Genomic DNA, 141083 nt, shown 5'->3' with positions numbered 1-141083 from the left:
TTTATGTTGTTTAAGGCAAGCGCGAGCTCTTGGGGAGTGGAGCACCAGATTTAAAGGGGCCGCGTACCCTGAATCGGCTCATTTATAATGATGCCCCAAAATAGGCAGTTAAAAAAAAGAATTAAAAAAAATCTATGGGGTATTTTGAGCTAAAACTTCACAGACACATTCAGGGGACACCTTAGACTTATATTACATCTTTTTAAAAAAAAGTTATGGCGTGAACGCAGCATAAGCTCGTTGTTCTGATTCAGTAGGAACTGTAAAAGGTAAGTGGCTGCTGTTTGTTTGCCCTGCTCATTACTGCATATCTGTATGCATACAGTGGCGTGAAACGTATGATGTCTGCGCGAACAGGGTGCGTGAGGGTATGTAAAAAACGTAAGCTCACAGGCAGGTAGGACATCACTTTATTTTATTCGGACCGAATATAATGATTGGATGTCCATGTTATGGTCCTACGCCTTCCACAGATGATATATATATTTATAAAAATACATTTAGACTGTTTAACATAGTGATTGCTATCAGGATATGAGGAGACTTTCAACCAGAATAACAAAAAAATGTTTCTGAAGAGAATGCACCTGTAAATGCATTAACTAACATAAACAAACTATTTTTACAACATTTATGAACCATTGTCAATATTGATTAATAACAATTTTCATGTTCATTAACTAGCAAATACAATTTTGATCTGAAAAAAAATATATTAAAAGCTGAGATTAACTAAGACTGCTGTAGAAATATTGTTCATTGTTTGTTCATGTTAACTAATGTAGGTAATTAATGTTAACAAATTAAACCTTGTTGTAAAGTGTTAGCGAAATATTATATGTAGGCTAATATTGTTTTGCAAATGTATGTTCTTATTTTCAGGACACTCCCTGAATAGCAAACTACTGCAGGAACAAAATATGGAATGTTTTTTTATTTCTTTTTTTTTGCTTCAGCCTTGCATATCATAAAACAAAAGTCTCCTCATCTCGAGTCCTACACCATTTATGCAACACCATAATTGGATTTGTGAGATAGATAGACTTACAAACATTATAGAGTCAGTAACGTTAAGTTAGATTAACATTGTTAGGAGACTTGAATTCTATGACATATAGTCTGAATTGTAGAGCATTTGTGTCAGTTATAGTAGCCTGTAAATGTTACTGACTCGCATGTTGAAATATTTCAATGCAAGACCCTCGCTGTCTCATCCCCTCGGCACTGTGAAGTTGTAAAATTAAATTCAGAGGGTGTGCAGAATAGCTCTATTTCCCCTGAACCCTTGCAATGATTAAGTGTTCAATATGTACCAAAGTTTCATTTTCAGTGTGTGCCGCCTCACACTGTGGGATTATAATCTAATGTGGCATGAAAATAGGTCTTCAATTCAACAATGTGATTCATTTTACGCCAGGGCAAATACGGCAAGAACTCAAAACTCATCTCTCTTTCGTACTGTTGACACATCCATGAATTAGAGCCCCAAAATGCAGATTTGGCACAAAATCAATTTATGTGTAGACGAAAGTTAAACAAAAGAATCATCATCCCACTGCAGATGAAATTATTCATGAAGTGAAAATGAATTTTCGTCAGTATTCATTTTGGACTGAACAGGGTTGTTAGTTTAATAGGCATCTGTGAATGTCAGACGCTACATCTTTGTGCCAGACCTGATTACATCAGTGTTGTTTCCTTCCAAAATGACCAATAGCTTCTTTTTCATGTACAGGGAAAAATCAAAAGGAGTATAGGTCACCCCCAAAAAATTTTGCATAAAGAGAATAGTCTTCTTTTAGTAGGCTACCATAAAGATTTTATATATTGTAACATTACTTTTAGAACAATTAAGCTCATTCTGCTCCACAATTCTCATTACTGTAATGTGAAATACACGCTTTCAAAAGGTATACCTTTGTATTTTATATACCCCTTAAAAGGTTGGTTCAGCCAAATATGAAATTTCTGTCATTAATTACTCAAAGTCATGTCGTTCCAAACCCGTAACACCTTCATTCATCTTCAAAACATATATTAAGATATTTTTGATGAAATCCGAGAGCTTCTGACCTCAATATACACAGCAATGTCATAACCAGTTTCAACATTAATTACCTACATTAGTTAACATGAACTAACAATGAACAATATTTCTACAGCAATCTACAGAAAGGTAGTAAAGACATTGTTAAAATATTCTACGTGACTACAGTGGTTCAACCTTAATGTTATGAAGTGACGAGAGAATACTGAGCCTGCTTTCTGACGTAGAACCCGGAAGCGCTGCACTGTGTTTACAAAACAGTGAAGGAGACTGACGTGGAAGAGAAGAAATTGTTGAATAGTCGTTATTTTTGTTTTGTTTTTGCAAACAAAAAGAATTCTTATTGCTTCATAACATTAAAGGTGCCCTTGAATGAAAATTTTAATTTATCTTGGCATAGTTAAATAACAAGAGTTCAGTACATGGAAATGACATACAGTGAGTTTCAAACTCCATTGTTTCCTCCTTCTTATATAAATCTCATTTGTTTAAAAGACCTCCAAAGAACAGGCGAATCTCAACATAACATCAACTGTTACGTAACAGTCGGGGTGTACGCCCCCAATATTTGCATGCCAGCCCATGTTCCCAACATTATGAAAGGGCATTAGACAAGGGCAGGATGTGCACAGCTGAATCATCAGACTAGGTAAGCAAGCAAGAACAATAGCGAAAAATGGCAGATGGAGCAACAATAACTGACATGATCCATGATTACATGATATTTTTAGTGATATTTGTAAATTGTCTTTCTAAATGTTTTGTTAGCATGATGCTAATGTACTGCTAATGTCACGGAGACAAGAGAGCCATCGCTATTTTCATTTTTAAACACTTGCAGTCTGTATAATGCATAAACACAACTTCATTCTTTATAAATCTCTCCAACAGTGTAGCATTAGCCGTTAGCCACGGAGCACAGCCTCAAACTCATTCAGAATCAATGTAAACAATATAAAAGTATACAATACTCACATAATCCGTCGCATGCATGGCGAAAACTTTGTAAAGATCCATTTGAGGGTTATATTAGCTGTGTAAACTTTGTTTATGCACTGTTCAAGGCAAGCGCGAGCTCCGTGGGCGTGGAGCACAAGAATTAAAGGGCCAGTAGCCCTGAATCGGCTCATTTATAATGATGCCCCAAAATAGGCAATTAAAAAATGAATTTAAAAAATCTATGGGGTATTTTGAGCTGAAACTTCACAGACACATTCAGGGGACACCTTACATCTTTTTTTTAAAAGTTCTAGGGCAACTTTAAGGTTGAACCACTGTAGTCACATACTAATAAGCTAAAATTACTTAAATGATGATGGTAAACAACACTTTTTTTTATTATTATTGCTGAAATAAGAGTGTTGAACTTTCTTCTCCTGCATCCTGTGATTCAGAATGGCAGCACAGCTTGAAGGTTTGTTTGAGGTGCTACTGTACAGGCAAAAATTTGTATTTCCTTCAGCCTGAGGCTTATTCGTTTCACTTTGGGTGTGAAAGAGCCTTTACATTTGAAAAAAATAGAACTTTTGTTTTTTGTGTTATTAAAAACAAATAAGAAAGCCCTGCCCAGGTGAGAAAAAGTAACACAAAAGTATAGCGCATTAATTTCCATAAAAAGTAAAAGTAACGCAATTACTTTTTAGGGTGTAACACAATATTGTATTACTTTCCCCTAAGTAACTTTCCCCAACACTGCATATTCGTATCTAAAGTGTGCATATTAGTACCTAAATGGTATATTAGTACCTTTGAAAGGGTCCCACCCCAGTGACAGCTTATGTGATATGAGGACATTTCAGGTTGTGACTGTTAGGTCTTTCATATTAATCAGAACATTTGGTTATTAGAGCATGCAAGCTAAAGGTTGCATAAAGCTCCCATCAATATCTCATGATACGTCCACACAGGAAGTCCAGTCTGACTGCGAATGTCACAGAGATTATTGACAGTCAGACATCATTGGCACAATTTGTTCTGCACAATACAGCTCAACCTGTGAGCGATATAGCATGATCAAATACTGCCTCTATCAGGCTCAGATCAGAAGCTGCCTAAACCATAATTCATATCTGTTTGATTGCCTTTCACTGGGGCGGGACAACTGTTTTAGTAAACCCAGAACACTCCTCACATGTTTTTTTGTGGTCAGTGATAGTGAGTTAGCCTATTTGCTTTAATACATGATGGGATACTTCACCAAGCAACTATGGACATAATCTAACAGCTGATGCTGCAAATGCAGAATTCTGCTCCATCACAATAAACTCCACAGTATATTGATTTGAAATCAGTTTGGACTGTTTGCTTTATTTTACCCGCTGCCTAAAAAGTGCAGTTGTATGGGTTGTTTCAAAATGAAGACTCCTGTCATTAGTCTCCCCTCTAGTGGTCATGATTCACCTCAGTATAAATTCATCAACACAATAACAGCTGCTGGTTGCACAACAGTGCAATAGGGCACACATCTGATAGATCTATTGCTTTATATACACTTGCGAAGAACAGAACTTGATTTACTGATACTGACAAGCCATACTAAGACATTTTGTTTGCATTGCAGCATCTGACTCAAATAGCCTTGGGCTAAACTCGCCCTTTGGTATGATGATTCTCTGCACACAATATCACAGGGGTTAATATGAAATATAAGGGCTGTGATCTCAAATGTGCATTCCTCAATGTTTATTTAGGGAACTCCATTGTGTTATGTAGACCGACTTGAGCAAGACTGACATGATTCATTTTCCCCCATAGTGTAAAACTGTGTTCATTGTATTTTTGATGAGAACACTGTGTTTTCTTTGCTACTAGCATCTAACACTGTTTCATCTGGCGTGGTAGTGATATATTAGGACCACTCACATTGTCAGCAGTGTTCTTGAATAAAGCAAACAGAGCTTTCCAGACATAAATAACCCATGTTTGAAATGGTTATTATGTTTGCTAAAATTTCCAGACATTATATTTAGGCTATCCTTCATACATCTTAACTATGAGTGCATCGACTCCAGACTGATATGATGGAGATCTCATCTCATGATGTGAGTATTATTTTGCATCATTTTTAACATGTTAAAAGTACTATTGATTTCTTTAGTGGTGCTTTTTCTAAAAAAAAAAAAAAAAAAAAAAAAAAAAAAATTTTTTTGCTACTTTTTCTTTTAATGAAAGCAAAGAACACTTCATCCCGCTCTCTATCTAAAATATGCAACCTGTGTGCTTATTAATAAAAGTTACACAGCTCTACATGCAGATTTATGTTTTCTGGTTTTCCCCGTATGTTCCATTGGACTTTCCATAGTAAAGAGGTGGAACGTCCTTTCTCAGTAAGCGCTCTTATTGGCTGGAGCGACCACTGCCGTCATCACGCACCGTTGCCAAACAATGGGCAGGGAAAAGCCACGTTGACGAACTCGACAGTAGTCTGCGTTATTTTCATCCAGGAAACAGAAGGATTGTTTTTATTTTGAAGACAACGAAGCAACTCTTTGGAAGAAGCGCTTGACAGCAACCATGTCATCGCCGCCCAAAGAGAAAATCGAAACAAAAGCTGGACATCTCCCTGCTGGTAATGTCCCCGTGCTATTGCTTTTGCTGTTGTTGTTTTTCTTCTGGGAAGTCTAGTGGACCATTACGATAAATGTGTGCCTTTTTATTTAGAAAATTTGATTTTCTGTGCGTGTCTGTAGATTTTAGACATTGTCTCAGAAAAAATAATAATCAGAAAACAAAAACTAATTTGATGCTTTAAATTCTTCTATTCCCATTGTTCAGTACAGTTTGTTTATTGCCCATAATCCTAGTAACAGTGTAATAATAGTAACTATTTAAAGATTTAAAATCTGTAATGGTAATAATGCTATGTTAATAAGTTTTTATTTTTTTATTTTTGTGTATATATATATATATATATATATATATATATATATATATATATATATATATATATATATATATATATATATGTGCATGTTTTATAATTAAGTAAGGATAAGTTGGAAACAGGCCTTGGATGGGCCAAAACGGCATCTGACAATAATATAGTAAAATTTCAGAATTGAATGTGTCTAGTAAAAATACCTATAATAACAGAGTAAACGTTGGTATCAGCTATCAACTTATCTTCATAGGGGATGACTAAGGCATACTTTTTGTGGAATGTCCCTAATGCAGGACTGAGCTCATGGGAAGTGCTTACACGTTGCATGCCACAAGTAGTCACTTGTCTCTAACGGACAATGTATGCTACCGATCAACCATGTTTGATTGTGACACATGGCAGAGTTTTTTCATCCACGTTTTTTCTTTTCACGGTGTGTAAATGTGTGATTTCGCATTGTGTTTCACTTCGTCAGCATATCTATCTGTGCGGTGTAAAGTACACAAGAAATCAGATAACAACGTGTAATGACTCTAAAAGTAGGCCAAGGGGAAAAGATTGCACACTAAACTGCCTCTAGTGATTTATATGTCAAATTTCATAACATTATATAATAAAAGTAATCTCATTTACCACAATAATAAACTCTGAACTTGTTTTTGTTCATTTCTGGCAGTGAAAGTAGGAGGAGGCATGAGGATAGTTCAGAAGCACCAGTCTGCAAATGAAGTGCCAGACAAGAAACAAGAAGAGAAAGACAATAAAGAATATGAGACTGAGCCGTAAGTATGCTGACCTTCACATTTCTGCAGTATGCATTCCAATTCCATCTCTCTGCACTGATAAGCTGTTTCTTCTAGTGAAACACATGGTAAAATATATCTTCAGCTGCAGACTTGTCAGAATTATCATTGCTTTGTTTTTTATTGATTAATTTCTGTGCTGAAGTATACATGAAGATTGTTCTAGACTTTTAAGTCTCATAAAGCTCTTATATGGAGCCCAAGAGAGAAAACTATGTATCAATTCATAACACTTTAGTATCTGTGTGCTCATACTTTCATTTTGTTGACTTGCAACCAGTTGACTTATTGTTGATTTTATTTCCAGCCATAACTAGCCTGTTATCAAGACAAAGAGCATTTTTAAAATGTATTATTTTATTGCACAGCTCTCTGGAATACTTCATTCTGATTGGTTGATCGCTGCATTCTGCAGGTGGATATTTTGCATAATAATAACACTAAACTGTGGTGGACGGCTGTGAAACTTGACTGTGTCATGCTACAGTTCTTCCACATCATTAAATTAATTAACTGAAATCAATATTGCATGTCCATTTATTTACTTGAAGGGTTAGTTCACCCAAAAATGAAAATGATGTCATTTATTACTCACCCTCATGTCGTTCCACACCTGTGAGGCCTTCATTCATCTTCAGAACACGAATTAAGATATTTCTGATAAAATCCGATGAGGCCTCCATTGACGGCAAGATAATTAACACTTTCAGATGTCCAGAAAGGTACACTGTAAAACCCAATAAGTTCAGAATACTCAAAATTATTGTAGAATCGATTACCTCAAAAAATTTAAGTAAAGCATCTTAAATCTTCACATCTTCCCCTGTATTAATATTGTGCAAAAACACACAAAATAACACTCAATTTCAACATTTATTCTCCCTTACAGAGTGTGACGCAAAGCATGCTGGGAACTTGAAATCTGCTGCAACTCAGTTTATGTTGAGGGGATTCTTCTGATAACGACGTGACATGGATGACGTCACTTTATAACACTCAGTAAACTTAAAAATAATAATTTAAGCATAAGGATTTACTCAAAAATGTTGAGCTACACAAGATAAAACTAAACTCCTCGTTCAGAAAATGTAATTGTTTTAAAGGTGCCCTAGAATTAAAAATTTAATTTACCTTGGCATAGTTGAATAACAAGAGTTCAGTACATGGAAAAGACATACACTGAGTTTCAAACTCCATTGTTTCCTCCTCCTTATATAAATCTCATTTGTTTCAAAGACCTCCGAAGAACAGGCGAATCTCAACATAATACCAACTGTTACGTAACAGTCGGGGTGTACGCCCCCAATATTTGCATATGCCAGCCCATGTTCCCAACATTATGAAAGGCATTAGACAAGGGCAGCCCGTATTAACGTCTGGATCTGTGCACAGCTCAATCATCAGACTAGGTAAGCAAGCAATAACAACAGCGAAAAATGGCAGATGTACTGTTAAATGTGGTTAAAGTTACCATCCTTTCTTACTGTATTCACGGAGACAAGAGTCGTCGTTATTTTCATTTTTAAACACTTGCAGTCTGTATAATTCATAAACACAACTTCATTCTTTATAAATCTCTCCAACAGTGTGTAATGTTAGCTTTAGTCACAGAGCACTATCAAACTCATTCAGAATCAAATATAAACACCCAAATAAACGCTATACTCACATGACCCGAAGCATGCATGCAGCATACATGACGAACATCTTGTAAAGATCCATTTGAGGGTTATATTAGCTGTGTGAACTTTGTAAATGCACTGTATTATAGAGTCACGCGCTCGATGGGCAGGGAGCGCAAGATTTAAAGGGCCAGCAGCCCCTGAATCGGTGCATAGTTAAAGGAACACTCCACTTTCTTTGAAAATAGGCTCATTTTCCAACTCCCCTAGAGTTAAGCAGTTGAGTTTTACCGTTTTCAAATCCATTCAGCCGATCTCTGGTTCTGGCGGTACCACTTTTAGCATAGCTTAGCATAGTTCATTGAATCTGATTAGACCGTTAGCATCGCGCTTAAAAATGACCAAAGAGTTTTGATATTTTTCCTATTTAAGACTTGACTCTTCTGTAGTTAAATCGTGTACTAAGACCGACGCAAAATAAAAAGTTGTGATTTTCTAGGCTGATATGGCTAGGAACTATACTCTCATTCAGGCGTAATAATCAAGGAACTTTGCTGCCGTTCCATGGCTGCAGCAGTGCAATGATATTACGCAGCGCCTGTGAGCCCCTGCTTGCACAGGGAACGTGCCTTGCAACCATGGAGACATTTGTGAGAGACACTGCGTAATATCATTGCACTGCTGCAGCCATGATACGGCAGCAAAGTTCCTTGATTATTACGCCGGAATGAGAGTATAGTTCCTAGCCATATCAGCCTAGAAAATCCCAACTTTTCATTTTCTGTCGGTCTTAGTACACGATTTAACTACAGAAGAGTCAAGTTTTAAATAGGAAAAAAATCAAAACTCTTTAGTCATTTTTAAGCGCGATGCTAACGGTCTAATCAGATTCAATGAACTATGCTAAGCTATGCTAAAAGTGGTACCGCCAGACCCGGAGATCGGCTGAATGGATTCGAAAACGGTAAAACTCAACTGTTTAACTCTAGGGAAGTTGGAAAATGAGCCTATTTTCAAAAAAAGTGGAGTGTTCCTTTAATGATGCCCCAAAATAGGCAGTTAAAAAAATTAATTAAAACAAATCTGTGGGGTATTTTGAGCTGAAACTTCAGACACATTCAGGGGACACCTTAGACTTATATTACATCTTGTAAAAAAATGTTCAATGGCACCTTTAAGTTGCAGCAGTGATTTAACAGACTTTAATTGCAGCATACTCAATCTTTATAAATTAGTAGTACTGTTCGGGTTTACAGTGTACTAAAAACATATTTAAAACAGTTCATGCGAGTACAGTGGTTCAACTTTAATAGTATAAAGCGACGAGAATACTTTTTGTGGGCCAAAAAAACAAAATAACGACTTTTCAATGGGCCAATTTCAAAACACTGCTTCATGAAGCTTTACGAATCTTTTGTTTCAAATCAGTGGTTCGGATCGCGTATCAAACTGTTGAAATTTTAAAATACTTATGATGTAACGAAGCCTTGTTTACTGAAATCATGCGACTTTGGCAATCCGAACCACTGATTCGAAACAAAAGATTTGTAAAGCTTAGATTTTTGTAACACTTTGATTAATTTTCATTTTTGTGTGAACTAACCCTTTAAAAGCAGCATAACAGTCATTATTTTGTCATATAAATCCTCTTAAGCAGGAAATTCCTGTTTATATCATGCAGAATTGTTAATAATAATAATAATAGTAATATAACTAAATATATAGGTAAATATAGATCATTCTAATAAAAATTGCAATTTAAAATGGTTAAAAAAAAAAAAACTCTGAACCGAGCTACTGTGAGACCCTGAAAACACTATACCATGAACAGCTCAGAACTATAAATACACTGTGCTGTGCTTCACTGTTAAAAACAAACATAGATACATTGCATTTTTATTTAATTAAATCACGGCATTTGCAATTTGATAATCACATTAAGCCGTATTGTGATTTTGGTGTTACTGTGATTAATGCAGCCCTACTTGACTAACAAAATTCTTACTAGACCTTAGTAACACATTTTAAAGGTCATAGAGTCTTGGCACGACGTTGAGTTCAAGTTGAAAAACATTTGATCAGTGACACAGGTGTGCAATTCCCATTTGACTGCTGGCACATGGAGACGATTCTGCTAAAACAAGACTGTTTTTCTTGGATAAGCGGTCCACACTAAACCAGAATGTTTAATATGATGATGAAGTCACTGTTAATGTCCATCTGTCTCTCGATGAGTAAGAGTGAAGGTGAATTTAGCAGCACACTGTTGTCTTTTTACACAACTTTCTGAATTGGTGAGCACATGGCAATCATTTTTGGTTGCAAACTAAACATAACAATCTTGGGTGTGTCAGTAAAGGAATATGTGGCAACAGCCGGATATCACATGTTCCTTTTTCTTCATTGTGGTGGAGTGTGTTTAAGTTAAAATAGCTTTCATTGAGTTATCTGCTGGGTAGCTGTCTAGCTGCTTGTTGCATAAGTGCAAATGTGCAGTGCAGAAGTTTGACGGTCCTCAGATTTCTTTAGTGCTTGTGTTGTGTTGTTGCTGACCTGTTTTCAGCACTACTGAGGTGTGTCCACAGTGTTTGGCTGCTGATTCGGATGGGCTTTATGGCTTTGTTAGCAGTCCCCTCCACCCCTGTACCTGATGACTGATCGCCCGCCCGTTACAGCAGGTCTGCAAGCGAGCCCTTATCAGCTCACTCAACCTGCTGCAGGAAATCCTACAAGGTGTTTCATTCCTGAAGCTGCTTTTAATATCTCTTTGGCATTCTTTCGGAAACATGGAAGTCATTTGCGAGTGGACATTTCAGAGAAGAGGTTGAAATGTGGTTTCAGTGCCGAAGAAACGCGCTGTGATGTTAGAATGTAATCCCTGCACCCATGCTATTAGGTTTGGCATTTTCTCGCAACGCTGGCAAGCTAAGAGGAAACTCTCATTTTCCTGTGTAGTCTCTTTGTGTTCAGATGTTATTACAAAGCTTGTTTTAGTTGTTGACTTCAGTCATTCCTTGGATGGTTGGTTAGTATCATTTAAAAGTACAGTAAGTGATTTCTGAGAAGTGCTGTGGATATTTGAAATCAGCCCAAATAAACAAACCCCTCCCTTCATTGCTCCACAACCAAAATGCATGAATACGCAATGCAAGATTGGTTGACTCTTTATCATAGCTGAAGTGAAGCAAAATAATGCTTTGAGATAAATAAAGAAAAGATGACAAACTAACAAAAAGGAAGAACAAAAAATGAGCATACAGTACACAAGAGTATATAGTAAGAGTTACAACAATAGCATATGAAACATAGCAAAACCATACTCATGTATGGAGCAGAAACAATGCAACCTCAGGGTCCATTTCCATTTTCTCTCACTTGGCTCTCTCGAGCATTGGAAAGCTTTTCTAATCTTAACATGGGTCCTAAAGCTCTTGTCTGATCATCATATCCCTTCTTTGTCCGGTGATATTCCTCTGACCTTTTTTGTAATGTCTCTCAGCCATCTCTCTTTCTACAGTCTTTCTTCAAATCTCCCTCTTGTTCACTCTCTCTTCTCCCCCATCATGAGTGTATACGCCCCCTACTGTTGATTGGCTACAAGTGTGTTGTGGTGCTCGGTCTGATCCACTTTCAACAGGGTTTCTCAGAAATCACTTACTGCACCTTTTTAAGGCTACGTCCACACGAAGCCGGAGCTTACCCTAAACCGATCTTTTTTTTTCCTCGTCTCAAAAAATATCTGCGCCCACACGAAACCACTGAAACGACTCAAAACGATGTAGTATACATGCCAGACCATTATGTGGCGCTGTAATTCTGCCGCAGAAATGCACTTAAAGCAGCAAAGAAGACTTGGAGCATGCGCATAAACCTTGCGCGCTGAATACAAACTTTAGCAAAGCTTAGAAATAACACTTTATTTTGGTTCAGTAGCTTCTGCAGCACGAACAAAAACATGTAGAGTCTGCTATTGCTGTTGTTGGTGCTGTTTTGTGGTGTTAGCGCGTCTGACTAGGGTCGACACGTGGGGTGATGACATCATCGTTTCAGAAAATATACGGATTGCCCCGTCCACACGACAACGCCAAGCCGGCGTTTTCAAATTTTTCCACTCTGGGACCCGGTTTCAAAAAATACCGGTTTCACCTTTCGAAAACGCCGGATCCGTGTGGACGAAACGCCTATCCGATAAAAAATTTGTGCGGTTTCACTGAAACGCGTCTCCGTGTGGACGGGGCCTAAAGGGATAGTTCCCCCCAAAATTAAAATTCTCTCATCATTTGCTCACCCTCATGCCATCCCCGATGTATATGACTTTCTTTTTAAGTTAAATAATCCATAGTCCATTATTGTGGTTCATGTAGTGCAAGTGAATGGGTGCCGCTCGGTTGACACTTGAAAAACCACACCACTACCAAATTATATTGACTAACAGAGATATTATTATTTTCCTAAAAATCTTTGTTTGTGTTTCTCTGAAGAAGGAAAGTCATATACATCAGGGTTGGAATGAGGGTGAAAATGATCCAAAAAAAAAAAAAAATTGGGGATGAACAATCGCTTCAATCTATCTTTTTGAATCTTAGTATGTTATAGGCCATTTGTGCCTGGTTAGCTGACTAATAGATGTTTCCTTACCCTTGTGTTGATTCTCAAAATAGTGAAAACAGAGCTCCTGAAACTCCGCCCTCTTCTTGAGAGCAGCAGCTCATTTGCATTTAAAGGGACACGCACAAAAACAGCGTTTTTGCTCACCCTCAAAAACTGACAAATTTAACATGCTATAAAAATTATCTGTAGGGTATTTACTAAACCTTCTCATACACACTCTGGGGACATCAGAGACTTATTTTACATCTTGTAAAAGTGGCATTAAATCACCACTTTTAAATTTACAACAAAATATCTGAGTTACTTTTAACTTAATTCAAGTTGTTTTCCTAATTATTCACCGATTCCTGTCCGGAAGTAAGTGCAGAGGCGTTGTGTGTGCGCTATGTAAACATGGTGGTTATTGTAATTCTAGACTAATTGTGATCATGCATTTACTCGCTTCCACAAAAACAGATTCATTATTCCTCAAAATGAATAAAAACTGTGAAATCCAAACTCATAATATTACACAAACCTGCAATAATTAAATGTTAAATAACACAAATATACTTTATGTATTTAATCTCACATTATTAACCAGTGTCTTTGCTGCTGACCTTTTGATGATCCCATGCTAAGCAAAATTGTCTTTAGATAAATGTGATATTTGTGTTTTAATTTTTTTTTTTTTTTTTATTGCTGAAGAGTGTTGAACTTTCTTCTCCTGCATACTATTCTTCTTCAATCCAGAATGGCAGCACAACTGAAAGGTTTGTTTGAGCTGCGCCCTCTACTGTACAGGCGTAAATATGCATTTCCTTCAGCCTGAGGTTTATTCATTTCACTTTTGTGTGAAAGGGCCTTTACATTTGCCAAGAAAAACTTTTTTTTATTATTTTTAATTTTTTTTATTAAAAAAACAAAAAAAATAATGCAACGCATTACTTTCCATAAAAAGTGACGCAATTAGTTACTTGTTAGGGAGTAACGTAATATTGTAATGTATTACCTTTTAAAAGTAACACCAACACTGAATAACTAACTATGTCCTGCTAAATAAGCCGCAAGATTAATTAAGGCATTTGCAAAAAGACTGTTATGTTGTGGTTTTGTCTATTGATTACTCAGATTACTCATTTTGGTGTTGCCATAGAAATGTATAATTCAGAGTCAGAGGACGTAAACAGCTCAGAGTTAGTTGGCCCTCAAAATGCATGTGGAGGACACGCATAACTAAACAACAATAAATCAGCAATAGTGAGTCATTATGCTGACTCCTGAATAGTGTGTCTGCCAAAAAACGCATCTGACAAGCATTGAGTGAGTCAAAAGAGAAATAATTTGCCAAAATAATGTGCCAGAAATGGACAAAATGCAGGACATCTTGGAGTTATAAGGTTCTATCTGCATTCTGAGCAGTTTTGAGAGATTGAGCTTCAAAGTTTTTGCATTCTATACTCCTTTGTGTATAGACCCATTTGTTTTGTTTTGTTTTTTTAAAGTCCTAAAATGTGCACAACTTCAAAAGAAATCACAATGTAAATAAGTTATAGAGAATAAGAATATGTGAATAACTCAAAAATGTCAGATAGAACCTTAGGGTGACGAATAATTGCAAAAAAGAAGCTTAACAACAGGGACAGATTGACACAAAATATGTTACAATACATCCTCAGAAAGAGCTGTGGAATTGTTTACTTTCAGAAACCTGGAATGAGGGCAAATGGTTACAGTATAGTTGTACAAAACCAATACACAAGACCTGTAGAAGGAGCCAAAACTGAACAATAGTCAGAAGTAATATGCCTGAATCTTACACTCGGTTTCCTTCATGTGGGTTGGCTTTGTAAGAAATAACGTTTGCGGAAGAAACCCCTTAGCTCTCAACAAACAAAGCTCCCATACGTGCCTATAAGCAAATTTACAAATGTTTTCAGTGAGCTCAGGATGAAGTCTAATGCCTTCCATGGCCACGGATCATTGAACCTTTATAGCCAACTCTGGAGTGAGAAATACCATCTGAGAATTGAATTTCAAAATGATTGAAGTGTTCCTCCCCTGTATTTCATTTTTTATTATAGATATTAATACTTGTTTAAGTGTGTCCAGTAGCTGAATGTGCCAGACATGCACACATAATCTCCCATGTCTTACTCTGTCTCCCTCCCTCCCTCTTCGCTTTGCTAGCTGAGAGATGGCCTGTAAGCAGGTGGCTTCTGATGAAAAAATTGCACATTTGTCGCAGCAAGTCAAGTGGCACTGTCTGGGGACCACCTGTCAAATGCAATTTGGTCTTCTCAGATGGATGGATGGCAAATGGAATAGCTCTGAGATGCTAATGTGGTGTGCTATGCTGGTGAGCTCACTCTTTGACGTGTATGTCTGTTCATGATGCAGGGACCTCCACCGTCTTCCCTGTCCTTCCCCCAGTACAACTTCCTATCTCTCTATAGTACTCTGCTAGGTGGCTGCTCTGATGACTGAGACTAATTTGTTTGGGATATAAAACACAAGGGTGAATTCACTAAACGGTTGCACCACTTATAATAAAGGTATATAATTCAATCATGACAACTCTCTGGATTAGTTTTAGCATGTTATTGAATATGGCAATGTTAATGTATTTGGTCTTGGTGGACTAGATCTGCTACGCTGCTGTTGCTTATTACTGCTACTGCTAATAAATACAGACACGTTGCTGTGAGCATGTATTATATGCTGCTGCATAAATAGACATACATAAATCCCATAGCAGATCTAGGCAGGTGGAACTGGGGGAGGTGGAGGGTTTAAGAGGAACTCTGCAGGACTAGTTTACAACAATGAACCAGATGTTAAATGTTGAGCAAGCAATCTCATTGGCTGAAGGCCAATCAGCTTGTGCCATGCAGTAATGATGTGATTGCATGTAAAGGACCAGTTAGCCTGTGCTCTCTAGAGTTTCATAACTAAATATTAATACTAGTATATAATGGGTGTTGCACGTCTAATCTAGTCAACTTTAATGCTCTGCCATGACACTTTAAACTTGACGTCCACTAGTTGCTGATCATGGCCTATAGAGGCAGCAACAGGATAAGAAATCACTGAAGTCCACAATTATGCTCCGTATTAGGGCTGCACAATTTATCGCGATTAAACCGCACGTGATTTGGCAAAGGCTGTGATTATTTTATGCGCAGCTTGTCAGAGCTGTACGGCTGTGTGATCAGTAGTAAATGCTTCTCCATCTGAAAGCCAGAGGGCGCTCTTGCGCAGAAACTCTAAATATGCCCTGCTGCAGAAGAAGAAAAGACGCATCATATTGCTGTAACTGAATAAACAGGAGATTAAAACGATTTGATTGATTAAACATGACTAATAAACACATGACTGCCTTACTGTGTAAGAAGCCACATCATCTCACAGAAGGATGCTCAACTGTTGCTATGAAGTGAGTTTGGAGGAAAAACATGTTATTATTTGGAGGAAAAACATGTTATTAAATGTTGTCTTTTGTTGGACAAGATGTTAATAAATGCCTCTTATTTCTGGAAAGATGTACATTATAAGCGATTCAAACTCTCAGTGCTTTCAGACGGATTTGCATTTGGAGCCATACTTCATTTACAAGCTGCTAATAAAAAAAACAATGCAGCCTTTGTGATTTCATAATCGCACTAAGACTTGCATGTAAGCGATAATTGCATTTAAGTTCAATGTAATTTTTCGGATCGTGCAATAAAGCGTGCAGCCCTACTCCATATTCAACAGTAAATAACAAAGCACTCCACAAGATATGTTTTATTATACCATCTGGATGCTCAATTTTCATTGGCTGAATGCACGTTTTAAACAGCTTATTGTACACACAAGTTAATCGCCGTTCTATATTATTATTAAAATAGCTTAGAAACTGAAAAGTTCTAGCTTATATTTCTTAGTAACTAAAACCCACAGCTTTACTATTAGTATATAGATGATGCCATGTAGAATTAATTCACACATGTAATTAGGGCTTGGAATACATGGATTCTCGATTTGCGATACCAAGAATCTGGAGCAATTCTGATATTTTCAGATGTATCGCAATTCTCCCTCGAAACGATTCTGAGTTTAGTTTTTAACACATGGCGGCACTAAGCGCTTTAGAAACACCCATACTCTGCTTACTTCCAAGTCCTTTACACACACCAATTAAACCTAAAATAATCATTCATAAAGTTCGAAAAGGAATTACAAGTGTGTTCGCAGTGGGCTGTTTACATTCATCGTCATAAAAGCATTCTGAGCTGAGGTGCAAGTATATTTAACCACTTACATAATTTAGCCAAACGCACATTCACGGTCAAGCACTCTTCTTCATGAGCTTTTGAGTGTGTGGTTTAAAAACTAGCCTAGAGCGCCATCTGCTGTTAACTAAGCTAAGAATCTTTTCAAATCCATCCAGAATCATTGTATCACGAATCAATGTATTGTCCCAGCCCTACGCGTAATCGCTCTCTCACTAATGCATTCATATAAATGTAATCTTACTATGTTATTTTATCTGCATCTGATATAAAATGAGCAGAAATCTTTGAGAAACATAATGACCCAGAGACAAAACAACTGATAAAAATAAGCTGTCATGTAGGAGCAATAGCCTTGTGGGCAGCGCTGTGTCATATGTCATAGCTGTGCACAAGGGGTTGTGTTTGAGTCTCAGCTCGAGGTTCAGGCTTATTTGTTCATTAATGATGTCATCAACGACTAGTCGACCCGACTTTCATCACATAAATGTCTACTTTAAAAATCTGAAAGCCCTAGTATATAATACTATATAATAGTGCTATAATAATACTTTTATAATAAAAGTATTAATCGACCCCAAGCTAAATATCATAATGTGATTTTTTTTTTTTTAAACAAATATTAATAAACATTTATAATAAATATTGCTAATCAATGCTTTGAGGCATTTATTTTGTGTTTGATTTCATTAAAATAATTAGTCAGAATATTAGAGCATCTCTGTATGTTGAAGCCTGAGATGTTGTAAACAGTTTCCATGAGATGGTAAGAGTGTGTAACACATGGAGTGTGACTGCTAGTAACTGGCAGGCAGATTCAGGTCATTAGCTGAACCCTGGAGCAGAAGCTGTTTCTGTAGAAGCTCATAGACTGGCTTGCGACAATTCTCACACACTGCAGTCAATTTTTGGACACTTTACAGTACCTTCATCCACTATACTGAGGGAAACCGCATTGCATTTCACCCACTGCTAAAGCGCGTCCCACTGCCTCGGTTCTGCTGTGGATGAAGCGATTGTGAAAATTGGGATGGGAAGCTGATTTTTAATAAAGAAACACGAAAAAAGGAAAATAAAAATTGACAGTTTGATGACAATTATTTCCATGCTAGTTTCCCTCTCTGTGCTGTTTAGCGAAGTGTGCTGACACTATTGGAATAATGGGCTCTTGGTGTGTTGTTTCTGTTAATCTGCTTAAATTTGCCTCACTGCTGTGTCGGAAGAATTTCTGTATAACTATATGTTATCTCATTACCACAGAAGTTACTTTTCAAATGTTCCGCCTGTCAGTCAAGCCACACATTGAGCTGCATAACTAAAGTCCAAATCTGAATCCCATCCACCCGGTGGCTTTGAGGAAAAAGATCTTTTGTGCATTATCTAGATTTTAGCATAACTGGATCCTAAAATGTGCTATATTTGTAAGTATTGTATATTTCCGTTCAGTTTTTGGTAGGAATTTATAATTTTGGAAAAGCATTAAGGGTTAGTTTCACTACTGTAAACTTTTGTATGATTATAAGGAACAGAAACTGATGCAGTTCCCCTACGTTAGTTAATTTCAGAGGGGAAAGGCTTTTTTTGGGGGGGGATAATAGTAATTATAGCAAGCCATTCATCAGAGCGCTATTGTGTCTGTATCATGCCCACCTGTGTGTGGTTTTTCTATCCTATCATCAGGCCACACAGAATCTGCACATGCAGACCTTTGCAGAAAGCTCAGCAGATTTTAACACCTCTCATTAACACACTCAACTCCTGCTCATATCACGCCTTTGTGTTCATTTATTACATATTTTGCTTAATTTTATTATAGGTTTTAGCTGCCAATAACAGTGTAGTACTCTGAGCTCTGTTTTGCATGTTTTACTATACTATTTACACCAAAATTGATGTGGAAAATACAAAAAAGGAGCAGATGCATTCCTCCGTCCACCCCGTATTTATATTCTGTTGATGTTGAGACTCAGTCCTGTGTTTGCTGCAGAGGCCTAGCATGAAGCTTCAGGTGTGGTCCAATTTTGCGTTGTTTTCACGGTTCATTCCCTCAGCTCCAGACAAGCGATTTTTGCCGTTTCCTCCTGATTTAGCTCATCAGTAAATAAAAGCTATACCGCGTGGTTGCCATGACGACAGCAAGTTGTGAGCGTCTGTGCTGACTTGTTAATTGCAGCAATCGCCTTTGCTCCGGCTTTGCTGATTGGATGTACTGTAGCAGTTCTCGCTCTTCCTACACAGAACCTCCATTACTCTCTACAGGGAGTCTTCTGTGGCCCACATTGTATACATGTATAGAAAATATATGCTTCTAGAAGGCATAAATTGGTGAAGACAGACAGTAAAAAGTTTCTAAGAAGTCTTCAATGTCACATGTTCTTTCAGAACTCATTCTAATATGCTGATTTGCTGTTCAAGAAACTTTTTTTTTTATTATTATTATTATCAATGTTGAAAACTGCTTAATATGCTTGTGGAAATGTGCTATAATACCATTCAATGGTTGGGATTCAATTGGGGATCATGGTTTCCACAAAAATAATAAGCAACAAATACTGTTTTCAAAATTATGATAATAATAAAGACCATTATTAATAATTGAGCATCACAAATAATGGAGTGCCAAATCAGATTTTTTAAATTATTTCTGAAGGGTCATGTGACACTGAAGACTGGAGTAATGATGCTGAAAATAAAGCTTTCCATAACAGGAATAAATTACATTTTAAAATAAAAAAATTTAATGATATTTCACAACATTACTGTTTTAATGGTATTTTAATAAATGCAGCCTTTGTGAGCATTAGACTTCTTTCACAAAAAAAAAAAAAAAAAGTAATTATTCCAAACTTTTAACCAGTAGTGTATGTATGTATTGATATAGATTGATTGCCTTAAAGTTTGTTTTATTATTTTTATAAGAAAGCTGCCTTTTCTTATGCACAATAAAATTCTGCCTTGGTTTTTTACTGTCAATATTACCAGGAGAGGTTTAACTAATACATTGTTTTTGTTCAAGATGAACAATTACATCTTCTAAAGAGTTATTGACCTTGATATTTACCCTGAAATCTATTTCAGTATGTTTTTCCATCTATGATTTTACTTAAATTAGGCTAGTTAAAGTACTTGCAACATCTCTGGCCTGATTTCTTCATTTGAAATCAAGCACACCACTGCCACCCTCAGGAGAGGAATGGTATTGCTAAGAAAGGAAATATGGTTAAAACATGCCCCTGATTAACATTTTATGTATGATAAATCCTTATCTGTACACCAAGTTCAATCCTAACACATAAGGTTTTGAATGACCTTCATAGGAGAGAAATCAATAGATAACATTTCTTTCTTATCTGTTTTTACGTTCTCATCCTCTTTCATTCAGCAAATTCTAAACAAGCATATATCAGTTTAGGAAAAATAATCCTGTTTGCTTTTTTGAATTAATTCACACTGTGATTTCAATAACTTGACTTTTGATCCTAAAATCTCTAAAATCTTTTCTTTCTTTTTTTTTTTGGAAACGGGATTTATAAGATTTGTATCGATTTTTGCCCTTAAAAAGGAGTGTCTGTTTAATCTGAGATTATACAGCTGTCTCTTTTAAAAGATAGGAAGCTATGAGACAGGTTGAGCAGCACTGTTATGCCTCAAAGAGAGATTATCCCTTTGGCAAGTCTCTCTCTCTCTCTCTTTCACTGTCTTGAATCTTTGGAGTTTCCTTCCCTTCTCACAGCAAGATGAAAGCCACAAACTTCTGACATATTCTGGATTTCACAGCATTACAGACGAAGTCCCACGCTTCTCACAATGCCCTCATTTATGTTCAGCTTTAAGTATGTTGAGACATCAGGATGTGTCTCACGCTGTGATAACAATTTAATTGTCTCCTTTTATAGCTCGGTTTCCTGCAGCGTGCGAGCGGTGGTGTAATGTACTACAGACAGTGTTGTATTTGAGAAGGGCTACTGGAAAATGGCCACTCTTCAACTCTTTGACATTATTATTCTACTTTGATTGAGCTTTTTTCCCTGTCAAGGTCAATTATCACTCTTGACCTTCTCTTTTGACTTAGTGCTTTAAGGGAAACGCTTGGCTTTGGAAAATGAATGAGAGTCATTTCTGAGGCTGACGGCTTGCACAAGCCTGGAGCCATGTTTCTGCTCTGTGCTCAGATGGTGGCGGTAAATTCCCTGTCCCTTGGGAATTTTTATAGGCCATTTTGTACTTTACCAACTGCCTAGAGCACCTGGTTTTACATCGGACCCCTCCGTTTACTCCCCCCTTCTTTCCACATGTGCATTTTCACACAGGTTTAGAGAAGTAACCAGGACTTGAAGTGATAATTCACCCAAAAAATGAATTTTTTCATCATTTTCTGTCATGTAGCTCTGGACCTGTATGACTTTTTCTTTTGCAGAGGGTTCATACAATGAAAGTCAATGGGGTTTAATATATATATATATATATATATATATATATATATATATATATATATATATATATATATATATATATATATATATATATATATATATAATTAAATATAAATATTTTTTTACCAGCCATGAAACGTGGATAAATCTGTATTAAAGTTATTCAATCAAGAGCAATGAGTTATTGTTATTGTCTTTTGTTGTTTGATTAACATTTAAAAACACAGACGGCAACAGATTTTTTAGGCTGCTGTCACTTTAATGTTTCATTACATTGCGTTAATGTTTACAAGGATACTTGGCATCTTCTTGACCTTGAATATTTAAATTGGCAAGGCTTAAACTTTCGCAACGTTCATGTTCTCACGGTTTTGCAAGTGGCGATTGACACCCTTCCATATATTCACCAAAACCGAATTTTACTCTCATTTGGAGCTTGGCGAGTGTTAATTTTAGGCTCTGATTGTATGGACAAACAGTTAAAACATTGTTCAGAATATCATGATTTTGTTGTGTAAGTTTATCTTATAAAAATGTAATAACTCTCACGTGGGCAGCACTCTGACATGCAGCTCGGTTGTGCTACAGGTGACCTTCTCGAACCCATCCTCCTTTCTCTCCCAGTTTGCTTATTGTTATTTCTCTGTACTGTCCTATCACAATAAAGGGAAAAAAGCTCCAAAAATAAATCTTAGAAAATGCAATCACCTTTCTGTCAAAGCCGTAGCTGTTTGGGCAAGTGCTCCAACATATCTATTTGGGCGACCCCAGTTCGAGTGCCATCCGTCTGTCAGTTAACGTCATCAATCCCATGCGACCTATTGGTTAAAGGATTAGTCCACTTTTAAATAAACTTTTCCTGATAATTTACTCACCCCCATGTCATCCAAGATGTTCATGTCTTTCTTTCTTCAGTCGAAAAGAAATTAAAGTTTTTGATGAAAACATTCCAGGATTATTCTCCTTATAGTGGACTTCAATGGGCACCAAACAGTTGAAGGTCAAAATTAGTTTCAGTGCAGCTTCAAATTGTTCTACACTGTCCCAGATGAAAAATAAGGGTCTTATCTAGTGAAACCATCGCTCATTTTCTGAAAAAAAAAAAAAAATAGAAAATTATATAAGTTTTAACCTTAAATGCTCATGTTGAACTAGCTCTCTTCTTCTCCTCTATTAGAATTCCAGCAGTGTAGACGCTGCTAAGTGTATTACTGCCCTCCACAGGCCAAAGTTTGAACTCATTTTTATATGCAATATGCTAGTTCAATAGTATATAACAATTAGTTCAAACTGCTGGAATTCAAATAGAGGAGAAGAAGAGAGCTAGTTCAAAATGAGCATTTAAGGTTAAAACTTATATAATTTTCAAATTTATTTCAGAAAATGAGTGATGGTTTCACTAGATAAGACCCTTATTTCTCATCTGGGATCGTGTAGAACAATTTGAAGCTGCACTGAAACTAATTTTGACCTTCAACTGTTTGGTGCCCATTGAAGTCCACTATAAGGAGAATAATCCTGGAATGTTTTCATCAAAAACTTTAATTTCTTTTCGACTGAAGAAAGAAAGACATAGACATCTTGTATGACATGGGGGTGAGTAAATTATCAGGAAAAGTTTATTTAAAAGTGGTCTAATCCTTTAATGTTTCCCAATATGCAAATGGCTATATAGGCAATATCTTGTTCATTATCTTGTTTCACTCATCAGTGATATTGTATACCATGTTAGGCTACAATTAGAAGAATAATTATCATGCAAATCCCACTGTAATTGGTAACCTGGCAAATGTCGATCACACATGCTGAATGTGAAATCTATATGATGATGTTTCCATCAGTGCGGTAGCTAATTTGTTGCATTAGCATTCCATCCATGTATCTGATTAGACACGTGTCCGCACACAGAGAATACGCTTCCTTCCAGCAGTTCTGTGGAGTAGAGGGCATCTGCTGACAGACACGTCAGATCTTTGATTGAGCTCAATTTTACTCCAAGCTCCTGCGCCCATAATGATGACCTTCAGCTAATCAGAGCAGGCCTCACACTTTGATTTCATACAAACTGCTGTCAGCTTGGCATTGATAAAATTATTAATTACACATTTGTATATGATGATGGACAGCGCTGGTGATTTGTCACAAAGCCTTGCTATATACTTATTATATATCAATAATCTAAATCGGAATATTAATAATAATTTAATTAAAAATATATATTTTTTTTCAAATATTTATTGACATTACAGGAAAAATTTCTGTTGAAGCAGATGTCTCATTAGCTGCTGTCTAATTTTAATCCTTATTCAATCTCTTATGGTTTATGTTTGGAAACATCATCTCATTTCTCAGTTCTCTGGTTAAAATTTGGCCTTCACCTTGTGCCTAAATTCAGTTTAAAGGTGTCTTTGGCCTGGACACAAGGCAGCACTATTGAGTCAAATCTGGCCACGAACCCACGGACGTTTTTTTCCCCCTTCTGAAATATGAGTGGTTCATTCATTACCAGACTACAGAGTTGTTTGTGTTCTCCTTCACATATTCCCTGTGGAAAAATTAATGATCCTAAAAAATCAGAGACTGATTAATATACAGGCTTATTTACAATCGGTTACTGTTTGACATAAGAGAATGGTTTCCTTCACAAACACTCATCTGTTTTGCTTATGCTTCATTAACTAGCACATATATTTAAATGTTTGTTTGTTTTGTTTTAAAGACATTGCTTTCTGTTTGTAACTGTGGTCTTTTCTCTTTTCTCTATAGCCCACCAAAGCTGCCTGTTGTGGTCTCAGGAGTTGTCACTAAGGTTGGTACACATGTTTATTGATTACATAACTCAAAGGCTCTGGTCCAACATTTTTGATGGTTTATTTCAAGCCCTGTTCAAAGCAAATGTGAGACAAATTGTTTCCTAAAGGTCTGTTCACACCAAAGACATAAACCCGAATCTTCATCAGGTTCTCCTCTGTACTATTGGTGATACGGATGAGTAAAAAAGCACCATCTGGTCTGCCGACAGAGTAGAGAGAAGAGAAGACGAAAACTGCTCCATGAGAGAAACACCGTGACAGGGCGCAGATCAAACAAGCTGTCGTGATGCATTTTAAATCCAAATGAATTGGCAAACACAGTTGTATGTTTTAATCAGATTAATTTAACACAAGGTACTCAATTATAAATATACATTATTACAATAATATTTTCTTAAGTACATTAATGTATACACACAAAAATTTCAGACATTTCATATCTCAGTCAGTTTTCCTTGCAGTCTAAAAACATTTTGGACTGCTGTACATATAAATGTTGCATTGTTAGCATGTAAATGTTTATACTCATTTTGAATAGGACCATAGGAACATCTTATTTACATCCAAACATTTCCCTGCAAATGAATATTTGCATCTGGATTGAATGGGCCTTTATACAATTGAAAGCAGTGCCAAATTCATTTTAAACCTGCTCTAAAACTACCACTCATGAAACCCTAGCCTGAGGCTCAGACATGGATAGTTTGCTCAGATAAAAGCCGTTTTAGTCTTGCTTGAGATAATATTAAGATAATATCAACAGTCCGATGTGCTGGAGACTTTGTATGGGGTTTGTTGAATGGCTCGCCACATAGAGTCCACTCTGCTCGTTCAATTCCAGCCCAAGCTGACCTTAATCCATTCTGCCGCCATGGGATTGGCAGCGTCTCAGGATTTATTATGTTTCGATGGAGGCTGTGACTTAATGCATCCATCTGTGCATGCTTACCAGCATGAGCATGCAGCGTTATGAGTTTGCTATTTTATTATATACGGTCCTCAGTGTAAACATGTCGGATGCTCAAGATGTGTAAGAGAACGTGGTGTTTGATTACACATGTCACAGCCCATTATGAGTGGCCCTAGAGGATGTCACGATGCACATGGAGCCCTTTTACTGGGGCATTGGCCTCCTTTTACTTTTGAAGTGATCTAAACAGCTTCTAGTGACACAATTTATGCAACATTTCCTCTCTAAATACTCACATCTGAGGCTCTTTTAGTCCTCCAGCAAGCTGGTAAACAGACAGAAAATAGAAAAAATGCCACACTTGTGTTCAGTCTTGGCTTGTTACACTGTCTTGGACTGTCCACCCCTTAATCTACTTCAAAAGCTTCACATATTTGCTCTGAAAGGCTCTCTCATACAGATTAAAGTGATGTTGAAGAATTTCTGTGGCTGCTGCTTTCTTCTAGTGTAGGATTTTTGTCCTCACAGGGCATCATCTGGCTGTATGTCAGATGCTTCTGTGTGCTGCTTTCCTTTTCATGTTAATAGACATAAACTAAGGCAAAGAGCTCTCAATCTCTCATAAAAAGAGTTTAGATTTAAATAGATGGCAACTGGAAAACACATACAGAGATGACTTTGTTGTCGTTTGATATAAATCTTAATTAATTAAGCAGTGTCACTCACAAGATTGCAGAATTGTTTTAGTTCTGGTTAGTTCTGAGCAGGAATGGTAACTTTATGTTCCTTTCCAAAAGGTAACCAGTTGGAGCGTTTGAAAGCAGGTGTCTATCGCGGACCATTCCGCTTTCAAAACACTTCCATGTGCTTTCAAACGCTCCTGTGCATTGATCATTGCAGCCAATCACAGACGTATGTTGAGTGCATGAACACAACAGCCAATCAGAGGTGTGTACTAATCTGCTTAACAGCGCTCAAAGCGTCACGTTTTTAAAAATTCAGCACCGAAGTCGGTACTTTTGACAACTCTAATTTCAAGTTGGATTTTCATTTTAGTGCTACAACTTTAACTCGTTCCAGTTAGTTGCCAAGATGACATTTCTAATTTTTGCTTTATCTTATTTTAGCTTTATTTTTATTAACAAAAATGTTTTTAATAGTTTTAGTTAACAACAATAACTCTGGAACACAGAAAACAGTCATTACAGTGTTGTTACAATATATAGACCTTATGTAGCCCTGCCCCTTTTCAGCGCTGCGCTCCTTGTGTTCTGTCTTCCGGTTTATATTTCCACAGCCTGAAGGTAAGATCTTGTAGATTTATGAATGAACTGCTCATTTTAAAATACCGGTATACTGACATTTATGACATCCGCTACAAACCTTACAATGCTTATAACTATCTTTAACTCTACAATAAATAAATCCACTTCGCCAGCCATTTACTCTTCAACAGCGATGCCATAAATATACAGATCTACCACAAAAATGGAAGTTCAAACACAAAATTCTAAAGATGGTTGTGCGCTTGTTTCTATAGCACACTTGGAACACCTCTCGGCCAATCAGATTAGAGGACCAAGACTGATTGTTGTATATTTATCAGTGATTCACTGCACACTGATCATTTGTCATGTCACTTATCATATGCGCAAATTATAATTAGCTGTGTTGTTATTGGTTGTCCTTCTCAGGGGGATAAAGACTTCACCCCTGCTGCTGCCCAGGTGGCCCATCAGAAACCTGTGCCCTCAGTACAGAAGCTTCCTCAGGCCCACCACATCAACCAGCACATCCACCAGCCTCGGAAGTGAGCCATTAACCCAGCTCTAGACCACCACGGCCCCCCCCCCCCCCCCGCACGGGGCCAGGACCACACCACCCCCAACACCTGCTCAGGTTGCCAGGGATCTCTTGCCGTCAAGCATTCCGTACGCATTCCCTCCCCCCACACCCCCTTCCGTCTGTGCCTGCAAGTGTCCCAGTATCATGACAAACGTTCCATTTTCTCTTACCTGTAAATCATTGCAACACTAAAATTGAAGGCTCCATTGCGAATCACTAATCAGAAACATGTTAATTCTGTGGGTTCATTTCATGAGGGATATGTGGAGCTGTGTTTTATTTTGTTTTAATTTTGTTTTACATGAATAGTTCCAGAGAGATGTAAATTGTATAAATCATTTTTTTGAACTTGGTGAATGTTGTATATTAGGCATTAGGTACTAGGTGTGGTTATCTGAATAAAGAGTTAATATAAAACCATGCACGCCTTTTTGCTCTTAAAAACGCATTCATGAGCTACAGTTGCATTATCTGATGGAAATATAAACTAAGTAGTGACATATAAAGCTGAAATTGACTACAAAACCATTTTTAATGTTAAGTAGTTCAGTCTGAATTAATTGCTAAAAGTAATGGAGAATAAAAGGAAGAGTGTTAATATTTTTTGGTAAAAAAAAAAAAAAACATGCTAGAATTGCATTTCCCTAAAGTCAGTGATTGCAAGAGAGCACATGAATAGTGATAGTGAAATAGGAAGATAAAAAATAGATAAAAAATCACACAGTGTGTATACATACACACGCATACACACACACACACACACAGTATACACATTTTTCTATTTTACATTTTCTTATATATTATTGCAGAAATTTGTGAAGACTAAAAAGTAGAGGGATTTCCATGTACTCTTTGCTTAAACTATATGCTAGAATTGCATTTCCAGAAGAAAAATAATCAGTAGAATCAGTAGATACAAGAAAGAACATACCACACAATGTTATTTATGCCATATTAGCTGTTTATGTTTATGACAGCGATTTGAGCTGATTTAATTGAATTTGTGGAGAGTAAAAAGTAGAGGGATTTCAATACTCTCATTGCAAGCACTGTAATAAAAAATTAAAACAACTGCCATGTCTCTTTTGTCCTATTAAATATTGTTAATGAGGGCAATATATCAATAAACTGCAGGAAAAGTTCACGTGTAATCCCATGGCCTAGTTTTCATGGTCTATGGACTAAAAGCCGTCAGCTTCCTGTTCTCCTCCCCGACTCCTCCAGCCTATGCAGCTCTGAGCTGCCAAACCCAATGCCACTCAGGATTTGCCTCGTTCTCTTCCTCTCTTTCATAATCTCGTCTTCTCAAGCTCTCTTGCTGTCCCTATCCGTTCACTTTGTGTTCCGCTCAGGTGTCGATAAGAGCCAGCAGCTGCCGCAGGCTTCGGGTTGTTCCCACGCCACGTTCTGGGCCTGAAACGGCAATATTTCTGTGGTACCAGCTGGCCAAACCTCAAGGTGAACCTCAAAAGCTTGAGTGGCAGCTAAACCTTTACGAGTGGTCACGTTTCAGGTCAAGGTTTTACTTTTCCACAGCGTGCAATCTGGAAATTGAGCAGTGGCTTTGAAGCCGGTTCAGAGTGACCCAAACCCTTGTGTCTATCTGACATTCAGGTCCTCTCAGTGTATTTGTCTTTGATAGGCTATCAACCCTGCCGCAGAGCGCACGTCAGTGCTTTGGTTCTCCAGCAGAGGGCGCTTCATAGTTCTTCATGTTGTCCTGAAGCAAGCGCTGACCTTGCAGACTGATAAATCCCTCAGCATCTGTCAGCTCATACCAGTGACCTCAATAGCTTAATAAGGTCTGTACTTCACCTTTACTCCTGCTCAGAGTTCAACAAATGGAGTCACACTCTAGTATTATAAAGCAGTTTTTTATTCCAAAGTGTAGTATTGCTGGTCATCACTTTTGGTTTGTTATTTCAGTACAACCTAATGTAGTGTAAACACAGTATTGTTTCATGATAACAAGGTGACCTGACATTAGGTCAGTTCTGGTCTTGACTTCCATATAAAATGTCTAAAGTGTGTCTATGTATTTTGTGTAATCTGAGGCACAGTGGTGCTCTTGAGACAGTGAGAAGACATTTCTAACAGATATCGCTCCACATACTTTAATCAAAAATTGTATTATTCTGCATACAGAACTGCTCATACCTGAGGTTTGTTGTAATATGTTTGAATTTGGTTTTACTGTTATTAGCTCTTTAGAAACCATAAGAGGGAGTGGGGTAAGCTGTGCCACTTTTTCCTTAAAATTTTAAACAATCTCGCCCATGTTAGGGGTAAGTTGTGACATGTCAAGAACAAATTGTGAAATAATTTGCATTTTAAATTAAATAACATAAATAAGGGGGAAATATCAGGTAATGTACAATCTCGTTGCAAGTATTTTGCTGCACATTATTTGCATTTTCATTAACCATGATAGCTGGGGTTATATTAAATGTTCTGAATATTTAATAATAATTTTCAGTTTTTGAAATTATAGTAATTGTATCACTATTAGTTGAACCTCTGGCACAGCTTTCCCCAAAGCTATATTTTTTAGGAAAAATGGAAACACTTTATTTTATCGTGTCTTTGTTACACGTTACATGTAGTTACTATAGTAATAACTGTAAATTGTGCTTAATTACATGCAATCAAACTTGACTACACCCTAACCCTATAATAAGAACATGTAGTTAATTATTATTACTCAGTACTTAAATGTATAATTACACTGTAACATGGACAATATAAATAATAAAGTGTAACCGAAGATTTAATAATTCATGGATCATCTTAGCTAAATAATTCAAGTGATTTTTAAACTACTAGTTTACTAAGATACACTAAAGTTAAAAAAGTTTAGGATTGTTATTTGATCAAAAATACAGTAAAACAGTAATATTGTGAAATATTATTACAATTTAAAATAACCATTTTCTGATATATTTTAAAATGTAATTTATTCCTGTGAAGTAAAGATAAATTTTCAGCACCATTACTCCAGTCTTCAGTGTCACATTTCCTATTATTATCAATGTTTTTGTGTAAACTGTTTCTTTCAAAAAGAAATCTCAGTGATGTCAAATTTTTGAACAGTAGTTTGTACAATATATACTTTTAAACCTGAATAATTTTGCTATGCCATTCATTTTACCTGCCATATAGACTTGCTATTTACTATGACATGCAAAAAAATGCTTAGCCTTTTTAAGTGTATCTCTTCATCACAGGCAGCTGTGTAAGTTTGCTGGTCCTTGCTAAATAAGCAAAGGCCATTCATTTAGTGTGCGAGTTTATGGGGGTGGCACATCTTACCTCACTCTCCCCATATAGCCTAGTAGCAAATACCATTTTGTAAAAGACATTGCATGTTTTCTGTTGAACAGTTACAGTTTCAGAACATAGTCATTAAAGAACTTGAACTTAGAGTGCTTTGGTAGTATAAATAATTAGTAGTAAAATACATCTATAGAAAATATCAAACAAGATGCTGATCCGTCTTTCATTACTTGCTGGTGATTGTAGCATTTGCGTTCACACTTGTCATGTTTGGTTCGATTAAAACGAACCCTGGTGCGATTGCTCGGTTAGTGCGGTTCATTTGAACATATGTGAACGCTGCCACCCTGGTGCGAACCAAACAAGCGGACCGAGACCGCTGAGAAGATGGGTCTCGGTCCGCTTCCAAACGAACTCTGGTGCGGTTCGAATGATATATGAACGCAACACGGACCAAAGACATGTAACCGAACCAAAAATAGGAAGACGAGACCCTAAAAAGGACAGAATCCTCACGCATGTCGGTTTTTCTCGTCATAGACGCGAGTTTGCTCATCACAGGCATCAGACGCGCGTCTCCACACAGCAAATCGTTTGTGTGTGTGTGACGGATGGATTCCCGCCGGTGTTTTGACTACTTTACACATTTTATAAGCTCTTCACGAGTTTCCAACCGGCCAAATACCATCACATGCAGGTTACGCACCGCTACACACACACAACGAGCGCATTTACCTCAGAAAACAGCATTGTTTTGGATGTTCGGTAAGTTCCGTCTCGAAATAGGCAATAAAATCCGACCAATCACGTTGTGAATGTATCCCTATGCCTTTAGGTTCGGTATCTTTTGGTTCGGTGATAAAATTGCCAATCTGAACGCTAACCGGACCAGGACTAAATGTTTTTTTTTTCTTCTTGGTCCAGACCAAATGAACCGAACTACAAGTGTGAACGCACCCTGAAATGTGTGCAAATACAGGTATGGCTACTGCCAAAATACCTACAATGATTAAAAATGAGGTACTGAAAATGTATGTTCGTTAAATACATTCATGATGATTAAATATGGTTAAATCTGAGACCATGCTAGCTAGCATTTGGACAACTCTAAGTCAAATAGTCCTATTTTAAGGATGTAAACATACAATAGCATCTTGTTTAGTAGTGTACCCATAATAGCTGATCTGATTGGCTAGCTTCCTGTTGCTCCTGCAAAGAGATTAAAGGAGCTGTTCTCTTTAAATCAATCACTTTACCCCCATTTTAAAGAGGGCAAAAATGAGTTTAGAAGCATTTAACATTACAAAAATGAAGTAGTCTTTTACAAAAAAAAAAAACAATAAATAATAAAATACATTTCCATCCAATATCAAAATTGCATTTCAAGTATCAAATATTGAGTAGTATGTTTGCACACACTTATTTCCTTTTGCCTGTAGAGAGCTGTCTCTTCGTTATGGCCTCCAGTCTTTTCCTTTCCGCCTCCTCTGCTTTCTTTCGCTCCTCTTTAAGCTCTTTATATCTCCATTTGGGGATCTGAAGGAACTGTTCCTCTTTACAGCTGCTTTTCCGACGCGCTTTCTCCGGCACGTAGGTTGGCGTAGGTGCCTTGGTAATCCTGAGCTTGGGCACCACCATACCTGGCCTAACGCTGCTCCTCCTCAGCAGGTGTAAGGGGAGCAGACTGGTCCTGCGGATGGCCACAGAGGAGGGAGAAACATCTGATTGGGCCTGGGGCTGCAGACTCGCACGGCGATCTTTCGGTTTGGGCACCAGCAGGACCCGTGAGTTCTGGAAAAGACGTTTGTAATTCTCGAGGCGCTCTGGTCCCAGACCTTTCAGCTGCGCGATGCGTTGTTTCTTTAGTATCTCCTGAACAGAGTAACGCCGTTTTCCCACGCAGGGCGGGCTTTCGGGACACACCGTTCGACATGCTGTTGCGATGAACGGACTCCCCAGTGCTGTTGTCATGCGCACCATGTGATCTAGAACCCCATCCTCTGAAGCCTCTGTGACGTTACTGATGTCAAAGAAGTCACGTATTGTCTCTGACATCTTCTGAATGCAGCCTTTGGGCGTCTGGGCTTTGGCCACCAGCGCGGGCAGAAGGGGCCACTCAAGCCGATAGGTGTCACAGAACTGATCCGCACACGGCTGCTGCATCAGCCGCGTCATGGCAAAGGCAGTCTCATAGCGGCTTGTGAAGATGGCCCACTCTCGCGCAGTGAACTTCCTCCCATTGTCCCTGGCGTTCAGATCAGCCCCTGATGAGAAAAAGTAAATGCACTATTGTGATTGGAGTAAAGGCCCAAATTACAATATTCTACAAAATGATGTTTAGTTTTTTTTTTTGTTTGTTTTAGCCAAAAATGAAATTACTGAATCTCATGTTGTTCTAAACTTATGTGATTATTTTTTTCCATGAATAAAAGTATCAATTTTCAAAGAATAATTACATAACTCTTGCCATATAATGACCTTTTTTTTCTTTAAATCCTCAAAAAAGTGGTATACGGCTTGTGCACTGCATTATTGCACTGCAAGTCTTAAAGCCATTTGTTGTCATTCACAGATGATCTTCAGAAAATGTGCGACATACGATTTTCAGGGAATAAAGAATAATAATGCTAATAATAATAATATTTTGTAATAAATATTGTGTAGATGGCTAATTTTATACATAAAATGCAGCTTCACAGGTAAAAGAAAAATAGCAGTAAAAAGCAACAAAATTAATTAATGATAAGTAATATTGTTTGTAAAAAAAATACATTAAATGCATTATATAAAATCATCAAAGTATAGCAAAAAAACAAAATAATAAAAAATTGTCAAAATTGAGTTATTCACATTTTCTTATTCTGTGACAAATTATTTACATTATGTGATGTTTTCTTTAAGTTGTGTACATTTTGGGACTTTGTATTTAGAAAACAAAAATGTTCAGTTTTTGGGTTTTTTTTTAGCCAAAAATGAAATTACTGACTCTCACGTTGTTCTAAACTTATGTGATTATTTTTTTCCATGAATAAAATATGGAAGAGGATTAGGGCCAAGCAATAATAAAAAATAAAACCATCTTGAGATTAAAGTTGTTAAATTTCGAGAAAAAAAGTCAAGATAAAATGTTGAGAATAAACTCGTTAAATTACGAGAAAAAAAAAACGTTAAATTTTGAGAAAAGTCGAGATAAAATGTTGAGAATAAACTCATTGAATTACGAGAAAAAAGTCGATAAATTACGAGAACAAAAAAATCGTTACATTTCGAGAAAAAAGTTGAGATAAAGTGTTGAGAAAAAACTCATTAAATTATGAAAAAAAAGTCGCTAAATTACAAGAACAAATTCGTTAAATTATGAGAAAAATGTCGTTAAATTTAGAGAAAAAAAGTCAAGATAAAATGTTGAGAATAAACTCGTTAAATTACGAGAAAAAAAGCTCATTAAATTTCGAGAAAAAAGTCGAGATAAAATGTTGAGAATAAACTCATTAAAAAATGACTTTATTCTCAACATTTTATCTCGACTTTTTTCTCTAAATGTAACGAGTTTTTTCTCATAATTTAACGAATTTGTTCTCGTAATTTAACAACTTTTTTCTCATAATTTAATGACTTTATTCTCAACATTTTATCTCAACTTTTTCTCAAAATTTAATGACATTTTTCTCATAATTTAATGAGTTTAGTCTCAACATTTTATTTCGACTTTTTTCTCGAAATTTAACAAGTTTTTTCTTGAATTTTACAACTTTAATCTCAAGATGGTTTTAATTTTTTATTATTGCTTGGCCCTAATCCTCTTCCGTAATAAAAGTATAAATTTTCAAAGAATAATTACTAGGGGTGTGACGAGATCTCATGGCACGAGATCTCGCAAGACTAATATGTGACGAGATTTCTCGTCGAGGCGAAAAGTAGTCTCGTGATGTTGCCATGACAGAGTGTTAGGATGATTAGGAAAGAATATGCCACCGCTTCGTTTACATTATGACTCTCCTGTCATTTTGCTTTGTATTTAAATAAAAACCATTTAATTCAGTTGGATAACGGTCGCTGCCGCTCCATATTTACAGAGTTACGCGTGATAGTGAAAGTAAACGCGAGTGCGCATTCAAATGCGATTTCAATACCCCGCATTTGAAAGCGGCTCCCTGATGAATGCAAATATCTCAATATGAAAGCTATTTTAGGCTGTCTACAAAGGAGTATGGAATAAGTTATTCTATAGTCTTTGGTTCTACCTGCATTCTGAGCAGTTTTGAGATATTGAGCTTCAAAGTTTTTGCATTCCATAATCCTTTGTAGACAGAACATTTTTGTTTTCTAAATAAAATGTCAGGCCTATGAACTCCTGTTGTATGCCAAAAGCTGCATAACAATTTGGGGGTTTTTTTCACAGAAAAAAATAAGAGCATATGGATTCAGAATGGCAAAAGAATGAGTATATGGTAAAATATTAAATCTGTGGTATGTTATCGCTGTATTGTATCCTTGTCTTGTAGCTAATCATGTAACAGCTGCTTTACATTGTAGTGTTTCCTGGCAGTCTGTTGCACAGTGATCTGAGGCTCGAGTACCTGCCAGCATCAGGGCTCTGACACATTCCACTCGACCCTGCATAGCAGCTTTCATCAGAGCGGTGAAACCATGGCAGTTCCTCTTCTCGATGTCAAGCCCGGGAAAGTAGTTGAGTAGGTAGTTAGAGATTGTGATGTGACCTGCAATTGTTCAGGAGATTTATGGAAAAGCAGTCAACTTTTGTATACATAACCTTTCTAGTGCACTCGGCATTTCAGTTCTAGTAATATTTTGAAGTTTTCACACTCCATTTACTTTCATTGTTGAGAAACTAGTTACTTAAACTTTATGATGGCAATATAAATGTAAATATGTGCAGGATTGTATTAAGGCTGTCAGATTGTTCTTACCTGCCTGAGCAGCTGTAGTGAGGGCTGTATTGCCCTCGTTATCCTGCCAGTTCACATCCAGGTGAGGACACTGGGAAAGAGCAATCACAACATCCACGTACCCTTGGTAGCATGCCACTATTAGTCCAGTCTGCAAAGTCAACACACACACAAGGCGATACTGTGAAGAAGTTTCCACCCTGGCCAGAAACATTTACAAGTAGTTGATAAATTTGAAGAAAACAGTCTCAATAAAAGGGCTGGGTATTGACACAGATTTCGGGAATCAAGTAGATTCTGATTCAGAAGCTCTTAGTTTGATTTGATTTTGATTTTTTTGTATATCAGGTACAGTACGTCAATTTTTCTTAGGGAAAAACTAAAGCTGTAAACTATACAAGGAATCCTGTCAGTTACTGCAGTACTAAAATATTACAGATAGAATGATATCGGTTAATCATATGAAGACTGACTAAAACTGATTTATTGATATTGTGGACCCAGCCTTATCAATTATACCTCAAAAAATCCAGGATAACCACTGCTTACTAAGAAAGATTTTGGATTGCACATCAATGAAAAAAGCTAGTCATGGCTTTGTTGCTGGCCGTGTGAATTTTGAATTATAATCTGCAGCAGCTTCAACCCTGAATTGCATTGCGATTTCACAGTGTGAAGCTGATGTTTGGGCTTTTTACTGAAGACCTCTGGCATGTCTGTTTCACTCTTCACAGTCAGTCTGTCCTATTTAAGTGTGAACAGTAGCAGTGTAGAGCGAAGTGTCAGCAGCCTCTCATCACACTGAAACACAGCTGGAGGCTGCTGACTAAAAATAAACCCTGGACAAGCTCATTTTACACGGCTATGACAATGCTTCCAGTTGCTGCACGTCAGATGCTGGTGAAAGTGTGTTTGTTTGTGTTTACAGTGAAGCCTGTCATTTTTCTTGATGTTTCCAGTTTAATATACAGAGACAACTGTGAGTAAGCCGGTTAATTCCCTTGAAAAAGGGCATTTGCTGTGGTTCTGTGGCACTTATCAAAACATTGCTCTGTTTGAGAATCCCAACCAGTTACACTGACACAACCAATGATGTGAATTTGGGGCAGGACCGTTCAGGAGAAACCTGTTTAGAAATAGTCATTGGGTCTCATTCACTAATAATTGCCTGGATTATTCATATTTATATGCACAGGAAAACTTCTCACTAAATATTTCCACCCAATTCACAACATGTACATATTTATTCTTAACCTTGTTCTAATGTTAATGAATTTGGAGTATTCCAAATGAGCGACCGCAAATCCAATGTTAATAATTTGCATAAAACACGCCCAAACCATCTCCATATAAGGGCTTTCTGCACAAACTTTCCTTTACAGCCTTGCGCCACTCTTAAAGGGTTAGTTCACCCAAAACTGAAAATTCTGTCATTTATTACTTACTCTGATGCCGTTCCACACCCGTAAGACCTTCGTTAATCTTTGGAACACAAATTAAGATATTTTAGTTGAAATCCGATGGCTCCGTGAGGCCTCCTTTGGGGACAAAGTCACGTCCTCTGTCAAGATCCATAAAGGTACTAAAAACATATTTAAATCAGTTCATGTGCGTAAAGTGGCTCAATATTAATATTATAAAGCGAGGAGAATACTTTTGGTGTGGCAAAAAATAGCCAATTTATTTAGTGATGGCCGATTTCAAAACACTACTTCAGGAAGATTCGGAGCATAAATGAATCAGTGTGTCGAATCTGCAGTTCGGAGCGCCAAAGTCGCGTGATTTCAGCAGTTTGGCGGTTTGACCCGTGATTCGATTCATGTTTCGATACACTGATTCATTTATGCTCTGAATCTTCCTGAAGCAGTGTTTTGAAATCGGCCATCACTAAACAAGTCGTTATTTTGTTTTTTGGCGCACCAAAAATATTCTCGTCGCTTTATAATATTAATATTGAACCACTGTACTCACATGAACTGATTTAAAAATGTTTTTAGTACCTTTATGGATCTTGACAGAGGAAGTGACATTGCTCCCTATGGAGGCCTCACGGAGCCATCGGATTTCAACTAAAATATCTTAATTTGTGTTCCAAATATTAATGAAGGTCTTACGGGTGTAAAACGACATGAGGGTAAGTAATAAATGACAGAATTTTCATTTTTGGGTGAACTAACCCTTTAACAAACATACTATATGATGCCCTCTAAAAAGAGAGTACATGCAAGATCATCGAGTGGTGTGCCATCCTTAAAACTAGTTCAAACACAATAAACACCTTTAATATCAACACACATATAAAAGGCCACCCAGAATATGTTTTTTGCATACATGTGGTTGCAGTTGATCGTAAATTTAGAATGAATTTTGGTATGAAAGTTGCAAATTTGTGCGAATGCACGGTTAATAAATGAGACCCAGTTTATTTTTCAATTCCATTTGGTGCCACTAGAGGCATGTAAGTAACACACTTCACCTATAAAGCAGGGAGCAGAAAATATTATTTTTGGTAATAATAATAATATTCTTGCTAATGTTTGAATAACTGTGTCAATGTGTAAAAACAGTGGCTCTTCAAAACATTCCAGGTTTTTGTCCTTCTGCAAAATATTCTTTCAAGAGACTTTGAGCAAAGAGAACAGAAATATCAACCTGACTAAATTATGTCATACCAGCTATGAACGTAATAAAGGTTGCATCAGTCCATAAAGGATGACTTAAATAAAGAGTTCATTTAAAAAACAAAATTTAGAAATCCTTGTTAATTTGTGAACAAATCTTTCTTTTGAGATTCTCGTCTCCATGATCCAGTCACAATATTTATCAAATTAAAGGGATAGTTCACCCAAATCATTTTCTCATCCTCATGTCGTTCCAAACCTGTGTGACTTGCTTCCCAGATAGCAACATTGTGTTGGATCTTTTCTACATCTGGCACATGTGGAATGATGGTCTGTCCCACAAGCTGCATGGAATGATGACCCTTGAGTGGGCCGCTCCTGTTTGGCCACAAGCAAGCCATAGCAATGCCAAATGTCAGTCAAAAGCAAAGAAATAATCCTAAACTGGACCTTATCTGAGCCACAAGTTATCTCAGCCTTAATAAGCCTGTTAACAAGCATAATCACTGAAGGAAAGAAGAGAACAGAAAAAGAGATAAGCAAAAACACAAGAACTACAACTGACTGCCAGCCACAGCCTTCGATGAAATCAACTGAAGCTAAAAGACATTAAATCTCTCAAGATCTCAGCAGAGGAGGATTAAACAACTCCACGAACAGTAATGCCAGCTTCACTTACTACTAATCAGACTGACTTTATTTCTTTTAGACGTTTACAGTTCTGAGAATTAACAGTGGTTTAACTCTAATGTGTTTCATTCCAAGTCACCATAATGGTGATTGGTGTTCCCCTATAGCTGGGCTCTTAACTCTAATTATATGTTATTTGGCTGCTATGAAAGTGAGTTTGTTAAACACATTTGCAGTAGCAAAGAAAGCAGATTGGGGCAGATTTCAGACTGTCTCGCTTATTTTCATGTTATCTTACGTAAACCTTGCTCCAGACCAAGACGATATAAATCAGATTCAGTTATATGTATATTCTGCATCAGGTCAGTAACTAGCTGGCATGTCTGTTTTTCCTATGTGGAGAAGTGTATTAAATTTATTAAAGTATAAATCCTTCAGGTTAAAAATCCTCATAGCCTTTATAGTTCTGTCGTGTTTGTTTTATGTTTGTTCTGAGAATAGACATAACTTTCTTTTCCTCACCGGAATTCCTCCAAAACATTCTACAATCAACATTCAGAGGCAGTAAATTCTACAAAGATAGCATTCTATGTACTTAAAGTCAATCAAAATTAGAGCGCCACCCTCAGGCTGAATAACACAACCTCAGCCAAAAGTGTGTCTGCATGTGTTCAGCGATTAGAATATAAGCTTACAATATGTTTATCATAAACTAGAGCTAAGACCCAGAATCTGTCCTACCAAAATTTACAGTCAGGAGCCGCTACTGCACAAAAGTATTATATGGGTTTAGAAATCTTGTAATATTGCACGTGAATTGTATGGACTATTTTTATTGTGCTTTTTGGATAAACCATTGTTCTATGATAAAAGAGAAGTGTAAAATGTCTCATGCATAAAATGTATGCAACAACAACAACAAAACAGCATACAAGTGTGGAACGACATGAGGGTGAGTAAATAATTTCCATTTTCAGTGTTCCTTTGCGGAAATAATTGCATTTTCACTTTTTTATATGTTTTATATCACTGTCAAAAAGCAACACAGTTGTACTGTAAACTAAATTCATAGGCAGATTTATTAAACTGTTAAAATTTAATTTAGGACACAACCCATTTCTCTTAGTCTGCACCTTTATATCGAATACTTGGTTTTATTACAAATGTAGACATGTGTTGGGGTAATCGGTGGCCTGGTTGATTCTTAAAATAGCAAGGATTAGCCTTGTGAGCCATTGAATGAAAAAGGAGTTACAGGATTTGTCCTCCAGTTCAGCTTTGGCAATGAAGACAAAATATGGTGTCTATGATACTTTTAATAAAAAACATTGTGGGTGTATTTGTGGATATCGTAATTGTGAGTGTGAAATGCAAAGTATAATCTCAATACTGTACTATACTGTGCACTATACTAAGTATTAAAGTGTTTTGTTTTGAACATTAGATTACTGATTCGCTAGAAGTTTTACTAAAGGTGACAAGGTTTTTAGGATAAACAATAGTATATAACAGACTGGTAGGGGGAAAAAACACACTGAAAGAGAAGCTGCCCTAAAAAAGTGTGAGCAAGCTGGCCTGGATTTGATCATATCATGTCAGTCTGGCTGTGAATCATTGAAGTGCCAGAAAACAGGTCAGTGGGTAACATTTATCCACAGATGTTCCATCAATGACTTGATATTACATCAGTGCTGAGCTCAAAGTGATCCTGACGCATTCATCAACTGGAAAGCACTACCTGCACAGCAGAGTGTAAATGAAATGCCTTGAATCTGCCAGAGAGTTGTCAGTTAAGCTGACTAAATTTACTTCCCCACTAGGCCAGTTATATTTGTTGTTGTAGTTTAATAGTATTATACTGTTTTTCTTCCAACAAATGCAATCCAGCCCAGCCACAGGTTTGCAAGAACAAGTGCACTGAACTCCTAGTAATATTAGTTGCATGGTAAACAGGACGTTAGGGGTCATGTGCATGTATGTATAAGTAATGGAAAATACAGATGGGCTTGAAAATGCAGATGTTATGCATCCTGTAATGATATTAACAGTACACTCAAAAGAGGTCTTTAAATCAGAAGCACTGCTTAGATATTTTTTGGATGCTTCATAATGTAAGTTTAGTGATATAATCACATTAAAAAACATGACATATTATACAGTGGTTACTTCTGGTCCGCAAATACATATATATATATATATTTTTATTATTATTATTATTTTTTTATTATTATTATTTATATTATATATATTTGCCATGTCATTCGGCCCAGGAAGAGACATTGACTAATAACCTCATTTACAGCATTACACCATGCAGAGATGGTCTCAGATGAACAGAACACATGCTGAAACTATTAGTGGGGAAATCCTGTGCCTGTTGCTCTGAACAGTCCTGTACAGAAGAGTGATGAGAGACAAGATAAGAGAACAGCCTGTGTGAAGTGGAGCCCTTGGGGTTCCTCATAAGCATTCTAGTCATTCTTCTAGAGCTTTGTCTGTTAGGCTATCAGGACTGCATTAGCCATGACATCATATCAGCTCCTCTTTATGGAGTGTATCGATTTTACATTTTTTAGACACATTCTCTAAAATCCAAGCTTTTAAGTTGTAACATGATACATTCTGAACTGTCGAGGCCTCAAGCTCTGGGAGGTGATGTCACTCAGGGACTCATTTTTGCGAGGAATAACCAGGATTGTGCTAGAAAGAGTAAAGGCAAGAGGCTTGTTCTTGTGACTGTGCAACTCTATTATTAAACCCTCCAGGCCTGCAAATTATTTGTGCATTATTCGTATACACTTTGCACTACATGTGTTTCGTGTTTAGCTTTTATACAATGCAATTATCCCACAACACATGCCTTAGAGGTCCCAGCAGTCTGCCAGAATCAAACCTGAAACTTTATGCTTGATGTTCATGTAAAATTGATTGTGTGACTTTCTGACATTTGCAGACTTTTTTTAGAGAAATGTTATAAAGCTACCACATTCACACCACAATAGCAATCACACTGCCCTAACAAGAAGTGTTAGGTTTTGTTGGATCAGTGTGTTATGTCATTTGTTGAGGCAGTGTGAATTAGTTATTGTGACTAACACCATTAAACTAGGTTAAGTAGGCTACTTTAAATGGGTATCTTGAACGTTATATAAATGTTAATTTGAGTTTTGGCAGAAGATAGAGCCTCGAGGCTCCACATAATCAAAGTGGTCAGCCTTTGCATTGCTAAATTTATTTTTAAATTTAGAAATAAAAATTTATCTTAAACTTATACATAATTAATTAAGCTCCCAGATCTTTTTAAAAAGGTATTTACACCTACAAATAATATTAAAATAAAATATTTAAAACTAGTTCTGTTTCGTATGTGTGATAATAAGACTCATAAAATTCGTAAAATTTCCAGCAGCCCATGTTTTATATGTAACATTTCTGGTTAAAGCTGCAGTCCGTGATTTTTCCTCTTTGTCACCATCTCTGTTTGAAACCTGCAATTGCAGTCATATGTGGAACAGTTATCACACACAGTTAGCACAGCTCGTCAGCGCAGACGAATCTAATGTTTGCTGTCAATCACCGCACCGGTGTGGACACTGAACTTCAGAATCACAGATTCTATGTCTTGAAAGTATGACCAATATAAGAATTTTCACTGGAAAATATCATCTGAACAAGTAATCAATCTAACAATCGCTTAGCTCGGATCATGCCAAACCGTGCAAATTATTATTACTGTTATATTGTTCATAAATTGTTAAAGGTTACAAGATGTAATATAAGTCTAAGGTGTCCCCTGAATGTGTCTGAAGTTTCAGCTCAAAATACCCCATAGATTTTTTTTAATTAATATTTTTAACTGCCTATTTTGGGGCATCTTTAACTATGCACCGATTCAGGGGCTGCTGGCCCTTTAAATCTCACACTCCCTGCCCATTGAGCTCGCGACTCTATAATACAGTGCATTTACAAAGTTCACACAGCTAATATAACCCTCAAATGGATCTTTACAAGATGTTCGTCATGTATGCTGCATGTATGCTTCGGGTCATGTGAGTATTGTATTTATTTGGGTGTTTATATTTGATTCTGAACGAGTTTGATAGTACTCCGTGACTAAAGCTAACATTACACACTGTTGGAGAGATTTATAAAGAATGAAGTTGTGTTTATGAATTATACAGACTGCAAGTGTTTAAAAATGAAAATAGTGACGGCTCTTGTCTCCGTGAATACAGTAATAAACGATGGTAACTTTAACCACATTTAACAGTAGATTAGCAACATGCTAACGAAACATTTAGAAAGACAATTTACAAATATCACTAAAAATATCATGATATCATGGATCATGTCAGTTATTATTGCTCCATCTGCCATTTTTCGCTGTTGTTATTGCTTGCTTACCTAGTCTGATGATTCAGCTGTGCACATCCAGACGTTACTGGCTGCCCTTGTCTAATGCCTTTCATAATGTTTAAACAAATGAGATTTATATAAGAAGGAGGTGTATGTCTTTTCCATGTACTGAACTCTTGTTATTCAACTATGCCGAGGTAAATTCAATATTTAATTCTAGGGCACCTTTAATGTTAACAACATCAGCATTGCGTGACTATGTGTATATTAGAGTTACCTGTAGATTTCAATTTCTGTAGCCACTCCACAGTCCAAAGTCTTTTGATTTTTGACTACGGGTGAATCTCCAGTTGTCACTGATGATTGTCATTTGGATCTTTCTGGATTACAATCCACCATCAAAATGATAAGTTTAATTATTCCAGCTGCTGTGAGAACAGGCTATAAATGTGCAGCTATCAGCAGCGTCCTCACGTGATAAAACCGACTAGCCTGGACTCCTTCCTTTCTGTTTACGGACGTGATATAATGACACACAGATGAACTGCTGCATGCTCGAATTTCCCGTGGAAATCCACCATGTCGCTCTTATTTTAAAACATTATTACAAGTTTACCATTGTGAATCGAGACAAGATAATTAGATAGTTTTGAACACTGACTGGTTATGTACTTGCTCAAAAATTGTTTTGGATTATTTTTAATCAAAAAAGTTACGGACTGCAGCTTTAAAGTAATTTATCTTCTCCCCATCAGTCAAATCCTCATTTGACTCCAAATGAGTCAATTATCGATTCTCGGCTCATTAAGAATCGATTCGAAAATGTTCGAACGAGACGGCAGCACCCTGGACCAGTGAGTTGTTATCCCGGATTAGTCGGACAGATCCGAAAAGATCTAATGTACTTACTCTGACCGACTCCAACCCCCCTGATTCAGTCCAATCCGTAAACGAATCGTTCATACCGGTTTTGTGAACGGTTCAACCGATTAACTGAAAAAACTCCGACTCAATAGATTCACGAATCACATCGTTGTGAAACACTTCGTAACATTGTAATGTATCTTATAATAAACACTTAATTTCATTAAGTTGATTTAATTTGTGTTTGCTGTTCATAAACTACTTACTCTTTTGTTTCTGTCCGTCTCCTGAACGTCCTCCTCCGTAACACCTTGTCTAATCATGAGTTTCACTATGAGCGCGTTGTTTTTGCAACACGCTTGAAAAAAGGTCAGCGGTGCTGGACCCTCCGGGGAAGGTGTTCTCTCGGAGTCAGCAAAGTCATCGTCCGGTGGATAAAAGGAGTCGTCTGAGACGATACTCCTGGTATCCGACAGTTCTGAGAAGTCATCCAAGTCATCGATATCCTCATCCACCTCGCACGTGCCGAGATATTCATCATAATCGTCATCCCCCGCGCGATCAGGTGATTCCTCCACGATAGTGGGACAGTTCTGGGCGCTCTTAACATGTTTAAGTGGTTTGACTTTTCCTGGAGATGATCCTCCGCCATCCCTGCTGTCCGTTATCAGAACCATTTAACCCCTATAGGATAAAATCCTCAAGTCATGCGGATCAAACACCTCCAGGTCTCCTTCGGCTGCATTTAGGTACGTTAAAGTCATAGATACCAAATGAGCAAAAATGCTATTAAAAAAATAAAACGTTTAATCTCCAAACTGAGGTTCAAATCTTCTTTTAAATATCTGCGTCGTCATTTTGCCCCACTCATATAGATTATAAATGCAGTTAGTGTCCATATAATGATACCTTACCGTAGTTTTATCAGCTCATTCAGTAACTTCATGTCTCTATAACACGAAATGTCAATGTAGTGTTCCTCAGCAACACCCGGACACGATCACAAACTCACGTGGAAACCGAAAATTCCTAATAATAAATATTTGCAGTTCCACGAAATGTGAAACAATCTTCAGAAGGTCGCAGTTTCTTCACTGGAAAAAACTTTTCAGATATTGTGATGTTCCCTAAAAAGCAGCCTTGAGAGTGGAAACGCGGGATATTCCAGCAGAAGATAAGAGGAGAAATAGACGCGTGCGCTACAAAACTCTGCCTCCATAATCCGATTAGATGCCCTCCCCTCTCTCTCTCTCTCTCTCTCTCTCTCTCCTTTTTTTCTCCCTCCCTCTCTCCCTCCCTCCCTCTCTATTATAATTTTGCATATATGGGTCAATTTATTTTTTCCTCCAGATCTATTTACTTATTTAAAAATACATGGTAATACTAACATTTAAAATGACACACATTTAAATCTTACACACACACAGAGAAAGAGAGAAAGAGAGAGAATTAACAGAAAGCTGCTGAAAACTAATTTCAGGAAAGTACAAAGTTTTGTTTACCATCATGGGGTTTTCTCTGAGTGAGTGTGGCGTGTTGGGGATGTCCCTAACTCTGACAATAGCAGGGTAATTAATCAACTTTCCAACACTTTTTTTTTTCCTTTTTCACATTTGTTAGACTTGACATCTTCAGAAACTGTAAGACCTTGGATGGCCTCTGTCATCTAAGCTTTCTTCCCTCCAGAAATGATGTCATTCACATTTCACTTCTGAAAACAAGCTTGTCACCTTCAAATGAAAAAATCAGCTCTTTTTAGGGAAGTTACACCATTCACACACAAATTTCTCACAAACGCCTCTAAGACACATATTATAGCTAATGTGTGTGCACTATTACAAGCTCAAGCTTTTTCCACAATTAACACTCCCATTTCCTCGGAGTTCTTAGATAAGTGCCATAATTGCTGTGTCTAATTAGTGAGTCGTTTAGCCCTGAACAGCTGGGAGCTTGGGCTCCATCCCCTTCACTTGCAGCTGTGATCTTATCAGTCAAGTACATACAGCGCAACAGTCCACACTGCTTTATATGCTTGCGCTCGACCGTTAAACATCTTTGATAGAGGAAGTACTGTGGTTTTAAAAAAAGTCAACTGTACTGCCAAAAATAAGTAACTGCCATGGCATGACTTTCAGTTTACGGCTATGACACAATTGCATTCACATGCTTCATACTATGCTATATATCCCACTATATACTATGTATCACAACTATACTACACCATAGTCCTGTAACATTAAATATAATATGTATTAATGCTACAATTGACAGCATTTGTGGCATAATGCTGATTATCACAACAACAACTTATTCCCACTTGTCCCACCTTTAAAAAAAGAAGCAAAAATCTGGGATACAGTGTGGCACTGTGAATAAAGCCAATCTGCAAACATTAGAATACTCACTGTTTCAGTAGTATAGCCACAAGACATGAACAATATTAGTGGTAACATGATTTTAGTGGGAAAAATCACTTCCTAACCTTTTCTGTGTAACATTATTATCTAATTTTACAATTCCAAATGCCACAGACTCTAAACCTCCCAAACCGGTTGTAAAATTATGGTTTAAACAGCTGTACAGCTTAAATAGTACAAAAGTTTTAACAGAAGAAGTGCTTTTTAAAATGATAAATTAAAAATTATTATTTTAATTCTTCCAGAAATAAGCCACATTCACTTTTAATTTGAAATGCCTACTCTTTTTTCTGCTTCTTCTTAAGAGAAAATGAGGGACGAGTTGAAATGATTATTTGGAGTGAGTTGTTAAAGGGAACGGATTGTCATCTCTCTTAGAAATAAAAGAAGCCATGCTGCTCCTTAGCTACTTCGGCTTAGACAATTTCATTAGCTCAGCACTCTGGCCTGCTTAGCTTAATAAATCCCCCAGGAGCTGATCAAGAGGGGAGAACTTTGTGCCGAGTAAAAGTTCATGTGGGATCCTCTGTCGAGCATCCATAAGCACCTGGATAGACCCTTGGCCAGCAAGCTTTCATATTAACTGTCCAAGAGTGATGTGTCCATATCAAACAATCATTTCAGAGTCTGTTTCTAATTTTAAAAAAAATTTAATTTATGTTATGCTGTATCATTTGAAAGTGAACAACATCTCACTGATGGGACTTCACTATCATTCAAAGTGCTGTTAATCTAAAATTAGCTTGATTACTTAGAGGTCAATCAGTTAATTTCATAGGAAATGTAGAGAATGGCTTTAATTAACAGGTCTGTGAAGGTTGAGTACCTCCTTTTGGTTCCAAATTGGTACACAGCCTCTTTCCATCCTCAAAAAAGGTAATTAATCAGACCAAAAGGGTGACTGCCTGTTTCTGTCCCACTGCTTCTCCAAATGTGTGGTACAAAAATGTGATCTAGTTCCTGTCATTTTTTTTAATCTAATTTTTTGTGTCTGTGTGTGCAGGTTTGGCTACTTATGAGGGCTGAATGTCCTCACTTATATAGTGAAATATTATGACAACTTTATATTATGAGGACATTTTACTGGTCATCATCACCTCACTAGTTAAAAAGGTTTATATATCGGCCAAAACATGTTTTTATTTAAATTAACAGGGCTCTTTTTTTTAACAATCGCTAGGACACATTTCTTAGGTCACTTTTTCAAAACTCTTCACACAGTTCTCCTAACCAACTTTCATCTCAGCACAGCAGTTAATTTCACATTCTCAGTGCACTGAAACTAACAAAACACATCATTAATATTTAAAATCAAGTCATTCATCCATAACACTAGCAGAGGTTTTCATCCAACAACACTTTGTCACTCATAAAACATCGACCTAAAAACACTAACAACAGGCAGGACAAGAATGACTGTTTATTGTTGATAATTCACTTATAATGAGTATATGTTGGTCCATGTTCAGTGTACAACATTATCCCTATGTTGGCTCCTTTTGTAAAGACAGTAATGACATTGAAAGACTAACACCTATAGGTGTTCAGCTACATCTAATTGTTTTGATATATTCGGAATATATTTCAAGATGGTATTACTGTAGAAATGCAAATTGTCTTGTTCAATTTTGTATTATGTTAGTATTTGAACTTGAGTTTAACAGTTTTGAAAAGAGTATGTAAAAGTGTAAATTGCTCTATAGGCACGTTTTGGTGGTGTTTGTGTCTAAGTGAGAAGCAAATCCATGTAAATTGAAAGATGTAGTCACTGAATGTATTTTGTGCCAAAGCAATGACAAATGATCCACAGTTTAGCCCACATATAGACTGCTGTTGTGTTCACTGTGTGAAGAGTTTTGAAAAAGTGACCTAAGTATAGAGAAATGTGTCCTAGCGGTTGTAACAAAAAACTGTAATGTTTTGCACATGTTTCTGTGATGGGTAGGTTTAAAGGTAGAGGGTGGATTATGCAATAGAAAATATCATTAACATGATATAAAATCAGTACAATCAATGGAAGTTTATGCAGTGTCCTCACTACTAAAAAATGGGTACTTGTTTTGGCTATACTTAAATGTCCTCACTTACATTGTGAAATACTTTGACAACCCACTAGGACATTTGACTGGTCCTCACTAGTTAAAAAGGCTTATAAATCAGCCAAAAGATTGTTTTTATTTAAATCTAGTGTTTTGCACATGTTTCTGTGATGGGTGGGTAGGGATTGGGTTAGGTGATCTCATTGACCTGATATAAAATCAATGGAAGTCTATGCAATGTCCTCACTAAGATACCAAAACAAACGTGTGTGTGTGTGTACCTGGTATTCCCTAGGTTATGAGGACCACATTTTTGGGGGAAACAAGCTAAAAAAACAGCTGGGTGGGATAGGGTTAGGAGATAGAGTATACAGTTTGTACAGTATAAAAAAATATGTCTATGGAATGCCCCTATAATGATAAGAATAGCAGTGTGTGTATGTGTGTTGAGGTAGATATGAGAGGCGGAAAATTTGATTGCAAAAGAATATGGTTTCTTTCAAATAGAAGCATGTCAACCACAGTTTTGAAAACCCAGGTATGAATGATAGATCTGTAAATCGCAATCAAAACTGAAAGCTTGTAATGCTTGAATAAGCACCTAATATACCAGTAGCCTTGTTTTGGCTTCCTTTCACTTTTGTAACAGTATTCTACGCAACCTAGTTTGGAGATTGGAGGATTTATTTTGGTTAAATAATCCAATCACACCAGAACATACAGAATAAAGAGGGCAAACACAGGACACAGTAACAAGGATCAATATTTTTTTAGCGTGTTGTAAGATGTTGCCACCTGAGGACCATCTGTACTGGATTCTACTCCTCAGCTCTTCGGAAGCTTGTAAAATTTGAAGGTTGCACCATTCCTCCTCGGCATTCTCTGAAAACAGGAAAAAACAAAGTTTCCTATTAAACGTCTATAAATGTCATGTGTAATCTGTTTTCTCACAGTGACTGGAGATTGCTGCATCCAACTGCACTTGGCCGGATCTTATGAAAAATAAATGTTTTCACTTATTAATTGCATACTAACATCCTCTTTTCAGTTCTTTGTCACTTTTCATTTTCTGTTTGAGTTGTTATTGTTATTCTGAAACATGCCGGTTTACTCAGCATGTTTTATTCTTGTTTCTGTGTGTGTCATATTGACTCACTAACACGCTTCCCAAACATTTATGTATTCTCAGGAATGGATTGCTTTTGTTTCAGGAGTTTCTAGGAACACTAACAGATGGTAACCTGTGGTTGAGATTATAATCAAGACCAGTTTGTGTGCTAAGAATCAGATTGCAAATTTGAGTTTAGTTTCTAATTGTTTCATTACCTTGAAGATCTGAGTGGACACACAAGCAAACATTTACTTTAGCATTTATTTAACTCTTTTGAGAGTTAGAAAGGGCTCGCTGTGGTGATGTTGGGTTGGTTCAGCGGTATCAGTGACTGCTACACACATACAGACATGCAAAGCAGAAGAAAAAGTCTTATCTGATTTCCTGTTGTCTCAGACAGTTTTTATTTTGTCTCACATACACTCTTAAAAACAAAGGTTTTTTTATGGAAGTGGTTTACTGTTTACTGAAAGATTCTTTGGAAAACCAAAAATGGTTCTTCTATGACATCACTGCAAAAACCCCACAATAACAATGACATCAAATGATTTTATAACAAAGGCTAAAACGGGTAGTGAATCCAAAAATGAAACCAAATTTCTATGACTTTCATTTTTCTTTGAAACACAAAAGAAGATATTAAAGGTGCCCTAGTACTTCTTTTTAAAAGATGTAATATAAGTCTAAGGTGTCCCCTGAATGTGTCTGTGAAGTTTCAGCTCAAAATACCCCATAGATTTTTTTTAATTCACTTTTTTAACTGCTTATTTTGGGGCATCATTAACTATGCACCGATATATAGGTTGTGGCCCCTTTAATTCTCGTGCTCCCCCTCCCCTGGAGCTCACGCTTCCCTTGAACAGCATAAACACAGTTTGCAGCTAATATAACCCTCAAAATGGATCTTTACAAGATGTTCGTCATGCATGCTGCTTGCATACATCGGATCATGTGAGTATAGTATTTATTTGGATGTTTAAATTTGATTCTGAATGAGTTTGAGGCTGTGCTGCGTGGCTAAAGCTAACATTACACACTGTTGGAGAGATTTATAAAGAATGAAGTTGTGTTTATGCATTATACAGACTGCAAGTGTTTAAAAATGAAAATAGCGACGGCTCTTGTCTCTGTGAATACAGTAAGAAACGATGATAACTTTAACCACATTTAACAGTACATTAGCAACATGCTAACGAAACATTTAGAAAGACAATTCACAAATATCACTAAAAATATCATGTTATCATGGATCATGTCAGTTACTATCGCTCCATCTGCCATTTTTCGCTATTGTCCTTGCTTGCTTACCTAGTCTGATGATTCAGCTGTGCACAGATACAGACGTTCTGCCCTTGTCTAATGGCTTGATCATGGGCTGGCATATGCAAATATTGGGGGCGTACATATTAATGATCCCGACTGTTACTTAACAGTCGGTGTTATGTTGAGATTCGCCTGTTCTTCGGAGGTCTTTTAAACAAATGAGATTTATATAAGAAGGAGGAAACAATGGAGTTTGAAACTCAGTGTATGTCATTTCCATGTACTGAACTCTTGTTATTCAACTATGCCAAGATAAATTCAATATTTAATTCTAGGGCACCTTTAAAAAAAAAAAAAAAACTGTTTTTGCTCATACAATGGAAGTCATTTGGTTCTAAAACAATGCTGGACCCTACTGACTTTCATTGTATGGACAAAAAACACTAAAACATGATTTTGTGTAACACAAAAGAATGTCTTTTGTGTTACACAGAAGAAATAAAGTCATACAGGTTTGGAACGTGAGGCTGAGTAAATGATGACAGAATTTTCATTTTTGGATGCACTATCCCTTTAAGGGCCATTTTTGTTTAAGAAATTATCAAATTACATTATGGACTTTCTAGTCATTCTTAATACATACAGGTTCTATATCTAGTAAACCATAAGAACAGTGAAAGTCCATGTCCATTTTGTCCAAGTTTGTTTAGTTTATAATTTATATAACTTAATTTGCACAAGTGTCAATTAGTCTTTCATTTTAGCCTTTAAAAGTGCTGAACACCTATGAAGAAATATTTTAAATGGCCTTCAAAGCAGGACTGGTAAGTACAAAGCACCTTCTGATGTAGTGTCTGAATGGTAATTAAATAGACTAAATTAATATTTATACTTATAAACAGGTTGAATAAGTCATTAAATCAGGGACAGCGCAAATATATGAAAAATATTGTACTTTTGTTACCTGTGAAGATAATGTGTGTAATAATTGTTGTCATGATAACATGATTCATCCAAAGTTTTTCTATAGAGTCCTTGCCATTTTGTCCTTATAGCAAAATTGATATTGTACTGGGTATTTGAATTTTTTTGTTAAAGATGTTTAGGTTCCTAAATGTCTTAAAAACATTAAGCTATAAGAAAGCAGGGGATGCAACCATGTTTCTTTGAATGCGATTGAAAAAGACACTTGCTGTTGGTATGCTGGTGAAGTATGACAACAAAAACACATCATAAAGTAATAAAAACCACCCACAGGACAAATTCTTACAAACGCACTGGTAATTTCTGCTATTGTTTCTGCAGTGATTGAACTGTCTCATAAGTAAAGACAATAATGCTTGCATTATGCTATTGGAAAACTACTTAAACTTATGGCATTATGTGATGTTTTAAGTCGTATGTATTATGTATCTTTTCAATCATTGTTTGAAGTGGTTTTTAATATAGAACAGTTTTTTTGGTTCTGAGAAATAAAGAAAGAAAGAAAGAAAGAAAGAAAGAAAGAAAGAAAGAAAGAAAGAAAGAAAGAAAGAAAGAAAGAAAGAAAGAAAGAAAGAAAGGTGTAAATTCTAACAAAAAACACCTCAAGCAACAATGTCAAAGCAATCCGTTTTATTGCTTATCACTTATCACCTCCTGAAACTCCTCTTTGGCAACAAAAGTAGAAATGATCACCCTCAAAATGTGCCAAAATCATTTAATCAAGTCTCTTCTCATTGCTCAACTTGTCTCAAACTGCTTGCTGTTAGAATGATTGAGCATTTTGCATTTTTTGCTTCTGCATTTGGTCACCTTGATCATACCATTTTGCTTATGTTTGTTTTGTTTTGTTTTTCCCCCAGGGTAATATGTAAAATATTAACCACATACTAGCATTAAACTATAGTAGCATTAAAATCATATTTTAAATTAACTGAATTAATTTGTGGGTGCATGTGCTTGTACAGATATCTTTGTGAGGACAGGTTTGAGTTTTAAACTATTGGAGTGAGGACCAAGACAGTAAAGTGAGGACATATTGGCCGGTCCTCACTTTCTGAGACCACTTTAAAGGCATGTTTGAGGGTCAAGAGTTGGTTTTAGGGATAAGGTTATAATTGAGTAAAAGGTAGGTTTAGGGTAAGGGTTTGAGTTAGGCTCTTAGTTTTGATGGGTAGGTTTAGGGTAAGGAGCTAGATATTGCACTGTGTCAAAGAATGTCCTCACAAAGGTAAGGTGTGTGTGTGTGTGTGTGCGTGTGTGTGCGTACTCACTCCTCTAAACGGTGCAAGAAGCTGTCGATCTGTTCTTTAGGAATTTCTCCATCCAGATGGGCCAAGTATGTGTACAACCTCTGAAATGTGTCGAAAGGAATCTGGGCTGCACCACCCTCAGGGTCCTCTGTGAGTATTTCACATGCATGTTTCAAAGCACTCACAATGGTCTGTGGGAACAGTATAGTGGGCTTTCTTTAAAAACTTACACTTTTACAACATAATTTAGCCAAATTTGAATGAATTATGACTATCATTGTGTCTCTTTATGAATTAGTCATTACTCCTTGTTCAACTCTTTGAAAGTGAAGACCATTTCAAATCGAATACTGCCATCTAGAGACAATTAGTAGAATTACAACATCTCAAATGAAGCAACCTTCAAACAATATCATAAATGTACTGTTAAAATCATAATAAGATATTTATAGCCACTCACCCCACCCAAAGCACTGCATCCGAGAGCAAAAAACTGCATCCAATTGATATTTTCAGTGAAGTTTCCAAGAGCGAGGATTGTGTCAAGCTGTTCGATTGGCAAGCACAGATCTTTCCACTTCAAAAGAAGCTCCTCTTTTGTAACGCATTCTTTAGATGTGCGCTACAAGGCAAGAGAAATCTCATCAATATTCATAAATATACATCGGCTGCACTGTGTATAAAACATTCAAAAGAGGTGCCGTGGATCACACCTGTTGATGAAGGATCTTTAGAAGGCCTGGTGTAAGTCCTGTGTCTGTTTTCTGAGTTGCCACTGGCATTTCCAGCTTCTCCTTGACTGGTAGACCCTGACCTTTTGATAATGCTGAAAAATAGCTGAAGGAGAAGCAGTTTTATTGTTGTCATTTGTCATACTGTATTACATTTCCGTTGCAATATAGAGCATACATAATACACTACCGATCAAATGTTTGGGATTTTATGACTACGGTTTTTTAATGTTTTTGAATGAAGTCAGTAATATTGTAAAATATTACAATTTTAAAAACTTTATTCCTTTGATAGCAAAGCTGAATTTTCAGCATCATTACTCCAGTCTTCAGTGTCACATGACATTTTCCTTCAGAAATAATTCTAATATGCTATTCATCAAATAATCCTAAAAAGAAAAGTATAATTAAGCAGCACAACTGTTTTAACATTGATAATAATAAGAACCATTATTAATAATCCATCACCAATCATAACGGATAATATTCAGCAGCAAATCAGCATATTAGAATGATTTCTGAAGGATCATGTGACACTAAAGACTGGAGTAATGATTCCTGATTTACATCACAGGAATAAATTACAATTTAAAATTGTAATAATATTTCACAATATTGCTGTTTTACTGAAAGTTCAATTAAATCAGGTGATCATAAGACACTTCTTTCAAAAACATTAAACATCTTAAATTCCAAAACCTTTCAAACATTTGAATGGTAGTGTGTATAATGCCAATCTGATGCATTATTATAGTATACCTTTAAAAAAAGAAAGAAAAAAATACAACACTTACTCAGCTGCCCATTGCAGCACATCATGTGGCTGTGTCTTAATCGCAGCTTTTGTGAATTGCTTTAAAATATCCGGCAGCTCTGGAGGGATGTTGATCTGCTGGGCGCAGTACATTGTTTCAGGAGGAGGCATCACTTTAGGTTGTATTTTAAGAAAATGACAAGGAGAAAGTGAGCACAAAAGATCACAGAAAGGACATTAGGCGACCAGAATATCATTCAATATCTATATGCAATATGGGAAAGGAAAACTAGAAAATAGTGGCACTTAAATTGGCTAGCAGGTGCTCAAGCTAAACTAAATAAGTTAGCATCTAATCTTAACACATAAAAGGACTTACCACTTTGAGTTAAGTTTTTTTTTTTTTAAATACAGGGTTAGGTTCTTGGTCTTTCTAAATAATTATAATATAAACGTATAGGATACGTAAATAAAGCCTAGTACTTAATATAGTATACTATTTTGTCATCTTATAGGACAGCAGCGACTTGCATCTCTGTTTTTCATAGCAACGGGTTGTTTGTAAGCATCACCTAGAAACCAAAACGGGCTACGAGATCTGATTGGTCAATGACAACATAGAGGGCGTTAACCAGAGCAGTTGTTGCCATGTCCGCTTATTATAAGTAGTTTGATTCGCTCATAAATAGGGAACTGGGGGTTTATATCTAGAATAAGTTTTTTTGGGTTTGCAATTGTTTGCGTTGATTTACATGTAGATTATGTGTGAAATATTTAAATAGTTTTTGTGAAAGAAAATAACTTCTTAAAATATGTAAAAAAAAAAAAATAGCCTCGGATGATATATTTTATTACCTAATATTTATTTTAAAAAAATAAAAAAATAAATAAAAAAGGCTTCCCAGGTGAAAAAAATACTATAGTAAGTTGTAGTATATATCAAAGTATTTACAACACTTTGTTAATGAATGCTACGGCATACTGTAATGTTAACTACAGTGAACTGATACACTGTAATGAATACTGAAGTATAGGCCTACTTTAGTTTTTACTAGAGTAAACTGTAGTGTATATTGTAGTATAATATACACTATAGTTGTAGAAAACTTAGTACAGTATTGGGAAAAGTCATTTGTTTATATTACTAGTTGTTATATTATCACAGCAATTATAGAAAATACCTCAACAAATTAATTCAATACTTTACTCTAGTATGGTTCAAAAACATAGTATTTACTATAAATTAATATAGTATTTTTTCACCTGGGATGTTTTTTCCCCCGCTTATTTTGGTTGTTTGTTTGTTTTTTTAACCGAGTTGATCTCTTGTGATATCTGGCAACAGGCCCAACAAATCCTTTCACGTCTATATTTGTTTAAGATTTACTTTTTTATTCAGTATACTTGCAATATGCTTTTAATCGTGTTCTGGACCTAACATTACAAAACAGTTAAGAAAGTAATGATAATAAAGTTTCGTGTCCTAAAGCACAACATGTGGACTTCCGAGAAAGTACAGTCTGAGTTTACAGCCTATGCTAAACGAAAGCTTGCTTGACGTTGTCTAAAGTTTCATGTTTTTGCTCCTGTGTTAAGCTGTGTTTGGATTAAAGTTTTCTTTGCTAATCTAGCCAATCCTTTAAAACAATGGATGTTCAGAAGTATTTGGCACGTATCTGCTGTTCTGCTCCATGTCCACCGAATTTGGACACATTACGACACGTTCACCGGAATCACTTAATGGCAGTTCCCTTTGAGAATCTCACTATTCATATCGGAGAGCGGGTCAGGCTTGAATTGCCACTTCTATATGAAAAAATCGTCCTCATGCGCCGTGGAGGATTCTGCTTTGAGAATAATGGACTCTTCTCTTGGCTCTTGTCTCAGCTGGGCTTTGAAGTGACTATTCTCTCCGCACAGGTCAAGAATCGGTTCACCGGGGCTTACGGACCTCCCTTCGACCACTTCATCATGATGGTGAAGCTGGATGGACACAGATGGCTCTGTGATGTTGGGTTTGGATCCGGTTTCCAGCTCCCTCTCTCTCTTGAGACAGACAGTCCTCAAGTCCAGAGCCATGGAGTGTATCGCCTCAGATCTCAGGGAGACTTTATTTTCATGGAAATGAAATCTGAGACTGAGGTATTAGAGAGTGCAGAAGAATGTTGGTTGGAGCAGTACAAGTTCACTTTGGAGCCACGTAAAAGAGATGATTTCAGAGCCATGTGTGACTACCATCAGAGTTCTGTTAGCTCGATTTTCTTCTGCAAGTCTCTCTGTTCACTCTTATTGCCCACTGGAAGAATCACAATCATGGGCCGCAGACTGATTATAACCACTTTGACCTCAGTGGATGGACACCAAGCTATGAAAACCACAACAGATCTTTCAGATGAAGAAATTACAGAGTTGTTGAGAGAGAAGTTTGGAATTGTTCTTCCTTCTCCACTCACTCCAAAAGATGTTGAGATTGTACCACCACCAGTTACTTATTAAAGGGTTAGTTCACCAAAAATGCAAATAATGTAAATTTTTACTCACCCTCATGTCATTTCACACCCGTAAGACCTTCGTTCATCTTCAGAACACAAATTAAGATATTTTGATAATTCGATGGCTCAGTGAGGCCTCTATAGGCAGCAATACCATTGTAACTCTCAAGATCCATAAAGGTACACATTTCAAATGATTTCAAAACACTGCTTCAGAGTTTAATGAATCAGATTAGTGATTCGGATCTCCAATAAAATGGCTAAGCTGCTGAAATCACGTGACTTTGGCGCTCCGAATCACTGATCCGATTCGTGAAGCTCCGAAGCAGTGTTTTGAAATCGGCCCATCACTAGATATTGTTGAAAAGTCGTTATTTTGTTTTTTTGGAGCACAAAAAGTATTCTCTTCGCTTTATAATATTAAGATAGAACCACTGAACTCACATGAACTGATTTAAATATGTTTTTAGTACCTACAATGGTTACAATGGCATTGCTGCCTATAGAGGCCTCACTGAGCCATCGGATTTCATCAAAATATCTTAATTTGTGTTCTGAAGATGAACGAAGGTCTTACAGGTGTGAAATGACATAAGGGTGAGTAAATAAATGACATTATTTTCATTTTTTGGTGAACTAACCCTTTAAGTGATTGTTTATTTGTTGGGTCTTTCATGCTCTGATTTTTTTCCCATGATACACACAAAAAACAAAGCCAATAGTAGATTAAGCGGTTGAGGGTTATTAAGTGCCTTTTTCATTTAGTAATGTATCTCAGTGGTTGTTTGTGCTAGATCTCTCAAAATTTGATACATGTTAGCCACATTTGTCTACTACAAATAGCTTACTTGGACATACTACACAATCACAGATTATGTGAGTTAAATGTCAAACACAAAGAGTTCTGTTGTTACAACCTTTCCCACTACTGAGATGAGTTGTAATAGGCTATAGCTGGGGAAAGATGTAACAAAGCTGAAATTCACAAAAAGCCACACAATTTAAATGTATGCAAGAATGTTATTGAAGAACAAAAAATAATCAGTTTTGAATAAAGTGAACAATTTAAAGTGACAAAAAATGTATTTTAGTCCATGTATTACTTTAGATTTAGCACAAAAAAATGTGTGTTTGGTGTGTGTACTGTATTCCTGTCACATAAGGGTTCAGTCACTATGTTGCCATCCACCTATTTTATGTGAATTTTGGGATATTACACAAAAACGCTGGATGGAAATGCCAAGATGCACATAAATTCTAAAAAATGTGCACAAAAAAGGTCTGTTCTCAATTGAGGCGGATATTGTTTTTATTCGATAAGCCATGCGCATAAATTATGATGGTAACATGTTTACCACATAAATCCTTGATGCGTAACAAAAAACTCTCAAAACTGATTTTGTCTTAACAGGGAATGTGATTGATAACTGGAATCATCATAAGGTGTTGATTGTAACATTTTTAATGAACTGCTTCTATTCCCACCCCAATCAGCCATAACATAGCTAACTGTTATAGCATGGGTTTAAAGTTAGCATGAATGCAAAGCATCAAATTAAACTAGAGAAATAGATCATTTAGATCAAATAACTGCATCTACAATACAATAATTGATATTGTAATCTTAATAAAAAAAAGAACTTTTTTTTTTGGTCATAAAATGTACAATGTTGCTCACATGCCACTTCTCATGTGAGCTCAAAAAAAGTGACACGAGTATGATGTTGATGACAACCACAGATCTTTTCTGACTTGTCAAACTGACAGTGTTAAAACTGGCCCTGTGTTACAAGTCTCCCTACATGTCTTTTTAAGCACTACACAAACTATGTCTTAAAGTGTTAATAAATTGGTATCATTAAAATAATGTAACTGGATCTTTGTTTGACGTGTTATGAAAAATACATATAATTACAGTAAAATGTGAGCTGCATTGTTCCATGTGTTTAGGATTATCTATAGTAGCCTATTTATTAATGTTTTGAATTAGCTTTTATTTTTATGGTTTCAGTTATTTTTTTATTTTTATTTATTTTTTGCAGTTTTAGTTTTAGTTATTTTAATAGACTACTAAAACTTTTTTTCCGTTAGTTGCCACCATTTCAACATACAATCTTCTAATATTTTTTATTTTGTATCAGTTTTATTTCAATGAACAAAAACTGCGTCATTCAAGTATTGTTTACATAATGATCGAGCCACAAAATAGCCTATATGAAATACGTATATTATTTTAATACGTGCCAGGTAAGAAAAAAAAAATCTTAGATCAACAACTAAGAGAACGCGAGATTGATCATTCACAAAATTCTTTACAAAAACGTTTCGAAATATTTACATCTCTCGCTGAGATGTTTGTCCTCACAGACTTGCCGTAGCAGCATTGTTGCCAAGTCCGTGCTCCTGGTGTATCCGCGGAGTTGGGCTACTTTTACACTGTTGCCGCGGGTTTTTTTTTTTTTTTGCAGTGCACGGGTTGAAGCGAATTTTTACCCACCCGGAACGCGATTGGTCTAGTTTTGGCCGTTATTGGCCAAATATTATTTTAATTATTTGGTCGTTATTTAGCATTTGGGCTAGTTTTGTTGTGCAGACCTGGCAACCCTGCATTGCAGAGAGTGCTTTTCTCAAGAAATAATGTCAAATCTTAGGAAAATAACCAAGGTAAAAATGTATGAATTCAGTTTATGGAAATACTGTTGTATTTTTGTTTGTAATTAACTGTGATAATTCTGCATTTTAAGAAAGCTGAGATTATACAGTAAAATGCTAGTTTTAAGGATGCGTACTGAGTGGCAGCACTGATGTAGCTAAGCTAACTGTCGCTTGACCTGATAGAGGTTTTATTTTGTATTGCGATGTTTATATTTAACTAGATAATAATTTATACATATTATTTTATTAATTATATTTTTATTGCTACGATTACGATATTACTGTCGTTTTCTAATAAATTGTGTTAAGCTCTCTTTTGAAAGTGCCTCATTCTGAATCATGTGATGCTGAACTGATCCTTCAGTGTTTTGCCTAATAAGGCAACTTCTATTATGTTAAAACCAACATTTTGCTTCATTGTAATACTCTTTTTCTTTTTTTTCAATTGTCCAATACTCTTACATATATGAATACATCATTTGCTCCACTTCTGAGGTTATTATGTTTTGTTTCATGTTTGTTTTCTCTGCCCTTCCTTGTTCAGGTGGTGCTGCCCATGGCAGTGCCTGGAGCCCTTGGCCTGATGTCTGCCACAGTTTTTGCTGCAAGCGAGGCCAAAGAAAATAACACCACCCTGATGACTGATGAGGTACTTCCTGTGCAGTGTGATTTGGGGTGGTGTGGGGCAGAATGAGGAGGTCATTTGCTTGATGTTAAGTCTTTTTACAATATCCCTTTATTTTTCAGCTTTCACTCTATAACACGCCTGAGTCCCAGCTGAGGTACGAGGAGCCCGAGGTTGGTCATGTTCAGCAGGGTGTGGCGTCTGTGAGAAAGACGGTGGAACCTTATATTTCATGGTGTCAGGTATGCTGTCATAATGACAGTGTTTAGTGAAGTGATTCAGAAAGAAAAGCTTGACTTCTAGGGAAACAAAATATAGTTAATACAGTGTACATGTCATGAAACGGATACATAGGATAAAAATTATATCAGTATATTTACTTTTCATAAAGTTCTCATGATTTCTTCATGATTTTTGTCCACCTCCAGGAAAAGACACAGTTTACTGTGGAGAAAGTACAGGCAAGTTACTTTGTTCTTTTGTATCCACTTTTAGTCACAATTATTATGCTTATTATTATTGAATGTGATAAATTATTACTGAATTAATCCGTAATATATCCATTACCTAAAATTTTCTCTTTTAATCATAGTCTTACTACAAGACTGTTGAGCCTGGTGTGAATACCACTCAAAATATTGTAAAGGGTATGGACACAAACACACTTATCTATATCATGGTTTTCAATCTTTTAGATGCCACAAACCCCCATATATGATCATCCTAAAATTTAAAAGGAAGATATACATTTTTAGATATAAAAACCCAATTTATTCTGTAAAAAATAAATATTATAAATATATATAAAATTATAATATTTATAAAATATAAAATATTTAGTTTTTTAAGTTACATTACTGTTTTTTCTGCATTGTTTATTTATTTTATTCCTAATTTTTATTATTAATCTGTTTATTTATTTTTAATGAGATTTATATCATTTACTTATTTTTATCAGTTTTATTTAATTCATTTTAATTGTTTTTTTCATGTATTTTTTTATCTTATTATATTATTTATTTATTTTTAATTTTGGTCCCATTTTAGATTAGTGTCCAATTCTTACTATTAACTAATTATTAACTATGACTTTTGCCTCAATAAACTCCTAATTATTAATTAGTAAGGTAGTTGTTAAGTTTAGGTACTGGGCAGGATTAAGGGATGCAGAATATGGTCATGCAGAATAAGGCATTAATATTTGCTTTATAAGTATTAATAAACAGCCAATATCCTAGTAATATGCATGTTAATAAGCAACTATTTAATAGTGAGAATTGGAACCTAAACTACAGTGGTTCCTTTATTTTATTTTTTAAATTTTTTAACAGTTTTTCTCTAAGCATTTTCCCAGACCTCATAGCACTCCCTTGTGTCCCCCTGGCGATCCCTGAACCCCAGTTTGAAACCCATAATCTATACTACTATTTGTGTGGTTATATTAAACAGTATGGCATTTCCTTTTTTCTCAGATATATATGCATTTTTGAATGACCCTCCATCTGAGTTCTATCCCAGTGTGGGTGTTATAGGGTTTTCTGGAATTCTGGGACTTTATTTTGCAAAAGGTATGATTCTCAGCCTCTACTTTTTATTGTTCCATTTAGATCATATCAAGGTCTTTGACCTGTAACATCTATTCTGTGTTATTATTAACTAATGTTTTGTTTTGTTTTTTGTTCTGTTTTGTCTGGACAGGCAGCATAGTCAAGAGACTGATATTCCCCACTGGGCTCATGGCTCTCAGCGCCTCCATGTTCTACCCACAACATGCCGTCTCCGTTGCCAGGGCAAGTTTACAGTTCTTTCTGTACAGATGGACAGTCTGTTGTTGCTTCCCAGCAGGCCGCCCAATACAGACAGCAGAAACTGAGGCTTTGAGTAATGTAGAATCAACTACTTTACTTGCATCCTGAGATATTAACAGCGCTTGCCTGGAGGAAATTCTGTCTGTGAATTGTGTGTTCAGATAGTCAGTGTTCCTTCCTCTTTTTTCCCTGTGCGGCCATCCAGAAGTATAAAACTAGAAAGTGGGGAGATATTTTGAGAATTTTTCCAAGGATAAGCTCAGTCAATTAAAGTGAATAATATACTACTCCCTGTCTCACTGGAACAGCACAGAAAATTATATCAACACTAAGCTGACGCTGTAATATTTGCACAATTGTTTAAGTACAACATAATTATGTCATGATTTACTCATGCTCAAGTTGTTCCAAAGCTGGAAGAATTTCTTTATTCTGCTGAACACAAAAGAAGATATTTTTGAAGAATATGGGTCACCATACAGTTGAGGCCCCATCAACTAACAGTCAATGGGGCCAACTGTTCGGTTACCAACATTCTTCAAAATATCTTCTTTTGTGTTCATACAGGTTTGGAACAACTTGAGGGTGAGTAAATGATGACAGAATTTAAATTTTTGGGCAAACTATCCCTTTAAATATTAGACTTGTATAGCCTACTGATGATGGGTAATGTGTCCTGATTGTGTTTTCTCAACGTTTCTTTTGTTTGTTTTTATTAGACCACAAAAGACTACATATTTTCCTTGGGTTCAGAAGGGCGAGTTGTTTTGGAAGAGCTGCTGAGAGGGAAGTCACCATCCAAGGACAAAGTGAGGAGAAATCTGATACTTGGCACAGTGTTGTCCTAGTTTTTGCCACACTTCCAGTCCCACTTCCAAGACAGATCCTTTAATTGAATTTGACTAATATGTTATGTTGCATTCTTGAAGAAACTTTAACAGACATACACTTCCGTTCAGAAGATAGTGTTCATTATGCGTTCACGCAATGTCATAATTACGAGATGACAGCATGTGAAGTTCTACTTTGAGCCATTAACATCCTCAGACTTGGAATTATGTGTTTCTATGGTAGCATTATCAATGCCAATATGAGTGCAGTGGTCAGGCGGTACAAATGGGAGCACTTTGAAAATTCCCAGCTAACAAGTTGTAATTACGAGTTCTACGAGGACATGAATGCAAGTCTTAATCTCGTAATTACGATAATAATGACATGGCGTGAACACACCTTCAGTCTGATTTTTCAAATGCATAGCAAGTCTCATTTCTTTGATTAAAAAAACAGTAAAATTATTATTTCGTAATTTATTTTAATATGTTCAATTTATAATAAGTGTTTACTGTTTTAATATATTTTAAAATGCAATTCATTCCTGTAATGAAAAAGATTAATAATATGCTGATTTGGTGCTCAAGAATTATTTATCATTATTAGCGATGTTAAAAAATAATTGTGCTGCTTAATATTATTGTGGAAACTGTAAAACATTATTTTTTTAATAGAACATTCAAAAGAATAGCATTTATTTGAAGTTTTACTGTCACTTTTGATCAATTTAATGTATCTTTACTGAATAAATGTGTCGATTTATTTTAAAAAAGTAAAAGTAAAGTATGATTGTACATATATTTAACATTAAGAGCCTCCTAAAAGTTGTGGAATGAATACTTTTGCTTCTTTGTAACCGCTTACCCTTTTCTTTACAGGTTGAGAAGACACAGAAAACAGAAAGCCAAAAATCAAGTTGAAACAAAGCAGTAAGTTTTATGAGAAGTTCCTGCTTTGCACCTGGATTGTGTTCTCTTATCAACGCACTGATCAGTTTAGTGGTATTTGCTATATTATTGCATTGACTGTGTTTACTGAAACTGTATTTTTGACTTTTCTGTGCACTATATAAATTTACTTTATAAATGCACACTGCAGTAGCAACCATTTGGACCAACCTGAAAAAGAAAATGACCTACCTGACCTGCACTGTGAAATTTCCAGACATTTTTCAGCAACTCAGTGACATTTAAGTCGACGGGTCCAATTGTATTTCCAGAGTATTCTACACCAGTATTGGCATTGCATTCTCTAGAGAGCTTTCCAGTGTAGTTAAACAAAGATCAAATTTCAAACTTGAATATGATCATCACACTTACCATTTCACAAACCACATTGATAAGAGTCTGTCCCATGCAACATGAACTTGGCTTAGTCTGGACATAAACAAAAGGAACATTCTGCAAAGTACAGCACCATCAAGGATACAATCCATTCTCTGTTCATTTACAATACAGTGCAGTAAGTAATCTGCTTTTACCATTATGACTTCCACATTTGTACTACAAGAAAATCCTGAAGGTGGTATCTCATGCATATAATGAAATGCAGATACTTTTTAGACATTGTTTTATTTTATTTTCAATGCATTCAATTAATAAATGACTATTGATAAGCTAATCTGACATGCAAACTACAGAATAAGTACTACTATAATTTAATCTCAAGAGTAAATTGCTGTATGTTAACATGATTAAGAGTGTCTAAAATATTTAAAAAATAATTAAAGTCTTTTTTAAACTGAGAAATGGCTGTGAGCTATTCCTTCTCCCTCCTTGAACACTGGAACTTTGGGCCAGCTCACTCTTCAGCAGACATTTTCAGGAGATTCTCCTTATCAATCCTGAAAAGTCGCCATCCCTCCTGCAGCGAAAGGTCGGAAGCCCCGCGTCGCTTGTAAAAGTCGATGGATGCCTTGTTGGACTCGGCCACGATGAAATGCATGCTGCTGCAACGATTCTTCACCGCTGTCTGCAGGAGGAAACAACTCTTTATGGTTGCGTCTAGACGTGTAATGCCTAAAAACTACAACCATCTAAAGACAACATGAAACTTTTACACAATCTGTGGTCTGTTTTAATTTTTAATCTACTTCCTTATACTATTTTATGTCAGCAATTACAGTTTGTATCCATTTTTGTATGGATTATGGATGCAAATCATATATGCAAAACAAGTAACTTACATCACTGAGGGTTTTCAGGATTTCAGACCCAATTCCAAAACCTGTGAAGTATGAAATTAGTCAAGGGATTTAGGAAATACCTACAGTTTCATAAGAGACCCCTTAATAATACACCCTTACCTCTGTACTCTCTCATTACATAAAAATCTTCAAGGTACAGCAGTTTGCCTATCCAAGGGTCGTAGGTGAAGTAGTACATGGCAAATCCAATCACAGAATAACCTACAAGTGTGAACACCGGTGTCTTACACAAGTGCATTACTTGAACATGCTTGTGCACGAATCTTAAACAAGATATGTTAGAACACCTTTATTTAAGGACATTATTTCTGTTAAAACGTTAAGCTTTTTTTTCTATTGGTCAACTGAAAAACAGCCTACACAGCAGTTCATTAAAGATCATGTTAGTATTGATGTTTTACCCTCGACTTTCTGATGCTCGACTGGCACATCTGCGACCACACAGTGATAAAACGGGTGGTCTCCGAATCCGTCCTCGAGCAGATCTAAAAACGAAACTGTTATCACTGCGTGCCAACTATAGATCACATTTCACATATTGTGTCATCTCACCTTTCTCAGTTAATATAACTTGGTCTTCCATCTCTTCATACTTGGCGAGTTCCTACAGAAGGTAGGAAAGAAAAGATGCTTTATAAGAACTTTTTGGTTGAACATCAAGTTCTGTAGGTGGTGGGCCTAGGGCTCTTTTTCATGCAGGGGTCATATTTGGATAGTTTATCGATGTCATGAAACTGTTTTAAAACAATTTAACATTTATACAAAAATCAGAATAAGTTAGTTGTGATGATAACTTTTAATATGATAACTTGGGACAGGACACCAAATAAACGCATTTTAAGGTATATTTATGCACTTTTTAAAAGTGTCGACAGCATTTTCTGCCACTCTAAACTGTTTTTAAAATATAAATATATGTATAAACCAGTGTGAAGTGTACCTTTATGAGTCGCAATATGTCAGGCACGTCTTTGGGCTCCGCTTTACGCAAATTAAAATTGGCCATTTTCTTCTTTTACTCTTTTTCCCTTTTCTCACTAGTCCTCTATATGTGAAGTGAAGCAAAAGGAGTTTCTTCATTCGCTTCCCAGAGTATTACCCTCCGCTGTCAAGTTTGGGTTTCTCCTGTGTGGGACGCGCATGCAGCAACTGACCCGACTGTTTTCACCTGGCTTCTGTAAATGTCTTTTGTTTATCAGCTGAAGCGGGCATATATTTGCCGGTGGGGGAGGGGTCTGGTTACCATAATAACGTTTTTTCCGATCGCGGACCAATAGCAGTTGTCCATTCTAGGTACGTCATGACGCACCGTTAATATTCGCTCATACTGGTCTATATATAACAGTGGGATCAAAACACTGTAAGAATGTATGTATTTTTAAGTGAAATTATGTTAGTTGGAAGGGCATTTCTTCCAGAATAATCTAGAAGATGTGTAAATTTGTCAAATGTTTTAAGAACGTTATTTAGTCTCGTTGACCGCTTTGAAAACTACCAAATTTTAACGGGCGTAATTACGGTAGAAGTTGGACCGTTTTGAGGAAGAAGTCTTTAATAGTGCGCTTTTAAAACGGTAAGTACGGTAATTTAGCCGCGCCTACGTCCCAGGAAGTGAGAACCACTTTTAATAAGCTGTCATCTCTGCAAGAAGTGAGCTATTGTAACATATATCACGAAATCCTTGTTGTTATACAATAAAGTGGTTAACTAAGAACAAGGAAGATGATTTCTTCGCGGTGAGTTTTACCATCTTGCGTCACTCATTTGTTGTGTACACATTATCTGTGAGTCGTGCATAAGGAATTCCAGTAGACCCCTTTTTTTTACATAGTTTAATAATGTTGTGACTTTACCATTAGTATTTTGCAGCTCTCAACTCCCATTTCTTTGCTTTTTGTAAAGGGTCTTGAGGTCTGCATCGTCCTTAATGTGCAGAGGGTTTTCCATGAGTCAAATGTGCCAACAAGGGAAGGCACCTGATATGGCTGAGGGTAATTTTAAAAAAGAATGGTTAAACTCCCAACCCACCTAACACTTTAAACTTTAAACCTAGTCAGTCCCAATCAATGAAATATTGTCAGTGAGTGTACACGTTATCAGGCTGAAACAATTTTTTAGTTCTTACTTTACTCATTTAGGATGAATGCAGGTCAAGTGGGACTAAAAATCAATCATCAATTATATATGTGTTTATTCTTCTATTGTTAAAATCACTATTGCATTGATCCCACTAGAATGGGATGATTCTGATGTAACCTTTTGGATGATATTTTTAAAAACATCAATGACATTATCATAATAAAGTGTCCCACTTTACCCCTATTCACTCTGCCTTTACATATATGAATAGATTGCATGTATATTTTTGTGTAGTATAATGTCCAGGTGTCCATACCATAACAATACACATGCACACACACACACTGTAATCATTATAATAATTTCCCATCAGTGTTCATGAACCGTTTTTGTCCCCACAGGAAACACATTTTTGCTTGTGAGCAATGGTAAAATGGAAAAACATTTACTCTCTTTGATATGACACTCTCTTTCCGCATGTGGCTTAATAAACACTGTCCTGCTGTCATCTCATGGTACATATGCATTGCATGTAGTTCTTTGTACTTTGACATCTAGTGTTTTTCCTTTTCAAATGTCTTAACCCTGTGAGCAGCCTGTTCATGCAGACTAGTCTTGGTTAATACATACATTCTTTCTGCTCACTACTTTTTACTGTGTCTTCATTTTATGTAATTGGATGATACAGACATTGCTACGCTTTCCAATCCAACACTACTCTTTAGTACATATACAGTATGTGATGTCTCAGTGCATCTTTTTAAGCTCCATTTTCTTCCTCCTTATTTTCACAGTTCGCAACAGGCTGAGGGAAATAGTTGGAGCATCTACCAACTGGAAGTATGTTATGTTATTGCTTTTGCAGTGTGATAGTCTTTGTTATTTGTGACTGACCACTTTACATAAAATGTTGTATTTTCTTTATTTCATTATACAGAGACCATCAGCAAGCATTAGCTGAGCGTGCGTCACTAAGCCAGTATCTTGCCCAGAGTCAGGATGAACTTCCTGCAAAGACAATGAAGGACAGTGCAATCGAGGCTCATCTTCCTCTGGGTACCCAGCCTGCCTTGAGAGAGAAATATCTCAACTATCACAACAGTGTCAGGTACTAAAAGGCAGGTTATAAAAATAGAGGCATTCAGATAATAACCAACTTGACAACCAACCATTTTCGTATATGTGTTCTGAATGGGTACATTTTCCTTTGCTTAAATACCTTTTTCTCAACAGGTTTGGAAGAATTTTGGAGGACCTGGACAGTTTAGCAGGTAATATTTTTTAAAAATAAAAGTTTTGAAAGGGGGTTTTCACTGTGATGCCATAGAAGAACCATTTTGGTTTTTCAAAGTGTGAACATTTTTATAATCTAAATAACCTTTTTTACTCTATATTGAACCTTTTGTGCAATGGAAAGATTACATGGATGTTAAAGGGTTAGTACATCCAAAAATGAAAATTCTGTCATTTATTACTTACCCTCATGCAATTCCACACCCGTAAGACTTTCGTTAATCTTCAGAACACAAATTAAGATATTTTAGTTGAAATCCGATGGCACCGTTAGGCCTCCATAGGGAGCAATGGACACTTCCTCTCTCAAGATCCATAAAGGTACTAAATCATATTTAAATCGGTTCATGTGAGTACAGTGGTTCAATATTAATATTATAAAGCGACGAGAATATTTTGGAGCACCAAAAAAACTAAATAGCGACTTATTTAGTGATGGCCGATTTCAAAACACTGCTTCAGGAAGATTCGGAGCATAAATGAATCAGTGTATCGAATCTGCTGTTCGGAGCGCCAAAGTCACGTGATTTCAGCCGTTGCCAGTTTGACACGCGATCTGAATCATGATTCAATACACTGATTTATGCTCCGATGCTTCATTAAGCAGTGTTTTGAAATCGGTCATCACTAAATAAGTCGTTATTTTGTTTTTTGGCGCTCTAAAAATATTCTCGTCACTTTATAATATTAATATTGAACCACTGTACTCACATGAACTGATTTAAATATGATTTAGTACCTTTATGGATCTTGAGAGAGGAAGTGTCCATTGCTCCCTATGGAGGCCTCACGGAGCCATCAGATTTCAACAAAAATATCTTAATTTGAGTTCCGAAGATGAACAAAGGTCTTACAGGTGTAGAACGGCATGAGGATTAGCAATAAATGACAGAATTTTCATTTTTGGGTGAACTAACCCTTTAAAGGTTCTTTATGGAACCATTAGCCGCTGTCCACCAGCGGGCCGAATAGTACCAAAAATGGTTTCAGTTATATTCTCACTTGAGCTTGGTTTGGCAAAGCACTTGGTTTGGCTACCAGTCTGTAAACTCTTGCTTCACAAAGGCAACGACTGACATTTTTACATCAATACAAATGATATTTGTATTAAATTCCAATAAATTCTGTTGTCAGCCCCACAGTGGAAAATGAAACCATATCCGTACCGACTGGGCCAGATCAACACAGAATGGAATGATTAATTTCCACAACAGTGGAAAAGTGGCTGTTGAGTAAACTTTATCTTTGTCTTATCACATACCATCTCATTCTTGTCTCCTTAGTGCTCATCTGTTACTCTCACACATGGAATAAGGAGCTGAAAAGATCTCCACTGTCTATTGTCACAGCTCTAGTGGACAAGATCGGTATTGCCTCTTGTATAGAAGTCTGATAAACAGTTTTAGTTTTTTTTTTTTTTTTAGAATTATTTGATTTTGTTTTTTGTTATTGTTTCACAGACATGAGAAAAAACATAATCTACCCAGACTGTGACATCAAGTTCACAGGTCACGTGACATGGGTTGGCAAAACCTCAATAGAAGCTAAAATGCACATGTTTCAGGTATATCTAAAGTCTTTTTATGAAATGTACATGCTATATGTTGCACATAAGATCATTTAAATAAAAAGTTGTTGCTGTTTTCTCAGTATCATGATGGGGCGTACACTGATGTATTAGATGCCACGTTTGTAATGGTGGCTCGAGATCCTGAAAACAAAAGGTAACATTAAACCTGTTGTTATGATCGACATGTTCATGATTTATGTCTGCAAATTAAGCATGGGTTATGTGCTGTTTATCCAGGGCAGCTTTTATAAACCCACTGAAACCAGAAGGACCAGAAGAAGAGGCCATTTTTCAACAGGGGGAGAGTGAGTAGCACTTTTGTCTATTTGCAATCACAATAGAGCGGTGGAACTATGATGTCACTTTATAGGCCAATCAGCAGTTAGCATCACGCTGGTTCCCTCGACAAAAACCCAATAGGATTTTCCCATAGGCTTTTGGATTATCACAAAAAAAAAGCTCTGTGAAAAGTTTATCTAGATAATGAAGAAAATTTCCACCGATGAACTCAACTCAGAAGCAAAAAGCTACACAGGCTATAAGCAAAGTTTCCAACAACTTTTTCAGTCTTTATTTAAAAACATTTTCCCTGAAAGTTTGAATTAGAATAGTTGTGAATTGTTTGTAAGAGCACAGTTATAAGCATAACTAGGCTGTAAAAGTGGACTGAGCTTACCTGTATAGTCCAATTTATTCACTTGTTAGCATCCTTCATTTTCAAGACATGTAACAGCTTAAAAAAATCATGAATGCTTTTTATGTTGCAGAATAAAATGTGAAAGTAACTTGAACTTGTGTTAACCACAGACCTTCTTTCAGCCGTTTAACCAAAAACCCATTTTAAAAAAACCACTGATTCTGAAACGATGAAACCAGAAGTGGTAAAATGCTAACTCGCTTCCGGGTTTTGGCCTACAAAAATGTGTCACAGTTCCACCACTCTATTGCCAGTTCAGCTTAAAACATATAGAGTAAGACTGATGTTGTTTACATTGAACAGTAAACAAGAAGAGGCGTGTGGAGCTGAGCACAGCCTCTCTTCTTAAAGTGGCCCCTACAGCTGAGGAGAGGACTCTCGTTCACAACCTGTTCCTCAACACTCTAGACACACGGTGAGATTTAATCAATACACACATATAAATCTCTGTGCCTTTATTTTTATGGCAATTTTTTAAGAATATGTACCTTCTCCTTATAGAACTGTTAGCTTTCGAAGTCGGATTTTACCACCTAACTCAGTGTGGATGGAAGATGCTAAAATGAAAGGGCTTGAAATTTGTCACCCACAAGTGAGGAGAAACTTTTTTTGCAGTACTTGACTGATGAAACTGATACTGTCAACTAGTACCATGGTGTAATATTTTGTGTGTGTGTGTGTGTGTGTGTGTGTGTTATACAGGAAAGAAACATCTTTAACCGGATATTTGGTGGTTTTCTGATGAGAAAGGCCTATGAGCTTGGTTGGGCCAATGCCTGTGCATTTGCGTAAGAGATTCCTCTTTATCTACTGAATGTTTACTTTAAAGCAGTGTTTAATTTTTCACATGGCTGTATTTGTTTCTTTCAGTGGATGCAGACCAACGCCGGTGGCTGTAGATGACATCTTATTTCAGAAGCCTGTTGAAATTGGCTCTTTGCTATTGCTTTCCTCACAGGTCTCTAAATTCTTTCATATCATTATCAAATGCCCTAATTTGTTGCCCTTTTTTGTACTTCAGACTAAGATTTTTGATAATACTCTGCTGACAGGTTTGTTACACAGAAGGGATGCACATCCAAGTCAGGGTTCACACAGAGGTGCTTGATCCATTGACCCGGCAGCACAACACCACCAATGTGTTTCACTTCACTTTTCATGTTGAGAAGGAAGTCCCAGCTGTTGTACCACAGAGCTATGGAGGTCAGATATATTTTTTTTATTGTATACAAATATTGTTACATTATATTTTAATGGAATTATTCATAACTTAATATTGCTGTCAATTGCAGAGTCTATGCTGTACCTGGATGGAAAGAGGCACTTTGATGAGATGATAAGGACCCAAGGTTGAGCAGTCTAAGATGTGCTGATAGGACCATATCTTCCTGCCAGAGCTGCAGTGATAATCACCGCTGTAGTTACATGAGAATTTGTATGTGTGGTTTCAGCTTTTATTATTTTAGTTTTGTTCATTTTGTATTTATATATTTTATTACATGTTACATTTACAATGTAAAATATTGTTTTTCACAATTCCATCCTTACATTGGGAGAGGAACATTTTATGAAATAGTCTGTTTACATGTTTGAGTTTTTTTTTATGTATGCATATCTCAGTTATTGGACCTATTTAGTCATTGAGACTTATAACAGACCATGTTTTATTGGCACTACAATGACATTTATAAGGAGAGAAGACTTTAAAGACTCAAGGGCAATTGACCTGTTTTTGTGTTAATGATCTGAATGCTGGTAGAGCAATTCATGAACAACTGGTACCTTGAAAAAGGAAATGTATGAACAAACTCTAAAATCCTGTCTTCCTTCCTTAATCTCCACAAAAGGAAACAAGGAAATCCTAAACTGACGATCAAAAAACTTTACTGTACACATCTGTCCTAGAGAGCGCAGTATGGATAAGAATCAGGTTTTGCAGTTTAATCTGCATGTTTCAGAATACTGACAATTTAGCTAATATAAACATCCTTTTTTTTCATTACTATTATTGTAAATGTTACAAACAACCATGGAAATATATATGGACCTGCAATGGACTCTGTAAAGAAGTTAAAGTACAAATTTAATTTCCAGGAGATTAACATGATGCCTTTCATGTACACACTACCTGTGCCAAAATAACCAACAACTGACCAATGAATTTTTTTTTATGTTTTTGTTCTCTCTCTCTCTCTCTCTCTCTCTCTCTCTCTCTCTCTCTCTCTCTCTCTCTCTCTCTCTCTCTCTCTCTCCCTCTCTCTCTCTCTCTCCCTCTCTCTCTCTCTCTCTATATATATATATATATATAATCATAAATATTGTCATTTTCCAAGGTTTTTTTTTTATATATATTTTAAAAATACATTTATTATTTTATGCACTTTTATAAGCAAGTAAATGCTTTGTTAGTTTCTTATCGACTGGCGATATGTTTATCTACATCTGTATTTCCTTATATCTCAGATATGTATTTTCTGGATTAATTTATTCCACAAGCGAAAGTGTCCAATAACAGGTGAATTACTGAAGCGAGTAGTATGGCTGGTCGTGTGATCTCAACACAGTGGTCCTTGTGAGGCGACCCGCTCCATGTACAATAAAATAAAATTGTATTAGCGTACTGATGACTGGAGTCTTCATCTCATGTCAATATATCGTTTAAAAAAAAATTTGCACATTTCTTTACTGATGGAAAGGTTAGTGAACGATAAAGCCGATAAAGCTCTGTACCTATGCTCTGTACAGACTATTACTGCCACCGAGTGACCAACTCGGGAAATTGCAAGAGATAAATAGCCAGCCACTACGTCATGACAGAATTATATTTGGTCATGTGGAGACAGTGAGTAAATGTTTTTTGTTTGTTTTTTTCCTGTTAAAATTGTTACCCTTGAATAACGCTCATTGCAAACATCCTAAACAGTAATGGGTGTAACTACGTTAGAAACCGGGCCATTGTGAACAAATGTTCGTTAAAAGTGAGTATTTACAACATACGGTGCGCAGAGAATCGACAAAGAAAAACTATAGCTATCTGCAAGTTCTGTTGTTGTTTTGAAAAAAGTTCCCGCTGTTCTCCAAAGTAGTGAGGGAAGAACAAAAAGATGTCGTGTCCACGGTGAGTGTTTCATCTGTAAGGTACTTCTTGTTTTAGTTTTTACTATTTTCGTTGATGCATGGCTTTACCCTTTGCCTCCCTCGTGCCTCTTTATTCTTTCAGCTCACTCATTTTGAATAGGGTCCTGAAGTCTGCAGTGTCCTTCACGTGCAGGAAGTTTTCCATGGGTCAAATATCCCGACAAGGAAAGGCACCTGATATGGCTGAAGGTTACTGTACAGGAATACACTAGTATACACTAGACTAGTACACTTTTCATTCTGAATGCAAATTGAGCTCTTATTTTTAGACTCTCTCTCACTCTCACCCTCCTGCTGTTATTTTAAGGCATACATGCATGTTTTTCATTTTTGAAATACCTTTCCCTTTTGTGACCTTATACCTTGCCTTTAATTAGCAGCCTGTTGAAGCAGTCTTGTTTTGATTCCTGTCTTTTGCTTCCTGTTTTGCTATGTGTGTCCATTAACTGCATTTTTTTCCCTTTAACTTTATTTTCTTAAGAGTTTTGACCAACAAAACAGGCAGCAGCAGCATAATGCAATTGTCACAATATTGGCATTAAGTTATTTAACTCTTTAGTATAAAGCTAAAAAGTCTGTGTTTCTAATACCAAAACTGAAGACTAACCAATGCATTTTGATGTTTTTTATTTTTTATTTTTCACAGTTCGCAACAGGCTGAGAGAGATAGTCGGCGCATCTACCAACTGGCAGTATGTTATTGATGTAACAATATTGCAATCATCACACATTATGCTGGAGTAAGCAAAATAAATAGAAATGCAGCTGGACAAAAATGTATTTTCTCTATAACATACAGAGACCATCAGCAAGTATTAGCTGAGCGTGCGTCACTAAGCCAGTATCTTGCTCAGAGTCAGGATGAACTTCCTGCAAAAAGAATGAAAGACAGTGCAATTGAGGCGCATCTTCCTCTGGGTACCCAGCCTGCCTTGAGAGAGAAATATCTCAACTCTCACAATGCTGTCAGGTACTGAAAGATCATTACCTATGCACTTTATCTTTTTCTGATCACTGTTTTTGCCAAAATGTTTTTTTTTTTTTGTTTTTTTTTTCACAGGTTTGGTCGGATTTTGGAGGACTTGGACTGTTTAGGAGGTACTACAGATGTATGCCATAATAACTGACATGAACACATTATGAGTTATTACAGCATACATCTGTCTCATTCTTGTCTTCTTAGTGCTCATCTGTTACTCTCACACATGGAATGAGGAGCTGAAAAGATCTCCACTTTCTATTGTCACCGCTCTAGTGGACAAGATCGGTATTGTATCTCATTTATTCACACAGATACAGTATAAACAGCTAGTTAATTGTTGTATTGCCACTTAATGTTAAATTAAATGCATGTATTCATATTTGAATAAATAATTATTCATTATATGCAATTGTTACTATATCTCAGACATGAGACAAAACATAATCTACCCAGACTGTGACATCAAGTTCACGGGTCATGTTACATGGGTTGGCAAAACCTCAATAGAAGCTAAAATGCACATGTCTCAGGTATTGTTTTCCATTTTTAGTAAATATGTATTCTCTGTATATTGTATAGTATGATTAGAGTGTTATTTTGTTTATCAAACTAAAATTAACTGTTTTTTCAGTGCCATGATGGTGCGTACACCGATGTATTAGATGCTACATTTGTAATGGTGGCTCGAGATCCTGAAAATAAAAGGTTTCGCAGGCGCAGCTCAATGATACGATCAGCATGTCAGAACTTGATATGCGGTGTCTGTGAGTTAATGCACATATTCTTTCTTTAGGGCAGCTTTTGTAAACCCACTCAAACCAGAGGGTCCAGATGAAGAGGCGATTTTTCGACAGGGTGAAAGTGAGTACATTTTATTTTTGTCTATTAACAATTAAAATGGTCTTTTTAACCCAGAAGCGATAGATTAAAAGTATGTGTTTTAAAATATCTGTTCAGGTTTGCAGCTTGCTTTTCAGTTCACACTATTAAAGGATTAGTCCACTTTTAAATAAACTTTTCCTGATAATTTACTCACCCCCGTTTCATCCAAGATGTCCATGTCTTTCTTTATTCAGTCAAAAAGAAATTAAAGTTTTTGTTGAAAACATTCCAGGATTATTCTCCTCATAGTGGACTTCAATGGGCACCAAACAGTTGAAGGTCAAAATTAGTTTCACTGCAGCTTCAAATTGTTATACACGATCCCAGATGAGAAATAAGTGTCTTATCTAGAGAAACCATCGCTCATTTTCTGAAAAAAATTGAAAATGATATAAGTTTTAACCTTAAATGCTCATCTTGAACTAGCTCTCTTCTTCTTCTCCTCTATTTGAATTCCAGCAGTGTTGAAAACTATTGAACTAGCATATTGCATATAAAAATTAGTTCAAACTTTGGCCTGTGGAGGGCAGTAATACACTTAGCAGTGTCTACACTGCTGGAATTCAAATAGAGGAGAAGAAGAAGAGAGCTTCTGGTTATATAATTTTCAATTTTTTTTTTTTCAGAAAATGAGTGATGGTTTCACTAGATAAGACCCTTATTTCTCATCTGGGATCGTGTAGAACAATTTAAAGCTGCAGTGAAACTAATTTTGACCTTCAACTGTTTGGTGCCCATTGAAGTCCACTATAAGGAGAATAATCCTGGAATGTTTTCATCAGAAACTTTAATTTCTTTTCGACTGAAGAAAGAAAGAAAGACATGAGCATCTTTGATGAAATGGGGCTGAGTAAATTATCAGGAAAAGTTTATTTAAAAGTGGACTAATCCTTTAAGTTATAATTATGCAAAGGGAACCTTATTTATTTATTTATTTATTTATGATTATTATCAAATTTACGTTGAACAGTAAACAAGAAGAGGCGTGTGGAGCTGAGCACAGCCTCTCTTCTTAAAGTGGCCCCTACCGCTGAGGAAAGGACTCTCGTTCACAACCTGTTCCTCAACACTCTAGACACACGGTGAGATTTAATCAATACACACATATAAATCTATGAGCCTTTGTTTTCGCTATGGGTATTAATTAAAAATATTTCTTCCTTTCCTGTAGACGGGTGAGTTTCCATAGTCGTATTCTACCACCAAATTCGGTGTGGATGGAAGATGCCAAACTAAAAGGGCTTGAAATTTGTCATCCACAGGTGAGAAAATCAGAATTTTTAAATATATTTTTTAAAATAACTTTTAAAGTGCCCCTATTATGCTATTTTAAATGTTCCTAATTTTGTTTTTGACGTTTCCTACAATAGGTTTACTTGCATCCAAGGTCAAAACACTTTAATTTTCTCATAATATACATTGCAGCATCCCCTCTTTTCTCACAGTGCCTGAAATGGTTCAATTAAAGGTCTCTAAACTCCTCCTTTCCGAAAGCCTACTCTGCTCTGATTGGTCAGATGGCCCAGTCTGTTGTGATTGGTCTACCACTTACAGCGCATGTCAGAAACAAAACACTCATTACCATATCTGAATTTTAACACTTGTATTCGCAGTGATACGAATAGTAACGATGGCTCCAATTTTATCATATCAATTCAAACCTGATTCCTCATCCTTTCGAAGTGCATGCAAAAAGTGGATTCACAGCGTAGAAAACTTCTTCTTGACATGTCGACATCATGAACCAATACTCTTCTACAGTGTTTGAGGGCTTGTCAAAGTACACATTGTTCGTGGGCAGCCAGTGAAGAACATAAGCTGGCATTATGCAAAATTGGTTGCAAACCTACATAGGTTCATACATGAAGTAAAACTGGAATTACTAATGACTTGTTCAGAATCGGTTCTTTCTTTTGGGAGACAATATCTCCATTTATCGCACACTTTGACCTTTATAATTTTGCAGATCTTTTAACTTCACAACAGCTATATTACATACTACATGAAAGGTTATATCTAAAAAAATATATAATGGGGCACTTTAAAGTATTGTATTTATATATTTTAATTTAATTTGTTCTTTGTACAGGAAAGAAATATCTTCAACCGGATATTTGGTGGTTTTCTGATGAGAAAGGCCTATGAGCTTGGTCGGGCTAATGCCTGTGTATTTGCGTAAGAGCAAAAACAACCGTTTCCCCCATATGTTTAATATTTTTCTGTAAAAATGTTATTCATTCTTCACATGGCTGTATTTGTTTCTTTCAGTGGATGCAGACCAACGCCGGTGGCAGTAGATGACATCTTATTTCAGAAGCCTGTAGAAATCGGATCCTTGCTCATGTTGTCTTCGCAGGTTAGTAACTTTTGCTATTTCAGCTTATTTAAATATCATTCACATTAACAAAACTGACATCTTTAACAGGTTTGTTACACAGAAGGGATGCACATCCAGGTCAGGGTTCACACAGAAGTGCTGGACCCATTGACCCGGCAGCACAACACCACCAATGTGTTTCACTTCACTTTTCGTGTTGAAAAGGATGTCCCAGCTGTTGTACCACAGAGCTATGGAGGTGAAAACTATTTTATTTGTATTAATTGTTTTATTATAAATACATAAAAATACATATTTATAATAATGCTATGTAATAAAAAATATTATATTTTTAAGCAAGTGCAGTGTGCAGAATATTTATAAAGACAATAATATTTTATTTTCTATTTAAAATATTATTTGTAACAAATCATTTGTTCATCTTTAGAGTCTATGCTGTACCTGGATGGAAAGAGGCACTTTGGTGAGACTATGAGGAACCAGTGTTGAGCATTCTGGGATGTGCTGATAGGATGAAATACATGATGAAGCTTCACCAACGTCCATCACTACAGTTAAATGAGTGTGTGTGTGTGTGTGTGTGTGTGTGTGTGTGTGTGTGTGTGTGTGTGTGTGTGTGTGTGTGTGTGTGTGTGTGTGTGTGTTTATGTAAATTCTGCCTTTATTTTCTAAATGTCTACTCTACAGCTGTTACATGCAAGTATTTAATAAATTCAGCAATTACTAATCTAATGTTTGTTTATCATTTTTCTGAAGCACTTTCAATGTTATGTTGTTTAAAAGGTGAGATACAATTGTACAATTGTAACTTGATGAAACATCATTCTTTATCTATATGCATTTTTTTTTTCATTTCCTTCAGATCTTAAAGGATTAGTTCACTTTCAAATGAAAATTTCCTGATAATTTACTCACCCCCATGTCAAGATGTTCATGTCTTTCTTTCTTCAGTCGAAAAGAAATTAAGGTTTTTCATGAAAACATTCCAGGATTATTCTCTTTATAGTGGACTTCAATGGAGCCCAAACGGTTTAAGGTCAAAATTACAGTTTCAGTGCAGCTTCAAAACGTTCTACACGATCCCAGACGAGAAATAAGGGTCTTAGCTAGAGAAACCATCGATCATTTTCTAAAAAAAATAAATAAATACGTTTTAACAATAAATGCTCATCTTGAACTAGCTCTCTTCTTCTCTATTTGAATTCCAGCAGTGTAGATGCTGCTAAGTGTATTACTGCCCTCCACAGGTCAAAGTTTGAACTAATTTTTATATACTTGCACTAGCATATTGTATATGGCAATTTAGTTCAAACTTTGATCTGTGGAGGGCAGTAATACACTTAGCAGCGTCTACACTGCTGGAATTTTAATATAGAAGAAGAAGAGAGCTAGTTCAAGATGAGCATTTATGGTTAAAATGTTTATTTATTTCTTTAGAAAATGAGCGATAGTTTCTCTAGATAAGACCCTTATTCCTCGTCTGGGATTGCTGTAAACTGTAATTTTGACCTTCAACCGTTTGGGCTCCATTGAAGTCCACTATATGGAGAAAAATCCTGGAATGTTTTCATCAAAAACTTAATTTCTTTTTGACTGAAGAGAGAAATACATGAACATCTTGGATGACATGGTGGTGAGTAAATTATCAGGAAATTTTAATTTGAAAGTGAACTAATCCTTTAACATATAGTTCTGCACATCTCATTTTAAAATAGTCATTTCCAGACCTGGAATAGCCATGGAAATTAATCAAATTTTAAAGTCAGCATGAAATGGAAGTTGCGATAGTTTTTACTATAGGGTACATGTCAAACGTCACATGACCAAACCGGAAAACTGGTCTCATTGCATCCGCTTGTCAGAGAAAGTGTTAACAGCAGTATGAAATGAAGGCATATCTATGGATTTTTAAGGTAATTAGCGAATCTACCTAGTTCACATGTTATAGGTGTTTTATTCTATTAAATATCTAAACATTAGTGTGAAGAAGAAAAATTAAAAAAGCTTTTAAACATCAATCTGCATATGCGGGAGACACCAGTTATGCTCATCTTTGCAAGTTATCTCGAATAAAACAGCTAACTTTTCATGAAGCACATACAAAAGACCTAAACCATAAGCGAACTAATCTGTTTTACAGAAAGCGGAAGTTAGATTGCGCATAACTTCTATTGTGATTTATAGACAAGTGAACATCCTCTAGCTTAAAACAAGAAAAAATGTAGTACTTTGCAGTGTATTTGGCAACACGGCAAAGGTTTGCAATGGGGGATTTCATGTGCGTTTTAAAACATGGCAACCCAGATATTCTCGCGTTATTTCTGCAGTGGGTGATGAGACAGCATGGCAGCGGTGGTGCTGAAGCATTGTTGGAGAGGACTTTTGCCGAAGTCGAGCAATGGAGCTGTCGGTGCTGTCAGACCGAAGATTTTGGAGGGTTCGTACTACTAGACTAACAAGCTACTTTAGGTAACAAACAAGCAAACTACGCTTGTTAAAAATTAGACTAATGAAGGGGGTGTGGTATCTGGACACCTTGGGGGAGTGGGACTCGCTGCATAACACTGCACATAAATATTTAACCTTTAAAACTGTGCTTCAACTGTAAGTCTTCAATGCTTGTCATTTTATGTGTTCAACTCATGTTTGTTAAGAGCTTTGTTTACACGGTGCAGAAGATATCCATTTCAAATGAATTGATCAATCCTTAAATGAATCACGGTGTCCACAAAAATATTAAGCAGCGTAACATTGATATTTATAACATTGCTAATTAATAAAATAATTAAATATTGAGCAGCAAATCAGCACATTAAAATGATTTCTGAAGGATCATGTGACACTGAAGACTAGTGGCTGCTGAAAACTTAGCTTTGCAATCACAATTTTTTTTTTAACTTTTGATCAAATAAATGCAGTCTTAAGAAAATCTCACTTGAATGGTCATGAAATGCAGAATTATAACCCTAAAGCCACATACTGTTGTGTTTATTTGCAGGAGTTAGACAGAAATCTACAGTACAGTACATATCACGGCCAGATCAACCAAAGCTGGCCTATCGTAGAGTGAAGGGAAAGAGTCCTGGTGTTGTGTTCCTGCCTGGATATGGATCCAACATGAGCGGACAGAAGGCAGAGGCCATGGAGGAGTTCTGCAGATCTCTAGGTCATGGCTACCTGAGGTTTGTGTCTGATACTCACAATCACAGATATGTGCAATGGGGTCTAAAGGTCTGAGACTTCATGTAAATAATAATAGTAAAAAAAATAGAAATGTTATAATCTAAAACTCAACATCCGCACTATTTCAAGGTTACTAATCAATTAAGTAAATCTGTTGAGTCTCTTTGGATCATTCTCAAATCATGAGATTCTGAAATAATAAATTCTTGCAGCTCAAGTCAAATACTAAGACATTCTGATTTTCATATTCAGATCAAATTTTTAGTGACAGACCTTTTCTTCCGTATTGTGACATACATCAATGGATTATCGAAAAAGAAAAAAATGTTGTACAGGGACTTGGTTCTATGCAAAGGTTGTTGATTAAAGTTTTACATGGTCATTGCACTCAAAAGTGGAGGCAGATGAACGTGACCTTGCTTGTTTACACAATGACATTGTGATGAAACATGGTCAAAAAAAAAAAAAAAATCATCCCGACTGAAATGCATTTTTCATCATTTTTAGTCTGACTGCAATAGAAGCATTTTCCTTAGATGTCTTAAAGTTTTGGACACCTCTTTATATATGTACCTTACCATAATTTGAATCAGACAAACAAACGTGAGAATTGTAAAACTGTCAATCCTCTAGGTCAAAGTTGACACAAAACTCAAATCATTTTACGTGGATTTACAGGTTTGATTACTCTGGTCATGGAGCTTCTGAAGGTGTATTTTCAGAAGGCACCATTGGAACTTGGAAAAAAGATGTCCTGTTCATGTTAGATGAACTTGCTGAAGGTCCTCAGGTAAGGCTACAAATACTTTCATGATGCTAGCTAAACATTGATAGACATGAGTCAATATTTAGGACCAGCTGAGGAATTGGCAGCTTTTGCATTTTTAGAAGACTTTTATTTAAAAAAAAAAATTGGAATTTCTATAAACTGAAATACATCTGTAATTTTCCATTTTTTAATAATCATGCTCAGTGTTTTGCCTTAAAGGATTAGTTCACTTCAGAATTAAAATTTCCTGAAAATGTACTCACCCCCATGTCATCCAACATGTTCATGTCTTTCTTTCTTCAGTCGATAAGAAATTGAGTTTTTTGAGGAAAACATTCCAGGATTTTTCTCCATATAGTGGACTTCACTGGGGTACAACGGGTTGAAGGTCCAAATTACAGTTTCAATGCAGCTTCAAAGGGCTCTACACGATCCCAGCTGAGGAATAAGGGTCTAATCTAGTGAAACGATCGGACATTTTCTAAAAAAAAGTATATTCTTTTTAACCAAAAATGCTTGTCTTGCACTAGCTCTGCAATGCACCAAATATTACGTAATCATGTTGGAAAGGTCACACGTGATGTAGGCAGAAGTACCACGGTAGGGCGAAAAACTCCATCTTATTTTCTCCTCCATCTTCAAAATCATCCGACATCGCTGTTTTACCTTTTTATAAAGGCGTTTGACACGTCTTTGCACGTTTACTTTGTAGACACTGGATCGGTACTTCCACCTACGTCACGCGTGACTTTTCCAACAATTACGTAATGCATTTGCTGTTAAAAGTATATACATTTTTATTTTATTTTTTTTAGAAAATGACAGATCGTTTCACTAGGCAAGACCCTTATTCCTTGGCTAGGATCATGTAGAGCCCTTTGAAGCTGCACTGAAAATGCAATTTGAACCTTCAACCCTTTGTACCCCAGTGAAGTCCACTATATGTAGAAAAATCCTGAAATGGTTTCCTCAAAAACCTTAATTTCTTTTCGACTGAAGAAAGAAAGACATATACATAGACATCTTGGATGATGTAGGGGTGAGTAAATTATCAGGAACTTTTAATTCTGAAGTGAACTAATTCCTTAATTCTTTAATTTTAAAGAGTGAACACTAGGGGTCACTAATAGTTTGACTGTTAGTACTGTAACGTTTGTCTCCTAGATTCTTGTTGGCTCCAGTATGGGTGGCTGGCTGATGCTTTTGGCTGCTATAGCTCGCCCAGAGAAAACAAAAGCATTGGTGGGCATTTCTACAGCAGCAGATCATTTTGTTACAGCCTTTAAGACACTTCCTATAGAGGTGAGATGCAACTGAAGTAGTTTGACTACAAAAAACCTCACATTAAATGTCTCAAATGTTGTGGTGTTGATATTCAAAATGAGTCAGAGCGTCCACAAATGTTATTCAGGTGAGAAAAGAGTGCGAGGAAAAGGGTTCATGGACGGTCCCCACGAAAAGTAACGAGGAGGGCATTTACACTGTGAGTATGGATTTCCTGCGTGAAGCTGAGAACCACTGCATCCTACAGAGCCCCATCCCCATAACCTGCCCCGTTCGTCTCATTCACGGCCTGAAAGACGAGGACGTGCCCTGGCACATCTCCATGCAAGTGGCCGAGCGTATACTGAGCCCCGACGTGGACATCATTCTGCGGCGCCACGGCCAGCACCGTATGGCTGAAAAAGATGACATCAAGCTCATTGTCTACACCATTGATGACCTCATAGACAAGCTTACCACCATGGTGTGAGGCACCGTTTGGGATCGGGTTACCAAGCAACTAGCCTTAAGACCCTCTACCACTTGCTTTTGCCAAACACCCACTTCCTGTTTTGTCTTCCAGACCAGAACGATGGAAAGTGTGAACTGTGGGAGGACAAAATCTTTTCTTTTACATGTTTACTCAGTGCAATGCTGTGCCATTAAACCTTTAAGGTAAAGCTGCTGTTTGTCTAGCAAAAGGTTTGTCAGGATCTTCTGTGCCTTTTTTTTAACCATTTTTCAAACTGTTTTATGGAAATAAAGCCTCTGTTTACCAATACACTGTGTTTTTAAATACTGTATTCCTTAAATTCCTTAGAGGAATATACCAGTTTCATTGCAAGATAAAGGATTAGTTCACTTTCAAATGAAAATTACCCCAAGTTTTACTTACCCTGAGCCATGCTAGATGTATATGACTTTCTTCTTTCTGATGAACACAATCGGAAATATATTGGTAAATATCCTAACGCATCCGAGTTTTATAATGGCAATGAGCGATACCAATGAGTATGAAGCTAAAGAAACTGCATCCATCCATCATAAATGTACTCCACACAGCTCCGGAGGGATAATAAAGGCGCCAGACCACCTTCTGTATTCAAGTTACGAAAAAATGGAACTGGCGTTGTGTCAGTTAAGCTTTTTCCGTAAGTTGAATAGGGAAGGCGTAGGACGTAACGTAAGCTTTTTGAACTGCAAGAGGCGTTGCGCTTTCTTTGAATACAGAAGGCAGTCTGGTGGAAGCTAGATATTTTACTTCATAACTCGTTAAATATGGATATATATTTTTTACACAAACACATCGCTTCGCTTCAGAAGGCCTTTATTATCCCTCCGGAGCCGTGTGAAGTACGTTTATGGTGGATGGATGCAGATTCTTCAGCATCATACTCTTTGGTATCGCTCACTGCCATTTATAAAGCTTGGATGCGTCGGGATATTTATCAATATATCTCTGATTGTGTTCATCAGAAAAAAGAAAGGTGAGTAAAGCTTGGAGTAATTTTCATTTGAAAGTGAACTAACCCTTTAAGCTCAGTTGACCGCACATAATATTAAAATTAATTTCAACTGATCCAACAGTGGATCTGTTTAAAATATTTTTTTGAAGTAATAAAAATGTCTTAATTCTGTTAGATCTTGTGTATTCAAGCTGTTTACATTTTATTGTGTTCATAATTTTGGTGTTTTAGGGTTTATGGCATTGTGTTGTCATTGCAACAAAATTGGATAAAATTGTATTAAAGGTGCCCTAGAATTAAAAATTGAATATAAGAGTTCAGTACATGGAAATGACATACAGTGAGTCTCAAACTCCATTGTTTCCTCCTTCTATAAATCTCATTTGTTTAAAAGAACAGGCGAATCTTAACATAACACTGACTGTTACATAACAGTCAGGATCATTAATATGTACGCCCCCAGTATTTGCATATGCCATGTTCAAGGCATTAGACAAGGGCAGCCAGTATTACCATCTGGATCTGTGCACAGCTGAATCATCAGACTAGGCAAGCAAGCAAGGACAACAGCGAAAAATGGCAGATGGAGCGATAATAAATGACATGATCCATGATTTGATATTTTTAGTGATATTTGTAAATTGTCTTTCTAAATGTTTTGTTAGCATGTTGCTAATGTACTGTTAAATGTGGTTAAAGTTACCATCGTTTCTTACTGTATTCATGGAGATAAGACTTGTTATTTTCATATTTTAAACACTTGCAGTCTGTATAATTCATAAACACAACTTCATTCTTTATAAATCTCTCCAACAGTGTGTAATGTTAGCTTTAGCCACGGAGCACTATCAAACTCATTCAGAATCAAATGTAAACTTCCAAATTAATACCATACTTATGCGATTAGACATGCTGCATGATGAACACTTTGTAAAGAACAATTTTTAGGATTATATCAGCTGTGTGAATTTTGTTTATGCTGTTTAAGGAAAGCGCAAGCTCCGTGGGTGGGGAGCATGAGCATTAAAAGGGCCGCAGCCTAAATCGGCTCATAGTTAATGGTGCCCCAAAATAGGCAGTTAAAAATTTATTTTTTTTTTAATTTATGGGGTATTTTGAGCTGAAACTTCACAGACACATTCAGGGGACTCGTTATACTTATATTACATACTTTTTTAAAAAGTTCTATGGCACCTTTAAGTCACCACTAAAATCATTGTTTGCATTTTGTGACTATAATATTCAAACAGTGAGTTTTTTTTTAAGTTTACAAATTGGCCCCTATTCATTTCCATGATGTGTCCATTATAAGAAAATAATTCTACAAGTGGAAATTAATTTTTTTGTGGTAATTAACATTATGCCACAAACACTGTCGATTGTGCTGAGCCCTAAATGTAAGATGGCTGTTTTGGGACAAGGAGTTAGTGGTGTGTGTTTTATTGCATTAGCCCACCTGAACGTCCCATCGAGCACAGTACTGAGCACATTATATCAAACTGACCTTTAAATTCTTCCTTGCCCCCTCCCTGCACTCCTTGTTTGTCTGGAGTATGTATTGGGCCACTGCTCCACAAACTGCAAGGTTGTTTATTAACATGCAGGATTAGTGTTGGACTGTGTTCAAAGGGCCAGGGGCTTTTGTTTTAACCCCCATCCCAACTAATAAGCTTTTTTTTCTTTCTATACCTTTCTATATCAGTTGGTTATCAGAGGGCTCTAAACTGAAATGGCACAATGCAGGTTAATCAATGAAACATGAATCACATGATTCATTAAGTTGTCATTTAAACAGTAATTGCTTTATAGCTTTCTTAAATTACATAAGCTGCTTTATACTTTCATATTTACACTTTCAAACTATTTATAAAGTACAATGTAATTTCATACAGTCTTATGGGTATGTCGTTATTACAAACTAAATATTATGTATTTAAATTCCTCAGTTTACTCACTTATAGGCCTACTTTATTAGTAAAAGTATCTTAAACCATGCTTAAAGATTTCAGTAATTAGTTCAAAGACTTGTTTTCCTGTTTATCACGTGCAGCACAAGTTTTCTTTCAGAATTTACAAGCATTAATCTACGGAAGAGGATTGGGGCCAAGCAATAATAAAAAAAATAAAACCATCTCGAGATTAAAGTCGAGATAAAATGTTGAGAATAAACTCGTTAAATTACGAGAAAAAAACTCGTTAAATTTCGAGAAAAAAGTCGAGATAAAATGTTGAGAATAAACGCGTTAAATTATGAGAAAAAAATAATTAAATTTCTAGAAAAAAGTCTAGATAAAATGTTGAGAATAAACTCGTTAAATTATGAGAAAAAAACTCGTTAAATTTCAAGAAAAAAGTTGAGATAAAATGTTGAGAATAAACTCGTTAAATTACGAGAAAAAAACTCATTAAATCTCGAGAAAAAACTCGTTAAATCTCGAGAAAAAACTCATTAAATTTCAAGAAAAAAGTCGAGATAAAATGTTGAGAATAAACTCGTTAAATTACGAGAAAAAAACTCGTTAAATTTCGAGAAAAAAGACCAGATAAAATGTTGAGAATAAACGCGTTAAATTATGAGAAAAAAACTTGTTAAATTTCAAGAAAAAAGTCGAGATAAAATGTTGAGAATAAACGCGTTAAATTATGAGAAAAAAAACTCGTTAAATTTCAAGAAAAAAGTTGAGATAAAATGTTGAGAATAAACTCGTTACATTACGAGAAAAAAACTCGTTAAATTTCGAGAAAAAAGTCGAGATAAAATGTTGAGAATAAACGCGTTAAATTATGAGAAAAAACCTCATTAAATTTCGAGAAAAAAGTCTAGATAAAATGTTGAGAATAAACTCGTTAAATTATGAGAAAAAAACTCGTTAAATTTCAAGAAAAAAGTTGAGATAAAATGTTGAGAATAAACTCGTTAAATTACGAGAAAAAACGTGTTAAATTACGAGAAAAAAGTTGAGATAAAATGTTGAGAATAAACTCGTTAAATTATGAGGAAAAAACTCATTAAATTTCAAGAAAAAAGTCGAGATAAAATGTTGAGAATAAACTCGTTAAATTACGAGAAAAAAACTCGTTAAATTTCGAGAAAAAAGACCAGATAAAATGTTGAGAATAAACGCGTTAAATTATGAGAAAAAAACTTGTTAAATTTCAAGAAAAAAGTCGAGATAAAATGTTGAGAATAAACGCGTTAAATTATGAGAAAAAAAAATCGTTAAATTTCAAGAAAAAAGTTGAGATAAAATGTTGAGAATAAACTCGTTACATTACGAGAAAAAAACTCGTTAAATTTCGAGAAAAAAGTCGAGATAAAATGTTGAGAATAAACGCGTTAAATTATGAGAAAAAAACTCATTAAATTTCAAGAAAAAAGTCTAGATAAAATGTTGAGAATAAAGTCATTAAATTACGAGAAAAAAATCTTTAAATTTCGAGAAAAAAGTCTAGATAAAATGTTGAGAATAAACTCGTTAAATTATGAGAAAAAAACTCATTAAATTTCGAGAAAAAAGTCTAGATAAAATGTTGAGAATAAAGTCATTAAATTACGAGAAAAAAACTCGTTAAAATTTCGAGAAAAAAGTTGAGATAAAATGTTGAGAATAAACTCGTTAAATTATGAGGAAAAAACTCATTAAATTTCAAGAAAAAAGTCGAGATAAAATGTTGAGAATAAAGTCATTAAATTACGAGAAAATAATCATTAAATTTCGAGAAAAAAGTCTAGATAAAATGTTGAGAATAAACTCGTTAAATTCTGATTAAAAAATTCGTTAAATTTCAAGAAAAAAGTCTAGATAAAATGTTGAGAATAAACTCGTTAAATTATGAGAAAAATACTCGTTAAATTTCAAGAAAAAAGTCTAGATAAAATGTTGAGAATAAACTCGTTAAATTACGAGAAAAAACGTGTTAAATTACGAGAAAAAACTCGTTAAATCTCGAGAAAAAAATTTTTAAATCTCGAGAAAAAACTCGATGAATTTCAAGAAAAAAGTCGAGATAAAATGTTGAGAATAAACTCGTTAAATTACGAGAAAAAACTTGTTAAACTTCGAGAAAAAAGTTGAGATAAAATGTTGAGAAGAAACTCGTTAAATTATGAGAAAAAAAAATCATTAAATTTCAAGAAAAAAGTCTAGATAAAATGTTGAGAATAAAGTCATTAAATTACGAGAAAAAAATCTTTAAATTTCGAGAAAAAAGTCTAGATAAAATGTTGAGAATAAACTCATTAAATTTCAAGAAAAAAGTCTAGATAAAATGTTGAGAATAAACTCGTTAAATTACGAGAAAAAACGTGTTAAATTACGAGAAAAAACTCGTTAAATTTCGAGAAAAAAGTCGAGATAAAATGTTGAGAATAAACTCGTTAAATTATGAGAAAAAGAATCGTAAAATTTCGAGAAAAAAGTCTAGATAAAATGTTGAGAATAAAGTCATTAAATTACGAGAAAAAACTCGTTAAATTTCGAGAAAAAAGTCGTGATAAAATGTTGAGAATAAACTCGTTAAATTACGAGAAAAAAATCGTTAAATTTCGGGAAAAAAGTCAAGATAAAATATTGAGAATAAACTTGTTAAATTACGAGAAAAAAACTTGATAAATTTCGAGAAAAAAGTCGTGATAAAATGTTGAGAATAAACTCGTTAAATTACGAGAAAAAAACTCGTTAAATTTCGAGAAAAAAATCGAGATAAAATGTTGAGAATAAACTCGTTAAATTACGAGAAAAAAACTCTTTAAATTGCAAGAAAAAAGTCGAGATAAAATGTTGAGAATAAAGTCATTAAATTACGAGAAAAAAGTTGTTAAATTACGAGAACAAATTCGTTAAATTATGAGAAAAATGACGTCAAATTTCGAGATAAAATTAAATTACGAGAATTTACCGAATTTGTTCTTGTAATTTAACGACTTTTTTCTCATAATTTAATGACTTTATTCTCAACATTTTATCTCGACTTCTTTCTCGAAATTTAATGACATTTTTCTCATAATTTAACGAATTTGTTCTCGTAATTTAACGACTTTTTTCTCGTAATTTAATGACTTTATTCTCAACATTTTATCTCGACTTTTTTCTCGAAATTTAACGAGTGTATTTGTCAACATTTTATCTTGACTTTTTTTTCTCGAAATTTAACAACTTTAATTTCGAGAAGGTTTTATTTTTTTATTATTGCTTGGCCCTAACCCTCTTCCGTATTAACCGAATTGGAAATGGGCTTGGTTCTTTATTACTGAGAGGGCAAGAGCAAAAGGGTCTGTTTTTTTCTGTCAGTTTTGAAACCGTTGTACACGTCTTTCTTAAATCTCGCATTATGAAAACGAATTTAACGTTAAAAAGAGGTAGCCTATAAATGTATAGAAAATCTTATTTTTTAAAATAAGCAGTCGTACCCGAGAAATATTCACCATTTTTTTTGGAGTAGGCTGATTCTGTACCGTTGCATTTGATTGAGCAGCAGTCCGTCCTCCTTTGCTATTCCAGACAAGCTCATGAATGTTAATTAAGTCAGGTCGACGCTGCTTGGTAACTTTCCACCAGCGTCCGTATACGTAAGCTAATTAATATTCATAAGCCAAGCCTCCACCATAGTGGATTCCGCACTCCGGACAGCGCGCTCGGAGCCACGCCCCATTCTCGCTACATGGATGTTTCAGTCCAGCATCACTGAGCAGTGACCACAGGAAGGATTTGACCTCGCTGCGCCAGAGGACGACACGCACATCTCCTTTCAGTAAGTAAAACGTTATCCTTGACAAAATTATGACATAGCAGGCAGAATATAGGCTATAATTATCAGTAAGATAGTTGTTTAAATTAAATAGTTTAAAACTAATTTGGGCTAAACCTGCGCAGTCAGTTGCTTTTTGCGTCTGCACGCGATACCTAATTCAAAAGAATTATAGAATAATTGCAATGATTTTCTATTATAAAGTTAGAGATAGGTTTAGATTGAAACGTATTTAGATTTTTTTTCTTTAAAGTCACACATGGAAACAAGCATGGACCACACCCTGGTCAATATTATCCCTGGTCAGTTCGTGATCATTCATATATATATATATATATATATATATATATATATATATATATATATATATATATAAACATAATGCAGGACAAATAATATTCACAAAGACTTTTAGGTACCCAACAAGTAGCTAAAGGGGAAATTTAGTTTTTTCTCTCTCTCTTTGTAGCACAGGTTCAGCAAGTGTCTCTTTATATACACTGGGAAAATATCTAGAATTATTAAACCTCAGTGACCAATGGCGAACCGAGGACCCAGTTATGGACTGAGCCGTGAGGTGCAGGAGAAGATCGAGCAGAAATATGACCCAGAGCTGGAATCTCGGCTGGTGGACTGGATTGTCGCTCAGTGTGGAGGAAATGTTGAAAAACCACAGCCAGGGAAACAAAACTTTCAGACCTGGCTAATGGATGGCACTGTGAGTAAATATCATTTTGACAATATCACACCAATATGATTCTGTTCATCTTTTATTTATCTTTATCTCCCCTATTTCTTTATCGTCCATGTCTGCAGATCCTCTGTAGACTCATTAACAGTTTGTATCCGCGTGGTAAGGAGCCTATTAAGAAGATCCCAGAGACACAGATGGCCTTTAAGCAGATGGAAAAGATCTCCCAGTTCCTTCAGGCAGCTGAAGCCTATGGAGTAATCACCACAGACATTTTTCAGACAGTAGACTTGTGGGAAGGTACAGTAAAATTTGTTTTTATAGGTTCTGGAATAGCACTTCTTGATCTTGGGAATTAGCTTGTAAAAGCATGCAGCTGTAGCAAATTAATATAGGAGTTTCAATTGTTTTGAAGGCATTGCTTTTAATCAACCTTTGCAATGCTTTCTGGGGTGATGTACTGTAGTATGCAAGTTGCGTTCTTGGTGTGTAGCCAAAGTCACTTCAGTGCTTGTTGGTTCCCTTGGTTAAAGGAAAAGACATGGCAGCCGTCCAGAGAACTCTAATGGCGCTTGGTAGCGTGGCTCTCACAAAAGACGACGGACATTACCGAGGTAACCGGGACTGGTTTCACAGGTGAGCAAGATTGCTGCCAGGCTAATTCATAATGGTGCGTTACGTCCTGTTTGGTTGGACTTGTGAATGCACTTTGTTGTGTCTCGGTGCCATGTGAACTCTTTTTGATCTTGTGTGACAGGAAATCTCAAGGCAACCGTCGAGAGTTTTCTGAGGAGCAGTTGAGGCAGGGTCAGAATCTGATTGGCCTACAGATGGGCAGTAACCGTGGGGCATCTCAAGCTGGCATGACTGGTTACGGCATGCATCGGCAGATTATGTGAAGCTATACGAGTGCCAGGCAACCTGCCTAAAACACCCAGAAGACCTTAAACCCCCCCTCACCCTAACCCTTACCAAGCAGTGTTCCTTGAAGGTGGCATCTATTTGATGAAGAATAGCAGTCTTAAGAAGTTTTAAGACATTAGAGCATGCTAGATATATCTATTTTATGTTTGGTTTGCTGAAAAAATATTTATTTATTTAATGTATGCAAATAGTGATAGTAATTCTTAAAGTTTTATCTAAGCAAGTCAAAACAACTGCCTTATTCTCTATGAGCAAACAGTGTTGATATACCAAATAACAGACAGCAACTGTAACAGTTTACTAGTTTACATAGTGTTTGAATGTACAGTTGAGGACAAAAGTTTGCCCTTGTGGATACTGTATTGCACCTGTTGTTATTGTGATCCACTCTTTTGCTGTTTTAATAGCAAAAATGAACAATTAAAAATGTCAATTCACATACTAACCAGAAGTACTGTATGCAGATTAATAATGGTCATAAATGTATAAATATGTTTGTTTGTGTTGTCCATTGTTGTTGTGTGTGTGAACATTCCGTGTCAGTTTCATAATAAGCTTGGTTTTGGTGAACATGTTTGATCCAAACGTTTAATAAATTGGTACCTTAACGTCATTGGTAAATGTGTTCTTGTTTTTATTAAAATAATATTTCACATTCCACAAATTTCAAGTTTTAAACCTAATGAATATTGTACAATGGTTCAAGTATATTAATAGGTTTTACAATAGTTATCTTGAATTTTTTAAAGGCTATGTCTCTTAACAGATTTAAAACTTTCTTGATGTTCCATAATAGGTTTTTATGATGAGAATATTGGTTTCTAGTTCATTAAATTCAATAAAATGTGTTTTTAAAAAAAATTAAGGTGTGGTCACAATTTCGCGGGGGAGAAAAATGATCTTATGGAAGCTTGTTTCCATAATGGAATTAAAAAATACTTTTTATCATCTCACAGTTCTGAATTTTTTCTCTTATAAAGTCAGAATTGTGAGATATAAACTTGCAATTAAAAGAATGTCGCAATTGCAATAAAAAAAATGTTGAACTTTTTTCTCACAATTTCACAAGTTTATATCCCACAGTTCTGACTTTTTGTTCTCACAATTGCGACATTGTTTCTCTTATAAAGTCAGAATTGTGAGATATAAACTTGCACTTGAAATAATGTTGCAGTTGCGAGAAAAAATGCAGTTACGAATTTTTCTTACAATTGCAAGTTTATATCCCACAATTCTGACTTTTTCTCTTATAAAGTCAGAATTGTGATATATAAACTTGCAATTAAAAGAATGTTGCAATTGCAAGGAAAAAAGTTGTGATTTTTTCTCTCACAATTTCGAGTTTATATCCCACAATTCTAACTTTTTTCCCCTATAAAGTCAGAATTGTGAGATATAAACTTGCAATTGAAATAGTCACAATTGTGAGAAAAAATGTAGTTACGAATTTTTCTTACAATTGCGAGTTTATATCCCACATTTCTGACTTTTTTCTCGCAATTGTGACAATTTTCTCTTATAAAGTCAGAATTGTGATATTTATAAACTTGCAATTAAAAGAATGTCGCATTTGCAAGGAAAAAAGTTGTGACTTTTTTCTCAGAAGTTAGAGTTTATATCCCACAATTCTGACTTTTTGTTCTCACAATTCTGACATTTTTTTCTCTTATAAAGTCAGAATTGCGAGATATAAACTTACAATTGAAATAATGTCGCAATTGCGAGAAAAAATGCAGTCACAAATTTACAATTACAATTGCGAGTTTATATCCCACAATTCTGACTTTTTTTCTCGCAATTGTGATATTTTTCTCTTATAAAGTCAAAATTGCGAGATATAAACTTGCAATTAACAGAGTGAAAATTGCAAGGAAAACTTTTCTCACAATTGCAAGCTTATATCCTACAATTCTGACTTTTTTCTCACAGTTGCGACATTTTAATTTCAAGTTTGTCCCACAATTCTGACTTTTTTCTCGCAATTGTGACATTTTTCTCTTATAAAGTCAGAATTGCGAGATATAAACTTGTAATTACAAAAATGTCGCAATTGCAAGAAAAATGCAGTTATGACGAGTTTATATCCCACAATTCTGACTTTTTTCTTGCAATTAAATTTTTTTCTCTTATAAAGTCTTATAAAAACTTTTCTCACAATTGCGAGCTTATATCCCACAATTCTTACTTTTTTCTTGCAATTGCTAGTTATATCCTACAATTCTGACTTTTTTCTCAGAATTGTGAGAAACCTGCAATTGCGAGTTATAACATCCAATTCTGAGAAAAAAGAGTCAACTCACAATTCTGACATTTTCTCGCAATTGCGAGTTTATATCTCACAGTTCGGTCTTTACCATTAGCGAAATCATGCTTCCTATTGAAAATTTTGCCCACAAAATTTTGACGAACGGCAGTAAGTTTGACAGCTCCTTAAGAAATGTACAATTTTACATTTTAAAAATGAAAATAAATAAATAAAAATTCGCCTTCACAATTTAATAATATACCTTTATATTTCTGCTTGTTGTGGCACACTGAAGCTCTGTTATAAGTTTTCTTATATGGCTGAATAAACCTTTTAGCTCTAATTGAAATCTTTATGTTAAAGAGTGGGAGGAAGACAGACATATTTCAAAAGCTTAAAGCCAAATGGAACAGCATTATTCATAAGGTCAAGCACTGAGATGCTTTGGATTGCATTTGCAGTGTCACTGAAGTGGAAATTTAATCAAGATAAAGTAACACCCATGTGGAGCTGCATGGGACCATGGTCATTAAGCAATGAATTGCACGATGCTCTTTAGACTGACTTTATGACTGTTCAGTAACATTTATAAAGCAACAAAATCAATTATGATGGGGTCACATAACATCCCAAAGCCCTCATGGAAGTGACAGGCTGACTTTCATTATGGCTTTCAGTTTAATATTAGCTTTACTCCACAATATAATGAATATAAATGGCTTTTGTTTGCAAAACTCTATGCTAATATGGATTGTGCAATAGCATGTTTCAAGTTGATCATTATCTAAACTAGAATACAAAAAGGAAATACAATAGAGGACACAGGTGATGTGTAACATATTTGGGTAAAATAAGTAATCTAAATGATGACTTTCTGACCAATGAAATAACAGGTTTGTCAAGTCTGAAAAATCTTCAAATCTTTGTGCACATTCAGCTTCCTCAAACATAGTGACCATTCCTGGACTCTTGCTGCACAGGTGCTTGAGAGGACCATGCTCTTTGTCAGACAGATTTGTATGCTTTTTCTAGTTGTATTGATCAATGCTGCAGAGCAGAACGTTCCTGACAAAAATTCCGGCTGTGTCTACGGTCACCCTGGGATCCCTGGAGATCCAGGACACAATGGAATGCCTGGTCGTGATGGCAGAGATGGGGCCAAAGGTGATAAAGGAGATAGAGGTAAGAATGAAAGCAAAAACGTCTTGAATCCAGTTAATCAGTCACCTTTAAGCTAAGTTATGATGTCAGATAGGTACACAAATGAAACAATGTTGTAAAAAAATTATTTGGAAAGATATTTGCAGTACTATTTACCTTTAGATGTTAAAGGGTCATGAAACCCTTAACAGATATGCTCAGGTTGCACGTCGTTGAAAACAACAATAGTATTTTGTTATGTTTATTATTAAGTAAAAAGTGGTTCTTTTTTAGTTTTTCTGATCTATTTCGTTCTTCCCATTGAAAAGTTAAACCAACGTCACAAAAAGTGAGACATTAGGACACTGGCATGGTTTATCAGACCTCCTTACATGCAATGGAAATATTTCATACTATACACATACAAAAAATACAAATGTTTTTGTTTTCTAAAGGTGACATAGGAACATGTGGTGAAGCAGGTAAAAACGGACCAAAAGGAGATAAAGGAGAACCTGGTAAATATTATTTTTTATTTCCTTTTCTAAATCCTCCCATATGGCAATAATAATAATAATAATAAATAGATAAATAAATAAAACATATATATTTTTAAATTTTATTTATTCCAAAATGGCCAAAACATAAAAATAAAAATGAAAAATATATAATTACAGTTATATTTCCTCATATATTTACTTTCCGTTTAATATATATTTTCAATATAAATATATTTGTATTGTCTAAAATATTTATTAAATAATTTTGCATTAACCCAAAATTGCAAATTAAGATTTAATGTTGCAAATGTATTTTCTTACCTGCCCCTTAAAGTACATTTTCTAAGTTTTAAATGTGTGTGTATATGTAAGCAATAAGGTACGAGAGGCTGTGTTGTATGTTGTGAATAAGTCACGGCTTTGAAGGGCGTTGTTATGCACGACGGGAAGCGGAGCGCCTGCAGCCCCTTCAGCCGTGACTTATTTACAATACAGCACTAGCCTCTCGTACCTTATTGCTTTTATAGAACGGTTACCACACAATACAAATATTAAAGCCAGAAATATGTATCAATGCAACTTTCATGAAGTAAACTTTTTCTAAAAGCCTTCCTTCCGCTGGAAAAAATTGTCCCTGACCGTGAACAGCAACAGAAGTTACATTATTACGGCATTAGATGGCGGCAAAGACTGTCTTTATGAGTGTGTCAGTCAGTAACAAAGACTTTTACATTGAGAAGACTGAATTTATGTGAACACGTAACAAGACGCAACTGACAAATGCTTTGACTAGCGTTGTCAGTCATGGGAAAACCCCTTAACTGTTAAAAGGACAAGATAATTAATTTCATTAGGCTATTGCTTTCATCAGGTTGGTGCTGTTTCAGGTGTTCCTGGCATAGCTGGTATGAAGGGGAAGCGTGGAGACAATGGAGAAAGGGGCCCCCCTGGCAAAATGGGGCCCCAAGGCTTCTCAGGGCCATTGGGTTTGAAAGGTCAGAAGGGAGAACTTGGTTTGCCAGGACCACAGGGCATCAAAGGGGACGTGGGTCCTATAGGCCCTGAAGGTCCACAAGGAGACAAAGGCTATAAGGGAGACAAGGGCATACAGGGCCCTTTGGGGCCCCCAGGACGACCAGGCCCAAAAGGTGAGCTCGGCCACCAAGGTATCAAAGGCAGCATTGGTGTTCGTGGTGAGAAAGGGTCAAAAGGGGACATCGGGGAGCAAGGTCCAAAGGGGGACATGCCTGAGATACCAAAAAGTGCCTTCTCAGCTAGACTGAGCGAAAGCACCAAGTTACCTGCTGCTAATGCTCCAATTCGCTTTGATAAAATCCTCTATAACCGTCAGGGTCATTACGACCCTGAGACCGGCCGCTTTACTTGTGCCATCAGCGGAGCATATTTTTTCTCCTACCATATCACTGTCTACTCTCGCAATGTAAAAGTGGTCTTGATGAAAAATGGTCAGCGAGTGATCTACACTATGGACAGCTACCAAGGAGTTGAGGACCAGGCTGCTGGAGGGGCAGTCCTAGAACTGGAGGTCGGAGATAAAGTGTGGTTGCAAGTGGCTGATAAACAGCTGTTTAACGGGTTATATGCAGATGATGACGATGACACTGTTTTTTCTGGATTTCTTCTTTTTGCAACCTAAATATGCTGCCTCAAAAAGAAATACAGTATGCTTTGAAAGAAAATATTTTAGATTATAATTTTCAATAAAAATAAATCACTTTGTGCTCCTTAGATTTATCTATGAACAAAATGGTGTGTGTATATCACTATTACTATAGTGTTCCTGTAGCTTAAAGTCAGCATGAAACGGAAGTTACGATTGTCTTTTCTTCCTTTTTGTGATGTATATCCGATTTAAACTGCTTCTCGAACATCAGTTCATTGGGAACTGATTGGATCGTTGTCGTTTGCTCTCATGTGAGTGACAGGTTGCTCAAGAGCAGGGATTATTGTCCCACCCTCATGACACACACGTTATCAGTGAAGTGATGTAATTGCGAGAAGGAGGTGAAATTAATGTTTTGGATGAATTATTTGAAATCTAAAAAAAATTGTGCATAGATAAATCATATAATAAGTCACATCCAAGTCAAGTCACATTTATTTATAGCGCTTTATAACAAAACAGATTGTTTCAAAGCATCTTCACATTAACAAACTGTAAAATTACAGTGTTAATGTTATGAAATTCATTCAGCTGTAAAATGTCATTACTCAGCTCAGTTTAATTGTTTTCATTTAGAGTGTTGCACAGTTCATAAATTATAAATGTAATGTATATGTAGAGATGTAAATTATGAATTCAATTCAGAAATAAGCAGCTCCACAGAAGATAATAGTGTTATTATTCATCTTAATTCAGTTCATGATTCAATAAAGTTAAAAAACTGTCAACACTGCAATGTTGTAGTGTCATTATTCAGCTCAATTCAGTTTCAGTTTTGTTCTCTTAAACACTGCAATACAACATAAAAAAATAAGAATTGTTAAATCTGATTTCATGGCTTGGCAGACCAAGGCGGTTTCACTGCTAAGGAATAAATTTGGATAAAAGCATCCGCCAAATGTGTAAATATAATACAGGCTCATTGGAGAATTTGAATTTACCCTTTGGCTAACATTTGTGCTCATCCCACACTGTGTTAAAGAAATGAATCATACCTAAAATCATCTTGAATGCACATTGAGGAAGAAGAGGCCACAATATCAGTTAAGCAATTAGCTAACTAGCAAACAAGCATCATGCTAAAACCACTCAACACAATTTAGCAGCCACAACAAATTGACATCCAATCTAGCGAGTTTTGCACAGACAAACAACACTATTTTTATTTATTTATTTATTTTAAGAAAATATAAAAAACCTTTTTATTCATATTTATTGGGCAGGACACAACCTAAGCATTAATGTACTTGATTTAATGGCTGAAACAGGTCTGCGCCCGTGAAAATCATATCATGAGGAGAATGTTTTCTAAATGTTAAAACAAAAATAATTTATAGGATACTGTGATATCGAGCATACTGATATAGTGCTGGTGATTTTGGCTGGCGTCCCGTGGGCAGACTACGACCCGCGTATCACAGCCGACTTGTTTCTCCGCCCCGAAGCAATCAGCGCAACAAGTGCACTGATGCTGTCCAATACTGTCGCGACGCTGCCAGCCTGGAGGCTCTCTGCCTGAGCTTTTCCACCGCAGCGAACCAACTTTAAATTTTCAACGCAGGCAGTTTTGACCCTCAAATCTGCTTCGTGTCCGGTTGGTTTCGGTCATGTGCAGATAATTTGCCTGAGGGAGTGCTCGAGCCACACTTTTAATGGAAAGTTTTCCGTCCCGGTAGGTCTGTGACTAAGGGGTGTTTGTTCTTGTGAATCACCAGACGAAATATTGGCTGGTTGTTCGTTCACTACGTACTTTCGCATTAATCTCTGGCCTGTTTAACGATTTCCGCTAAGTTAATATGCGTGATTCGTCGGACATTGGACTGTCGGAGGAGTTAGTCGCGGCTGACGATTCGATCGAAGCCGCACAACTGTTGTGACAACGGGCCAAGACAACACTGAAGAAGTATGATAAAGGTAAGATTCGGCATATCATTTTTGCTTTTACTTAGAGGGGATATATTTATTTATTTTATTTTTTTATTAAAATAGGACTAACGTTATGTGTGTCAAGTGAATTTAAAATGTGCGTTCAAAAGTTCGGCAGCACTTTATCATCTTGCCAGTGCCGTTGGGTTCAAATAAGAAGCTGAAGGGAGGAGGAGGAGGAGGGGGTATTGTGTATGCGTTACTATCCCACTTGTTGCCATAGTGATATGTGGGGGGTGTTAGAGCGCGCAAAGCTTGTAGGGAGATCGGCGAAGACGAGGAGGGGGTTGGTTGGTTGGTTGGGGTGGCGAGGTGCTTCTTAAAGAGCTTTATAGAGAGACTGAGTTAATTAAACTCACAAATAAACGAGAGCTTTTTTTTTCTTCTTGTGGAAAAATCCCAAGTCCGTAATCGCCTTCATTCATTCCAGCAGCCCGCTCTTAAACCTGAAATATTTGTCTTGATCTGTACTGCTTGAAAGGTTTTCTTTGTGGTGGAACCAAAATGGATTTTTTCCCCAGCTATGTAACGTTAAAGAAACAAACATTTCACTCCTGCTTCTCAGACAGGAAACCAAGGCCCATTAGGGGTCATCATCAGCAACACTACTGGAAAACAACAAGATTTGTTTAAAGGTGCCCTAGAATCAAAAATTTAATTTACCTTGGATAACAAGAGTTCAGTACATGGAAATGACATACAGTGAGTCTCAAACATCATTGTTTCCTCCTTGTGTAAATCTCATTTGTTTAAAAGACCTCCGAAAAACAGGCGAATCTCAACATAACACCGACTGTTACGTAACCGTCGGGATCATTAATATGTACGCCCCCAGTATTTGCATATGCCAGCCCATGTTCAAGGCATTAGACAAGGGCAGCCAGTATTAACGTCTGGATGTGCAGAGCTGAATCAACAGACTAGGTAAGCAAGCAAGAACAATAGCGAAAAATGGCAGATGGTGCGATAATAACTGACATGATCCATGATTACATGATATTTTTAGTGATATTTGTAAATTGTCTTTCTAAATGTTTCATTAGCATGTTGCTAATGTACTGTTAAATGTGGTTAAAGTTACCATCATTTATTACTGTATTCACGGAGACAAGAGAGCGTTGCTATTTTCATTTTTAAACACTTGCAGTCTGTATATTGCATAAACACATCTTCATTCTAGTGTTGCACGATATACCGGTACTAGAAAGGTATCGCGATACCCTGCTTTTAGAAACGGTACGGTTCTTCATTTTATTAGTACCGGTACTTTGAGTACCAGCTGTATTTCCTAAAGTGCGACAGCAGGGGGCAGTGTGCGTGCAGCGCGCTGCTTCTAAGGCACATTGAGTGCGTTTATTCCTCTCAACTGCGCAACGGCTTTTATGGTGACAAACGAGAGATATGGATACAGGTGCTCTTGTAGACCGTCCACAAATTGTTGAGAAAGCAGATGCACAAAGCAAAATATGGCATTATTTTGCTTACATTGCCGACAGTCAGGGCAAGCCCACGGACACCACGAAGCCCGTCTGCAAAAGATGTTACAAAATAACGCAAGCGAAGGGAGTCAAAAGCATCTTGCCGACAAACATCCCGATTTGTACAAAGAATTTAAAGAGCGACAGGTTAGTGAATGTGATACCAGCATTATGTTTATGCTCTCAAAAATTAAATAAGTGTTATTTATATTACTCATGCAAGCAGACATCCGCAAAGAGGTGTATTATTGAGTCTAATATCTGGTTGCTAAAATAAAATTAATTGAAAAAAAAAAACATAAATATGTGAAGGGAATATACAGTTATATTAAACCAATTAATGCTTTAATAACATTGCTCTAATTACATTATAGCTCTAATTCCAATCACACAATTCGTTATTTACGTGCAGTTAGTGAAGGAGGGATAGGCGGAATTGCGCTGAATGACTCACATCAGAAGCGCTCTCTCGCGTGTGCTCTCTCTCTGTCGCGCGCGCGATCAGTTCTCCTCGCGCCTGAATAGTCAAATACACGTGCACACAGATGTCTAAATGTCCATCGTGTGGAGTATCTCGCGTGAATACAGTCGGTTATGGCTTAAGTGGACGTAAACAGGTGGGTAATAACTGGATATTTGTCAGTTATGTCCATGCATTCAGCAGCCCAATTAAATAGGCCTACGTTCTGTCATTAATGTTAATCAAACAACAAAAGATGTTAAATAAATGTAGGCTATATGTTAAATAAACCTAGTGTATCTGAAAAAAATATTATTTTTAATTTACTGTTGTTTTTGTAATTTGCTTCTTTGTTCTTTTATACAGCCTAACACAAATAACTTGTTCTCATATTAGCCCATTCTCATATTGTCCACCTCTTTCCCACCTGTACATACCAGCTGATATACAATGTAATCTTGATTTGGGTGGTCAGTCTGCATTTAAAAGTTTGAAAGGGTTTTAAATCTTCTAAATCAAGTCAAATGACTCAAAGAAATTTAATATAATCATATAAATGATATCATATAAAATGTAATTTACCAACATCAAAATTGTGGCCAGTGAAAATGTTGAGTGGCTAGTTACTTTGAAAACCATTAGCCACAGTGAAAAAAGTTAATGTCAAGCCCTGCTTACATGTATTAAAAAACAAAACAAAACAAAACAAAAAACAGGAAAAAAGCATAATAGCACATAATTTGCAATTTTCTTGAGCATGAAAATAATAAACTTTAAAAATTATATTAAATCTAACTGTGTAACTTCATGGCAATGAAGCTCAAATCCAGAAGTATCAGTTGCACACTGGTGAAGAAAGAAGTTCTGTCATATGTTATTTATTTACTTTTCCTACTGTTTTAGGTTTTTGCCATAGTATCGTTTAAGTATCGGTATCGTGATACTGAAGTTGGGTATCGTATCGAAGTCAAAATTTTGGTATCGTGACAACACTACTTCTTTATAAATCTCTCCAACTGTGTGTAATGTTAGCTTTAGCCATGGAGCACAGCCTCAAACTCATTCAGAATCAAATGTAAACATCCAAATAAATACTATACTTACATGATCTGACGCATGCATGCAGCATGCATGATGAACATCTTGTAAAGATCCACTTGAGGGTTATTTTAGCTGTGTGAACTTTGTAAATGCACTGTTTTATAGTCGAGAGCTCAGGGGGCAGGGAGCGTGCGATTTAAAGGGGCCACAGCCTGAATCGGTGCATAGTTAATGATGCTCCAAAATAGGCAGTTAAAAAAAAAATCTATGGGGTATTTTGAGCTGAAACTTCACAGACACATTCAGGGGACACCTTAGACTTATATTACATCTTGTAAAAACTGGTTCTAGGGCACCTTTAAACCAGGCTAAAAATGGTATGCTGTTCTTAACTGGTTTAGCTGGTCTCACAGTCTGGCCAAGCTGATTTTTAGCTGGTTGGTCAGCTCTTTTAAAACCAGCTTGACCACACTGGAAGACCAGGTTGATTTTAACATATATTTATATATATTTATCAGAACTGTAAAGTGAATTATTTATTTATTTATTTATTTATTTATAAGTTACACTTCCTTAATTAAAGTGTAAAAATGTCTTTAGTCAGCTTGCCAGTTACATTAGCCAATATCTTTTATTTTAATTTATTAATTTTTCTCAGGAAATATTAGGACATTTTAAGGCCTGGAAAAAATTTAAATATCATGGAATTTTCTGTAATGAATATAAATTTTTCTAGTTATGCCAACCTCTAAAATAACTTATGAGACAAAAATATCTGTAAAATTAGACCCTTTTCACAGACTGTGATGTTTTTTATTAAAAAAAGTTTTTTATATTTTCATTTTTTAAAAAAGGTATGTACATTTATAACACTATACTTCGTCTTATATTACCTTTGCATCAAATTATAAAAAATTAGTTAATGCTGCTGTGAGGGTGTTTCTGATACAGCAGCTATGGGAGTGACAGTAAAATGACATCTTTCTCTCTTCTGACTGCCGTTATCAATCGCTTTCTATTTTTTTCCTCTTTTTGGAAGTTGTGATAACACAATTGTGGAGTTTTTCTTTTGCTATTTGAGCAAATGGAAACATACAATATATTTAATTTATTCTCTCATTCACCGCTATAGAATTTTAAGTATGACGACTTCTGCTTCTGAGAAAACCCCAAAATGTGAAAAGGGTCTATTATATTAAAAGGTTTTAATAATTAAAACCCTTATCCTGTAATGTCTAACAACTAGAAAAGTCATGTAAATTCATCAGTCAAAAAGTGTGGGAACATACAGTTCTTGAAACTTCCGAAAATAATCAAGGTTAATTGCGTTAATCTACATACCGTTTGAAAACAAGCAGCTTTGTCATCATTACAGCCAAAGCACCAGAATTAAAGTATCTTAGCCTACATGGGGGGCCTTCAAACATCGTCTTGGACAGCGGGGGTCCTTGGAGTCCTCTGTGAGATGCACTTATAAATTCCTTGTAAAATAGATTACATTTAGGTTTGTAAGTGACTCATTTCTCATACTTATAATGTCTAAAGTAATATAATGTCTAAAGTCTACCACATGTTTGTCACGTGCAAGCCATGTGCAGCTGTTGGCATCATAATTTATAACAGACAAATGAAGCAGGGCAGAAAGAGAATTTGTAATTCACGATAAGAGCTGGTTAGAAGTACTATGCCAAGCACTTTCGCTTCTCTAAACAATTGCTTTACTTTAAGACATTAACACGTTTGCGCTGGAATGCACTCCTCCACACATAATGAGGGAGTTTGCCTTATCACAAGACATGCACAAGGAACCTTAATGCCTCACTGGGTGCCTCCTAAGCCATGACTGCCGTAAATTAAGACTAAATCTCACTTCCCGCCCTCTTCTCAACAATCTCACTCTCTGATACCACACAAATGCATTGGTTTACTAAGTGTTTAATGGTGTTTTGCCAGTAGAAAGCATTTGTTTGAATGTGCTTTTGCTGTAAAGTCATATTATGCAATAAACTGAATTCTGTGCATGCATGCAGCTTAAAAGGATAGTTCATGCAAAAATGAAAGATCTGTCATTATTTACTCACACTTATACCGTTCCAAATCTGACTCCCTTTCTTCTGTGGAAAGCAATTCATCTTTGAGAAATATACTGGCTACTCCATGACGCCAAATAAAACTACACCATAATAATACCATAAAAGTGGTTTATATTGTCTTGCGCTATTTTACAAGTCTTTGAAAAAATGTGATAGGTTTGCATGAGGAAAAGGCAAAAATAAACATTTCTACATCTGCTCAAGCTCTTGTTTATGGAAGCTTGTTTCCGCCACTAAATAAAAAAGGTAATTGCGATTTAATTTTCTCAGAATTCTGACTTTTTTCTCAGTATTACGAGTTTAAACTCGCAATTGCAAGAAATAAAGTCAGAGTTGCGAGTTATAAACTCGCAATTCTTAATTGTTTTCTTGCAAATGGAGTTTATATCTCGCAATTCTGACTTTTCTCAGAATTCTGACTTTTTTCTCAGTATTACGAGTTTAAACTCGCAATTGCAAGAAATAAAATCAGTGTTGCGAGTTATAAACTCGCAATTCTGAATTGTTTTCTCGCAAATGGAGTTTATATCTCGCAATTCTGACTTTTCTCAGAATTGTGAGATATAAACTCGCAATTGCGAGTTTTAATGTCCATTCTAGAGGAAAAACTAATTGCGTTTATATCTCACGATTCTGACTTTATGACATGCAATTATGAGTTTATATCTTGCAATTCTGACTTTATATCTCGTAATTCTGACTTTATAACTCGCAATTGCAAGTTTATATCACATAATTCTGAGGAAAAAAGTCAGAATTGTGAGATGTAAAGGATGTTTTTTTTGTTTTGTTTTTTGTCAGTGGCGAAAATAAGCTTCCCCATTCATTGTAATTGGACAGAAAAGAGTAACCACTATATTATTCAAATCATGTCCTTTTGTGTTCTATTGAAGTAAAAAAAAAAATTATGTTACACAGATTTGTAATGACATGTTAGTGAATAAAATGATGACAACTTTGTTTTTGAATGCACTTTCCTTTTAAATGTCACTTACTCAAGACCTCTCAGGTTCCATGAGTATAGAGAAACCTTTCAATAAAGCTTAGCACAGTTTTTCGCAATTGCATAGACATGCTTCCTTGACTTGTTTTCCACTAGTGGACTTGGAGTAGACAAATGCAGGTCATGAGACAGGTGAGATGAATGGGGTGTCAAATGTAGCATTACTTGACGCTTCCCATGCCTGAAGCAGGCAGGGCGTGTCTACCTCCTAACTATGCTTCTTGTTCTCACTGATAAAAAGGAGAACTGGGTTGTAATATGGTAGGTGGTATCGGTAACCAAACAAAAATAATAAATCACTCTCTGCTCTCCAGTGGTCTTTCTTCCATACGCCAAACCTATCAGACTGATTTAGAAGGTTATTGCTTCAATTAACATTTTTTTCTCTCTCCACATGCGTATGTATGTGTGAGTGTGTTTGACAGTATGCAGATATATTGATGCTAGTCCAGACTGATAAAGCCTCATAATCAGATTAGTACAGGGAGAGGGGTGCTGCACATGTTATCATGTGGGTTTGAGCGAGTGCAGTCTTGTTCTGAAGGGTTGTCCTTTCGAGTTTTCACTGTGAAACTCTCTTTGAGCCAGTGGAAGGATCATCATCGGGTGAGTCAAAATGAGATCTTTTCACTCTCACTCTAAACATTGAAACACAAGATTATCAACAAGATAAAAATAAATCAGAAAGTCTGGATGGTTAAAGGGTGTGTAGCCATCATAACACAAAATGAAGGAGTAAAAAAAAAAAATGCAATTGTGGCTCTTAGAAGTTCAATAAAGAAAACATTGACTTCATTCCATAGTGATGTGGCAGCATGGCAAGACTTGCTCATCTTGATGGACAGATCATGAGAACTGGTGTGGTCGGTTATTCTTAGGAATTTACTTAGTCAGGAAGCATCATTTTGGGCTTACGTATTTGTGCTGTACAAAGTCATCCTTCACAGTAAACGCCTTCATTTTGAAAGGGATAGTTCACTCAAAAATAAAAATTGTCATCATTTACTCACCATCATGTTTTTCCAAACTAGTATGACTTTTTTTGACTAATGTTTTTGTTAATAAAATTAAAGTCAATTGGTTCCAAAACAATGAAAAAATCATACAGGCTTGGTACAACATGAGTGTGGTGAGTGAACAATATATTTAAGTAGGACTAAATGATTTAGGGAAAAAATAATTGCATTTTTTCTGACAAAACTTGTTGGAATGCTTGTTTGTAGTGCTGCAAAAAATTGGCCAAAAATGTTGTGGTTATATATGATAATGACTATGAAATAATAGTAATCATTACTACTACTAAATAAAATATTATACATATAAGACATTACAAATGTAAACACAACCGTGAAATTACAAAAGGGATATTTCAACCTGATCTAAAAGGAAAACGTAACTCTTATGAAGTGCTGATTTCATAAGAATTTGTACAATGTGAATGTGTTCCTCCTTGTGCTAAATATATTTCTGGCACAGTGAAGTTGTGTTTATCTAGAAGCATGAATTAACGATCCTCCTTCGCCTGGTGTTGGAAAATGAGTTTTTGAATGCTGTCACTTTGCATCATAAAGGCGTGCGTGGCTTTAAGAATGTCGAGTCAGTATTTAGTTTATTTGGATCAGTACATATTAGTTGTAGGTGTGTTTGGGTGTATTAGTAGCTTCTGTAGGCATGCTTGTGCTTATGTTTGTTTGAGACCTTGTTTAGGGAGTTTAGTTTGAGCCTGACTCCAGCTGGTAGCTGCACAGAGGTTGTTTGAGTTCTTAATTAATTCATACTCTGGGACAGTGATGATACAGAGGAGGAAGAGTAGGAGAGAAGTTCAACTTTAAACTCAGAGACTTTGGACATGTGAGTAGACTAAGGAGTGACTTGAAAGTTGAATTAATTGCATTCTTTCAAAGCTCTAGTTAAACAAAAAGGTCAGGTGGCAGCTTCTTCCTCATGCCTCAATGGAGCTGAGTGCTTATGGGTAGCTGGACTTGATGTGATAGAGATCAGCATTTGAGTTAAAATCAACCTATGCTCACACACAGCAAGACAAAGGGTCAAAAGGTGTATATACGGTGATCCCAGGAAGTATTTGTACACTCAAGCTACACTTAATGTATGAATGTTTGCATTAGATAACAAAATCTCAAATAAAGTGGCATTTATTTTAAAGATGGTAGAAAAACACATTTCAAGTAATGTAATTGAAAGAGAAGTACAAGTACTTAAATCACCTTGACACCATCTGATTAAAACCATAATGCTCATTGGTTAAAAAATGAGAAATGGAAAGGGTTTGACTGAGAACAATTAAATGGTCATAAAGTATATAATGCCAAAGGTCCAAAGATTTGATTATACATGAAAAAGATTGGAGATTTGAGAATCGGCTCAGTGACGAAAGAATGGATCACTTTTAGTCTATACTGCAAGAATCATATTTGATACATTTAATTTCCAATAGTTTCCTCAGCAAATGCAATGATTTTTTTCATGTGAATTATTTCCATTCGGTAGCTTGTATGAGCAAATAAAGACATGGTATCTCTGTTCATTCTTACTCTGCAACAAATGGGTTAAAACAGCTCAACCTCCTAAGGTGGACCCCTCTCTCCTCACTCGGAATATAGCTAGAAAATCCTGGGCAATTTATTACATTAATCACAATGGATTAGGGGTTTTCATTGCTTAGTCATGCTCGCAAAAGCCTTTCATCATAGCGAACATCACACCAGGCAACAAAATCCACACCTTGTTAGAGGGGCCACTCTTTCTCAGGCATTAAAAAAGCATAGCCTAAATGTTTTACAGGAAATCTTACAGCATTTAGTGTAACCTACTCATGAGCAAAGCTCTAATGCTACTTACCGACACCCTTCAATTTGCCAGATAAAGGCATTATTCATCCATAGCAGGAATGTTGAAGCTTCGTTTACACCTGTGGGTGGATAAGTACTATTTGAATTACTTCACCTCTGCTGAATTTTAATGTCATAACTAAGTCAAGTAATCAGACAGGTAATACAAGGATATAGTTTAAAGTTCTTTCATAATGTAACTTATCAAGGTTATGGTTATCACATTGGTGTTGTATTGTTTCATTGAAGTGTGTTAAAAAGTTAAGATCTACCTCACAGAAAACAGTGGGTCATTTATTGTCTCACTCCACATCACATGCTTTGTGTTCTTTGTTCCAAGACTTGATTTAAGTTAGTCAGATTGTTCATTGAGATTGAACTTTCTTCAATCTGGTTCTGCAGGCACCTTCGTCGGACCCGCAGGGCTCCTCTCACAACAATGACCCACAGAGGGACTGTTTCGCAAAGGAACATCTGATGAATCCAAGTCTGATGTCTGGTTGTAGGGTCCAGGTGCAACCGGTGCTATCCGAGCCTTGCTATGAGAACCATCTTAACAGACTGAATTGTCAGGCCCAGTCTGTTCCCTCCAGGACTGTACGTCTGTTTTCCACCCAGACAAAATGTGAGGACAGTTCTTCGCTTAGAGGTCCACCTGTCACACCACAGGCTTGGTCTGGATTGGCCAGTTTCCGCGTTATGGGTTCTTTCAAAAAACTGCGGACTTCTGTGCTCCAAGGAATCCAGAACCGGAACAATGCGATGGCAGCCGGTCAGGAGAGAAACATGTCCTTGATGCTTGAGGACGGCGGTAGTTTCTTAGTAACCAAACGAGAGGTCACGACCAATCAAACAAAGGAAACTGATAAAGTGACGAATGGGACGTCTCAAACTGGGAAAATGTCTTCAGTTTCAGATGAGGAAGATTGTGAAGAGGAAGAGGGTGGGTTTCAGAGGAATTCCCACTTTTCTCGGAGTATACGCAAAGCTTATGGGGCAGGACGGATCTCATTGCTTGACACAGTCAAGACAGATAGCCCGTCTACCAGTGAGCCTTACCCCAGCAGCACTGTGGAATCTGTTGTACCTTGTAAGAACCTTGAGACTCAAGAAAATGTTCTCAAAAGACTAAGCAAAAGTGCAGATAATCTTCATATCTTCAAGAGCCATTTTAGACGCAAAGTCACCTCAGCTGAGCCACAGAACCCAGAATGTACCCATACTATAATTCTTCAGAGGACCACCAGTTCCTCATCGGTTGACTTCCAGGAACGCGATTCAGTTAGGCGTCAAAGCCCCATGAGGACACAAAGACATTTGCAAAAGCTTGTCGGTAGTTTAACAGACCTGACGGTGAAGCGTAAAAACACACCAGATCCCCCTCCCAGAGTACCGCTGTCACCTCTCAGTCAGTTACACGATGACTACTCCCGCAGAACTTCCTGTGTATCCATGAGTGGCCGTCAACGGAGGCCTCTACCCACTCCTATCAAAGCCCAGAAGGCCAACACTCATGAACATATCCCAACTTTACACTCCGCTCCCTCCTGCCCCGCCGTCTTTAGCTCCACCCTAGATGAATCTCTTGAGCCTCCTAGCAAAACAACAGCCCTCATAAGCGACTCTGTCCAAGTGAATGTGTCCTCAACAGACTTCTGTTCAGATGCCCCAGTCTGTCCACATAAAAAATACTGTGAACCTATGGAGTGCCATCAAAATGGAATAAATGACCACTACTCTCAAATGCCCAAGCAGTGCTCAAGCCCCAGTCAAAAGCAGACAGTGAATGGCATTAACGCTAACTTGGAGGTAAGACACTCTTATAATATGAATGTTATGGCCTGAGGCTTCAATACAAGTTTAGATCTACTGACAACATTTGTGGCATAATATCACCAGAGAAAAAAATTGGCTCTCAATATAAAAAAACTACTGAACATACATGTATATTCAGTTATAACTGAACTACAGTGTTTTTTTGTGTAATTGTGCTAGTTTCCATCTCTTTAAATGATTAAAATACGCATTGTGTGTGAAATTGTCAAGGTATAATTTCTGTCAGACTAAAGGCTCAGGTATACTTCATTGTCTGCGCTCTGCTCCATCTCCAGCACAGCTGAGTGTGCAAACCTTTCAAAGTACACTCCTTTTACCATGATCATGGATGCATTTGGCACGTATGCACTCTAGTGGGCCGCTCTTTTCAAATGTTCAAATCTCTTGCACGTGCTGTTGATTGCAACAACACAAAAACTAGGCTGAATGTGGACGGTGTGCGCGGACATCAGTGGACTGAATTGATGACAAAAATTACGTTGAATAGACAGTCCACAAGCCAGAGCAGAACGCGGACAATAGTAGTATACTTTCGGCATAAAGGGGTGGTTGATGATTTCACTTTTTAAACAACATCTGCAAAGTTACAACACTCAAAGTTCAATGCAAAGGGAGATATTTTCTCTGTTTAAGGACTACAACACACGGCTAGTAGGGACTACAATGAGCTTCTTCCCGGGTTAGTGACATCACTATCCCTAAAATTTACATAAACCCTGCCCCTGAGAACACGCAACAAGGGTGGTGAGGCCATATTGGGCTGCTTTAGAGAAGAGGAAGAGTTGTTGTAGTAGAGTGTTGTTACCATGCCGTCAAACTTCCAGATACTTTCTTTGAGTTGTAACTTCTCTCCATCAGTGTCAGACTGTTAGAACAATGTAAGGCTGAACACCGTTACTGACAATCGTCATTTTGGCTGCGTGAGTTTCTCCAGCTTTGGTGTTGTTGAGCAACTGAAGCATGAGCTGTTAAAGCTCTGCCCTCTTCTGGAAAGGGGGCCAGGAGCATTAGCTTATTTGCATTTAAAGGGACACACACAAAGACGGTGTATTTGCTCACACTTAAATAGGAGCAAATTTGACAAGCTTTAATAAATGATTTGTTGGGTATTTTGAGCTGAAACTTCACAGACACATTCTGGGGACACCAGAGACTTATTATATCTTGTAAAAAGGGCATAATCGGTCCCCTTTAAAGCGTTTACATGACATTTTAGGACGACATATTATTGGTTTAGTCATACTGTAATCAAACTTTTAATGTGCGTGTAAATGTACTTACAATGGAAGTAAACAAGGCGAGGAGCAATAAAATACACACTGAATAGCAAAAAACATTGTAGCTTACAAGAGACTAGTGTGGTGTAAAATATGATAGGACCATGTAAAACAAAATATTTACTTTCAAATTGGAGAGCTTTAATGGAGAACAACTATAATGTCTTCTGCCTAAGAACAGGAGTCAGTTTAGACAACTTTATAGTAAATTACTTTTTTTTTTTTTTTTTTTTTTTTTTTTACCTCCCTGTCATTACTATTTTTTTTATATTTAAAAAAAGAAAATTCTGTAGGACATTATGCTATGAATGCTATTGGTAGCACTTAACTTGTATTGAACATGGAATATTACTTTAAGACATGCCAGTCTGTGTTTCGGATCCAGACATAAAAGAACAAAACTGAAAGTTTTTAGTTGGTGCTTATAATGCTACAATTTGTGCTTAGGTTTGCTTGGGAAGATTTGCTCTGCACCTTCATATGTAACTTGTTTGTCTTTCCTCGAGACGATATTGATTAACTGTTTTTGTTGTTGTTTGAATTAGTCTGACGACTGATGAGCAAGGTTGGACAAGCACTTTTCTTACTGATGTCTTTTTTCTGATGTCAAATTGTAGATGTCAGATGAACGATTGCCATAAAGTCAAAGAGGACATGGTAATCTTATTCTAAACATTAAACTGGAACAGACCAGTTCATTAGATGACCTTGACATTAACACAGGATGTCATAAATTACAGTAGACACAGATTTTTGTTGAAGCATGAACTTTTGTGCTTCGCGTCATATGTTCCTCACACAGGTGACCCTTGTATCTGATGATGCAACCACAGCCTTGGTCTGATATGGTGTAGTAGTCGATCAGAACAAACCAGTGCATTTCGTTGCTCTGGCTTGATTGGTCAATCACCCCATCCAAAAAACTATATTTTACTGGATGAATGACACATTTCTCAGTACTACATTCACAGTGGTACATTGCTACAGTGTCACATGGGCTGCTCAGCTGTATAGCACACAGCAGGTAGAGTTAATGATTAGCGGATGTTTATGATTAGCGGGATTGCTTAAACGCAGCTCTTGGACTTGAGGCTGGACACGTATCAACAAGGACAGTGTCTCCTCCCCAGAAGAACAACCCAAGGGACGAAGTCCAGTAATCAAACCAAGCTAGCTTAGTTGCAAATGGACTCCAATGGGTCAGGGAAATATAATAGAAAGATGTAGACAAACTACAGCAATCCAAGCTCAGCCAAACTTTATTTTCCTTTTCTATTTGTGTTTCTGTGTGTGCCTTGTTTTGTTTTCATATATATGTTGTCTTCCTCACAATGGTGCTGACTTATTGTGTGCCTTTTCAGTGTCTATGGACTGAAGAGAACGAAACTGATGATCTTGAGGTAAGATCCATTTTTCTGTGTGTGTATTTTATACAGAATTGATAACAGGCTGACGGCAACATCAGCACAAACTAGAAAACTAAAATTTGTTTTGCCATGTTGTACAGATAGTTGTTCTTATTTTAATTTTGTCAAACAACATTACTGTTCTAATAATCAGATTTGAAACACTTGCCAAGAATTGCAAGAATAAAAAAAGGCAATGTTTTCATCGTATTCAGTCATTTTCCAACATGGAAAGTGTCTATGAATTCATTTATCAACATTTCATAGCTCTATAATTTTCAGCCATTATTGCAAATTAAAAACAAACAAAAAATGTTTTGTGAAGACGACTGTTTTTTTTTTTTTTAATCAGATGTAGTAGGTCTTAAATGATAAACTAACTGCTGACATTTGATTTGTCCTCTAGGCTTCATCAGATGACCTAGTCAGAAATGCATTTCTCAAAAGTGATGAGATCTCAGTCTCTGCTGCTTCATCTGTCACAAACACCTGTTCCTCAGAATCCCCCTTGATAACTCCAACAACACCAAACTCTCCAGCCTTTTCCAGTGACTCTCCCTCTTCTGTGGTACCCAGAAAGAGGGCAGGTCGCTCCAGACCCCGTCCAGTGTCTGACTATGGCCAGCTGGCCAGCACAAAATACTGCATCCCAGAGGAGGACAGGGAGTCGGAGAATATGGACTACACTTCCCAAAAGGACTACAATAGCAGTGGCAGCTACATAGAGAGCAACAGACCTGAGAATGGTCATGTGTGCACTCAAACAGAGAGCAGAAAGAGACGTCCCATCTCCGTTATTGGAGGAGTGGATCTGTTTTCATCCCCAGCTGCTGAGCAGAAGGACGACACTGAAAGTTTGCCTTCTGTAAGACCTTTTGCACTTTTTCTTTCATCTGTTTTGTTTTGTTACATTTCTGCACTTTTTTTGTGCCATAAAACAAAAAATGTTTCAGAACAGATTTCCCAAACACTTCTTCCCCATCTTCCATTATTTGAACAAATGATTGTCCAGCCTCATTGGTCAAGAGTCCAGTTCAGAAAAAAAAATTCTGATTGGGTAACAGTCAGTCTGACTTGATTGATTCATTGATTCATTCACTGGGCTGTAACCGAGACAAGCGTCAAGATGCCAATTACAGTAGCTTTAATGGGGCTTTTTTCTTTTTAATGCAGCACATTTGAGACCTAACAAGATAATAGAGGGGGGCTGCATTGAGACATAATACAAGCCTGATTTAAACCCATGTGCCTTTTAAGTAGCACAGCTACTTATGTGTCACCAGCATGTGTACTACCCACTGGGCTATGGCTCTGATAGGCATTGTGGACTTTGAAACCTGCTTACTTTGACATTTATTTTGTTAGTAGATGCTTTTTATTTATAAGCAGGTAATATATATATATATATATATATATATATATATAAACATATACATTAATTTAACATATACATTAATTTAACATATACATTAATTTAACAATGTAGTTAGTGTATTTCGTAGGATTGGCTGATGAAAATAATTTGCAGGGCTCTTTTAGAGATACTGTATCAACTGTACAAATGTTTGGTGATCTAAACACTTATATGGTCTCTTTAGGTCCCTCCCTTAGGGTGTAGCATTACGAGTTTATATATTTATATAATATGTTGTACTTCAAGTGGTTTGAAAGAACTTTTCAGGCCCTGAATGTAACTACTTTTGTTCTTTAGCAACAAAGTGATCCTTGTGTTATTTACAAAGACTTTGAAGACATGCTGCATCAGACAATTCCTTGCTGCATCAATTCACTGATCTATTAAATGGCAAATCTGAGAAAACAATGGGGGAAAAAATTAAGAAAATTAACAAGGGGTTTGCTAAGGTTAAGAATCTAAAGTTCAGATTTGTTTTATTGTTCATCCCACATTACATTTGAATTTTATTTAAAGCATTTTAATGTACAACTATATGTTTCTGGACGTGTTTAAATTGTAAGTATTTATACGTCATATCCAGTGTTGGGCTCATTACTCAAAAAATGTAATTTATTACTCATTATAGTTACTCCTTTCAAAAATAAGTAGTATTACTTATTACTTTCTGGCAACCGTAATTAGTTACACTACTAATTATATTACTTTTCCTTCATGCCCCACATAATTTGTAATTGTGTATCTTCCCCATAAAATTCTTCTAAAACGTTACTAACAACATATTTCTGCCTCATCATTTGACCAAAATCCACATTGAATCGCAGTCAGAAGTTATTACAAACACTCAATGGTGATTGATAGTGACTTTTAATTAAAAGTGTTGTATTAATCTCATTAATTGTCATGTGTAGCTTGAAGCAAATTGTAGCTATTTCTCTGTTACCCATATGATTTATATTTCATGATGTATTTTATCAAAAGAAATCGCATAAGTTGATAAGAAAATGTTTAGTTTTCCAAATATAAATTTAATTATAGTAATATAATTTATAACGGGATCAGAGCGATGTGGGTGGGCAAGCCATGTAATGCCAGAGTAAAATAATGCCACAACTTACCCAGCAGTGTTCAGTTAATCTTTTATATTAAATAAAAAAAATAAAATAAAAATAAATCTAGGAATTAATGGATTGTTGGATTTCAAATTGAGTGGTTCAGGCATCGAAAGTAACTAAGTAATTAGATGTTTTATGGATTTTATATATATATATATATATATATATATATATATATATATATATATATATATATATATATATATATATATAATATTAATTTTATTAGTAATAGTTAGACTACTAGTTACTGCAAAAAATATTATTACTGTAACTAGTTACTACCCAACACTGATCATATCAAGGTGGTATTTAGGTTTTTACTAATGTTTAGATAAAATGTGTTCAGACAGGATGATTTTTATTATTGTTTTAAAGTAATCAGAATAATTATTATTATTTTTTATTATAGTAAAAAAATTGTTTGGGGTGGAAATGTGCTTAATTAAAATATGTCACAATGAACAACAAAAAGAAACTTATGAAACTAAAATAGGCTTCATTTTCCTTATGCAAAATGTGTAAAATAATTTATGACAAAGATAATCAGGACATTTCTTTGAGATTCACCATAAAATTCAGTGTTACGTAATGTCATGTACTTGGCCGAGCGGACAAGCTGACATCTCATTGTTTATTATCACACAGGTCATTGTCCTGCTCTGAACAGTCACTGAACTCTGAACATAAGGCCTGCTGGATGGCGGGCTCCTTTTAAGGCTGCTGATTAAAGTCTAATCTTTCATGTTTTGTTTCAGCCGGTTTCTCGTCCTCCAGTGCCCTCTCACAGAGTGCCTCCATACCGGGCAGTGTCTGCCCGTCTGAGACCCTGCGTCTTCTCCCAAAGCACACCTATCGGTCTGGATAGGATGGGGCGGCGCAGAGGGCGCAGAGTGCTCAGTGGTGAGTGTGTTTTTGTTAATATGCGTGAGTGTGTGCACTTGACCTACAAACATGGGGGGCTAGGTGGTGAAATTGTTTTGATGGAGAGGGTATATTGATTTCTAAGCTCATTCAGTGTGGTTGTATTATAGATGGCAGCTCTGATCCAATGCTTGATGACAGTGTGAGTGAGGAGGACGGCAGCTTTGAAGAACTGACTGAAGGAACACCATATCTCCAACCAGAAGTTGATCTTTTCACTCTCAATCAGGTTGTGATTTTATGCATGTGTATATACAGTATATGTATTACACACATACACATTCATGTTTGGGGTCAGTTATTAAACATTATATATATATATATATATATATATATATTATTGTTGTTGCAATTATTGTTGATTTAATATAAATATAGTTTATTTAATTTTACAAAAATATATTATTATAAATAATATATAATTTATATTACAAATTTCAAATGTATGTCTTATGTATTTTTTTGTACACTGAATTTATTTAATTTTTTTTTAAGTTTTTTTTTTGTAGATATGACTGAAATTCATCATGTGAACATTATTAACATATTTTTGACTTTAACAATATAATTTTCTAAACTCTTTTACGGGGGAAAACAATTGTAAAAGTTACATTGTGCACCTTTAATGTTATACGCAATCTACTTTTAGCATATTTACTCAAGTTTTTAAAATCATTTTACTGTTTTTGCTGTGCTATACAGTCCAGGTCATATTTCACTGTGTATCTTATCTGTTTAATTGCATGTTTGTATGCAGAGTTGTTTTAGTGTATAGTGTAATGCATATATTTTAGTGTTTAGTGTAATGCATATATACTTGTGTGGGATCGTCACATATTTCCAGTGCATGACGTTACCCTGTACTGTTCTTATCGTATCATTTTATCTGACCTTTAGCCTAAATATTTTAGCCTGACTATAATCTTTCTCCTTCTCCAGTACATACACTCTGGCCATGCTGTGTATGCGGAGGCTCTGTGGGATCATGTCACAATGGAAGAGCAGGAGCTGGCCTTCAAAGCCGGGGAGGTGATCCGGGTTCTGGATGTCCGGGAGCAGGACTGGTGGTGGGGGATGGTGGGGGACCGCGAGGCCTGGTTTCCCTCCAGCTTTGTGCGGGTGAGTTGCACTGTGACCCTTTTGGAGTAATGAAAAGCCAGTTTGAACACACAGAGCTTGAAAGTAAGTTAAACACTTAAACATAGTAAAGGCACCAATATACTCATGGCGGAATAGATCTGCTACACTGCTGCTGCTGTTTTTATTGCTGCTGCTGCTGCAGAGCAATTACAGCACTTGCTACTGCCAATACATACACGGCACACTGCTGTGAGCAAGTAAGATATGCTGCTGTACAATATAGCGTACATGAATTTCCCGTAGCAGATCTATACAGGTGGATCTGGGGAAGGTTGAGGGTTTCTGCTAAGGCAATGCTACCAAAGTATTTTGAAGGTTGAGCACGCAATCATATCATTATCATATCATATCATATCACTTGCTGATTGGTTCCTGCTGTATCAGTAGCCAATGAGCTTGGCTACTGATACAGCAGGATCCAATCAGCTGTGCCCTATAGATAATGATATGATCACGAGCAGGTTGAGTTAAAGAATCTATTAGCCTGCGCCATCTAGAGTTTCATGACAGAACTTTGTATTTAAGGAAGCATCTAATCATAGCAATGTGGATATTTTCACACAAGCTTTGCTATTCAGTTTTCCAGTCAAGTCACGTCACATTTATTTATATAGATTTTTATACAATAAATTGCTTTAAAGCAAGAAGCTTTACATTATTAAAGGCCCAAGTATAGTTCATTTTATTGATTTCATTACAGTTGAGTGTGCAAGCCTTTCAAAATATACTCCATCGGCCGTGAGCGCGGAAAGAATCGTTCAGCAAGTGCGCACTATTTAGTAGACTTTGTTTTCAAGCGCTCAACTCACCTGCATATGCGCTGTTGTACACGCACTGTCCACGCTGACAAAATTTAGGCTGCACGTGGACGTCTATGGACCCTCCTGATGATGAAAATGACATCACATATGGACAGTGGGCTTAAACATGAAAAATCAGCTTCTCTTTCAATTAGAATAGGCTTTCTGTCACTTGAGCAAACAAGAAAAACAAGTTTTATTGCGTCTGCTTGTCAGAGATAGTGTTAGCAGCTGTATGAACTGACAGCGATATCTATGGACTTTTAAGGTAATCCGCTAACCTAGCTAGTTCTTTTCATTGTTACTGTTTTATTTGATTTTAAATATCTAAATAATGGTGAGTAGATATATTTTTGATATCAGTCTGCAGATGCGATGGACATTGGTTATGCTCATCTTTGCTTGCTCCTTTTGAAGGCTTTATATTTAACAAAGCACATACAAAAGATCTGAACCAGAAGCAATGCTACCTGTTTTACAGAATACGAAAGTTTGTTGGGCATAACCCCCATTACAACTTAAGTTTCTACTATAAAGCCGCATTCCAGTGTGTTCCTGTTTTTACTCACGTCAGACCTCGATGGACTGAACAGAAGAAATTATCTGGAGAAGATTTCCACATCAAAGAAGTGAATACCTACCTGTTAACATAATCGCCACAGACTAATGGTAGTTTGAAGGTGTTCACTAGCCAGTGCAAAAAAATTTCATTTTGGCACGATTGTCACAACAGTTTTTAGCTTCGTATCAGGGCCTTGACACAGCCTGCACAGTTGCTCCCAAAAGGAAATGCTACTGTTGATGTGTCATTACGGAGGCATGTGCTGATTGACCAGTTTGGAAGAAATTAGCTTGTTCGGAATGTTTTTTTTTTAATTGTTTCAGGTCTAGATTAATGCATTCCATTGTAAATCTATGACTCTTTCAAGATCCAACAAGATGAGTCAGTCAGACACAAAGAGGCCTGAGAGTCTGATTAAGACTTCCTGTAGAAGTGGATTAACCAGTTGTCTCAATCAGTTTATTGTTATGCTTTATCATGGTTACCTTCAGTTTGATCCTCTGGAATTAACCTTAATGATATGTTGTCATCAAGGTTCGAGTGAATCAGGGGGATTCAAGCAGTGAGAGCGTGGAGAGCGTTCCAGATGCGGAAGAGTCCGTCCCATCAGATGCACACAAACAAAACTCAGAGCACAGGGAGCAGATGAGAGCCAATGTGGTCAAAGAGATCATGGACACAGAGCGCGTTTACATAAAACATCTCAAAGATATCTGTGAGGTGAGCCTCCATCTCAGCCATTTCACGTTGACCACCTTCTGTAGCTTGTCTTGTTTTCTGGTCTGTGTACACTCTGGTCTATATCATAAAGGAACACTTATCTTCATTTTAGCCTGCATGGTAATCAGTCTCCTATGCCTATCATTTTAAATATGAGATTAAGATTGAAACACATTTGCCTTCTTTCAAGATAACAACATTATCTCTCAGAATATAGGTGTAGTACTCAGAGAAGTGATATAATGATATTTAACTCCACCCAAGTGGAATGAAGGAATACTATTATTACTATTACATATTGGACAGTACAGATTTTTTGGGGTTCAAATTTTGTTTTTGAAAGAAACACAAAAACGTTAACCAGCACAACAGTTTTCAACATTGATAACAACAAAAATGTTTCTTGAGCACCAAATCAGCATATTAGAATGATTTCTGAAGGATCATGTGACACTGAAGACAATCACAGAAATAAATTACATTTTAAAATATATTAAAATAGAAAAGTTATTTTAAAATGTAATATGTATATTACTGTTTTTAAAACTTTTCAAAAACATTTTTAAAAATCTTACTGACCCCAATCTTTTGCAGAGAGGTATGTATACTCTATACTGAGTATTATGATGATTATTATTATTATTTTAAGTAGTTTAAACTACATTATATGCTATGGTGAAGATCTAACACAGTAGTATGCTGAAGTGTGGTCATGTGACTTCACCACATTGCTTTTTTTATGTATGTGGAGTCCAACAGAAATAAGTAGTTGTATTTATAAATAAATATCTTAATAATTATTATTATTATCATTATTTGTTTATTTTTTGGGATTGAGTTTGCTTGCAGTAAACTCGGGTCTATACGGCTAATTTTAACAACTGTCTCCGGGAGTTCTGTGCAAATCTCAAATTTGCATACAGTGTAATATAGTAAGAGAAGTGTGTATAATATATAGATATATATATATATATATATATATATATATATATATATATATATATATATATATATATCCAAAAATAGGCTGGATTTAGAGGGAACCTTTCTCATTGCTGACCTCTGCTGGTCAAATGCTTTAAACATTTTTAGTGAAGGAACACTTTTCAAAGCAATGCAAAAATCTCTACATGGATATGTTGATTATATTAATAATGCTAATTTTGTTGTTTCATAAAAATCGTTTGTTGTTGTAGGGATATATCCGTCAATGCAGAAAGCACCCTGGTATGTTTACTGATGCACAGCTAAAGACAATCTTCAGCAACATCGAGGATATCTACAGGTTCCAGAGGAAGTTTCTCAAAGACCTAGAAAAGAAATACAACAGCGAAAACCCTCATCTAAGTGAGATTGGCTCCTGCTTCCTTCAACAGGTACCTTTACACATTCCTTACATGCACAAGAACGTTTTTCCTTACAAATTGCACATATTTCTTTACATGTTTTTCTCCCTGTCAGGAGGAAGGTTTCTCCATATACTCTGAGTACTGTAACACGCATCCAGTGGCGTGTGCTGAATTACAGCGACTGATGAAACAAGGGAGATATAAACACTTCTTTGAAGCCTGTCGTCTCCTACAGCAGATGATCGACATCTCCATTTCTGGCTTCTTACTCACACCTGTACAGAAGATTTGTAAATATCCTCTTCAGCTAGGAGAGCTTTTGAAATACACACCCAAAGACCACAGGTAGCTGTCTTACGTACAAACCCATTCAAAAGATTGGGGTCAGAATGATTTTTTTCAAGTCAAGTCACCCTTATTTATAAAGTGCTTTTATATAATACAGATTAGTAGCTTTACAGTGATAACAGAAGTTCATTTCAGCTGTAAAGCAGCTCTAAAAAACAAGTTTGTCATTGTTCAGCTGAAGTCAGTTCAGTGTTGATTCAGTTATGTTGTAAAGATCATCAATTATTAAATGAGTTCATTTAATTTATAAAGCAGTTCTGCAGAAAACAGTGATGTCATCATCCATCTCAGGGTTCACTTCTCATCCAATAATGTCAGTGCAGTCAGATCAGTAATATTCTTGAATACTAAGTGTCCCCAACCAAGCAAGCCAAAGGCGACAGTGGCAAGGAAGCCAAACTCCATCAGGTGACAGAATGCGGGGAAAAAAAGCACAATTAAGATTTAAAATAACTGTTTTCTATTTTAATACAATTTTAAATAAATTATAATAAATTACAATACATAAATTTATTCCTGTGATGGCAAAACTGAATTTTCAGTAGACCCCAGTCTTCAGTGTCACATGATTCTTCAGAAATCATTCTAATATGCTGATTTGCTGCACAAGAAACATTTCTAATTATTATCAATGTTGAAAACAGATGTGCTGGTTAACCCTTAAACGCAAACCTCGGGTCTTTAATGACCCGGGATGTCACTCAGTACCCTCCTCCTCATTAATTTTATAAAGTTAGACTTCAACCTTCTTAATATTCCTCAATTCATTATAAACAATTTAACAAGAAAAAAAAAACGCATTATAAAAGAATGTTTTTCACATTTAGTTTTTGTAAAAATTGTATGGTTTCACTAATGGCACGAGGTGTGTAACAGTGTAAGTATATTTTTACTGCACAACAATAATTGAATCTTTGGTGACTGAATAAGTGCAATTTACCTTTATTCCACAAGATGGCAATGTCTGATACACAATGATGTGACGTTTCACTCGTAGTTACTGCAGGCAGAAAACAACAACAAAAAAGGAATAATATTCTTATTAGTGAAACATGCATTCAAGGGTTAATTTTTGTGGAAACCGTGATAATCAAAATTTCAAAAGAACAGCATTTATGTTTTGTAACATTATAAATGTCTTTACTGTCACTTTTGATCAACTTATTGTGTCCTTGCTGAATAAAAGTATACATTTCTTCAAAAAATATCTTACTGACCCCAAACTTGGTGTATATTTTTAATTGTTTGTATCAAAATGATCATAATAAAAAATGTTTTTCTCCTCAGTGATTACGCAGGGGTGTGTGCCGCACATAAAGCAATGAAGAATGTGGCAAGTCTGATAAACGAGAGGAAAAGGCGACTTGAGAGCATCGACACCATCGCTCACTGGCAGGTGGCCATCCTCCACTGGGCGGTCAGTGACAACACATATTCAACATTACTTAAACACTATTTCTGTATTATTCAAGGTAGCAGCCACATCCTCTCTGATCTTTTTGTATGAAGAAATTTGATTTGGCAGACGTGTACGTGTGTCTAATGCAATAAGATTTTAATAGGATACCACGTTGATCTGTTTATTAGATTACTTATTAGTTAATATGCTGGGTCATTCACAGGGCTAAATGTGGCTTTGTGAACTGTAGAACAATAATGTCAGGTTTCAAAGCTTGTTTGAAGGTTTCAAAGTTGTTCAAAGCAACCCTTCTTTCACTTCCTTCAGGGTGATGATGTATTAACGCGAAGCTCCGAGCTCATCCACTCCGGCGAGCTGACGAGGATAGTACGACCCGGTAAGACGCAGCAACGCAGCTACTTCCTGTTTGACCACCAGCTGGTGTTCTGTAAGAAAGACGTCCTGCGGAGAGACCTGCTACACTACCGTGGCCGTATGGACACAGACCAGCTCGAGCCAATCGACCTGCCTGATGGACGGCACGCTGAGCTGGGCCTATTGAAGAACGCGTTTCTCCTGCGGCATGCGGAGAACCTGAACGTGCTGTGTGTGCTGTGCTGCAAAAAGAGCCAGGACAAGGAGAGATGGCTGCAAGCGTTTGCTCGAGAGCGCAGACGGGTACAGGAAGACCAAGAGATGGGTGAGTCTCACGGGTGAAGGCATCCATTAGGATAGGAGTATGCCAGTGAATTCAAAGAATGCCATTCATTATTTTTTTGGTCTCTTTTCAGGGATGGAGATTACTGAGGCCCAGAGGAAGCAAGCAGTTCACAACGCCAGGAAATCTAAACAAGGCAAAATGAAAAGTATGTGCAGTCTTTCAAACTATCTTCGTGCAGGGTTATAATAGTTTTGAATTGAGTTTTTAATGTAGTATTTATTTCCATTATCCACCTTATTCCTGATGAGCCTACTGTGTTTTGAATTATGGGTGGCACTTCTAGTTTGATGAAATTTCATTCAAAAAGACAAACAAATCATTTCAGATCATAAGGTCGCCCTACAAATAAAGCTTATCCGTCAGTTTGAATGAGCTGTCAATTTTATTTTTATTTTCATGAGAATAACGTAACGCTTGGTATTTTAACATGACGTGTTATATCAAGAATATCTATAGCAAGAGCTCTTTTCAGTCGCTGCATTCCTTTCCAAGTGATTCTTTTATTTTTCCCCTTTGCATTCTGCTGTATTAGTATAAAAAGAACAATATATACTGCATATCTGTGGTCTGTTCTCCCGATTTAATTTACGATATATCCCTTTAATAATTCACTGGAATGCATGAAAAAAAAATCTAATTTTTCTCCTCAAATCCTCACGTCTCTTTCCAGGTTTGTTTTCACAGGTAAATACAATTTATTATCTGTCAAAATGACAGAAATCACTTTGGAATAGTATCACGCAATGCTTAAGTTCATGAACAATTTTTATTAAGGCAATGTATGTTACAATGTATGTTACACAGATATATATTACTACAGTGATATTTAACCCGTCCGTTATTGGTGCATAAAAGAATCGCGCTTTTGGGGTTATTTGTGGTCTGATGAAAGTACCTGGTTGATGCTTTTACATTTTTAAATGTCCTTTTAATGTTCAATGGTTGAAGGGTGAGTACAATAATGTCATCTCATTGTACCCAGTTAAAAAAACAAAACGTATTATTGCGTTCATAGAGAGAGCCTTTCACTGATTGTTTACAGCTTAATGGAAGTTACACCCATAATTGGTGCAAAGCGTCATGGGGCGTAGGAATGAGGTGGATATTTTCACTTTATTTGTCATTTTAATTCCTTTTTTTATTTTATTTTTTTTTTTTATTCCCCATTTTATTTATTTTTATTTTTTATTTTTTATTTTTTTAAATTCCATAATTGTTATAATTCATTTTCGAGTTTCAGTTTATTCAGTTTTTATTATAGATTAGATTTTATTTTGTAGGATTAAAAATGTTTGGATTTTATTTCAGTTGATTTTAGACTCATGAAAAAGTTTTTTTTAATTTATTTTCAGTTTTTCTTTAGTTTTCATTCCAGGAAAGTATATGGAATCAGTGGTTATTTTATTTTATTTTATTTTATTTTATTATTTTATTTTTATTTGTCTTTGTAATTTAGTTTAGATCTCATTAGTTTTTATTTATTTTTTTATTATTTTAATTATATTTTTTTATTTTTTATTAGCTAACTGCATTCTCTAAATCAGTGTTTCTCAACCAGGGGTCCAGTGGTCCTAGTGGTCCTTGACATAATGCCAGGGGGTCCTTATCTGAATATAGAATATCTATCACTTGAATATCTATCACTTATCTGAATATAAATTTTTGTACATTTTGACATTTGACATGTTCCTATAAAAGAAGAAGATAATATATGTATAATATAACTGATGATATGACTAAATATAGGACAAGTCAGCTAACATTGTAGTAAATTATACTTTATTGCATTTGGTTGTCACAAAAGAAATTAATCATACCAATAAGCAAATTTTATTCTGGGGCCCTTGAGGATGGTTCCAAATATGACGGGGGTCCATTACTCAAAAAATTATAATGTTGACATGCGTTCTCTGTAAAGCTGATGTAGTTCATGGTAGTTCACCCAAAAATTTACTCACCTTTATGTTGTTCTAAACCTGTATAAGTTCCTTTCTTCTGTTGAACACAAAAGATATTTTAAAGACGGCACCCACTGACTTCAATAGTATTATATAGTATTTTTTTTTTTCCTACTATGAAAATCAATGGGTGTCCTCAACTGTCTGGTTACTGACATTCTTTAAAATATATTCTTTTGTGTTCAACAGAAGAAATAACTCATACAGGTTAGGAACAACATCAGGGTAAGTAAATGAGAACAAAAAAATTTAGTTTTTGGTTGAACTACCCCTTTGTGTCATTTCTAAACGCATTGTAAATGTTTACAGTTTTATATTGTTCCATATTATAAAAAACGTTTATTTTATTATTATTTTAGTTGTCATGAAAATGTATTTTATTTTTTCCCAGTTATGTTTTGTCTTTTATGTCTGTTTCATTTAACAACAAAAAAAAAAAACTACTTAAAAATATTTTCTATCTAGGCAATATAATATGTATTCATAGGTAACTGAATGAAATCTCCCAAAAAATTACATAATCACCAACTAAAGTCATACTCACATTCTATGTCTGTCTCCTTCCAGAAATGAAGTATTCTGGCCATTCTGTGCCTCCCCACCATCAGCCTCTACATCCTCTCCATCAGCGACATGTGACCTTGCCAACCAGCGTCCCGCAGCAGCAGGTCTTCTCTTTAGCAGAGCCAAAGAAGAAACCAGCTCACCTGTTGTACTCACTTGCACGCAGTGCCCTCTTCAGGAAATGACAAAGAGACACTTTTCTCAGTTTTTATGTCATACTCAAATGCATACACATGAATATGTATATTTATATATACATATAAGTAGGTATGTGTGTGTAAATGACATATGTGCCTCAGTATAAAGGCTCATTATTTAGCCTGAAGTCAGTGTGTTAGTATGGAAAGTGTTAGTTATCTTTTTGTCAAGAAGCTGCTTCCCTCACACAATGTGTCTTTTATGACAAAGAGTTATATTCAGCTTTTTAGCTATATAATTGTATTGCTTTACATAAGGCTGGAGCCTTGTAAACTGTAAAAATAAAATGACAAACACTAACGTCTGTCCTGTTCTGTAAATAAAGTTGAACCAAATGTACACAGTCTGTTCTTGCAACTTTAGCATTGACGTATTTGCATGTGTTTCAGTATTTTCTATCGTTGTCCAAAGAGGCTGAATGCATCTATAGGATAAGTGAACACAAGGCTCACTGTCTGCACTCCTGCCTGGATACAGTTACACACACTGTTAGGTGGAAACGAAGCACCTCGTGTCGTTTGCCTTCATTCCGCTGCTCACATTCACGTCGTGGTTACAGACAGGTATTTTTTGGGGAAAACAAGTTATAACAATGCAGGGTCCTTGCATTTGAGATTACCGGTCCAAATGAATGACTGTATACTATGGAAACAGCGCGAGAGGAAGGCGGGCAGGGGAGCGAGGATGATGCGGCGGCCCGGGAAGACGCCACTAGTGTGAGTAATTCGTGAAATATCACTGCTGTAAACAGTTCCCGACAAAATAACAATGGTTTATTAGTTATTGTAGTCTATAGTCACTTAGTCATTTGAGTTGTTATTACCGTAAAAAAAAAAAAAAAACAATGTAAAATATTATGGGAGATCTTTCAAAAAAGAAGTTTGTTTTTATTTTGTTTTTTGATTACACATTTATTTTTTATGACATTGGTGGTACCCAAGTTAAATAGTTTTACTGTAATAACAGTAACTGGTGTAACGAAGTTAAACTGAAATCACCATGGTAATTTCTGTGAGTTAAAAATCATTTTGACCTCTGTTGAGGCGGCTATGAAGTAGTAAGCTTCGAAAAAATGAATTTTTGTTTAACGATTTGGATAAAATCCATGTATGAAAGTTGGTTTATCTGAATATCATAATGATATACAGAACATAGATCGCAGTTTATTTGTTTTAACCTGCCTCGATGCATTGAAAAGTGTATAATGTTCTCACCTAACTATGCGAAAGATGGGGACCGTCTACAAAGTTGGTTCTAACTAAAAACGTTCAATGACTCATCTGGCATTGAAAGTGTACACAAACAATTTTAAAAATGTGGATTAAGATGCGTCAAATACAAATCTATGTGTAAATATTTCCACTTTGCTCTTTTTAATTAATTGTGACAGAACCATCGTACGTTTTTTCTACCTTTATCGTTTGTACTTTGTAGATGGTCCCTATGGTATTTTTGTATTTCAAATACATTTTGAGGCATTTCAAAATGAAATTTAATTATAATTCGCGGTTGTCTTTGGGAAATATTTAAGCTTTATTTTTCTAGGAAAGACCATGTTATCTCGTTGTAAATGAAATACAGCGAAAGAGATGGGATGACATAATGTAAATAATGCATGACTGGACAACCACAATGAAAGCGAGACTCACTGTGATGGTCGCAAAACAAATGACTCTAACTTACCTTTCAGAAATATTTATATATGTCTAGTAAAATTTGCTTACAGAAAGTACAGTAATATCATGGTACAGTGATGCATTTTGTAATACCACACTACTTTGGTATCTATCTATCTATTGAAAAAGTTCTTCAGAAAATATCATGGTGATACAATGATGTTCACAAACCCATGGTGTTTGTAAGCAAAATGTCTAAAAAAGCACTATGTCCAGTCCAATAAACCATGACAGTATTATACTTTTTTGTAAGTTAATATTACATGTAATTTTGTGCCTAAATCTGAGTATGGAATAATTGTTTAATTGAATTAGGGGGAAAATGTTCACTTTGACATTCATTATTGTATCCATGGCTGTAACCAAATATTCATGATTGGGGTTGACCACTGGGTGACCTCATGTCTAGGGTGATTCCAGCCCTGACCTTGTCTTTGAACTGACAATAGTGTAGACATAAAATCTAGATTCATACATTTTATACTCAAGATAACCCTTAAATGCATCTGTCAGGTTGATGGACAATAGATAGAGATTGCAGTAATTGGTTGTAATAATTTATTATGGGGGAAATGACTGAGGCATTTGCCCATTAAGTCATTGTGAACTCAGAGTGAGGTGGATTTTGTAACCCAGTTGGATCTCTCTCTGAATTACTGAGTGGCTTTACCATGTAACTCTAACCGCTCATTGCAATAATATCTGTTTGTGATAAGACCACGACACACACCGTAAATCCAAAGCCACTGATTTCCCACTCATTTGAGCCAATTAAATGAGTACCTGTCTTCTACAAGAAATGTAAAAGACATAAACAACTGGAGTACCGAAATGACTTCAGCACTTTGGTGGCAGAACATTTATGATATCTTGTGACTCTAGCATTGTGCAATAAAATTATCAGAAAGTTATTATAGTACTCATGCAAATCTCTATAATCCAGGTCATCACACTTTTGATTCTAACAGCGATGACCTTTTTTGTGAGTGTGTGTTTATTGCATCAGGTCAGAATGTGATACATACCTGTGGTTTCAGGTAGCTGACGTGTCCGTGGAAGTGGCTACGGTGGACGCAACTCTTAATAAACTATGCAGAAGATACAACAGACGCAGAAGAAGACCGAAAAAGCCGAAAAAGACAATCCCAATATTGAATCTACAGAATCTGGCCATCCTCATCACAGTGGTGGTGTTTGTCACTGTGGTGATAATGTGGTCTCTTCTGTGGGTTTTTATATGTAAGCCAAAACACAAACACACTTTTATATATATATGTATATACAGTGGCATGAAAAAGTTTGTGAACCCCTTGCAGAATCTGTGAAAATGAGAATTATTTTAATAAAATAAGAGGGATAATAAAAAATGCATGTTATTTTTTGTTTAGTACTGTCCTGAGTAAGATATTTTACATAAAAGATGTTTGCATTTAGTTCACAAGACAAAACAATAGCTGAATTTATTAAAATTACCCCATTCATAAGTATGTGAACCATTGATTCTCAATACTGTGTGTGGTTACCTGATGATCCACGACTGTTTTTATATTTTGTGATGGTTGTTCATGAGTCTCTTGTTTGTCCTGAGCAGTTAAACTGAGCTCTGTTCTTCAGAAAAATTCTCCAGCTCCTGCAGATTCGTCAGTTTTCAAGCATTTTTGCATATTTGAACCCTTTCCAGCAGTGACTGAATGATTTTGAGATTCATCTTTTCACACTGAGGACAATTGAGGGACTCAAACTCAACTATTAAAAAAGGTTCAAACGTTCACTGATGCTCCAGAAGGAAACATGATGCATTAAGAGCCATTCAAATATCAAGGTAAATTGTACTTAATTTTTCTGCCGGGAAACATGCAAGTATCTTCTGTTGTTTCCGAAGGGCAGTACTAAATGAAAAACAATGATATTTAAAAAAAAATAAGAAACATTGTGACATCTTCATCCTGTTCAAAAGTTTTCACCCCCCGACTCTTAATGCATCGTGTTTCCTTCTGGAGCATCAGTGAACGTTTGAACCTTTTTTAATAGTTGAGTATGAGTCCCTCAATTGTCCTCAGTGTGAAAAGATGAATCTCAAAATCATTCAGTCACTGCTGGAAAGGGTTCAAATATGCAAAAATGCTTGAAAACTGACGAATCTGCAGGAGCTGGAGAATTTTTCTGAAGAACAGAGCTCAGTGTACCTGCTCAGGACAAACAAGAGACTCATGAACAACCATCACAAAACATAAAAACAGTCGTGGATCATCAGGTAACCACACACAGTATTGAGAATCAATGGTTCACATACTTATGAATGGGGTTATTTTAATAAATTCAGCTTTTGTTTTGTCTTGTGAACTAAATGCAAACATCTTTTATGTAAAATATCTTACTCAGTACAGTACTAAACAAAAAATAACATGCAATTTTTATTATCCCTCTTATTTTATTAAAATAATTCTCATTTTCACAGATTCTGCAAGGGGTTCACAAACTTTTTCATGCCACTGTATATATGGCTACTGAACTGAAGTGCACATTATGTGTTTTGTAGTCCGGAGAGAGAGCAACAGTGGTGTTTATTTTGCTGGTATGTTCCGTGTTGCCAACGTGGAGTTTATACCAGAGTACCGGCACGCTGACTCGAGTGAGTTTGTATCCATGGCTACCCGCGTACAGCATGTGGTGAGTGACACAGCATACATGTGTCATTAGAATAAAAGGCCTTCAAAAGCCAGTCACCCTCACTTTAATATTTCTCTTCCAATAAGATAACCAGCGTATACCGAACGTCATCAGTATCCAGACTCTACAAACAAACCGTCATCTCTGATCTGAGGTACAGCCGCTCCAGTATCACTCTGCTAGGTGGAGTTTATAATGTTAATAAATGATCCATTGAAATCTGAACTACTTATTTGGGCTGTTTTGATATTTTTATTTCATTAAATATTACTTCATTGGGTCATTTGAGAAGTCATAATGGTTGCTAGTTTTGTCTCTCACCCCTTCAGTAATAATAATCAAGGTGGTGTACTGGTGCATTTCTGGATGATCTTCGTGGTGCCGCACCTGAAGACTCCATCAGTGTGTGAGGAGTGTGTGAGTGCCATCCTTAGGGACTCTGTGCTTATGAGTATGAAGAACAGGTCTTCAGTGGGCTTCCTGGAGGGCCTTCCTGTGGACATCGACTCCATTCTTGTCAATGGTAATCTCAGCCACTGTTAACCCATTCTTCATTTTGGCAAGGTGCATAAATGACATAAATTTAAAAGATAAAAAGGTTGCTGCTCATGAGTCCTTCTGGCTACCTACTTAGTGGTTATTTTACATAATGTTAAATGTTGTGCACATTTCTTGTTTTTTGTGAATAATTTCAGCTTCAGAAGTATTATAATGGTGAATTTATATATATATTTTTGTCTTCCCAGTTGCTTTACGCTCAGATTACACATCAACAGCTATGGGTGAGTCAGTCAAGTCAGGTATTTACATATATGACCAGGGTTGTGTGCAATTCAGAACTGAATTGAGCAGCCTTTTAAATATCAATTTAATTTCAGAAATTAACTTGAAATTTAAATTTATGGTAGAAAATTTGAATTTAAAATCTTTAATTCAAAAGTTTGGGGTTGAACAAAAAATGTATTATCACCAAGGCTGTATTTCAAAAATACAGTAAAAACAGAAATATTGTGATTATTGTAAATTATAATATTCAATATGCTGATTTGGTGCTCAAGAAACATTTCTTCTTATTATCATCATGTTGAAGTTATGCTGCTTAATATGTTGTGGAAACCATGATACATTTTTTCAGGATTCTTTTATGAATAGAAAGATTAAAAATAGCATTTATATGACATAGAAATCTTTTGTAACTTTACTGTCACTTTTTATCAATTTAAAGGGATAGTTCACCCAAAAATGAAAATTTTGACATCATTTACTCCCCCTCAAGTTGTTCCAAACCTGTATAAATTTACTTGTTACTGCTGAACACAAAGGAAGATATTTGGAAGAATGTTTGTAACCAAGCAGATCTCACCCCGCATTGACTACCATAGTATTTATTTTTCCTACTATGCTAGTAAAAGGGGGCGAGAACTGCTTGGTTACAAACATTTTCCTTTGTGTATAAGTAAATTAGAGCATGAAGGAAATGACATTTAATTAATAAAACATAAAGAAATATGTGTACACTGTTTAGGACACATTAAAGAGACAGTTCACTCAAAAATGAAAATTCTGAATAATCTTTGGAGGAGTCAATGAGATTATTCATGAGATTATTCAGAATTTTCATTTTTGGGTGAACTGTCCCTTTAATGTGTCCTTGACAGCATACACATTTATGTTTTATTAATTAAATGTCATTTCCTTCATGCTCTAATTTACTCCAATCTTTAAAATGGAGCCATGGATGTCAATATTTATTTTTATAAAATGATTTGAAAAATGTTCTTAATTGATTTAGTTATTACATTAAATATTTAAAACTGAATTAAAACGTTTAGAGAAATATAAGTAGAGAATCTTCTACATTTCAGGAAATAAATGTTTTATTAATATTATACTATAACATGCTGCTGTAATTCTGTGTTTGACAGCTTCTGTAATCATCTCTCTGTGTGTATAGGCTCTCAGTGTGTGGATAAGCTGTACGCAGGTGTTCCTGATGTGAGTGTTCCCCTCAATGTGTTCTCGTCATGGGGAAGCTTGAGCTGCTACATCAAACTGACAAGTGTTCCAGGCTCTGTCATCCGACTCACTGTGAAGAGCTTTCGCATTGACCCTAGTGACTGCATCTATGATTCCCTCACCGTGTATGACTCTCTGCTTCCCATGAGAGGCATGATTCTCAACAGGTTTGTGTCAGAAGGGGGTGGAAGGTTCTTGATTGGGTTGGTGAAATGAAGCAAAAAATAATCTGAGATGATCAGTTTAATTTTCATGCATTCTCTTCAAGGTTTTGTGAATCAGTGTCAACCCCGATCTCACTGGTCTCCACCTCCAATGTCATGCTGCTCTCATTTAGACTCACACAAGGCAGAAAGATCTTCCAAGGATTCTTCCAGGCTCTCATGGAGGAGCGTGAGTTCTTTGACTAAAGTATCTGTATGTTTGTGTCTGGTTGTGATGCTGAGCCCCTTATGTCTTCCCCATATAGAATGTATGAATATAATAGCGTTACCTGCTGGCCCAGGTGATGCTGGAGTGATAACCAGTCCATTCTACCCCAGTCTGTTGCCCCGTCAGTGCTCCTGCACCTGGATATTTCAGGTACTGCACCCAATCAAAACCTTTTTTTAATTTGTAGAAATATTATCCACAGTATTTGCATGACAAAGGGATGTTTTTTGTTGGCTGTTGATGTTTCAGATGGCCAGCGGTCCCCTGGGTGTAGCTCTCAGGTTCCAGAACTACACGCTAAAACTAAAAGACTCGCAATACTGTGAACACGGCTGGTGGAAAGTCAATGAGATTATGTAAGTGCTATGTCAAGGGTAAATTTCATCTTTTTTTTTTTGTAAAAAAAAAAAAAAAAAAAACTAAAATGTGTACTTATGCAATTAATTTCTTATAGGAATAGTTAGAAGTCATTATTTACTCATCAATTGCTATGAAACAGAAGTTGCAACAGTCTATTGTGACGTATATCCAAGTGAAATGGCTTCTTGAACAAGAACAAATGTAGGGTGGGGCTTGATTTTGTTGATCAGGAAACGATTGGATGGTTGTGGTTTGCTATTGCTGTGATGTCATATGAGTGACAGGTTGTCCCACCCTCACCCCAATAAACACGTCATCAGAAAATAGAAGAGATGCACTGCAAAAGGTAGGGAATTATTTTGATTAAAGGTGCCCTATAGCTTTATTAAAAAGATGTAATATAAGTCTAAGGTGTCCCCTGAATGTGTCTGTGAAGTTTCAACTCAAACTACCCCATAGATTTTTTTTAATTAATTTTTTTAACTGCCTATTTTGGGGCATCATTATAAATGAGCCGATTCAGGGCTACTGGCCCTTTAATTCTCGTGCTCCACGCCCACGGAGCTCGCGCTTGCCTTGAACAGTGCATAAACACAGTTTACACAGCTAATATAACCCTCAAATGGATCTTTACAAAGTGTTCGTCATGCATGCGTTGGATTATGTGAGTATTGTATACTGTTATATTGTTTACATTGATTCTGAATGAGTTTGAGGCTGTGCTCCGTGGCTAACGGCTAATGCTACACTGATGGAGAGATTTATAAAGAATGAAGTTGTGTTTATGAATTATACAGACTGCAAGTGTTTAAAAATGAAAATGGTGACGGTTCTCTTGTCTCCGTGAATACAGTAATAAACGATGGTAACTTTAACCACATTTAACAGTACATTAGCAACATGCTAACGAAACATTTAGAAAGACAATTTACAAATATCACAAGAAATATCATGTAATCATGGATCATGTCAGTTATTATCGCTCCATCTGCCATTTTTCGCTATTGTCCTTGCTTGCTTACCTAGTCTGATGATTCGGCTATGCACAGATCCAGACGTTAAGTGGCTGCCCTTGTCTAATGCCTTTCATAATGTTGGGAACATGAGCTGGCATATGCAAATATTGGGGGCGTACACCTCGACTGTTACGTAACAGTCGGTGTTATGTTGAGATTCGCCTGTTCTTCGGAGGTCTTTTAAACAAATGAGATTTATATAAGAAGGAGGAAACAATGGAGTTTGAGACTCACTGTATGTCATTTCCATGTACTGAACTCTTGTTATTTGACTATGCCAAGATAAATTTTTCATTCGAGGGCACCTTTAAAGATTCGAACATGGGAACATGATTGGGCATGTGAATAAAAAAATAAAGATGTGCATGGATACATCATTCTTGATAATAAACACTGCAATATTCCGTAAAAAAATAAGAATTGTCCATTTTGATTTCATGGTGACTATAAATATTTTGACACTGACCAAACACCAAAAAATGGTCCATACAACACAATTTTGTTCCACATAAGAATGAATATATGAGGCATTTAAATAGCGTTTTACTATGTACTGCTGTACACCCACGGCCGTTTACAATCATATTAGAGGTTTGTAAAAACATGACGATGAGTAAATAATGACAGAATATTCATTTTAGCTGAACTATTCCTTCAGTGTTGATAGTACGAGATATTTATCAGGTTATAGTCTGATATTCAACGTTTGTCAATTGGTATAGAAATAACTGTGATTGATTTACAGATATTGTGGAAATTACATCGACCACTCAACCGTCTTCCGTATTCCAGTGCAAAACCCTGAAGTGGTTTTCCGCTGTAGCTCACGAAATGCTGACCAACCCTTCAGTGCCACTTACAGCAGCTACAACACCAATCAGCGTAAGAACAATGCTGCTGAAACAAAGGAAATGGAGAACAATTTCAAATAGTCCTTTTTCTTAAGTAGTACATACTGACCTACGAGCAAAGGAATAATATTTATAATTATATTCCAGTAAAATGACTCATGACACCAAATGGTCTTACTCTGGTCTTTGTTTCTCCAAGCATGCCCAGAGGGTCACTTCCTGTGCTCTACAGGCCTGTGTGTGGAGAAGTTCAAGCGCTGTGATGGACTGGATGACTGTCAGGATGAAAGCGATGAGATTTTTTGTTGTATGTTAACCAAAAAATCATGTAATTCAAGTAGTTCTACAATAGTAAAACTAGTAACAAACTAGTATTTCATGTTTGATATACTATAGCCGCTTTTCCACCATTGGATCAAACCATTCTCGATGCTTACCCATTCCATTCCGTGCCAATCCAGCCCAGTCGGTATGGGTATGGGTTCATTTTCCACTATGTGGCTGATAACGGAATGCTCTTTGGAATGTAATACAAATGTGTCAGTCATTTCCTTGCTAACACAAGAGTTTAGAGATGGTTTGAGATGTAAATAGCGACCGTTTTATGGAGCATGAACAGATATTTCTTTTAATTTTATTATTAATTTGTGTTTACGTCACTCAAATAGCTAAAGAGAAACTGGTATCCAGGAAGAGAGGTGCTGCAATAATGCACTGTAAAATATGTGAAAAATAATGTGATTTATGAGCATTCAAACATGAAATCATATTCTAGTAGACCCCAAAAACAAATCAAGACTTTGAAAAAGAGCATAATCAACATTATCTTCATTAAAATGCTAACATATTTTTGAGTTAATTTGTATTACAACAGAAGTATCAGAGGTACATATCAGCTTAGATAGTCATCTTAAATGCAAGAGAGAAAGGTAAAAAGCTTGAGAACTACTGGTTTACAACAATATCAAAATAGTATTCATGTGAATATTCACTATTTTATATCTATCCGACAGCTAAACCTCCTAAAATCTGTGGAGGTTCATCCCCTTTGCACCCATTATACATTTGTAATGGAGAGATGGACTGTTCCAGTGGTAAAGATGAGACCAACTGTACTCAGGGTAATATGAAAACTATTTGAAAATTCAAGCTTTGATATGTGTCAATTTTACATACAGTTTTTAATGTGTTGGCTATGCAGAGACTAGCTGTTCTGGAGTCAGTTACCACTGTGGCAATGGAGCCTGCATTCTTAAGAAAAATGCAAAGTGCGATGGCTTACCCGACTGCCTCGACCGCAGTGACGAGGAGGACTGTGGTGAGTTTTACTGTGGTAACATCCAAAAGCACTCATTAGGTTGGTTTGTAGACATTCAAAGAGACAACAGATTTGTCCTAGTCTAAATACCATTTATGTCTGTTTTAGGGTTTTTTTAGTCGTTTATTCTTGGATTGAACTATTACTAATAAAATCTCATATGAGCCAAACAATTAACAATATGGTAGCTTCAAATCCATACGAGGTATTTCAGTCACAGAATTAAAAAATAATATCATGGTTTTCTTCGCTCTCATTTCTCAGTTCTTCGCTTGTGATTTTTTTTTCTTTTTTTTTTCAGTTTTTGGTTCAATGTTCAATTTTAAGATTCACATATTATTTTTTATTTCTGTGACTGAAATACATTTAAAGGGTTAGTTCACCCAAAAATGAAAATTCTGTCATTTATTACTCACCCTCATGCCGTTTCACACCCGTAAGACCTTCATTAATCTTCACAACACAAATTAAGATATTTTAGATGAAATCCAATGGCTCCGTGAGGCCTCCATAGGGAGCAATGTCACTTCCTCTGTCAAGATCCTTAAAGGTACTAAAAACATTTTTAAATCAGTTCATGTGAGTACAGTGGCTCAATATTAATATTATAAAGCGACGAGAATACTTTTTGGTGCGGCAAAAAACAAAATAACAACTTATATAGTGATGACCGATTTCAAAACACTTCTTCAGAAAGCATCGGAGCATAAATGAATCAGTGTATCGGATCATGAATCGGATCGTGGGTCAAACCGCCGAACTGCAGATTTGACACACAGATTCACAATGCTCCGATGCTTTCTGAAGCATTGTTTTGAAATCTAACTAAAATATCTTAATTTGTGTTCCGAAGATTAACGAAGGTCTTACGGGTGTGAAACGACATGAGGGTGAGTAATAAATGACAGAATTTTCATTTTTGGGTGAACTAACCCTTTAACATAAGATTGATGATATATATCAAGGCATGTTCCACATCCTTCAAAGAGACCTTTAAAGTTCATTTAAGATCAGGGTGTTTTACATATGACCAGCTAGCTACTCAACCTAAAATAGCCTCCGTGTTTCCATGATGATATTGCTGCTATTATTATGATCTATTGACCTTTTTATAATGGTTGTTTGGTAATTGGTGTGTGTTTGTGTTGGAGTTGAATCAGAAGGAGATTACATGAGACAAGCTAAGCTTTGTTCATGGTTCATTCTCTTTCTAAACGCTCATTGATTTTATTGGATTTGGCTCATTAAATCCACCTGTCATGACTGAACAGTTTATGCACATAAAGTTTGGAATAATTCAGATAATTTAATGTTTTTGAAAGAAGTCTCTTATGCTCACCAAGGCTGAATTTATTTAAAAATACAATAAAAACTGTAACATTGTGAAATATTATTACAATTTAAAATACTCTTTTCTGTTTTATTATATTTTAAAATGTAATTTATTCCTATGATGGCAAAGCTGAAGTTTTAGCATCATAGAGTACCTCAGGGATGACGTGTTTTTGTTGGCCAACCTGGAAGTTAGCAGCACACAGGTTCCCTCGATCGAAATCCTATGCATTTTTCCCATAGACTTTTGGAAACTCGAAAAAATAAGCTCTGTGTTTAACAAAGGGTTATGACACTTACACGTTTTGTCTATCAAGATAATCTTTACAAGTTAACACAACATTTATAGATTTTGAAGCCTAAATAAAGTCGTCAGATATAAAAAGCTAACAGTAGGCTATAAACGGACTACAGCACACCATGGTCGCAGATCAACATCGTCACCACCAAGCTTCCTCAAACTTTATTTAAAAAACAACTTTATTTAAAACATGCTCGCTGATTATGATCTGCGCTGTGTATGAATATACTTATCCACTTTTTCATGAGAAATGCTGTCCAAATGTGATGACGCCACCAAAAAAAGTCCTTGTTAGCAACCGCCGTTTTTAAGACACAATAAAGATTTTAAAAATCACAAGCGGGTTATAACTGGTGTGTTTTATGACATAGATCAAAACGTGAAAATATTTAGAGGCTTTGTTAACACAGACCTTATTTCAGGCGATTTAGCAAAAACCCATAGACTTTTGGGTGATGGAACCAGAAGTCCTAAAATGCTAACCGGGTTTTGCCTACAAAAATGCGTCATCCCTGAGGTACTCTGTTACTCCAGTCTTCAGTGTCACATGATCATGATATTCTGATTTGCTGCTCTATTATTATTACACTGAAAAATCATAATTATTCCAAACTTTTGACCTGTATCAATGCACACATTTTTACACCCATACATAGCATGTCAGTCATTTTGGATGTCTGTACACTAACGCCCTTTTTATCTGCTTGTGTCTGATATGTTTCCATATGAATTGTAGCCTGTGGCAATCCCACCCCTTTAAAGCGCGTATTTGATAGCGCCTCCCCACAACAGCGTATTGTGGGTGGGATCAATGCGGTAGAGGGAGAGTGGCCATGGCAGGTCAGCATGCATTTTTCTGGTCAGCTGTATTGCGGAGCATCGGTCCTTTCTGATGAATGGCTCATTTCTGCAGCGCACTGTTTCAGCAAAGAGAGGTGAGGAACCTTGGGTGGACCTACAGTATAAATGGTTGAATATCAAATTTTATGTTAGCAGGTAAGTAAACCATGACCTTTCTTAATGCAGATTGAGCAAGTGTGATCTTTCAGGTTGGCAGATCCACGTATGTGGATGGCTCATCTGGGCATGCTAAACCAGGGAAGTGCCAAGCATGTGGCCGAGATCCGTCGAATTGTGGTGCATGAATACTACAATGCAAGAAATTTCGACTATGACATCGCCCTGCTGCAGTTGAAGAAGGCCTGGCCCAGCAGCCTGGAACAATATATCCAGCCCATCTGCCTGCCGGCCCCTTCTCAGACCTTCACTGAGGGGTACCGCTGCTGGGTCACCGGTTGGGGATACCGTTCTGAACAGGGTAAAGAGCTCAAAAAACAATGACACATGTACACTACTGTTCAAAAGTTGATTGAAATTATTGTTTTGTTTTTTATTAATGTTTCTTATGCTCACCAATGCTGCATTTATGTGATTGAAAATACACTAAAAACAGTAATATTTTGAAATATTATTAACATTACCATCTACTTTAATATATTTTAAAATGTCTTTTATTTCTGTGTTGGCAAAACTGAATTTACACTTCTTCAGTGGCACATGATCCCTCAGAAATTATTCTAATATGCAAGAAACATTTCTTATTATCAGTAATATCTTTGATGAACAGAAAAGAACAGTAGTTATTTGAGACAGAAATCTTTTGTAACAATATTACTGTCTCTTTTGGTTTGTCCTTGCTGAATAAAAGTATTCAGTCTTACAGACCCCAAACTTTTAAACAGGAGTGTAACTAGAAAAAAAAGAGTCAGTTTTTCTGGTTTAAATGTTTATAGGTCTATATGGCAATGAAATTGCACATTTTTCCTCTGTTTATACAGATAAGGTGCTACCCACAGTATTGCAGAAGGCAGAAGTTAGCATTCTAAGCCAGAGTGAATGCAAGAGAAGCTACGGCCCTGTGTCACCCCGCATGCTGTGTGCTGGCGTGCCCTCAGGAGAACAAGATGCCTGCCGGGTGAGGGGAGATAACAGGCGCTGGACTTGGTCCTGCTTTATGAACCAAACATAAGCTTAGTATCTCATTTCAGAGCATTATTAAAGGACTAACCTTTCTCATTGTTTAAAGTGAGCTGTCTCTTTGGATTTTTACATAACCAGTGTTTGATTGCAGGGGGATTCGGGTGGCCCTCTGTCCTGTCAAGCACGCACAGGCAGCCGCTGGTTTCTGACGGGCATTGTGAGTTGGGGTTCTGGCTGTGGAAGACCCAATCTTCCTGGAGTTTACACCAGAGTGGCCAAGTTCATAGATTGGATTCAAAGACATATTCAAAATGAACTCTTATGAAATGCACAGCCAAGTAAATCCACCTTATTATTCAATCTGAAACTTAATTCACTCAAAACAAGCCATTTTTCACCTAAACAACAAATAAATGTGTTATTTAATGGTCTGTCAATCATGTAGCACCATTATAATACATTTGTCTTGAACAATAAAGTTCTTGTTGGTGTTTTTAAGTTAACATTTATACTATATACACTATACACACACACACATTTTATATTAAATGTAATATAATAGTATGTAATATACACTGCGTTCCAAATTATTATGCAAGTGACATATCAGTAAGATTTCAGTACAATAAACATTCAGATTTTAGTTTTTCTAAGAAAATTATGTCTTTTTAGATAACTGGTATCTTTTTAGATAGCCTTTATCTGACCGAGATCTGCTGTGCTCTAAATCACTCACAAATCGTATGATAATTTGATAATCTCCATTCAGTTTTCACACAATATTAGTTGTTTTCATGCCTTTTGCACAACTTTGCACCATTTCATGCTTTTCTTCTTCAGATCTTTCTTCCTCCCCATATTGCATGAGAACTATGACTTGTTTAATAATGTGGAACAACCTCTAAGTAGGGTTTCCATAGA

General features: G+C 36.1%; 13 protein-coding genes across 31 annotated transcripts; 10 read left to right on the top strand and 3 right to left on the bottom strand.

Annotated features, from left to right (window-relative positions):
* The first annotated feature begins 5389 nt into the window (after positions 1–5389).
* Positions 5390–28244, top strand: dap (death-associated protein). Of its 3 annotated transcripts, XM_067378679.1 has the most exons (5): positions 5395–5615; positions 6604–6709; positions 13651–13715; positions 24416–24458; positions 27067–28244. In XM_067378679.1, exons 1-5 carry the CDS (start codon positions 5561–5563, stop codon positions 27203–27205), a joined length of 408 nt encoding a protein of 135 aa, XP_067234780.1. In that variant the 5' UTR covers positions 5395–5560; the 3' UTR covers positions 27206–28244. The 3 variants fall into 3 exon arrangements, with proteins under 3 accessions (XP_067234781.1, XP_067234780.1, XP_067234782.1); XM_067378680.1 differs by lacking the exons at positions 24416–24458; positions 27067–28244 and adding an exon at positions 15133–15731 and having other exon boundaries at positions 5390–5615; XM_067378681.1 differs by lacking the exon at positions 13651–13715 and having other exon boundaries at positions 5411–5615; positions 27067–28159.
* Positions 27828–45033, bottom strand: ankrd33ba (ankyrin repeat domain 33ba). Its single transcript, XM_067378677.1, has 4 exons — positions 44138–45033; positions 35422–35551; positions 35071–35211; positions 27828–32754 (listed from the first exon to the last, which is right to left on the bottom strand). Exons 1-4 carry the CDS (start codon positions 44546–44548, stop codon positions 31910–31912), a joined length of 1527 nt encoding a protein of 508 aa, XP_067234778.1. The 5' UTR covers positions 44549–45033; the 3' UTR covers positions 27828–31909.
* Positions 45034–48640: 3607 nt separating this feature from the next.
* On the bottom strand, positions 48641–56313 carry ropn1l (rhophilin associated tail protein 1-like). Of its 2 annotated transcripts, none has more exons than XM_067378517.1 (6): positions 56187–56313; positions 54461–54593; positions 53649–53772; positions 53396–53557; positions 52957–53126; positions 48641–49209 (listed from the first exon to the last, which is right to left on the bottom strand). In XM_067378517.1, the coding sequence occupies exons 1-6, from the start codon at positions 56191–56193 to the stop codon at positions 49146–49148; spliced, it is 660 nt and encodes a 219-aa protein (XP_067234618.1). In that variant the 5' UTR covers positions 56194–56313; the 3' UTR covers positions 48641–49145. The 2 variants fall into 2 exon arrangements, with proteins under 2 accessions (XP_067234618.1, XP_067234619.1); XM_067378518.1 differs by lacking the exon at positions 56187–56313 and adding an exon at positions 54800–55017.
* On the top strand, positions 55909–58621 carry LOC137014273 (arylamine N-acetyltransferase, pineal gland isozyme NAT-3-like). Its single transcript, XM_067378513.1, has one exon. It carries the CDS (start codon positions 56068–56070, stop codon positions 56914–56916), a length of 849 nt encoding a protein of 282 aa, XP_067234614.1. The 5' UTR covers positions 55909–56067; the 3' UTR covers positions 56917–58621.
* A 747-nt stretch (positions 58622–59368) lies between these two features.
* On the top strand, positions 59369–63849 carry apoob (apolipoprotein O, b). 3 transcript variants are annotated; one of them, XM_067378516.1, is made up of 9 exons: positions 59369–59584; positions 60112–60216; positions 60315–60434; positions 60621–60653; positions 60785–60839; positions 61665–61760; positions 61891–61982; positions 62720–62809; positions 63710–63849. In XM_067378516.1, the coding sequence occupies exons 2-9, from the start codon at positions 60124–60126 to the stop codon at positions 63749–63751; spliced, it is 621 nt and encodes a 206-aa protein (XP_067234617.1). In that variant the 5' UTR covers positions 59369–59584; positions 60112–60123; the 3' UTR covers positions 63752–63849. The 3 variants fall into 3 exon arrangements, with proteins under 3 accessions (XP_067234617.1, XP_067234615.1, XP_067234616.1); XM_067378514.1 differs by having other exon boundaries at positions 59370–59576; XM_067378515.1 differs by lacking the exon at positions 59369–59584 and adding an exon at positions 59654–59986.
* A 782-nt stretch (positions 63850–64631) lies between these two features.
* sat1b (spermidine/spermine N1-acetyltransferase 1b) lies at positions 64632–66208 on the bottom strand. Of its 2 annotated transcripts, XM_067378519.1 has the most exons (6): positions 65978–66208; positions 65590–65641; positions 65439–65522; positions 65137–65238; positions 65017–65057; positions 64632–64802 (listed from the first exon to the last, which is right to left on the bottom strand). In XM_067378519.1, the coding sequence occupies exons 1-6, from the start codon at positions 66041–66043 to the stop codon at positions 64632–64634; spliced, it is 516 nt and encodes a 171-aa protein (XP_067234620.1). In that variant the 5' UTR covers positions 66044–66208. The 2 variants fall into 2 exon arrangements, with proteins under 2 accessions (XP_067234620.1, XP_067234621.1); XM_067378520.1 differs by lacking the exon at positions 65137–65238.
* Positions 66209–66396: 188 nt separating this feature from the next.
* LOC137014271 (acyl-coenzyme A thioesterase 9, mitochondrial-like) lies at positions 66397–72107 on the top strand. Of its 3 annotated transcripts, none has more exons than XM_067378506.1 (16): positions 66397–66773; positions 66940–67028; positions 67518–67544; positions 67911–67956; positions 68054–68224; positions 68350–68387; positions 69693–69776; positions 69870–69973; positions 70060–70133; positions 70217–70284; positions 70980–71091; positions 71178–71268; positions 71379–71464; positions 71547–71634; positions 71729–71879; positions 71969–72107. In XM_067378506.1, the coding sequence occupies exons 1-16, from the start codon at positions 66760–66762 to the stop codon at positions 72028–72030; spliced, it is 1305 nt and encodes a 434-aa protein (XP_067234607.1). In that variant the 5' UTR covers positions 66397–66759; the 3' UTR covers positions 72031–72107. The 3 variants fall into 3 exon arrangements, with proteins under 3 accessions (XP_067234607.1, XP_067234608.1, XP_067234609.1); XM_067378507.1 differs by having other exon boundaries at positions 66397–66821; XM_067378508.1 differs by lacking the exon at positions 66940–67028.
* Positions 72108–73656: 1549 nt separating this feature from the next.
* LOC137014270 (acyl-coenzyme A thioesterase 9, mitochondrial-like) lies at positions 73657–80434 on the top strand. 3 transcript variants are annotated; one of them, XM_067378505.1, is made up of 15 exons: positions 73657–73794; positions 73897–74003; positions 74461–74506; positions 74614–74784; positions 74875–74912; positions 74998–75081; positions 75223–75326; positions 75428–75501; positions 75590–75657; positions 76649–76760; positions 76850–76940; positions 77768–77853; positions 77947–78034; positions 78104–78254; positions 78444–78803. In XM_067378505.1, the coding sequence occupies exons 1-15, from the start codon at positions 73781–73783 to the stop codon at positions 78503–78505; spliced, it is 1296 nt and encodes a 431-aa protein (XP_067234606.1). In that variant the 5' UTR covers positions 73657–73780; the 3' UTR covers positions 78506–78803. The 3 variants fall into 3 exon arrangements, 2 of the variants coding, with proteins under 2 accessions (XP_067234606.1, XP_067234605.1); XR_010893833.1 differs by lacking the exon at positions 73657–73794 and adding an exon at positions 80344–80434 and having other exon boundaries at positions 73839–74003; positions 78444–78569; XM_067378504.1 differs by lacking the exon at positions 73657–73794 and having other exon boundaries at positions 73839–74003; positions 78444–78804.
* On the top strand, positions 78489–84043 carry abhd10b (abhydrolase domain containing 10, depalmitoylase b). Of its 3 annotated transcripts, none has more exons than XM_067378510.1 (6): positions 78489–78569; positions 80344–80453; positions 81015–81198; positions 81878–81989; positions 83133–83270; positions 83380–84043. In XM_067378510.1, the coding sequence occupies exons 2-6, from the start codon at positions 80360–80362 to the stop codon at positions 83719–83721; spliced, it is 870 nt and encodes a 289-aa protein (XP_067234611.1). In that variant the 5' UTR covers positions 78489–78569; positions 80344–80359; the 3' UTR covers positions 83722–84043. The 3 variants fall into 3 exon arrangements, with proteins under 3 accessions (XP_067234611.1, XP_067234613.1, XP_067234610.1); XM_067378512.1 differs by having other exon boundaries at positions 78521–78580; XM_067378509.1 differs by lacking the exon at positions 78489–78569 and adding an exon at positions 79640–79929.
* Positions 84044–90365: 6322 nt separating this feature from the next.
* On the top strand, positions 90366–92664 carry tagln3b (transgelin 3b). 2 transcript variants are annotated; one of them, XM_067378017.1, is made up of 5 exons: positions 90366–90448; positions 90915–91163; positions 91262–91436; positions 91670–91772; positions 91894–92664. In XM_067378017.1, exons 2-5 carry the CDS (start codon positions 90984–90986, stop codon positions 92033–92035), a joined length of 600 nt encoding a protein of 199 aa, XP_067234118.1. In that variant the 5' UTR covers positions 90366–90448; positions 90915–90983; the 3' UTR covers positions 92036–92664. The 2 variants fall into 2 exon arrangements, with proteins under 2 accessions (XP_067234118.1, XP_067234119.1); XM_067378018.1 differs by having other exon boundaries at positions 90376–90448; positions 90920–91163.
* A 2486-nt stretch (positions 92665–95150) lies between these two features.
* c1qtnf9 (C1q and TNF related 9) lies at positions 95151–98347 on the top strand. The gene is made up of 3 exons (XM_067378132.1): positions 95151–95487; positions 95901–95963; positions 96833–98347. Exons 1-3 carry the CDS (start codon positions 95301–95303, stop codon positions 97600–97602), a joined length of 1020 nt encoding a protein of 339 aa, XP_067234233.1. The 5' UTR covers positions 95151–95300; the 3' UTR covers positions 97603–98347.
* A 754-nt stretch (positions 98348–99101) lies between these two features.
* Positions 99102–126568, top strand: spata13 (spermatogenesis associated 13). Of its 5 annotated transcripts, XM_067377365.1 has the most exons (15): positions 99103–99543; positions 108882–110288; positions 112954–112992; positions 113405–113863; positions 116286–116430; positions 116562–116680; positions 117391–117570; positions 119488–119673; positions 120870–121049; positions 121135–121367; positions 122658–122787; positions 123097–123469; positions 123561–123635; positions 125638–125673; positions 126016–126154. In XM_067377365.1, exons 1-14 carry the CDS (start codon positions 99535–99537, stop codon positions 125658–125660), a joined length of 3558 nt encoding a protein of 1185 aa, XP_067233466.1. In that variant the 5' UTR covers positions 99103–99534; the 3' UTR covers positions 125661–125673; positions 126016–126154. The 5 variants fall into 5 exon arrangements, with proteins under 5 accessions (XP_067233467.1, XP_067233466.1, XP_067233465.1 ...); XM_067377364.1 differs by lacking the exon at positions 125638–125673 and having other exon boundaries at positions 126016–126568; XM_067377367.1 differs by lacking the exons at positions 99103–99543; positions 125638–125673 and adding an exon at positions 112138–112249 and having other exon boundaries at positions 110142–110288; positions 126016–126567.
* A 286-nt stretch (positions 126569–126854) lies between these two features.
* On the top strand, positions 126855–140612 carry tmprss7 (transmembrane serine protease 7). Of its 2 annotated transcripts, none has more exons than XM_067377942.1 (18): positions 126855–126930; positions 128928–129125; positions 130426–130556; positions 130643–130710; positions 130886–131079; positions 131303–131338; positions 132511–132739; positions 132841–132965; positions 133042–133154; positions 133254–133360; positions 135126–135262; positions 135431–135538; positions 136245–136352; positions 136433–136549; positions 138919–139117; positions 139232–139500; positions 140021–140157; positions 140314–140612. In XM_067377942.1, exons 1-18 carry the CDS (start codon positions 126855–126857, stop codon positions 140485–140487), a joined length of 2526 nt encoding a protein of 841 aa, XP_067234043.1. In that variant the 3' UTR covers positions 140488–140612. The 2 variants fall into 2 exon arrangements, with proteins under 2 accessions (XP_067234043.1, XP_067234044.1); XM_067377943.1 differs by having other exon boundaries at positions 126873–126926; positions 128924–129125.
* The last annotated feature ends 471 nt before the right edge of the window (positions 140613–141083 follow it).

Source organism: Chanodichthys erythropterus, chromosome 23 (genome assembly GCF_024489055.1).
Source record: "Chanodichthys erythropterus isolate Z2021 chromosome 23, ASM2448905v1, whole genome shotgun sequence".
NCBI lineage: Eukaryota > Metazoa > Chordata > Actinopteri > Cypriniformes > Xenocyprididae > Chanodichthys > Chanodichthys erythropterus.
This window is presented reverse-complemented; position numbering and strand designations above follow the sequence as displayed.

Coding starts and splice junctions, on each gene's coding strand:
- dap (XM_067378679.1), top strand. CDS start 5,561: ATGTCATCGCCGCCCAAAGAGAAAATCGAAACAAAAGCTGGACATCTC. Junction 6,710..13,650: donor AAAGAATATGAGACTGAGCC/GTAAGTATGCTG, acceptor TTATTGCTGAAG/AGTGTTGAACTTTCTTCTCC. Junction 13,716..24,415: donor AATGGCAGCACAACTGAAAG/GTTTGTTTGAGC, acceptor TTTTCTCTATAG/CCCACCAAAGCTGCCTGTTG.
- ankrd33ba (XM_067378677.1), bottom strand. CDS start 44,548: ATGGTTCTGATAACGGACAGCAGGGATGGCGGAGGATCATCTCCAGGA. Junction 35,552..44,137: donor AGACGGACAGAAACAAAAGA/GTAAGTAGTTTA, acceptor TTGACTTTGCAG/ACTGGACTAATAGTGGCATG. Junction 35,212..35,421: donor CACTACAGCTGCTCAGGCAG/GTAAGAACAATC, acceptor GAACAATTGCAG/GTCACATCACAATCTCTAAC.
- LOC137014273 (XM_067378513.1), top strand. CDS start 56,068: ATGGATGTTCAGAAGTATTTGGCACGTATCTGCTGTTCTGCTCCATGT.
- ropn1l (XM_067378517.1), bottom strand. Junction 53,773..54,460: donor GTGCTGCAATGGGCAGCTGA/GTAAGTGTTGTA, acceptor CTTCTCCTTCAG/CTATTTTTCAGCATTATCAA. Junction 53,558..53,648: donor TAAAGATCCTTCATCAACAG/GTGTGATCCACG, acceptor CTTGCCTTGTAG/CGCACATCTAAAGAATGCGT.
- apoob (XM_067378514.1), top strand. CDS start 59,550: ATGTCAAATCTTAGGAAAATAACCAAG. Junction 59,577..60,111: donor ATCTTAGGAAAATAACCAAG/GTAAAAATGTAT, acceptor TTCCTTGTTCAG/GTGGTGCTGCCCATGGCAGT. Junction 60,840..61,664: donor CACTCAAAATATTGTAAAGG/GTATGGACACAA, acceptor CTTTTTTCTCAG/ATATATATGCATTTTTGAAT.
- sat1b (XM_067378519.1), bottom strand. CDS start 66,043: ATGGCCAATTTTAATTTGCGTAAAGCGGAGCCCAAAGACGTGCCTGAC. Junction 65,239..65,438: donor CGAGCATCAGAAAGTCGAGG/GTAAAACATCAA, acceptor TCACACTTGTAG/GTTATTCTGTGATTGGATTT. Junction 65,058..65,136: donor TGTAATGAGAGAGTACAGAG/GTAAGGGTGTAT, acceptor CATACTTCACAG/GTTTTGGAATTGGGTCTGAA.
- LOC137014271 (XM_067378506.1), top strand. Junction 67,957..68,053: donor GGAGCATCTACCAACTGGAA/GTATGTTATGTT, acceptor TTCATTATACAG/AGACCATCAGCAAGCATTAG. Junction 71,092..71,177: donor CTCAACACTCTAGACACACG/GTGAGATTTAAT, acceptor TTCTCCTTATAG/AACTGTTAGCTTTCGAAGTC.
- LOC137014270 (XM_067378504.1), top strand. CDS start 73,853: ATGGCTTTACCCTTTGCCTCCCTCGTGCCTCTTTATTCTTTCAGCTCA. Junction 75,502..75,589: donor CGAGATCCTGAAAATAAAAG/GTTTCGCAGGCG, acceptor TTCTTTCTTTAG/GGCAGCTTTTGTAAACCCAC. Junction 76,941..77,767: donor TTGAAATTTGTCATCCACAG/GTGAGAAAATCA, acceptor TTCTTTGTACAG/GAAAGAAATATCTTCAACCG.
- abhd10b (XM_067378510.1), top strand. CDS start 80,360: ATGGCAGCGGTGGTGCTGAAGCATTGTTGGAGAGGACTTTTGCCGAAG. Junction 81,199..81,877: donor CTAGGTCATGGCTACCTGAG/GTTTGTGTCTGA, acceptor GTGGATTTACAG/GTTTGATTACTCTGGTCATG. Junction 83,271..83,379: donor TTAAGACACTTCCTATAGAG/GTGAGATGCAAC, acceptor AATGTTATTCAG/GTGAGAAAAGAGTGCGAGGA.
- tagln3b (XM_067378017.1), top strand. CDS start 90,984: ATGGCGAACCGAGGACCCAGTTATGGACTGAGCCGTGAGGTGCAGGAG. Junction 91,437..91,669: donor GACAGTAGACTTGTGGGAAG/GTACAGTAAAAT, acceptor CCTTGGTTAAAG/GAAAAGACATGGCAGCCGTC. Junction 91,773..91,893: donor AACCGGGACTGGTTTCACAG/GTGAGCAAGATT, acceptor CTTGTGTGACAG/GAAATCTCAAGGCAACCGTC.
- c1qtnf9 (XM_067378132.1), top strand. CDS start 95,301: ATGCTCTTTGTCAGACAGATTTGTATGCTTTTTCTAGTTGTATTGATC. Junction 95,488..95,900: donor AGGTGATAAAGGAGATAGAG/GTAAGAATGAAA, acceptor TGTTTTCTAAAG/GTGACATAGGAACATGTGGT. Junction 95,964..96,832: donor AGGAGATAAAGGAGAACCTG/GTAAATATTATT, acceptor GTGCTGTTTCAG/GTGTTCCTGGCATAGCTGGT.
- spata13 (XM_067377364.1), top strand. Junction 116,681..117,390: donor ATCTTTTCACTCTCAATCAG/GTTGTGATTTTA, acceptor CTCCTTCTCCAG/TACATACACTCTGGCCATGC. Junction 121,050..121,134: donor GCTCCTGCTTCCTTCAACAG/GTACCTTTACAC, acceptor TCTCCCTGTCAG/GAGGAAGGTTTCTCCATATA.
- tmprss7 (XM_067377942.1), top strand. CDS start 126,855: ATGGAAACAGCGCGAGAGGAAGGCGGGCAGGGGAGCGAGGATGATGCG. Junction 139,501..140,020: donor GGGATACCGTTCTGAACAGG/GTAAAGAGCTCA, acceptor CTGTTTATACAG/ATAAGGTGCTACCCACAGTA. Junction 140,158..140,313: donor GAGAACAAGATGCCTGCCGG/GTGAGGGGAGAT, acceptor GTTTGATTGCAG/GGGGATTCGGGTGGCCCTCT.